The sequence below is a fragment of the Leguminivora glycinivorella genome, chromosome 19 (assembly GCF_023078275.1).
Source record: "Leguminivora glycinivorella isolate SPB_JAAS2020 chromosome 19, LegGlyc_1.1, whole genome shotgun sequence".
Classification (NCBI taxonomy): Eukaryota; Metazoa; Arthropoda; class Insecta; order Lepidoptera; family Tortricidae; genus Leguminivora; species Leguminivora glycinivorella.
Window position 1 is genome coordinate 10,489,549 of NC_062989.1, and position 144,179 is coordinate 10,633,727.

At 36.8% G+C, this 144,179-nt stretch overlaps 3 protein-coding genes and 1 pseudogene across 5 annotated transcripts; 2 read left to right on the forward strand and 2 right to left on the reverse strand.

The window, feature by feature from the left end:
• Positions 1-577: 577 nt before the first annotated feature.
• On the reverse strand, positions 578-27,404 carry LOC125236418 (annotated as a pseudogene).
• A 13,617-nt stretch (positions 27,405-41,021) lies between these two features.
• LOC125236406 (ras-like protein family member 10B) lies at positions 41,022-112,267 on the forward strand. 2 transcript variants are annotated; one of them, XM_048143197.1, is made up of 3 exons: positions 41,022-41,095; positions 100,060-100,205; positions 111,123-112,267. In XM_048143197.1, the coding sequence occupies exons 1-3, from the start codon at positions 41,026-41,028 to the stop codon at positions 111,738-111,740; spliced, it is 834 nt and encodes a 277-aa protein (XP_047999154.1). In that variant the 5' UTR covers positions 41,022-41,025; the 3' UTR covers positions 111,741-112,267. The 2 variants fall into 2 exon arrangements, with proteins under 2 accessions (XP_047999154.1, XP_047999153.1); XM_048143196.1 differs by lacking the exon at positions 41,022-41,095 and adding an exon at positions 90,400-90,966.
• Positions 59,100-66,845, forward strand: LOC125236409 (trypsin-1-like). Of its 2 annotated transcripts, none has more exons than XM_048143199.1 (5): positions 59,100-59,173; positions 60,038-60,205; positions 60,791-61,025; positions 62,117-62,251; positions 66,694-66,845. In XM_048143199.1, exons 1-5 carry the CDS (start codon positions 59,163-59,165, stop codon positions 66,841-66,843), a joined length of 699 nt encoding a protein of 232 aa, XP_047999156.1. In that variant the 5' UTR covers positions 59,100-59,162; the 3' UTR covers positions 66,844-66,845. The 2 variants fall into 2 exon arrangements, with proteins under 2 accessions (XP_047999156.1, XP_047999157.1); XM_048143200.1 differs by having other exon boundaries at positions 59,129-59,173; positions 60,044-60,205.
• Positions 62,577-64,590, reverse strand: LOC125236407. Its single transcript, XM_048143198.1, has 2 exons — positions 63,859-64,590; positions 62,577-63,699 (listed from the first exon to the last, which is right to left on the reverse strand). Exons 1-2 carry the CDS (start codon positions 64,357-64,359, stop codon positions 63,481-63,483), a joined length of 720 nt encoding a protein of 239 aa, XP_047999155.1. The 5' UTR covers positions 64,360-64,590; the 3' UTR covers positions 62,577-63,480.
• Positions 112,268-144,179: the final 31,912 nt, after the last annotated feature.

Consider the following 144,179-nt stretch of genomic DNA (forward strand, 5'->3'; position numbering starts at 1 on the left):
TGTGCTCGGTCAGTTAAATAACTTTTCATCCAATCCAAAACTGATACCATGATATTCAAGCTTGTAAAGGAGTTTCGAGTGATTGCAATAGTATCTCTATCGATCTTTCCTATTCGAGTGACAGAGCCATACTGTGTTTAGATCGGCATCTAGCGTCAACGATTCCGCCAGGCAGACGGAGGGTCATAGCTGTAGGTCAGCAGTTCTCAAAAAGTTTGTACAAAAATTAAGGAAAAAGTTAAATTTGTTTTTTTTTATTCCTACCTTGTTACAATATTTTTTGATGAATTAAGAGTTTAGTAAGTTTTATTTCGTCATTAAGGTTTTCTAGTGTCTATATTTTCTTAATTATAACAATTTATTATCCTGCACATGTCTTACGAAAATCGACCTAATATTATATTTATTCGTAAACGATTTAGAGATATAATAATATCATAACTGCATAACCAGCAATTATGTTAGCGAAAAGAAGGATGTACGTCATTGCTCAAACTTTATTGTAGGCGGTGAATTTAAGAATGATCAAGTCAGAGTTTATGATAAAAAATATTTTATTTTATTTAAAATTGTCACATTGAGTTTCTGTAACTGTACAGAAAATAGGACGATTTTTTATATTTATAATACTTGCTATTTAAACTTCAATAATGCCTTAAATAAACGTTGCATTGCAAGTAAACAGTTACACCTTCTACTACGATAGGTAAGAAAAATATGTACTGTTTTGTAAAAATACCTCCTATAAAAATAAAATTAAAACATCGGTTAAAAGTATTTTGTATAAGCACATCTAGTACAAGTTGAATGCATACAGCTATGTGATTTTTTTACCAGTTAAACACAGGAATTGTAAAAACTTCAAAGGCAAAAAAAACATGTATGTGTATAAATATTTGATAAAATTTAATAGTGCTAATACAGGAATATCACAATGTACCTATCTAAAATGAGAGAGAGAATAAAATATTAACATTCTTTACATCAAACTGAAAATTAAATTATTAATACCGAATAAAAAAAATATCTGACCTTGAAATCTTAACCTAACATTGTACCGCCTAAAAAGGCTTAGGAGAGAGTTATTTGCTAGCAGTTCAAAGAAAAATGAATATTATGCAAAGACAGACATACATAAATATAATAACATACATAAACTGTTTCCATCGCAAAGGCGCAAACCCTGTTCCGCATATTGCCCCTTTATCGCACTTGTACAGTCCACCATTTGGAACTCTAGGCTACAATAGAACTATGTCATAGTGACATTAGTGACGTTATAAATAGAATTGAAAGAAATCTCTTTCCGCTTGTCATTTTGACATGGTCGTAGAGTGGCCTAGGGTTCCGATTGGTTGACTGTACATACATTCGTTTGTAAGTGTGACAGGGAAGCAGTACATCGAACGTGGTTCGCAACAACTTCTCAAAAAAGTTAATCTATGATTTACTATGTTTGATAGTGCTGCTCTCTGGCCAGAATATCATATACTACGAGACATTCAAATTTTTCCACTATTTAATTTCTACAATCTCTTGTCGGACTCTCTTGTTCCAACCATCCATACACTCAATTGGACAATTCATCACATATTATAGTATTAGCCAACTAAGAGATACAACAGTATTATATCACACATTGAAATCTTTATCAGTTCTAATCCTCAACGTCCTATACGCCCCATAAGTCCCCTCATCCAAATCGTCATGTCTGTGCAAAGATCGGCAAGAATGCGTGCGCGTGATCATGTCATACGACCCTATGTTGCCGCGTACGCGCACTGCGCTTTTGTGTCGCGTCCGTACGTGTGTCGGGCTTTAGGACTGTGTCGTAGTATTTTCGTTCTTGAGATTGTAGCCATTTGGAGTTGGAGAGGAGCTTCTTGGTCCATTCGTCTGAAAAAAAGAAGTCGAGTGACGTGGCTTTGTGAGAAATGGAGTCAAGGAAAAAAGTAATAAGTTTATATTTATTAAAAAATATATATTTTGTAATGTAACTAAAAATTTAAGGTTTTCGGAATTTTTCCTTTATCTATGCTATAGACGTTGCTTCGTACCAAATTTCAAGATTCTGAGTTCACGGGAAGCACCCTGTAGGTTTTGACTTGCAAGTGTCTTTACACGGCTGTAACGTCAAGGGGCATCGCGTTGAAAAAGGGTCTTGACAGACGGACGGACGGACAGACGGACAACAAAGTGCTATAAGGGTTCCGTTTTTTCCTTTTGGGGGTGGGGCGGTGGGGGGTGGGGGGTTGTAATATGGACGGATGACATTGTCTCACACAAACGCAAGACATCTAAACTTTGAATTACCTATTTCTACTAAATTGAAGTTTGATATCTATTTATTTTCCACTGATGAAGTGTAAAAAGACAAGACAAGAAACAAAGACCTAAAGGCTCTTAAAGATTTACGATCTTAGGATTTAAAATCAAGGTAGAGGTAAGGGCATTTGTTTCTGTGATGACCACACATATTTGTTCCTGAGTCATGGATGTTTTCTAGGTATATAAGTATGTGTATATTATATTTATCGTTGTCCGAGTACCTGCAACACAAGCCATCTTGAGCTTACCGTGGGACTCAGTCAATCTGTGTAAGAGTTTCCTATAATATTTAATATTTATTTTATTATTTATTTATAATATACATATAACGACATTCAAATATTACCATTTAAATCCTTCATGGCTCCCGCCTTCCCTCCATATTCATAAGGCAGCCCTTCATCAGGAAAATAGTCCACCCCCATAGCAGTGTTGATCTGCTCGTCGCCAGAGTGTATCTGGACCACTTTGCGTCGCCATGGATACAGGCCCAGGTGGAGCAACAGCAGTGACATGGTCTTTAGACGTTGGGTGTTGATCACGTGGACTTCGGAGAAACGGGTGGGGTAGGCTGACTGAAAACAAAAGACAATCAGTTAGTGTTTGTTGTGGAAGAGAGGAGTCGTCAAATGTATGTAGTCCCTCCTGTATTACTTTTTATAACTCTTCATTTCCGCACAGGCTATAGCTTAGTTGGGGGTTTGACTGCTGAGTTTTTATAGAGAAAATCATCAATATTTTAGGATTTGAGGAAGAGCTTGAATTTGTGTTTTGTTTGATTCTAAACTTGGTTGCAAAGATTACATCTTCAATTCATAACTAAATAATATTAAAAGTCCGTGTAACAAACACTATCTATTACAAGTTCCGTATCTGGTGCACGGCAATTATGAAGGCATTCGAGCGAGCGCACCGTCGTGTGCAGGCGACCTAATTGGATCTCATCTTCGAGCTCAATAATCTCAATATGTTGAGGACATGTTCTAATTCTGAACTCCTTGGTAAATAAATATACGAATATTATTGGAGATTCATACACAGGTTGATTAAGTCCCACGGTTTAAATACATAGAAAACATTCATAACTCAGGAACAAATATGTGTACTCATCACATGGAATTCGAATTTAAGACCACCGGCTAAGCAGGCAGGGTCACTATCCATGGTCGGACAGCGTCAAAAAGACGGTAGGGCTGACCTGGCACAAAACTGCCGCACATACACCGTGTTTTCATTGAATTCCGTTAACTTCAGCTTATAGTTAGGTCCATTATAGGAAACAGAATGGCATAGTAAGTTTTCTTAAATTTGTATTATTTCTAAAAAACATACACCTGCGATATATGTTATCTTCAATTGCTGTTGAAAAACGGGCTTTACAATTAACTTACACTAAGTGTCAAAACTATGACATGTCAATCGCATATCGAATACACGAAGCCCGTTTATTAACAGCAATTGATGCAACATCTATCCGCAGGTGTATGGGATTTTTCAGGAAAAAGTTACGAATTTTAAAAAAAACTAACTATGGTTCTGTTTCCTATAATATACCTAATATATGCTGAAGTTAACGGAATTCAATAAAAACACGGTGTATGTAGAACGCATTGGAAATCCATGAAAGAGGCATATGTTCAGCAGTGGACGCGAATATGCTGAGCAGAGAAAACATAGGTAGTTTTGTCGTCTTTTTCTATCACTCTTCCAACTAGCACCTTCCAGTATCATAGGGATATTGACTTTTCATTCGTAAACTATGGGCATTTTTGCTAGGCACTATAATCTAGGATTTACCTTCATGCACCAAATGAAATCCTTCCAACAGGTGCCTTTGAAATGGTTCTTGATATGACTCGGTTGTAAGTCACTGACGTCTATGAACACCACCTCCTCCCCAGGAGTTGGGTCTTCCCGTAATCTGAAATGATAAAGTAAGTAATTTATAACCTTTTAGTGCATACGAAGCCTGTGACTAGGCTATGGATGGACGGGTGCAACTGTTACAAGCGTGTTGCCTTTTCTAATGGCTGTTCCAAGTGTTCCATCATCAGGCCACCCGTTATTATTTTGCCAAAGTGGAATATTATATAAGGTCCTAATTTATTAGTTGCAGATATTTTAACACATGATACTTTACATTAAAATAATTAACTTTAAATATAAATTAAGAAATTTTTTCATGTAACTTTTTTGATTTCATTTTCCTAACAAAAAAATTAATTATAATTTCGTCTAAAAAAATCATCATGTGCATTATCACATGTCACAATAACACTGTCTGTCAACAATTGTTTGTTTTAAATGTCGTAAAGGTTCGGCGGGAAAACTGCACATGTCATTGAAGTGGCCAGTTACAGTTAAGTGGTACTTAAAAGAGGCTGTACTAGAATCTGTTCAATGAGTTTTCATTTCATAATCACATAAACAGGGTGTTTTTACGTAGCAAATTTGTTTTTCCGTTTTCTCCAAAAAAACATCGTAAAATATAATGTTTCATGGTTTAGAGACCGAGTACATCTGTAAAAATATCTGCATCTAATAAATTAGGACCTTATATAAATATTACGTTGACAAAATTGCAATAGGATAAAAAATATTTGACTCATCCCAAAATATCCATTCAATTTGCTAACATCAAAATACAAAGTTAAAAATAATCGAGATTGTATATTCAATTTGAATAGCCAAATAGTATAAAGTTACGAAAACAATATTATACAAACTGTTGTTATTATTTCATTTATTTCAAAAAGTTAAATGAGTAATGAAACAAAAGCTTCGATAGACAACAAAGAGATATTGTCTCTTTTGTCTGTTATGATAAGAGGAATTATTTTAAATTTGCGATAAACTTCCATTTTAGACGCAAAAATACATTACCGAATGATACAGTGCAGTCAGAATGGATATTATGGAGACGAATTTAGAAAATATAGTTGCATGTAAAAGTAATTGATTTTGGTGGCTGATTAGATCGATGCGAGACTGCATGGTCTATTGCAGCCATGACAAGAAAGACTTGCGGAGGACGGCTTCTGCCTGGTAGTTTTTGCTTCCTGTCAGCGAGTGCGGCGAACTAGGCTTCATCACATCACTAAATCTCTTAGCTCAGCTTCTCCTAGCCTGAATATAAAACTACTTATTTGAAATCATAAATTATAACATTGTTATTTTCTCACCGAATATCTAAGACCATGAGCCAGCGGGCCAGCAACGCCCTTGCTGAAAGTGGTCTGTCTAAAGCTGTCGGAGCTGGTAACCGCACCAATGTCATCCGTCGTCCGCCGACGCTGCGCGCTCGGAGGGCACGATATATCTGGAAAAGAAACAATTTTTTTTAATGTACCTTTGATTTTAATTATAGACGATAAACTTTCGTGAGACATATTCAAATATTTAATCAATATACGGTTGTATTCAGTAGGCCTAGCACATGATGGCCGCGGGAGTATGTCGCCGCAAGATAGATGAGACGTCTTTGTCTAATTGTATTAATGACATAAGGACAGGTAGTCTATCTCGCGGCGACATACTGATCATGTGCTAGGGCTTCTGGTTGCGGAGTCTCGCCGCCGCGAGCGCTCCTATATGCCTGAAGACGGGTCTCCTAAATGACCCGAAACATGTCGCAACAGTCGCGATAGATATAATAACGTGAGTAGAACGTATCGTATATTGATTAAATAGGTAGGTATTTGAAGATACTTCAACTGCTAATAGTTTCAAAATCTATAGGAGTTCAAAACTAAAACAAGACATTAAGCTTAATTTCAATACAAATCCGGATATTCCGAATGGTTCCTAAAAGGGTCAGGAACTTGCAAGACACCTTTTGTTGTTGTTGTTGACAGAGTTCATAGGCTACTAAGCTTATCGATATATTTAATTGTTTCCCTGAGTTTATAATATTTACATATATTTATAATACAGATATATTATATAGGTAAAGTGCGATTTAGATATTGCGACGTGAAATATAAATTTTGCAGTAAAATATATTTCCGTAAATAAACTAGACAACATACTTTTGTTAAATTTCCAATATCTTCTTAAATTATGCGAGTTCGTTCAAAAATGAAGCTCTTTGTAAATGTCCAACAATAATGGCAATGCAAAAGCAATTTTACAGCAATATGCTACGAAGCATGTCACAGGCGATCTGAGTCTGCGAGTCGATTTGAGTCTTGTACATATGTGCGTTCATCCGTATTTTACTGAAATATTACTTTCAAAGACTCAGAGCACCATGGTTTTAAAAAGTTTAGGACATAGTCTTGAGATATATATTTTTAAATGTAATAATTAGCAGTGTAATATTTGCATTTTTTGTTTTTAAATTATAAATGGGCTTAGGTACTCGTGGCCACAGACTAGCCGAGGCGAAGATGTGGCCTACGATGGAGCTCGCTCGTCCAGAAAGTGCCAATTTACCCTTGATTTGAAGGTTGCTGGGTTAGGTGTATGAGCTGGGAAATATAGGGCGTATAAGAAAAGAATTATTCAGTTCGGTTATTTTTGATTTGAAAGCTCTTTCTTTTTAAAACAGTTCATTTTACAAACGACACTCAAACACATTATTTTAAGTGAACACTACTCACAAAAATTAATTTTCATGCAGACCATCAATTAACACAAGAAGTAAGTTTAGTATATTCTCTGTCATGAATAATATGCACCTGCATTTCTATCTTTATCAGGAACATTCAAGAAAACTGTGTCGAGGACGGTCTTTGTAGGTAGATAGCTAACTTCTACAAGTACATTAGCCTTATATTTTTGATTCCCGTAAAAATGGTGATTGTTAAAATATTTGTTTAGTTTTTAAAGAATATTTGATCCAAAAAGCAAAAGATACGGCCGCTTTTTCCTCCGAACATAGTTTCAATTTCTTTCTAGGTATTTAAATTACGAATTTTATACATAGCTATTTTTTGTGTACGACTAAGCCACACCTAATAATGAAAACGGAAATAAGAATAACGTGATCTGGCATTTTCCATAGTTGGATTATTATTACATCATTTCAATGCTATTAAAAAAAGAAATTAGAAAAAGATAGATAGCAGCAGATCTACATTCAATTTAAAAGTGTTTTTCAAAGAAAACGTATATAAAATACCTATGTATATTATTTATGTAGATTTTTGAATTTTAAAATTTGCAAAATCAGAGACACCCTACATAGTCGCTATGTTTCAGATCCTCTGTCATCCAATTTAGTCGTTATATTTGAAGCTATGCAGAATATCTTAAGGAATGCATCGAGTTTGGTCATTCTCAGTGCAATCTGCTATGCACGTATAATCCCGAGATATTCATAGAGCAAAATGCTGGCAATATTCGATGCGCGCACAGAGTGCTTGAGTATATTCCTAATGCTTGTCTAGCTCAAGCGAGAGAATTTTCACAAAAGAAATAGCAATAAGTTTTATTTATTAAGAAAACCCTTACTGGTAAGTACTTATATTTATCTACAGTATCAGATTCACGAGGACTATAATTTCAAAGTCAGTTTTGTCACGCATTTTGTTGAAGTTGATTTTGAGGTGAATTTTTTTAGTTCTACTGATTCTGCGTCAAAAATTTCCAAAATTATTTACTTTTCCGAAAAAGTTTTTGCAAACCTCCATCTATGGTTTAGGAGATACAATAATATATAAAAGAAATACTGAAACGTAGGTTATTAAAATTTCCGCAGCCTAGGTAAGGTATAAGGTATATTTATAACCAGTAAAAAAAATACGGTTTGACCAAAAAGTCTAACACAGCGCTCTTCCAACCGTATAGAATTACACAGCCTTGTCTCCATACTTAAGCCCGTATCGACCACTTACGATATTCCCCACGATATTTTACATTTAAATGGGACTAAACTTGTACGTGCTTTAAACTCGGAAATTCTTGACTAAAGTTTTATTATCGTACAAAATGCACAGTAAATATTAAAGCGAACGGAAACTTTATGTCATTAGTCTTTAAACTGTCGTAAAAGCGCCTTATCACCGTGATATTAGCGATTGAAACTTTGAGACGGGTACCGGCATTGTTTCAACGGAATGTGGGGCCTATTCAGAAGGTCAAAAGTAGTATAATGATAAACAAATGGGTTTATTCAATCAGGTACGCTCTCAAGCATGACACCGCACTCTGACAATTATGTCTGAATATTGAAGTCATGAGGATGCGAATGCTACTTTTTGAAATCGACTCAATCGGGACTGTGCGACTAGTCTGTCAAGTCAAGACTCTACTCTAGTTTGATATTTGTTTACTTATACCTCTGTGTGCAAGCATATAGTTTGTGAATTTGGCTACGTACACCAGCTCCTTGCGCGTTTGCCTTACCACTCCTCCACTATATGAAATGAAATGAAAAATGAAAATGAAAAATGAAAATGAAAATGAAAATAAAAAATGAAAATGAAAAATGAAAATGAAAAATGAAAATGAAAAATAAAAAAAATGAAAATGAAAAATGAAAATGAAAAATGAAAATGAAAAATGAAAATGAAAAATGAAAATGAAAAATGAAAATGAAAAATGAAAATGAAAAAATATTTATTAAGTAAAGGGTACATTACAAGTTGATTAACATTGGTAACCGCACTAGGCATGCCTGTATCGCGGCAACCAATAACATACGTTGTGCCAAAGTACGATTCAACCGGTTGACAGATTTGAATGTTTGGTCAATGTGACTACGCCTACAACTAAGTATAATACTTACAAAATAATGAAAGAAACAAAACAACATACATCAACTATCCTTATGAAATTTCAACTATTTCGAGTTTGGACAATTCTTTCAGTCTCATCGTAATTTAATTTGGCTAGCCATTCCCTTAAAAGCTGCTTGGTTTTAAAAACTGGTTTATATTTAATATCTACGTGAAATGAAATGAAATATGAAATGAAATGAAATGAAATATTTATTTTCCAAGTAGGCATATTACAATGCGCTTATGAACGTCAAATAAAACTACGCCGGCTCTAACCCTACGCCTCAGCCTCGAGAAGATTTCAGTCCCCCCTCAGTTGTAGGGGGGTATCCACTATGGGACCGGCAAGAAACTCGGCGGGCCACTTCTTTTCAAAACATTACATCTTATAATTAACATGCATTAAAAGACAAGATACAATTTAATAAGCAAAAATATTCATAAAAAAAATAACACTGGAAATTAATTCCAAGAAATTATATAAAGTACAAAGCAACTAGAAAAAATACGAACTGATACAAATAAAAGGACATATGTGGACAATATGTCTATTATAGTCGTCACGAGACGCATATACTTAATTTGATTGTTTCATCTTGACAGCTAGATAGAATATCCTTATCATGTGGATGCTGTTTGTGCCACAACTCAGTAAGCCCTCATGGGCCTCTTGCCCCGTAGTACCGCTTAGCATGTTTAGAAGACTCGCCTTCATCATTACATTACATTAGGACACTTTGTTCGGTTCTCGTTTGTTTCCTTTCTTTTAGTGAATATTTTAAATATATGATTTTGACTCTTGGAGACCCTATACGTCTCTAAACAGAATTAGATTAAGTATACATTAAATTTAATCTTTAGTTGTGACATTTAGAGTCATTTGCACCTCTAAAGTAATTTTAGACTTTTTGTATTTGTACTTTTTATGTTTAGTGTAGTTCTTAGTTGTAATTCGACATTTAGAGACCTTCTACATCTCTAATCAATTGTAGCAGAGTTATACTTTAGTTAGAACTTAGAATTAGTAGTACTACTTATCAATTGTAATTTCAATTCAATTTTAAATATATTCTAAATAATTATGTAGGTACATGTGACGTGTAAAAGTGCCCCTGTGGCTTATTTGCTGAATAAATTATTTTGATTTTTTTTTTCATCACTAAACGTGGTTAAGAATAAGTTCAAAGTAGCATTCCTCTGTAAATGGAAGGTATGTTTATTGTTTACTTACGCATCTTGACAGCTGGAGAGAATATCCTCATCATCCGGATGCCGTTTGTGCCACAACTCTGTCAGCCCTCCCGGGCCTCTAGCTTCATAATACCGTCTGGCGCGTTTGGAAGCCTCGCCTTCGTCACCATTACAAGTAGTTAGGAACAAGTCCAAAGTGGCTAGTTCTTCTGCTGTGGCGGCGCGGGTGAGGTTGTCGCGGGCCCATCGCTGGGAGAACGAAGCTGCCGGCGACATTATTCCACTGGAAATAGAGATTTAACTTTTGTTAAACTAACTTAGTCGCGTGTGGCTAGGTATACACCCTGTTTTTATTGAATTCCGTTAACTTCCGACCGGTCTGGCTCAGTCGGTAGTGACCCTGCCTGCTGAGCCACGGTCCTGGGTATCGAATACCGGTACGGGCATTTATTTTTGTGATGAGCACAGATATTTGTTCCTGAGTCATGGTCGTTTTCTATGTATATAAGTATGTATTTATCTATTTAAGTATATATATCGTCGCTTAGCACCCATAGTACAAGCTTTGCTTAGTTTGGGGCTAAGTTGATCTGTGTAAGGTGTCCCCAATATTTATTTATTTACTTTAAGGGAAGATTCTTTAGTTCAAATACAATCAATTTCTCTAAGAAACTTTCGTTATCGAATTATAAAAAAAAATACTGAACACGTGTGTGATTAAGGTCCTCTCACACTAATTAATCCATTTATTATGTATGGGAACGAATAAAAAATCGAATTTAACAAAAAGCTTTATACAGGGTGGTATATCGCTTTTTGTTAAACTACATATAAAATATCCTGATGATGAACCTAACTGCGTGTCGAATTTAACGGAAAACAAAAAAAAAGCACCGGTCTATTGAGGACTTATTTACATGGTGCGAAAACTTGCATGCGAGTTTATTTCCTATATAATCCTATAACCTCAGCAGTCTATAATATAACTAAAATCGCTAAATTGTATGCACGACCGGGCATCGTCTAAATGGACCCTTAGTCATTAACCCTTTGAACGCCAAGAACACCTTAAAGTGTCGTTACCAGACGTGCCCACAGCGCCAATGACAACTTGTATTATGGCGCCGTCATCAAAGTAACTTTGACACTTTCGGGAATTTGGACTTTGAATAATGTTTGTGTTATAAAGTGTTCAAAAGCTAAATGGCTGGTACAAGCTGTTAGAGTTTGAAAATTAAAGCTATAGTCCATAGAGTATATTGGATAGTTATGGTATAAAGTTATCAGTCAAGATTTTCGAATGCAGCGCCATCTAGTATTAAGTTACGACAACTTTTCATTTCCACGCCTAAAGGTTCCTTAGAGTATATAAAGCATGAGGACCCTTTAAACATGGAACGCCACATATTTATGGCGGGATTTTTAAATAGTTTAATGTAATCATTCATCAACCAGTTAAATAAATAATTATTTCTACGTGTAGAAGTTTTGGCAAGTAAGTCCATAAAATTTACAATTTAATTAAATATTATAATAAACCATAGAATGTCGTTCGCTAGTTTGCAAGTGGTACAGCGACATCTAGCGAAAAATTTGGACATCAAAAAATACTTATGTATTTTACGACAAGTCGTTAGCCAGTTTGCAGGGGTAATAGTGACATCTAGCGAACAACTTGCACTACGGCATATAATTGTTTTTCACGCCCTCTATCGTTGAGTTTCCTAAACATAGCCTAAGTACATCGGATTTACTATTTCCTTTGACTGAAAATACCGTGCTATAGTCTCTCCTAGCTTAATGTAAGTATGACTCTTGAGAATTTTAAATTCAGAACAACGGTCCAATCCTAAATTTGAGACAACAAAATATTAGCTCTAGGTTAAAAATGAAAATTTTGATACTAACATATGATTTTTTTAAATAAATTATTTGTATCTAAAGTTCAAATCGAGCCGCTCGATAAAATTGCCATGAACTCGAAATATCATTCCATTTCCAAATGTTGTTTAGAAGAGATCGCACTTTAGCGATAAGACCTTTTCTATGCCTCTAATGCAGCTTTCTTATGCCTCTAAGTTAACTAGTGGTGAGGTATATGCAATAAAGATAAATTATGTTTCATTTTATTATCTAGTTTTGAATTTACTTCAAATCAAAGAGGATCGAGTATTATAGAGAGTTACTGTCGAAGTAAAATGTGTAATCACAGTGCATAGACTGCCATCTCTTGACACAGGCTTAGAACTTTTGAACCTCAGTTTTGACAATTTGGCCCATATTCTTAGCTTGATATGTGTCAAAATGTCCAATATTAATATTAGCGCCATCTAGCTGAGCGTACCCCAAAGGTGCAATGCCATCTAGGCGACCGTACCTTTTTCTGTATGGTACTGAGGTACGTTCTTTCCTTAGACTATCTGTCTATACGGAGTTATATCGGAGTCTTTGCTTAAAATATAGTTGAACAAGAACATCCTCTTTTGCAGCGACAAAGTTTGTCGAAGTTTAAAGTTTTCAATAGGAGTATTCCCCTTAGTTCGCAAGTTCAGTTTGCGTGTTAAAACTTCAGGAATATATGTATTCTAAAGAATAAGAAATACAAACAGGTACATGTGTTGTTGACAGTAGGCGGTAGGACAGTGTTGTAGACAGAGCATAATAAAGAGTACTATCGTACCCCCGCTTCCCGCTAAAAGTGCCGCCCACCCCCGCTCGGTTACCTCACAGTTACCTCATGTCAAAAACGTGAACAGTCGACCTGTCGTATCCAATGTATGGCCGCCGCTCACCGCTGTCGCGCTTAGACCAATGTCGTGGCTGAGCCGTAACGCCGACACAGTCGCGTTCAAAGCCCTTTGATAACTAGTTACTTGCGAGGACGATATATACCGGGACAGGCAAAGTCCATACAAAAAAGTGTTCCCCTGAAATACCTTTTAGTCTTAAAACTAGATGGCGCAGCATGAAAGTGGCCAAAATTATATTTTTTCTGATATTTTTGGAGTGTATTATTTTTATTTTTTAAGAACAAATGACACCAAATGACATGGTTCTTTATTTTAATATCATATATGATATCACGTCAATACGCATTTTGAAAAAATTAGGTATCATCAGTGTAGTTACGATAGTATCTAATAGGTGGCGCTAAAAATGAGGTACAATTCTTAGTATGAAGATTTTTTTTTATTCTATATTAAAAATCTTACATTTGTTCATACACCAGAGTGCCGTAAATCCTACATGTATAAATCATCCTTGTTAATGAGAAATAAATAAATCATGTGGTGAAATTTGTGGGTAACTTAAATACATCCTTTGATTAATGTTAACAGTAATTAATTCTGTCTGGTTGAATTTGTCGCCCTATAAGGATTACCGTATCCGTAAATTATTTCAGGTGAACAAATACACAACAACGCGGATACCTTTTGCGATCCGTATTTTCCCGTAAGGTACATCAAGACAATTCCGACTGGGGGACAAATGTAAAACTGATCCATTTTTTTTATGATTTACAGTTTGCATTATTAATTAGGTGTCCATGGATTATATATGGCACACGTGTTTAGTCGTATACGAGTAGATGTAGAACTCAATAGTATAATAATGGAAAAAATGGATCAGTCACAACTATCCCCCAGTCGAGATTTGCCTCTCTGTACCTTACTGTTTCACCTTTTTTTTTAAATTATTAATGGCTTCCTCTTGGCCACAGACTAGCCAAAGGCCTACGATCGGGCAAAGAGGATAGAGTATTAAAGAGAGTAACTGTCAAAGTAAAATGTTTAATCACAATGCATAGACTGCCATCTCTCGACACAGGCTTAAAACTTTTGAACCTCAGTTTTGACAATTTGGCCCATATTCTTAGCTTGATACGTTTTAAAATGTCAAATATTAATATTAGCGCCATCTAGCTGAGCGTACCCCAAAGGTGTATCGCCATCTAGCTCACCGTTGCTTTTTTCTGTATGGTTTTGGGGTACGTTTTTTTCTTAGACTTTATCGGTCTATACGAAGTTATATAGGTCTTTGGATGGGGTGAGCTCGCCCAGAAGAGAAGATGCCTGTTCAGGTTTACCCTAGAATTGAAGGTTGCCGGGTTATAGAGCTCGGAAATACACCGCAACTGCGAAATATGACAGCGGCGACGTTCCAATATTTGCTCGTCTTGAACCGTGTCTTGTGACTATTTTTTGCGGAGAAAACTGTAATGCATTGACATTGCTTGTAGACCTTGACGCTTCTTTAGTTATGGCTAAAATATAAGAGCCAGCGTTTGTGCAAATATTTGATGAACATAGTAATCAAAACGTAAGTAAAAATAACTCAGTTTTCAAATAAAAATAAAAAATCTAAATTGGTTCATCCGTTCGGGAGCTACGATGCTACAGACAGACACACACAGACAGACAGACAGACACGTCAAACTTATAACACCTCGTCGTTTTTGCGTTGAGAGTTCATAATTGAAAGAAATTGCTCGCTTGGAATAACATTTCGTAACTTTTTTTGGACAACTTAGGTGCTGAAATTATCAAAAGTCGCAGATCGTACGTCCTCTTAAGCAAAGGACGGGAGTTAACCCATTTTTAACCCCTGACGCAAAAAACGACGGGGTGTTATAAGTTTGACGTGTCTGTCTGTCTATGTGATTTAGATTTAGTTTTTTTGTCTGAAAGCTGAGTTAGTCGGGAGTGTTCTTAGCCATGTTTCATGAAAATCGGTCTACTTATTATGGTTATTCAAGTTTTGCTTACCTATATCTCAGAAATTATACGTTCCGACGACATGATTATAAAATAATAAAAGTTTGTTATTTGCTACAGGTTTTATTCAGTTAGGTTTTTCGACGTCCTGTATAGTTTTCGATATATCAGTTCTTGAATGTTTTTCAGGTCCCCTCGATTTAGTTTGACTCATGATTACATAGTGCCAAATCCATAAACGCTTACGTTAATATCGTTATCTTTGTAAAGTTGCCGTCAATAGAAAAACTGAATGGTTGAAATATCCATATTCCAACACTTTGTTTTTGGTCTAGGATCATGGTGTGACATGAATTATTGACTGAATAACACATTTTTAAGCCAGTATTTGATTTTTACGCCGTGGAAGTTTTCATAATTTATTCTTATCTCTTTTAAACTTTACAAATAAGTCCCCATCTAAAACCAAAAGAATTGTTACTAGCAATTAAATTCAAAACTATCAAGATTATTCTTGCTTGTGTTGAAACACTTGAAATGCGCGTTGCGTTGCCGATGCTCGCGTACCGAGGGCCAACGCCATCTATCGATGGCATTTCACGAAATTGATGAGCGCTCAAAGGAATAAGGTGAATACAAAGTTTGTTTAAACATTGTTCGCAAATTCTGTTGACAGCGACTTTAGCTATATTATCGTTCTTCCGTATGGCCAGCAATCCATGTTTGGTATCATTTTTAAACCCCCGACGCAAAAACGACGCTGTTATAAGTTTGACGTGTCTCTGTCTGTATGTGTGTCTGTCTGTGGCATCATAGCTCCCTAACGGATGAACCGATTTATGTTTAGTATTTTTGTTTGAAAGCTGATTTAATCGGGAGTATTCTTAGCCATATTTCATGGAAATAGGTCCCCATAGTTAGGGTTTTTTTTTTGTTTGGTTAATTAAGTTTTAAACGATACTAAATCTGCAAATTTCTTACATCTTGAATATGTATTTATCACGTGCCGCTTTTTATGAAGTCCGTCTTTCACGCACAGTGAGCCGCCCTTGGGTATAACTTGAACGGTCTAGCGCACCCAAAGGATTTGGAATATATGGTTTTATCTAAAATTTTTGGGAAACCGTAAGTTTTGAGGGAAACCGTAAAGATGTTTAAGGGACAAGAGAGATCTAGAGACACAACCTGAGAGTTGTTTGACGGTTTGACGATGTCAATTTATTTATCTTATCCATGCTTTTACAACGTTATTTTTATTCTTTTTTATATTTTCAACATATTGATCGTATTATTTTTCTGTTTAATACGATATGTCATGTAAGGGACAAGATTGTATTTTAGACCTTTACTTTTTTTTAATACGCAGAGACACAACCTGTCAGAGTGCAATTAAAGCAATTGACTAATTAAGTACCTACTCATGGACAATATATAATACCTATAATCATTCTACACAGAAGTAGTCGCTAGTAGTCAATTTATTATGGAACGTCTTTTGGTCAGTATTTAGTCGTGGACAAAAAAGATTTCCGTTGTAAAAACTGATCACGAGATTTGTGAACACAATTGAAATTAAGTAGTTTAAACACCTGTAAATGGCGATGAGGTCATTTGCTAAGTAAACTTTTTATGAATGGTTTACAATCTATTTTGTACAGTAAATAGATTTATTGGAATCATTGTTCGGTAAATGCTATGGAAAGGTCGAATACCTTTGATAAGCATGAACGATACTAAGGCCTCTGAACCAATCTTAGTAATGGTGCAAATGTAAGGACAGAGGCCAAATAAAAGTCGTTTAAAAATGTATGACTGCGATCTACAACACATTAAAGTAACATGGTATAATAATCTTAACCAAGGCCTTACTTTACATATATAAAATAAGAAGCTGACTGACTGACATATCAACGCACAGCTGAAACGGCTGGTCCTAGAGATTCCAAATTTGGCACGTAGATTCCTTATAAGCTGTAGAAGAGCTCTAACGCCGTGGCTTGCGTGGGCGACGGTCGCGCGATGGTCGCGCTACGGCGATGCGACGCATACGAAATCAAACCTTATCAACATGGAAGTATGAGACGCGACGGCGACGGTCGCGCGACCGTCGCCCACGCAAGACACGGCGTAAGAAAGGATTTTTCAAACTTTATCTCTTAAAGGGGTGAAATTCAGGTCCAAAGTTTGTATGAGAAAGCAAGGTTAGATTAGTTTACGGGCACAGCCGCGGGATAAAGCTAGTTAAAATAATAAACGAAAATTACTACAGCATTTAGAGACGCACCTAAATATGTAAAAGTCGAATGAAGTATGAAGAGTTTTATATGAAAAAATTAAAACTATTACATCCAGTGTAATTTGAAATCTATTAGTACTTACAGATTTTAATAAAAAAAAATGAGTACAGAATCGGGCTCCAGAGATCTATACTTTATTTAGAGATTCGGTCAATATTAGAATATTTACTGTTTTGGTTCCGGTTAGTTTGAAATGTTTGAATCACCAAACAAAGACTGACATATAAAAACATAGAACGACCTTTGAATAACAATAGGAAGTCGCATTTTAACATCACTATCAGCTTCACATAGATTTTATCGATCACAAAACTGCGCATTTTGAATGAACTACGTATTAGCTATGAATTGAAATTGATACCTTCAACTTAAAATTATTTATTTCCTATCTATTATGCAAAAAAATTATCTCACTAACTGGTAGAGTAGGTAGAAGTAGGTACAAGATATTAGGAAAGTACTTGAATTGGTTAGGTTCCATAAAAATAATAATTAGTCATTATATACACACTATCAAATTGTTACTTAATAAGGGTTCCTTTTGTACCTTTTTGGTACGGAACCGTAAAAATTTTTGTATCTAAGTACTTTAAATTCCTATTCATTTGCGCTAAATTAACAGTAAAACTTTGAGAATAAAATCACGAAATTAATGATTATTTTGATTTTTTTTTATTTTTTACTCTCTTTAAAATACTCAATTGTAATATTTCTTTTTGTAATATCGTCTACCTTAACCTTTAAATTATTGTTCAGATGTGCACTGTCACCATATTATAATTATCTACTTAAACGTTTCGTGATGAAAAAAACATCTCAACATATAATCACGTCATCACGATTTTGTTAATTATACACATCAAAACACATGACAAGAATGACACAATTTTGACACTTGACACTCAAATTCCGTGGCTCAAATTAACCGACCTTTTCGTGTTGCAACATCCCGGCATCGGCATGGACGTGTAATGTCAAGGGAGTGCAGTAGGATATGCATTGTTTCGTGCTCTTTATGTTTCCTTTCAAATTGCGGGTATTTGGGTCGGCTTGTGCACAAAGTTCGAAATGCTCATTTCTAAATAGTAATAGCTATTCAATAAAAAAAAAAACAGAATGGAAAATAAGCTCAAAATCACACAAATATTACAAAAATAGTGCAATAGGTCAGTCGCCCCTACTAAAAAAAACCGGGCAAGAGCGTGTCGGGCCACGCTCAGTGTAGGGTTCCGTAGTTTTCCGTATTTTTCTCAAAAACTACTGAACCTATCAAGTTCAAAACAATTTACCTAGAAAGTCTTTATAAAGTTCTACTTTTGTGATTTTTTTCATATTTTTTAAACATATGGTTCAAAAGTTAGAGGGGGGGGACGCATTTTTTTTCCTTTAGGAGCGATTATTTCCAAAAATATTAATATTATCAAAAAACGATCTTAGTAAACCATTATTCATTTTTAAATACCTATCCAACAATATATCACACACGTTGGGGTTGGAATGAAACAAAAAATCAGCCCCCACTTTACATGTAGGTGGAGTACCCTAATAAAACATTTTTTTCCATTTTTTATTTTTGCACTTTGTTGGCGTGATTGATATACATATTGGTACCAAATTTTAGCTTTCTAGTGCTAACGGTTACTGAGATTATCCGCGGACGGACGGACGGACGGACGGACGGACGGACGGACGGACGGACAGACAGACATGGAGAAACTATAAGGGTTCCTAGTTGACTACGGAACCCTAAAAAAGAAATGGCAATAAAAAAATAACTAATATCGATAAGCCCCTCCGTATACTACCGACCCTTTCTTTCCCGTCACTTCTCCCTGGGACACATTGTATATCAGAAAATTCCTATGTATGTATTTATAAATTTGATACTAACCTACACCTAAGTATATAAATTTTGTCCTGTAAATAAATTACAAACCTGTAGTATTTTATAGGCTTAAACGGTGTCAAACTTGACGACACATAAACCTACATAAATCTTAAGACTAAGTATTAACAGCTATGTTCTTATGTTTGAAGGATTAACATCACAATGAGGTAACCAGCCAGAGGACAGTGACCTAAGTGACGCATAGTGAGCACAATTTTCGTCTTGACAAAGTACCTCGAAACCAGCACATGACGGTTTTCTTGAATTTTGCAGGCAGAGTATCTCAAATAGACTGTATAACGCCGTGGCTTGAGTGGGCGACGATCGCGCGATGGTCGCGCGACGGCGATGCGACGCATAAGAAATCAAACCCTATCGATATGGAAGTATGAGACGCGACGGCGAACGGTCGCGCGACCGCACACGGCGTAAAAGATATTGATATTCTGAAACGAAAGCACTGTATCATGCGATGACGGAAATGAGAGAGGTGTGAACGAATTTCTGCAAATTGGATGCAGTAAGGGTCACTTGCACCACCGAAAATGGAGGGGAGTTGACAGCCAGCTAACCCTGACGAGTTAAGTGCAAGTGGCCGTAATATTTCTCATATTTATAATCTTTTTATTAATAATTCCACTGAAATTATAAGAAATGATGGCCAGTTATAAAGGCCGTGTGGTCGTGTAAACCAGCGTGGTTTGAAAAAAAATATAAAAAATCATCTCAATCAACATCATCAACCATCATCATCGGCTTACAAACATATGACATTGTGACCATGACAGTAGTAAATTCAGCAGCCTCAGACGCTCAGAGCCAACGTAAGTCTTGTTTAATCTAGTGGCACAGAATATATAATAGTACAAGTACAGAAGGCTCACTCCTTTGATGTTCACAAAACGCCGCCATTCTAAATTCTTACCTACATTAACAAACGTACCGCACGCGTGCAGACGACATTGATTGCGCCGCGCGAAGGTCGTCAGTAAATGTGCATGTTTGTAGCGCGGCGAAAGGATCGCGGAGTGAGCCGCCCCTGCTAGTGGATATGTGATCTGTGTTTTTGTGTAATGAGTAAATCCAACGGTCAGCAGAGGTGAATGGAATGGTTATTCTACTGACCACTGGTAAACATGCCAGTTATCATTATCATGGTAAAAAATATAATCGTCCTGTGATATTTTGTGATATCTGATATCATAATTACATTTATTTCATTACACAGTAAAACTGTACATAAACACGGCGAATGCATTCTCTGTCAATGTTAAAATATCCATTATGTTTAATTAAGTATAAACATTAAACATCTAGATTTTTTTGTTGTAAACACACTACAATTTTAAATTGACGACCGGTTTGGCGCAGTCGGTAGTGACCCTGCCTGCTGCGCCGCGGTCCCGGGTTTGAATCCCGGTAAGGGCATTTATTTGTGTGATGAGCACAGATATTTGTTCCTGAGTCATGGATGTTTTCTATGTATATAAGTATTTATATATTATATCGTTGTCTGAGTACCCACAACACAAGCCTTCTTGAGATTACCGTGGGCCTCAGTGAATCTGTGTAAGAACGTCCAATAATATTTATTTATTTAATATAATACAATTTTAAATGAAAAAGCAAGGATGTGTGTTCATGTCCCATGTTGGTCAAAGTTGATAATTGTAGATTTTTTTTATTATTATCAATGGGCTTACTCTTGGCCACAGACTAGCCAAAGGCAAAGACGATTCATTGCGATTGGCGAATTTCTTGTGGAAATCCTTTTTTGTTACCAACATTTAGTAATATAAGTCGTCTGTCAGGTTAATTGTTATAATTAAGAAAATATGATTTCTTAATGACGAAATAAAACTTAATTCCTTAACAATCTTGGTAACAAAATAGGATTTTATCCTGTACAAATGCTGATGGAGGAGACATTACGATATGTTAGTATAGCTATTACTGGCTATATCTCAATTGGAATGGATCATAAAACGCTAATGAAGTTTTGGTACAAACGACTAACGTACGTAAGTAATTATTATATTGTTATTTAGAGCCCAGTGTGTCCCACTGTTGGACAAAGGCATCTCCCCCATGGTTCCACTCATCCCTGTAGCAATACTAGCAATATCTGGCCAGTCTTTCAAAAAACCGGTCAAGAGCGTGTCGGGCCACGCTCAGTGTAGGGTTCCGTAGTTTTCCGTATTTTTCTCAAAAACTACTGAATCTATCAAGTTCAAAACAATTTTCCTAGAAAGTATTTATAAAGTTCTACTTTTGTGATTTTTTTCATATTTTTTAAACATATGGTTCAAAAGTTAGAGGGGGGGGACGCACTTTTTTCCTTTAGGAGCGATTATTTCCAAAACTATTAATATTATCAAAAAACGATCTTAGTAAACCCTTATTATTTTTTTAATACCTATCCAACAATATATCACACGTTGGGGTTGGAATGAAAAAAAATATCAGCCCCCACTTTACATGTAGGGGGGGTGCCCTAATGAAACATTTTTTTCCAATTTTTATTTTTGCACTTTGTTGGCGTAATTAATATACATATTGGTACCAAATTTCAGCTTTCTAGTGCTAACGGTTACTGAGATTATCCGCGGACGGACGGACGGACGGACGGACGGACGGACGGACGGACGGACGGACGGACGGACGGACAGACAGACATGGCGAAACTATAAGGGTTCTTAGTTGACTACGGAACCCTAAAAAGGAGTCCAAGTTATCTCGCCGTAACCGACGTGGTCTGCCGAATCCCCGGTTCGATTGGAGCTCCATCCATGGCTATCTTGTCCCACAAGTCATCCAGCATTCGGCAGACATTCAATAGAATTCAAAAAATTAGCCTACGGGCAGAATTTGCAAAAGATGACTGACATTTTAGTCTAACATTTTTAGTCTATCAATATTTAAAATCTGTCGCGTTAAGCCCACGGTGTATATAGGTTATAGTCGTGTCTCCATTATCGCATTAGTTATAGGTCAGAATCCTTAATCCCAGATAATGGAGCCACCTTATCCTGTTTAGGTCACGTTTATTACTACATCACGTAATCTGTGGTCAGGGAACGTAGCCAAATGCCCAAACGCGCACGATAATATCTGTTTCGTAGCTAATTAGCTATCTATCTCTGTCGCTCTTCCGTATTGGCGCGACAGAGCCAGACTGCATTTCTTTCGTAGAACTTTTTTACATTTGTAAGCAGGTTCCACCTCACTACTTTAGATAACATATTTAATTTAAGCAAATGTCAGTACGAGCTTTAAAAATATAATGTTATTTTATTTTAGTTATATAATTTATGTCAAATTAAACATAATTTCTAGAGAGAAAAATGGGACATACGTTTGTATGGAGAAGCGGGCCGTCACTTTCCTCTTACCAGTGCAGGAAATCACCTCGACTCGACCTTCCAACTGGTACTTGTTTTGCGTTGGTCGCCTCATATTGAGAAAACTGTTGTGACATAGTATAGTTCTGATTATAACAATGATTAATATAATATTAATTGATTATACAGAGATTTTATCAATCTCTTTCATCAATAATAAATAAATATTATAGGACATTCTTACACAGATTGACTGAGCCCCATGGTAAGCTCAAGAAGGCTTGTGTTGTGGGTACTCAGACAAAGTTTTACATAATATACAAATACTTATATACATAGAAAACGTCCATGACTCAGGAACAAATATATGTGCTCATCACACAAATAAATGCCCTTACTGGGATTCGAACCCAGGACCGCGGCTCAGCAGGCAGGGTCACTACCGACTGACCCAAACCGGTCGTCACATGACGAATTATGACGTCTGTACGCGCCTTGCAGTTCCTATATAAGTTGTAGTTGCGACAGTTTGTCTGTATCGACCCTTAGAATATGACAATAGAAGCATCCTGCCAGTTATCTATATTTTGGGCACTTGTCTGTCCTACCACATCTCGGACACTGGCGATCAAGCGCTATCGATCTGTGTAGTTAAAATTTCGATATCTCTTAAAAAGTTGCCTTTACGACCAAGATTTTCTACTATGGACTTGCAAAAATAGCTTTTCAGAAGGGGCGTAAATATCAAGTCATTAATTATAAATTATTATTTATGTCGTAAAGGAAATCTACAAATAAAAATATAGTCGTAAGTCACCTTGATATATATTGTTGCCCTTTAAGCCCTTACTTTTTAAGGATCACTTTCTATAGTAGCGTGGTAAAGTTGGGCGTAAAGGACAAGTTTTTTTGTTCTTCGTCCTTTACGACCAGCACTAGAAATATTTTATCCGCAACTGTAATCGATATCATTGGGTTCAATTGTCGTAAAGGACATATAATGCAGGTTTCCAAGAGAAAGATAAACCCACTTTTTTGTTTCTTTGACCTATATTTGTGACGTGTATGATATCTTTAACCTAGTGTAACAACCGTAGTGATAAACTAAACGATTTAGAAGATAGATGGTTGTAAAGGACACGTCAAAAGCTATTAACGTCCTTTACACCCATGATTTGATAGGGTCGTAAATGACGGTCTTAGATGATTTTTATACAAAACCGGAGCGTAATTGTAACCGAAATGGTACAAATGTTGTGCTAAGTATACAATTAAAAACTGGAAAAATGTGTCAAAACGTACTTAATATGGCATAGAATAGACATTAGTTTAATGCAGTGTATTATTTATCTAAGCTATCTTAGAAACAAAAAAGAACAAGACTATTTTATATCCAGTTTTGTAATAAAGAAACAATATTTGCTTAAAAACGATCTACTAATACTTTGGCAACAAGCTCAAAGTTATTTTTTTAGTATTCGCCGCTGTTGAATAGTCAGTAGGTTACGCATTCAGCCTTTAATTCTAGCAGGGAAACGCTTTCGTAGTATTATTATACTGCGACGAGATGTAGGTAATTAAAAAAAAACACTATGGTAATCAGGGTACGTACCCACAACGTATGCACAAACGCTCACGATAATATCTAAGTATTTCGTAGCTATATATCTTTATCGCTCTTGCGTATTGCACCAGCAGGCCTAGCACATGATGGCCGCGGGAGTATGTCGCCGCGAGATAGATGACACGTCTTTGTCTAATTGTATTAATGACATAAGGACAGGTAGTCTATCTCGCGGCGACATACTCCCGCGGCCATCATGTGCTAGGCTTGCTGACTGCATTTTTGTCGGCGTCTGGCGTCGACGATTGCCATTCAGCTACGCCGCCACTATACTAACATTTAGTGCGAAAATAACAGGTGCGTTACGCTAGCGAATTAGAGTTAGCGTTTGGTGACTTGGCTATGTACCCACATATACTTAAAGCATTGACTATAATATTTCTAGGATTGAACTCATAATTAAGATTATTCTTATTTAACAGGTTAAAGACTAAATAACAATCTTCTGTTTTAAAATTATCAAAAATATGAATCAACATAGTAGGTAGTCTTGACTAGTTACTATTATTTATTAGTTGGTCACAGTTTGTATACGCGTCCTAACTTGCGTTTATAAATTGGTACTTAACTCTTAGTTATTCTTAGAACTTCTTTCTACTTTAGACTTAAAATTACTGTCGTATTAATATACTTAGTCTACTGTTCACAGTTTCTGATTAAAGTTTACGTGATTACCATTAGTGTTTTTATATTTACTTAAACTACGAAAGCGTTTCCCTGCTAGAATTAAATACTGAATGCGTAACTTATTGAGAGTTGAGACAGCGGCGAGTACTAAAATAATAACTTTCCAAAATACTAGATAGTTTTTAAGCAAATGTTGTTTCTTTATTGCAAAACTGGGTATAAAATAGTCTTGTTCTTTGTCTTTGCTAAATATGTAGATAAATATACACTGTAACACTACTGTGGCTATTTTATGGCATATTAACTACGTTTTGATACATTTTTCAAGTTTTTCAATTGTAAATTAAGCTAAAAACAGTTGCCATTTGTACCATTCCGGTTACATTTACGCCCGGAATTTGTATAAAAATCATCTAAGACCGTCATTTACGACCCTATCAACTCTAATTGTTCAAAAAAATCATGGGTGTAAAGGACGTTCATAGCATTTTGACATGTCCTTTACAACCATCTAACTTCTAAACCGTTTAGTTTATCACTACAGGTGCTACACTAGGTTAAGGATACTAAAAATCTACATATTTTTCTATATACGTCACAAATATAGGTCAAAAAACAAAAAAGATATAAACATTTTTCTAAAAAAAAAGTTGTTTTTTGCTTCTCCTGAAAACCTGCATTTTGTCCTTTACGCCAATTGAACCCAAAGGTATCGATATATGAAAGAGGCGCGTGCCTAGCACACATTCTAAGCTCGTGTAGGTGAACGCTTACCATGCTTGTATGAGTGAGATATGACAGGTCGACTGTTCGCGTTTTTGACAGGCGGTAACTGTGAGGTAACCGAGAGGGGGTGGGCGGCACATTGGTCCTACAGTAAAATAAAGCATCTGACAATAACAAGAAAAACCTGGACATACATTGATTTAAACTTACAGGATTTTTACACATATTTAAATTGCAAAAGAACCACGCTCCTCCGAGCCCACGGGGACAATGCCGTCTTTGGAACGTCGAAGGTTAGTGTTAATTAATAACCACAAAATTAAAATTTTGAAAAAACCCCCGACCACGACATAGTACACCGATTTTCATGAAACATGGCTAAGAACACTCCCGACTAACTCAGCTTTCAGACAAAAAAAACGAAATCTAAATCGGTTTATCCGTTCGGGAGCTACGATGCCACAGACAGACACACACACAGACAGACAGACAAACAGACAGACAGACAGACACGTCAAACTTATAACACCCCGTCGTTTTTGCGTCGGGGGTTAAAACATAATAATATTAAGTGCGAATAAGCCCGTTTGCAATTTAAACCTGTCCGGACATTTTTAATAATTCAGGCAAGATTTGGCATTAGGCGTCAAATTCTAACATACTAATTCATAGTAAACTAACTAAATATGTTCCCCATAATTGTACAAGTATGTATTCAAACAAACCGCTTTGTACAGTAACCAGTACCATGTGTGTGTACCATGCCTTATCGATCAATGGAACCCCCATTTGGTTATGCTAATTATCACTGATATGTAGGTATGTATATACGATTTGAGTATACAGTTCACTAATTAGTGCAAAATGTACGTTTTTGCACTTATTAATAAAAGCGGCAAATTCGAGAGAGAATTGACTACGTATTTAATAAAACTTAAAGAAAAAATATCAAAGAGAGAAAATAAGCTACTTAAGTGAATTTTATAAAAACAAAAAAAACACGATTCGAATATTTGAATATATCGCAACTTACTGTTTACAAAACCATATAATTATGGATGTATATTATCATCATCTTTGATATTGGAGTACACGTTTTCACGTGGCTATGTAAACCTATTGACTGCGTATGTACAGTTAAGTGCAAAAATATTATGTATTGAAAAAAAAAGTTTTATAAATATGATACTACGCTCTTATTATGGGACATATTTTTGAGTAAGATTTGTGTACACCCTATATTTACACTTGACTACTTACTTGGCACATCTCTGTTTTAAAAAGATTAATACAGCAACGTAGCAACACAGTCATTATTATAGTCATAATCCATTTTAGTATAGGTTCGTGATAGCTTTACTTCACTGAGTAAATTTAGGAAATTGCCATATGGTTCAACGTTGAATTTAAGCATTTCTGAGTAGGTATAATAACAAAAACTAAACACGGAACAAATGTTCGGTTTTCCCAGCGCGACTTTTCTGATAGACGTTATAAATTCTCGCATATAAACATTGGCAAAGCATATTCAAGTCACGTATCAGGAAACATACCTGTTCCTATTGATTTAAATTAGACTGCACCCATAAAATAATTATGTATTTTGCGACGACATTATAACACATATTAATAGACAATTAATGATCTGAAAGTGTAAAATATTTTTCTTCCTTGCGCTATCCTGGCATTTAGCCACTACTCATATGCCCTTGGGCCTGATTGTGCAACTAATATCAGGGTTTCTCAAAATTTTTTTTAAATTATTTATGTTTAAATGAATTTACTTTAAAACCATCACCATTTTCATCCGAGACAAACAAAGATACAACACAAGACTAAGGATTAAAAATCACAAAAACTTTTGGATTCCCATTCAAGAAACCACGTTAAGAATCAAAACAAAAACAAAAGAAAGACATACCGAAGCGTGCGCAGACGCTGCGCTCCGAACACTACTGATCGATAGTCACTTGTTCCACTCCTGAGTCCGCCCTTGACCTTAACAGATTTGGTGCATTTGTAGGGCAATGCTAGTTTTTACTATCGTGGGTCGGGAATCTTTTATTGTTCAATGTTATGCTTTTGTTATTTTTTGTATAAGAGATTAAGAAGGAACAAGATGATTTGCAATGGAAGAAGATTTGCAGATTGTACAAAGCGCGTACTCTACTGTTTATTCATCATTACCATCATCGTCAACAATTTATCTAATAAGTTTCTTTTTCGAGTAACTGTACCTACGCCACTTGTTTCAATCCTGATCAAATCTCATTCTAACATGATTCGCAATCTCCCGAATATCCACTTGACGAGGCAATGCATGAAGGCACTCTTGGGAGCAGCTACCATTTTGCATTTCGACTCACCTGACCCTGTCCCTGTCTGGCAACCAAGGCCTAGCTTATTTTTTTACTTAAAATACAATTTCAATGCTTTATTTTTAGAGCAATATTTTCGGGACTTAGACCCGTTAGATATTTTATACAAATATTATAATAACTATAGCATTATATTCGTTTGGTAATGACATTCCGACTTCTTGCACCTCGGTGCGCCGCGCTCCGTCAGATCTCGACATTCCTCACAAAGTTGATGAAGACCATGGAAGAATATTTACTTACTTACTTACTTACTTACCGTGGATCTCAGCTCTGTGTTAATTAGATTTTATGCACACTTCCTTAATGTTATTTATAATTTTATATCTTTACTATTTATAGTAAGCTATAACTGATAATTTATTGAATGAATTAATGTTTTATTCAGCTCATCAGTAATCAGATCAAGCCTTTGTTTCTCTTACTTGATAATACCATTGAGAGATCAGAGTTATAAATACAACTTATATACAAGCAACCATTAATATAACCTGCCTTTATAACTCCTAACTTTTATATATCTCTAGTTCATAAACTAAGAGAAAAAGTGTTAATCCAAAGAACATACAAAAAGTTTCACGTAATTGGTTCCCACTGGGCAACGAATTTGGCCTCACTTTATGACGGCCAGGAATTGGGCGGCCATTTTGTTTGATTAAATTCGACCTCTTGGGGATCAATTCGTTCGGAGAGAAGAAAAAGGTGAAGTATTTTTTTATATTGGTTACAGTTTCAATATAATCTATAAGAACAAGTAGTGAAGCAAACATAATGTGATCTGATAACCATTTTATACATACAGAATTTTAGGATGATAACTAAACAGACCCCAAATAATTGGGATGATGGACAAACAAAATAAATGATGGTGAAACACACTTGAATTTTGTTTACTTTAAGACCAGGGTCGGTATAGGATGGCCCTGATTAATTGCCATATACTTCTAGTCTTACTAGGTTTAGTCTACTAAAATAGTCGAGAAAAATCAAAAGTACATAGGCATCTGTTGTTTAAATGCTCATCTGATGCTCCATTCTAGATTACATCGGCACTTTCCATCAGGTGAGATTGTAGTCAAATGCATTACCATTTTCGAGTAGTAAAAAAATATGTGTATCTAAACACGCGAGTTCTCGCACCGTATAAACGAATCTTAAATTTTTCCCTAAGGCCGTTTTCACATTATCCGATCCGATATCGGATGTCGGAAGAATTTCAATAGAAAAAATCCAAGATGGCGCCTGTAATGTATGGGATATCGGTCCGACATCCGATATCGGATCGGATAATGTGAAAACGCACTAAAGCTACCGACGCGAAATCGATTCCAGCCGACCAAAAATCGCTCGTTAGTATGAACTTATGAAGACGCTTACGCGTTGTCATCACTGAACGCATCATGCGTACGCATGTTCATACTGACGAGCGATTTTTGATCGCGTCGATAGGTTTGGGGAAACCCTAAGACGGTTCGTTCATTCTATGCCCGCGATTGTGAACTTGATTGTTCACGTCGCGGTAGGCTCTATCTGTCAGCATTAAGGTCACCGTCCGCAGATCAATAAAACTGCCAAAACTCGAACAGCTGGCGGGACCCGGGAACCTGGCGCGCCTGCGTACGACAGTGTTGCCAGTGCGGAGTTGATGGAAAACTGAAAAATTGGGATTTATTAGGAAACACCTGTCATGGGCTATTTAACTACAGTGACATTGGCAATTCTGTGCCTATTTATGGGTTGATAAGTAACATTGTTACTTAGCGTCAATATTCCCTTGTTGAACAGGCAATGAATGGCGAAGTGTCACTGTTTGATGGCGACTATTGTGAATTAGGCTGAATAAAATTGAATGCATGCCAGTATAGGAAAATGCGCAAATTTTTTTGGCGATATTTTACGAGTACCAATGGTGTCAGTAAAATATATTTTTTTGGGATATTATGATAGGTACGTACACCCTTATTCATTCGTACATAAACTCTAAAATGTGCGTTTTTTATGTATTTAAGTATTTGTATATTATATATATCGTTGTCCCCACCCCACCCACAATACAAGCCTTCTTGAGCTTACTGTGGGGCTCGGTCAATCTGTGTAAAAAAAATGTGTTTCTAAAAGGGGTACGCAGAGCGCAAGAAACTGGTCAAGCTTCAGTGCCACGTTGACTTCTACTACAATCACGGGAAAAAAGGGAATGGTAAAATTATTAACCCATCACCACACGGGGAAATCTGTTTGAGGTGACCCTTAATCATTTATTTATATATTTTATTAAAATCAAAGTATATATTTTATTAAAATCAAATATAATTAAACTGAAATTACAGCTGTCAGTAATCACAGTTTCCAGCAATACCAGCATTTGTACAACGTAGATTTTGTAAGTTGTTAATATGGCAACACCGATACAAAGTGTCAATGACGCGAAATATGGAGCGAATTCACTCCAAATTATTTTGTATTTCCATTTATTTATGAATGAAAATGAGACATTTCTGACTTAAATCACTTATGAAACACCGTGTTAATTCATTGTAAACTATTTATTATAACCAAAATGAGTGAGACGACTATTTCTGGATGTTGATAAACTATAGTTAATAATTGTTGTTGTTAACGGTAATTGTTGTATTAGATTGTTGTAACATTGTTGTTGAGTATAGTCTTCCGCGAGTTTTAGTGATTTTTAGCTTGTTATTCGAAATATCGAGGCAAAGAGTTGTGTCGTAGGTTGTGTATTAAAATAGATATCGGTGTTATATTTAAAGGTGAGTACTTGGAGTGTGTAAATTACCTATTAATTATATTGTATTTAAATAAGATAAAAGTGGCAGTGCTCGACAGTTTACCAGAAGGTGACATAATATGAACATGATATTCAATCTTAAGTAATTGTCAATGAATGTGGCAGATCTATTGGGCATTATCTACCGTGACGAGCGCCGAGTCTGTATTTGTGTCTGTGTGTATGTGTGTCTGTGTTTTGGGATAAACTCAAAAACTACTGAACGTATTTCCAAGAGGTTTCCACTTATGAATAGAAAGATTCTTGAGGAATTGAGCGTGAGAATGTGTGATAAAGTCAAAGGTGTGACGACGAACAATAGGAACACCCAGCCGATGGCGAGTGGTGCGGTGGTAGAAACACAATGTTCAAAATAGGTTAGTAACTATACTTTTTGGTCCTAATGGTTATACTACATAGTTGCTACTTATCTTAGTATCCTCAAATATTTATTACATATTATGTAATTATGCATGCCTCGCCAGTGGCAAACTGTCAGTCAACATAACTACTATAACTAGGAGGCGGTTAGTTAATCAACATGTCGGCGGCTGTTTGGCAGCCGGCTTTGGCCCGACATCCATAATCCCCTGTCTAAACCTAATCTAGCTAAGTCTAAGCTAGATACAGGCTGGATTTGTCCATCAATTAGTCTAGATTTCAAGTACAGACAGACACGTATGCGTAAAGTATTTGACGCAAGGGAGGGAAGCGTCTCCTTTTCAGCGCAAAAATATTTTCGTCCCCACAGCATTCTCTCAGCTCTTCAAGTGGCGTAACTCACTTTTTTTGTGAGATTTTGTCTGCAAGTATGTTTGTTCAGAAGTTAAGTAGTTATGTTTGTTCGTAATTCATGGTATTAAATTGTTTATACGAGTCAAAAGACACGACCGAATTTCACCTCCCCTAAAAAATTGAAGTTCTCATTTTACAAAAGTACGTGTTGAATTGTAATGTAAATTTGCACACACAAACAATGAAAAGAGGAATTTGTAATGTTGGACGGAAATTAATTTATATGCAAGCTGTCAGCTTGCCTTTCTGCTATAAGCTATGTTGCTTACAACACATTTCAGTTTATCCTTTGTTAAGATTTCTAAATCCCGTATGTGCCATAGATAAAGTGAGATATGAGTTGAATTTTGTTGTGGACAATGAGCTAGCACTAGCAATTAGGTACTGCATAATTAGGATTAAATTTTCTTGCAACCTCTTAAGGCACTGGCCCCACGGCGAGCTAGTAAACTATGAGCTATCTATATTATATCGGCTATAAAAACGAACAAAAGATAATCACTCCCGTGCAAATAAAAGAGACACGGCGATGTTTATAGTTACTGGCCCAGCGGTGAGCTATCAATATCGCCGTGTCTCTTTTATTTGCACGGGAGTGCTTATCTTTTGTTCGTTTTTATAGCCGATAGCTCATAGCTTACTAGTTCTTGGTGGGACCAGTGCCTAATCCCCCGTATGCTTATACACGGATCCGTGCGTGGGAATTTTAATCTATTGTTTTAAATGTCAAGATCACTGTTTCAATAATCAAAATTGACAGGCCGCATACGAGGGGTTAATTGCTAGGGAGTAGCACTTGCACTTGAGCAGAATTGGATCTACCTACCTTCTATTGAAATACAGTCATGAGTTTATGTAACGTGAAGCCTGACCAGAAATATATGAATGACTATGCGCCATGTTGCGGAATTTCATTAGAACTATCTGGTCAGGTTTTATATGTGTATGTGCGTTTCAATTTAGGTTTAAAACGTGGCCTGCAACAAATTCCTAAGCGCCTGTGAAAACTGGAATAGCAATTGCGCCGCGCGGAATCTGTAATCAAGCCAATCGGCCGTTCAGGCGCAAATTCTATTGTCTACAAACCCAGCTGTTCATTTGAAGTATGCTGACTGAATACTCGACGAGACGAGTTACAAATGATTCATCGATGAATGTGAACAAATGACTTTTTTTATTCATGAATTATCGACGGTGGAAAGGAAGAACCACTTAAGCGACATTTTGGTCGAAAATGAGTTATATATATCATTGGAATCAGCGTTTTTTTCTGCGTCGTTTGAATTGGTTTTCACGGCGATCCGATGACTTATATGTCGCTTAAAGTAATTCACGAATGAGGTCTGATTTTGAAAAACCACCCCTTATGCGACACACAATTTGAATAAAATATTATCTGTGTCACTTAAAACCTACTCCAATATTACCACAGTCGTATAAACTATTTTTAAAAAGAGTTCGTTTCCGATGTAATGTCCCTTAATTGATTATTCCGGGCACATATATCTTGAATTCTGTACTTAAGTGGTTCTTCAAAACTGCTTAATAAAACGATTGTCGGTTAAATGAATGTTACGAAAAATTACGTTGTTATTTAATTGCTTTAAGCGACACTCCTTACCGCGGCCGAACCTGTCGCTTAAAGTATACTTTATAAATGCGATACGTCGGTTAAGTGGAGATTGAAAATGGTATGATAGCGGTTAAAGTGTTGCTCTAATCTATTTGATGTCGGTACAGTGAACAATTTTTGGCGCGAATTTCACGCGAATGGTGCTTTACTTATACAATGGAATGCAGTGGGTCGCTACAGTCAGCGACGAACACCGGAGTGCGGCGGTTGTGTCGCCGATCGCTACCTGATTCGACTAGGTATGTACGACATCTAACGTAAATTTTGTTTTATTATTAAGTTTTAGCTGTGTTTTAATTATCGTAGTGATTATATGAGACTAGAGTTCCATTATGTATCAAAAAAGTGCCTGAGTACTTAATTATTAACAAGCTAAGTGTAACTATTAAAACATTGCGATAATTGTAATTTGTATATTTATACACTTACCAAAAAGTAAATAAGTAAGCTAGCTACTTATTCTTAATAATGTATAAACTCAAAATGATTGTGATCTCAAAAAAGTGCATACTTAATTAAGAGTTATTTGTTAGAAGTAGATTTATTTTATTAAAATAAAAATACACGTTAATTTCGTATAAGTATTTTATTTTTCTCCTTAAAAAACGCTAGCGTTATAATTCACAAAAAAGTGTCGATTTAGTTTCAAATTTCTGGTATACCACTTCAAATTGGCACGTAATAACTGCCCATACGACTGTTGCTTAATTGAATATCTTAGAGACAAGTTAAAGAAGGTAAGTGGCTTCAGTGAGTTTTATAGTACTATGATGATGTCGCTTAAATGGTTCTTCCGGGAATATTTTGAGGACCTTTTCAATTAAGCGACAACATTTTCAGGATCCTGTAAGATTTTGGTGTAAATGTTTATTTCATAAAATAGAGAAAAATTAAATAAGATTATCGTCTTAAGAACTCATTTACCTATTTCAAATAGGAAAAAAGTTATGATTTTTTTTCTCAAAAAGAAAACTTTGAAACACTCTCCTGTACAATTCACTAAATGTCGCTTAAGGGGTTCTTCCTTTCCACCGTCGTTATATAGGTACTATGCTTATTATTGACTAAGACCCACGGTAAGTTCAAGAACCTTGTGGTCTCAGACAACGATATACCTGTATGACAATTTTTTTTGTATACACAGAAAATATATAACTAACGAAGAAATGTTTGTCTTCATCACACAAAATCCAATAACAGACCAGGCGAGTCGTCCACAAATATTCGAAGTCCGGGATTCGAACCCAGGACCACGGTTTGGCAGGGTCACTACGCGCTAGGCAAGACCGGTCGTCAATTAGAACGGTACTTAGTCTCTTGAGCTCCTATCATAATTTAATGCCGAAGTTGATGCCCATCCAAATTATTCAAATCAAAACTACGTAATAGCATAGAGGAATAAGTACCTAAGGGAAGAGTAGTAACTCCATACACCACTAAATGCGGGTTATTTGTATAGACTTAGTTAAGTGACATCTAGCGACAATCACGCGTCAATCACGCGTCAAATAGCGCGAATTATCAGTATCGCAGGTTTGACGACCGGTCTGGCGCAGTCGGTAGTGAGTTAGTGACCCTGCCTGCTACGCCGCGGTCCCGGGTTCGAATCCCGGTAAGGGCATTTATTTGTGTGATGAGCACAGATATTTTGTTCCTGAGTCATGGATGTTTTCTATGTATATAAGTATTTATATATTATATATATCGTTGCTGAGTACCCACAACACAAGCCTTCTTGAGCTTACCGTGGGCCTCAGTCAATCTGTGTAAGAATGTCATACAATATTTATTTATTTTATTATTTATTTATCACTACTCGATACTAGGTGGCAACTGTGTCTCGTCTGCCAAAAATGTAATATTAACTAGAACAGTTTACAACTTATATTACAAGCAAAAGGAATTGAAAACAGAATACTGATTAATACTATTGTAATATTGGCTAAAAATTGGTGAGCATTAGAATTTTCGTTCGTCGCGACATCTATTGACGAGTAGCAGTACTGATAATTTACGCTAGTTGACACGTGATGGACGCGCGATTGTCGCTAGATGTCACTTAACCACACCTTGGACACTGGCGATCAAATATATGAAAAAGGCGCGTTCCTGGCACACAGTCTAAGCTCGTGTAGGTGAACGCGTACCATGCTTGTATGAGTGAAATATGACAGGTCGTCTGTTCGCGTTTTTGACAGGCGGTAACTGTTAGGTAACCGACGGTGGGCGGCACTTTCAGCGGGGAGCGGGAGTGGCCAGACTGTACGATAGTACTCTTCATTATACTGTGATTTAACTATGCCTATACAAAAAACCCACATTTACTGATGTATGAGGTTACTACTCTTCCCTTGTTCCTCTATGGTAATAGTACGTAACTCCAATAGGCTTGGCTCAGCGTACCTCGTTAGTGCAAACTTACACAATTTACATTGGTACAACTTCTCTAACGAGATCGGATCCCGGTCGAAACAATAGTTATGACGTCTATAGTTTGTAATTTGACTGAAAGTTTGTTAGATAATATTCATAAGCGAGAGTTACATTAGGGGGAAATGTATAACTTGTCAAAATTAATTATCCAGAACGGAGTAACAGGGGGTTGAAAATGGTCTGAAATGCTTCGAGAAAAGGATGGTACGGCCGTGCCTCTTTTTGCTCGACTTGGCGGGGGCACTGCCGTGCCCCCAGATGGTTGTTGATTCTCTGTTAATGTTGATAACAAGACTAATTGTCGAATAGCTATACAATCACCTGTCAAAATTAGACATTTTCATCACACTCTTACAGTTAATGTGCAAGGAGGAAGCACACTGACATTTTATCCCGCCAGGCATCACATGTCACTGTCATTCATAAGTGAGAGAGAGAAAAAAATATCATCTTCTCGCTCTCACGTATGAAATTCTTTATCTGTGCAATAGACTAATAAGCTGGCGCCATCTGTCATAACCTTTAAGTGTGCCTCCTCATTGCACGCAGGCGGTGCGGAGGTTATAGAAAAATCGTTTCCCCTAGGGAGTAATGACATTTCCAGTACGGTATTTAACTTTTTATTCTCTTTTTACATATTTTTTATATTGCAAGTGTCATGAAAAAGATTGTATGCCGGGGCGTCAAAAGATTTCAAACTCGATTCTTTATATTATAATTTAACATGTGATAATATCCACAAGAACATTGTACAGTAGTATGAACGACACATTTTCTTATATTATATTCATATATTTGAGAATGCAGATTAAAGGCGGGGTCGCTCGCTACTCTTGAGAAAGATCCTCGGAAATTGATCGAAACATGTCGAACGTTATATCAACTTAACACGTGAGTAACCCGCTTAAAATATTTTTAAATAAACATAAGTGTTTAATAATATAATGTACTTATTCGTTAAATAAATAAAATAAAAAACTTATTTTACTAATTGCATTAATGACATTAAGACGGCTGGTCTATGTCGCGGCGACATAATCTCGCGTCCATCTTGTGCTATCCTTGCTGATACGAAATCGTTCCACTTTTCTCGACTTTTCGCATACACATACGAGTATGATGTGATACATTTCTCCCCTACTCCCCTTGTGTATCCGTGGCTCTGTTGATTAAAATGTTTGTGAGCGTTTGTTGTTGAGATAACTTTTGCTTTGAATTCAGAGTGGTTTCTACATTGGCGGAAACTGTGGTTTATGATGATAGCTCACTTTGTAACACATATGTTGCTGGAACGGCCTGCGCACTACCGTGCGCTTAGATTATCCAGCTCATATAACTCAGCAACCTTATGATCAAAGGTAAACTGGCACCTTCTGAACTCACTCCATCGTAGGCCACGTTTTCACCTCGACTAGTCTGTGGCCACGAGTAAGCTTATTTTAGTTGAGTACAATCCAGGTCTCTTTAAAGCAAGAGTAAAATTAAATAAGTATCTCATAGGTAAGCGTGCTCCACCTTAGACCGCATCATCACTTACCATCAGGTGTGATCGTGATCAACCATCTACCTATTCATACTAAAAAAAAAACCTTCCAAGAGCGTGTCGGGCCACGCTCAGCGTGGGGTCCGTAGTTTTCTGTACTTTTCTTAAGGCTACTTTCAAAAAAAAACGTCAAAAGAATGTAAAATTGATAGTTTTAGTCGGTGAAATACTTACCTTTATCCAATAGATTTATTTAATTCAAGTTCCAGTTAGAGCATCTTATTTTCTTGATTTTTATAAGACTGGATTTTTGAAAACTAACTTACTAAATTAATTATGAATTTTTCTCTAATGCACGTTTAGAAAAACGCACGTATAGAGCTGAATGAGTCGGTCTTATTTGTAAAATTTGGACAATTTTGAATATTAAAACGGGTAAATTTATAATTCGTATATCCTGTACCACAATCATTTCAGACTAGATTTTAATTTTAAGTTTTTGAAAAAGAGTAAACTAGCCTAAGGCGAATTCAATTTTTTTCAGAAATTACCTAAAATTAAGTGACAATTTCTTTGAAAATCTACAACACATCGAAGTAAGTTTTGTACTAAATTAATCTGCAACGTTTACTTAAATTGCTGTTATGCCTTAGTGATTATAAATTGCTATTATTGATTTTTGCCAATTTTTTGAAAACGAGCCTTCACCGGTACAATTATTACCACTTTTGGACATTTTCTCATATTTTGTTAGACCAAGTAGAAAAAGTCCTATAATGTGATATATATTTATAAACTACTCGCAAAGCCCTTTAATTTGATACCACACACGGTATGATAGAGCGCTCGGTTGCTAAACAATTTTCCTAGAAAGTAATAATAAATAATATAATAAATTCTACTTTATAAAGTTATACTTATGTGATTTTGTACATATTTTTCAAACATACTTGTGGTTCTAAAGTTAGAGGGGGAGACACATTTTTTTTTTTCCTTTAGGAGCGATTATTTCCGAAATTATTAATATTATCAAAAAACGATTTTATTAAACCCTTATTAATTTTTAACCGTCGCCTCATATCTCTCAAGAAGGACGGTTATCAAGTCGTCTGTATGTTTTTTTATTTTATTTTTTTTAATGTTTGTTCCTCGATATCTTCGTCGTTACTGGACCGATTTTGAAATTTTTTTTTTTTGATTGAATGTATATGCATACAGATTGGTCCCATTTTTCTCAGAACCCAGTTCTGATGATGGGATCCTGGAGAAATCGAGGGAACTCCTCGAATCTGAAAGGCATACATATGGTGATTTTTGTGTTTTTAAAGGAACAGCATGCATTTAGGTACGGAACAGTGACATTTGGTGCAGTGGAACTGCTGATGATGGCCAGAACGGAACTCTTCAAATCTGAACGGCACGCTTATAGTGACTTTGGTATTTTTATAAGAACAGCATGCACTTTCGTCCAGAACAGTGACATTTGGTGCAGTGGAATTGCTGATGATGGTCAGAACCGAACTCCTCAAATCTGAACGGTACGCTTATAGTGACTTTGGTATTTTTATAAGAACAGCATGCACTTTCGTCCAGAACAGTGACATTTGGTGCAGTGGAACTGCTGATGATGGCCAGAACCAAACTCCTCAAATCTGAACGGCACGCTTATAGTGACTTTGCCATTTTTATAAGAACAGCATGCGCTTACGTCTAGAACAGTGACATTTGGTACAGTGGAACTGCTGATGATGGTCAGAACCGAACTCCTCAAATCTGAACAGCACGCTTATAGTGACTTTGGTATTTTTATAAGAACAGCATGCACTTACGTCCAGAACAGTGACATTTGGTGCAGTGGAACTGCTGATGATAGTCAGAACCGAACTCCTCAAATCTGAACGGCACACTCATAGTGACTTTGGTATTTTTGTAAGAAAAGCATGCATCTAAGTTCAGAACAGTGACATTTATTTAGTTATGTTTGTTAAGCAAAAGCATATTGAGTTTTCAAGTCAAAGTTTGTCAAGCTTCGATTTCTTATAATATAATCGGATTCATGAGGAATTGAGGAAACTCCTCAAACCTTAACGTTATACGTATATTCATTTGTGTTGCCATCTAATAATTAAAGCATTAAAAGCAGTTTTAAAAAATACTTACACATTTCTACATAATCCAACATTCAAAAGTCACTTTCACCAGAACCCGAAAGGCGACGGTTTTTTTTTCTTAAAAATTATTAAATACATATCCAGCAATATATTACACGTTAGGGTTGGAATGAAAAAAAAAATCAGTCCCCACGTTACATGTAGGGGGGGGTACAAAAAATTTTTGTTCACTTTTTATTTTACCACTTTGTCGGCGTGATTGACATACATATTGGTACCAAATTTCAGCTTTCTAGTGCTAACGGTCACTGAGATTATCCGCGGACGGACGGACGGACGGACAGACAGACATGGCGAAACTATAAGGGTTCCTAGTTGACTACGGAACAATAAGAAAAGAGTGTCATTCATTTACATTTATATTGTCTTATATTTATAAACGAAAATGTGTTAGAAATGTAGTGCAAAAAGCTTTCCCTTCGTATTTTAACGGAAACGTTCGTATTTGTCATGCTAGTTCAGACAGTGTCATGCGGTCTTGTACCTAAATACCATAGAGGAAATAAGTAAGGGAAGAGTTGTAACTCCATACATCAGTAAATGCGAGTTATTTGTAGTGACATCTATCGTCATTCACTCGTCAATCACGCGCCAACTAGCGTAAATTATCAGTATTGCTACTTGTCAATAGACGTCACGACGAACAAAAAGTCTATTGCTCAATGAACTCATACATCAATCATTTTTAGACGTGCAACTAAGTATCTACTGCGAATCAGAACCTTACCACAATATACAAAAAAAAATTTTCTCCCACCTCTAATCGCTCCAAAGAAGCGCTGGTGGTAGCGGTAAGAGCGTGCGACTTACGATCCGGAGGTCGCGGGTTAGAACTCCAGCTCGTATCAATGAGTTTTACGAAACTTACGTGCGAAATCTCACCTAATATTTGCCCGTCGCTTTTCGGTGAAGGAAAACATCGTGAGGAAACCGGACTAATTCCAATAATGTCTAGTTACCCTTCGGGTTGGAAGGTCAGATGGCAGTTTCGTAAAATCTAGTGCCTTTGCCAAATCTTGGGATTAGTTGTCAAAGCGGACCCCAGGCTCCCATGAGCCGTGGAAAATGCTGGGATAACGGAAGGAGGATGATGACTTCTATAACGTTCCAATGCTCAAAGTACCTAGTCTACGTAACAATCGCTTACACAAAGCTACGCCACATAGCACAAAGCGACATTTTGTCGTTTCTGTAAGGTCACAGTATAATAAAGAGTATTATCGTAAGGTCTTCTGGCAGAGTGAGTTACTCGTAGATGTTTGATTTCTGGAGTAGACCCTCAGAACTCCTACGTAATATTTTGCAAATCTATGTTATCCATGGCAATTTAAATTATTTACATACATACATATTTTATAACAACGCCTATATCCCATAAAGGGGTAGGCAGAGCACATGAACTGCCACTCTTGGCAAAAAGGGGTTGAAAAAAATCTAAATTGTGACATTGCAGTGACAGGTTGCCAGCCTCTCGCCTACGCCATAATTTAACCCGTAACCCACAGTCGACTATTACGACACCCACGGGAAGAAAGGGGGTGGTGAAATTCTTAGCCCGTCACCACACGGGGTTTCAAATGTTTTATTACCAATATGTTTTGTTGCAGAAGTTGAGAGGAAGTAGATTAGCATGAGCATGTAATGCGGAGAGATGAAATCAATGTTATAAAACGAGTGGTAAATATGAAGGTGGATGGATACAATGGCAGTGGAAGGCCTAAGAAAAGATTGATGGAATGTGTGAACAATGATATGAGAGTGAATGGTATTAGTATGGAAATGACGGCTGATAGAGAGGAATGGAGGAAGATGATCTTCTGCGCCGACCCCTACTAATAGGAAAAGGGCAAGGGAATGATAATGATGATGTTTTTTTGCAGAATCCATAATGCGGTACAAACGGCGTACGTCTCAGAGCACAAGAAACACTCGTCACTGCGACAAGAAGTATACTATCCGTAAGTACTTCTGATGATTATGTAACTGTAATCAAACAAAAGCGTCTCCGTAAGAGCTGCTGGACACCCCAGGAGTCAAGGCACATTTGTGATCGATGCGGCAGAAAATGCCGATCCTCCATTGGCTTGTACAGCCATCACAACCGATGTAGGCTGTAGACTGCCTACTCAGAATACTTACCTCTTACTTAGTCGCTGCAAGTGCTGCAACTATCACCTGGAAAGATGCTGTGGCCAATGATTATGATGATGAATGAAGTTTTCAAAATTATCTTCATTGACGTCATAACTTTAACCTTTTGAGTCTCACCAACGACGATATAATACCAGGACAGACTAAGCCCATACAAAAAAGCGTCTTTTAGGTTTTAAACTAATAGATGGCGCTGTTTCGCAGCCTGGAAGTGGCCAAAATCATATTTTCCCAAATATTTTGAGTGTTTTTTTTTTAACTAATGATATGCTTATTTATTTTAATATCATATTGTGATATCACAGGTCATTTCGAAAAAAAAATTGTAGGCATCATCAGTGTAGTTATGATAATATTTTAGGTGGCGCTAAAAAATTGAGGTACGACTCTTAGCATGAAGATTGTAAATCCTATATAAATCATCCTTGATCCTGATTTTTCTGGCTCGTTTTACTCATAACATAATGAATAGCATAATCAATCTTGATGATCGTCAGATGTCGCTATCGCTACGTCATGTGAAATATAATATTCTTCTTTAAAAACGTGACGCAGTGGAATAAACAATTCGGGACAACTTTTCTGCATGGTGGGATGAAGAGTGCGGCCGTATCTGGTAGAAAAGCCTAATAAAACTCCAGAGTTTATGGGAAACAGGTTTTCAACGCCTTTTTTTGAAAACACCCAAGTAGGTAATCAGTGGCGACTGGTGAAAATTTCTGCTAGGCAATACTGAGCAAAAAGAAACCTACCATTAGGTACTTTACTACTAATCAATTTTAGGCAAGCCGGTGGGAATCGGCTTGTATGGACCAGCCGCAGGTATACACCCTGTTTTTGTTGAATTCCGTTAACTTTAATGGAAGGTTATTTAGATCAAATACAATTAATTTCTCTAAAATACTAGCGTCTAACTCTTACGGTTACCGAGTTATTAAAAAAATAAAAAAAAATAACTGAACAGGTGTGTTCAGCCTTTACCACGGCCTAATGTTTTTCTTTTCTTATTATTATAAATGGGCTTACTCTTGGCCACAGACTAGCCAAAAGCAAAGACGTGGCCTACGATGGAGTGAGCTGGCCCAGAAGATGCCGTTCACTCTTGATTTGAAGGTTGAAAAAAAAAAAAGTGTAAAAACTACAAGTCTTTTAACTTAAATGTCATATTTGATATACCAACTCTTTACTTTTTTTCACAGGCAACAATGAGATAATTATTACAATTTGTTTTGACATGTGCCGTCAATCACTTGACACTAACATAAATGTTATCCCTAAGGGTCTCTCACACTAATTAATTCATTTATTATGTATGGAAAGGAAGAAAAAAACATTTTTTTCGAATTTAACCAAAAGCGATGTACAGGGTGGTTTCCGATGATGAACCTAACTGTGTGTCGAATTTAGCGGAAAACAAAAAAAACCCGGTGTATTATTTGACGTCGACATTACAAAATTCTTCTGGCTCTGCCATAACTTTTTAATAAAGAATGAATTATTAAACAATGTAAACATAAATAAATAAAGGCACCTTTACATTCACCAGGAAGCAGAGTTGCCATGAAACAGGGCAGTAAATGTTAGAGCGCAGTAAACCGGGTACGGCCAGCAAAGCGTTATGTAAACTACCACTAAATGAAGGCCGCGAGTCACACCGACGCGAATGAGTGATTTATGTAAAAAATATTTGAAATTCTAATTGTCATAATCAAACTAGTCTAAAGCGTGATACAAACTACAAATCTTTTGACTTAAATGTCATATTTGGTAGAAACTCATTGACTTAATTTTTTCCCACAGGCAACAATGAGATAATTACTTATTACAAAACCAAACGCATTTACGAATAAACCATTTTATTACCTTAGGTCCATCGCTGCGACAAATCCTTAGTGTAAGAAATTTAACGAAAGAAACTGCCATCTGGCAGGCAAGCATGGTCGGCGACCATGACCAATGGTCATATCGCATGTCATTCATTTGGCAGAATTCTGGATAACAGAATATTAATGTTGTCGATTTTAATATAGCAGAATTGTATATAGTATACATTACATTTCACCGAATTAGTGATAGCATATTGCTAATATCGTCGATTTTAATTTTGCAGCATTTTATGTCGCATAATACTCATGTTGCTGACTGTAATTTTATTTTGCACCGAATAGACGATCCACCGAATTTATTTTGACATGTTGCCAGAAATGTAGATTAGGTTAGAATCCCTATCCGGACAAAATACTCACACGACACAGAAATCTTATATATCACAGAGTCGGTTTAGGTGCAACGACGCGACGAGCAAAGCGAGGAGGAGTGTGTTAGCTTGACAGTAAGTAAACCAGAAAACCCTTTTTAATATAAAAAATAAGTGACATTATTCTGCGCCTCAACATTATGCCAATGTATTATTCTGCCTAAGACAATAGTGCGACATGATAATGATAAAGGTCAAAGCCAGCGTGTGTGGTGCTAAAATGATACGGTCTCGTGTGATGGGAGCCTTGTCCAGTTAGCCTGGCTGAACAAAGGCTGCCTAAAGTCAACTCCAACCTTTATTGAACCTTTGGCCTCGTATGTAACGTCTGATGACGTACCTTTGCTGTTCATATACGTATAATGAAGATACCGTACTGTATAGTCAATCAATTGGCCCTAGGCCACTATAGAACTATGTCATAGTGACGTTATAAATCAGATTGTAAGAAATCTCTTACTGCTTGTAATTTCGACATGGTTGTAGAGTGGCCTAGGCTTCCAATTGGTTGCCTGTACTTCATGACTTAGGTAGAAATAGGAATAGGTACTTACATCTTGTGAATAGAGGTTATTTGGCGTCGTTTTCTGAGAATATCTCTGTTTGCGTGACTAGCGCAGCGTCGACTTTTTACATAAAACCTGACCAGAAATATGTGACTACGCTACGCGCCATGTTGCGGAATTTCAGAAGAACCATTTTCTTCATACTATATTGAACTGTCACCGTATACGTTACAAAAACTGCGCCCTCTTGACAATAGTCAGAATATATTTCTGGTCTACGTTTTACATTTGATATCGTTCGCGGCGACAGGACCACATACGAATTAAGAGGGCTTTCATGCCAATATCATCATTTAATTTCCATAATTTAGATGTGATGTTGATTTTCAAAGAAATTATCCCTTAACTTAAGGTAATTTCTGAAAAAAATTGAATTCTTCTTAGCCTCGTTTACTCTTTTTCAAAACCTTATAATAAAAATGTATTCTGAGAAGATTGTCGTACAGGATATACTTATTATAAATTTACCAGTTTCAGTATTCAAAATTGTCCAAATTTTACAAATAAGATCGACTAATTCAGCGCCATACGCGGGTTTTTCTAAACATCTATCAGAAAAAAATTCATAAATAATTTAGCGAGTTAGTTTTCAAAAACTCTGCCTGATAAGAATCAGGATAATAAGATGCTCTAATTGAAACCTAAATTAAATATATCTATTAGATAAAGGAATCTGTAGTATTTCACCGACTAAGACTATCAATTTTACATTATTATCACGTTTTTCTTGAAAGTACCTGTGTAAACTGACCTGTACCTGTGTATTTGGGAATGAACGTTTTAAACCCCGACAGTTATATTTTTAGTAGGTATAAAGAAGTGCTAAGATTTTTATTCCATGGCACGCGATGTACTTTAACGTCTTCTAAAACACAGCTATCTACGTTTTTTTTTCTCGACTGTAATCTATACTTTTGCTTCATAAAGCAATGTAATAAGATAAGTGCTTAGCTTTTACGTTATATGTAACGTAAAAGCTAAACCCTTATCTTATTATTTAGGCTTGTTCTTCCCTGTCTAACACAATCGCACTAACAAGTTTACAAACTAAGGGACGTTTGTTCCGCGACGCTGGACTGAGTCCAAACGATACCCCTCCGCCTGGCTGGCGTCTTGCTAACTGCTAATTTAACCTTCTTTAACTCGTTCATACACCCTTATACACAGTGTTATATGTAGAAGCCGAATATTTACTATGACTGTAGTAATAGTGACCCTAGCATAGACAAAAATGTTATAATTGCCTTTATATCTACATCCATGTTATAAGTTCTCTTTAATATTGCTCGCCTTTCGGCTCGATTCATAAAACTACTTTATGCCCTCATTACGCACAAGTCACATAAACAACTATTCTTTCTGGATTTGGACTAGGTACCTACTTCCAGAGTTATTACCAACTCGAGACTTTTTAGGGTAGTTTTACAACTAAAATTAAGAAATGACCTTTTGAAAGGAGATTTTTAAGTTAAATTAATTAAAAAATCATTACAACTAGGGAACAAATCAAATTATTTTATTGAATTTTTTTTTCAGTATAAACTGTAATGCTAGTAGTCATACTACTAGCATTACAGTTTACACTAAGGCACTGTGAAACTACAAAATACAAAACAAAACTCACAAAAAAAAACGAAAGACAAAAAAAATAATAAACAAATTAAACATTAGATTTGGGCGACGACGTAACAGCGTGGCTCCGTTGCGTCGTCTGACTCGGCGTAGGATTCGGCAGGTTGCCCCGGAACCGGCGAAACACCACACCCTTCGGCCAGAAGTCTGTGCACGCGATGGTGTCCTGCAGCGTGCGCGGCACGCGCACAACAAATAAATTCTAAATTATTATTTTATTTTATTTGTTAGGAAAACTTACAGCTAAAGTTACAATAAGGCTTATAACATAAAAACAATGAGCCAATAACAAGTTTCCACGGATAGAAACTGGGCAAAGTACATGCGTGCAAAGTTACAGAAAATTTTGAAATATATTTGAAGATTTAGTACTACATATGTATCAGTATTTAAAGTACCTACAGCAGTAATAAGTTTGAGCAATGATTGAGAACAAACAATAAGAGAATAAGAGAAAAAGGAAAAAAAAAAACAATAACCAATTTATGTGTTATTTGAGAGATTAATTGAAATAGATGTCATACACGTAAGAAAAAACGACAAGGCCCACTGGTGTCTTCACCACTAGACCACCCGCCCGCCAAAAATCATCGTTTTTTCATCTTATTTTTTTTTTTTGGCTCAGAAATGAGTGATTTTCTTCGTGTTACATTGTGTATACTCTTTCCTTTCATTCTCCCTATGTGGTTTTATATTGCTGCTGCAATTCAGTTTCATTTTTATTTTATTGAGTTGCTTTAGCCTTTCATTCTTTTATGAATAAAATATATTCTGCAAAACTAGTTTTTTACATAAGTATTCGTGTTACGTGCTATCATTATATATCAAAATGTAATGTATGGTTTAAAGCAATAAATATTTTTATTTTTATTTTTTTATTGTTAAGGCAATGACCTTTTAGTGCCGCTATTCCGATATGCTGTATCAAATTTGAATTTTGCTGTGCTTGTTGGTCAGACTGGTAGTCAAATTACCTGACAAAAGCTCCCGTGGTAGTTAATACAGTTTATTTTATAGTGGACTCTTCATATTACTTACATAACTCCGTATATACTACTGTAATATATATATTGATTTATTGAACAAAAGAAATCATTAAAAAATACATAAGTTTAGATCCACAGCGCAGGCTTCGTCATATAACAGAGTGTCCACCCACCTAAGGTTTCGTCAAAAGTACTACTGTAATTACTGTGTTTTTTGTTATTTATTGTACAATAAATAGTTTACTACTACTACTACTGTACTATATATAATTTGACTATATTTTATAGACACATTTACACACAATACACATTACATTTATAGAAGCGCTGATGGCCTAGCGGTAAGAGCGTGCGACTTTCGATCCGGAGGTCGCGGGTTCGAGCCCGGCTCGTACCAATGAGTTTTTCTGAACTTATATACGAAATGTCATTTGATATTTGCCAGTCGCTTTTCGGTGAAGGAAAACATCGTGAGGAAACCGGACTAATTCCAATAAGGCCTAGTTACCCTTCGGGTTGGAAGGTCAGATGGCAGTCGCTTTCGTAAAAACTAGTGCCTACGCCAAATCTTGGGATTAGTTGTCAAAGCGGACCCCAGGCTCCCATGAGCCGTGGCAAATGCCGGGATAACGCAAGGAGGATGATGACACATTACATTTATAATTAGACATCTTATTATGAAACACACGAATTTTCAAAAAAAAATGCGCAGTACACCTCCTGAACAGTGTGATGTAACTCATGAATCCGTAAAATGGGCTAACAATAGAAAAATGTAGCTCTACGTTAATGTGACTCCCGTGTGAGTTTTCAAATATTTGGATGACAGCCAAAAAGCGGCCTGCGTTGAGTGCGTTGCGCCACGGAAAAACAATGGAAGCTTCGATCCTTTTTTTTATGACGGCTGAATGTAATTTTTTTTAATATAACCTAACCACAAAATTAAAATTTTGAAAAAACCCCCGACCGCGACATAGTGGACCGATTTTCATGAAACATAGCTAATAACACTCCCGACTAACTCAGCTTTCAGACAAAAAAAAACTAAATCTAAATGGGTTCATCCGTTCGGGAGCTACGATGCCACAGACAGACACACACACAGACAGACAAACAGACAGACAGACAGACAGACAGACAGACAGACGGACAGACAGACAGACAGACACGTCAAACTTATAACACCCCTTCGTTTTTGCGTCGGGGGTTAAAAACAGAAATGGAGTTGTAGAACCAAATTAAAAAGTGACAAAACTGGGGTTGTCTATTTTTCCTGTCGGGATGTAGGTATTTATTTATTTAAACTTTATTACACAACCAAAGAAACATGTACAAATGGCGGACTTAATGCCAAAAGGCATTCTCTACCATTCAACCATTGGTTAGGTATGTTACGTAAAGATCAGGCAGGCAAGCACGGTCGCGTAATAAACGATGTAACGTCAGGCCGTCTTTTTCGCACTCTTTGTAAGTGCGATAGGGACACACTGATGCGATAAAGTTTATCCAACTATTGTGCTACGCCCGCAGGACAGTGGAGCGTCATATATCGGCCGTATCCATCGCTTTCACAAAGAAAACTCTTTATTGACTACTATACAAATGACACGATCTGCTATTTCATTGTTGAAACGTTTGATGTTTGATACAAGTGCGAAAAAAAGGAAGTTCGAAACGAGTGGCGATAAATTAAAACACGACCGAAGGGAATGTTTTAAATCGACACGAGTTACGAATTTCCTTTTCGCACGTGTATCGTACGACGTTTTTCAGTACAGATGAGCCTCCGAAGTTTCGACCTGGCATATAATGAACCACTTCTCGCACTAGTCCGTAAAAAAAACACCATCTGTACTGAAAAAATACTTTATTATCGACGACAACGACGATTAAGGACGCCTTCAACAGTGCGGTGTTAAAAAGTGATGTTTTTGTTATAACGTAGTTAAGATAACGCCACTCGCTAAAACAGACCAATGAAGCTGTCGATTCTTTATTGTTTTGTTTTGGTTTTGGTCATGGTGTAAGAAGCTCTTCCAAAATCAGCTTCTTTTTAAGAACCGAGAACTCTCAAAACGAGTTGCTAATATGGAATTACTCTGAAATACTGAGGAGTGACGTCACAGTCAATTAATTTACTTTATATATTTCACTTTAACTTATTAAATAAATAGAAATTATGTTTAAACATAACTACTGTCCACGTTTTTCTTCTAATTATGTGGTGATTTATTTCGTGCACTGCATAAAATATTTTATTTTAAGTATAGGAAACTAGCCTATTGTTTATTTCATAAAAGCAAACTTCTGAAAAAAAAACATATCCTTAAAGAATAGTAAATTACGATACAAGTGCGTAAAAAAGGAAGTTCGAAACGAGTGGCGATAAATTAAAACACGACCGAAGGGAGTGTTTTAAATCGACACGAGTTACGAATTTCCTTTTCGCACGTGTATCGTACGACGTTTTTCAGTACAGATGAGCCTCCGAAGTTTCGACCTGGCATATAATGAACCACTTCTCGCACTAGTGCGTAAAAAAAACACCATCTGTACTGAAAATAGTATTTATTTTATGCAACTCTCTATAAGATATTGTTAGGCTAGTTTGTACTTTTAGGGTGCCCCACTTACAATTTAATTCTGACGTGTCTTTTTTGAAACATTCTGTATAATTATATGCATAACATTTAAAATTAGTTCATTGCGTTTGCGTACTTACTCGTATTAAAAGACGATACGGTAGAGGTCAATTCTCCAAAGTCCAAACAAACGCTCTCGACTATTTCCTCCCTGGTTTTTGAATATAGATCAATGATTTTTTCAACACAGATTGTTATTATTTTTATCTGTGTCGGACCGTTTTGATTTTGTTGATATTCTGCTTTTTAAAGATTCTAGAGCCAATCAAAAATTTCCAAAAACGGCCTTTTTCATTGTGGCGCAAAAAAAGGTGTGATACTCAAGATTGGTAACAATTAACCAAAAAAGCTAAACGATACGACATCGATTATTTCATTGTTATTCAGATTCTCAAATTTCGTTCCGATTGATTAAGTTTTGAAGGAGGAAAGAGTCGAGAGCGGAACCTCGATTTTAAAGATTTTTTTTTGAAATCTTTTGACTGAGTTGTTCTTAATGGACAATTTTTTTTCGATAGATCTAGTTAATAACACTTGTATATTTAACTAAAATTCCCAAGTTCAAAGGGGGGCTCCTTTCCATTTTAGCATTTTCTCTGCCGTAAACCTATAGTTACAGTTACCTTTGTTTTTTATCATGCAGTAAACGTCTGCGAGGAATATTACATATTTTTCAGTACAGATGGTGTTTTTTTACGCACTAGTGCGAGAAGAGGTTCATTATATGCCAGGTCGAAACTTTGGAGTGCTAACTGTACCTACTGAAAAACGTCGTACGATACAAGTGCGAAAAGGAAATTCGTAACTCGTGTCGATTTAAAACACTCCCTTCGGACGTATTTTAATTTATCGCCACTAGTTTCGAACTTCCTTTTTTACGCACTTGTATCGTAATAATGTACTATTTAAATTGAAGAAAAATGTAAAAATTCACACCTCTGGCAAGGCCAGAGGTCGCAATGTTTTCCATTTTTCTTTCAACTTAAAAATACTGTATGTAATACTTACAGCCGTTGAAAAATGTACTTTCGTTTAAGTATATTTCAAGAACTCAGTTAAAAGTTAAGTCGTTAAAAGTTTTCGCTCGCTGAAATGCGATAGGTACTTCAGAATCAAGATAACAAGATTTTGGTGAAAAATATTGAAGAAGTTACTGTTAATTTTTCAACGACCTTTTAGACTCTCGATTATTTTCCGTACGTGAAGTCTTGCTGTTTTTAACTAGTTTATCAATTAAATATACATATATGCCTTACTTTTTAGTTTTTATATGCGATTGGGACATTGAATTTAAGATATCACCCTTGAGAATAAGTTGAATTGATGATATTTGATTCAGTAACAGCAGTGAGCGAAACTATTTATTTATTTATTTATTTAAACTTTATTGCACAAATTATCAATAAAAAGTACAAATGGCGGACTTAACGCCTTAAGGCATTCTCTACCAGTCAACCATTGGGCAAAGCAGAGATAGTTAGTTTGGTGCACAAGATTATAAAGCCAGTATGAGATGATAACGATTAAATACAAGTCGATACCTACTATTATAAAATAAACATACACAAATACAATAAGTAAACTTACATATATATTAGAATAATACATATATATGAATAAAATACACATATACATAAATAAATAAATAAATGTACCTAGTGCGAGACATCAAGTAGACTTTAATCTCGAATGTTTGCAAATAAGTGCTTACGCAACTTGCTTTTAAAAGAGAGTTTACTCTGAGCTTGCCTGATAGGCAAAGGGAGGGCATTCCATAGACGAATTGCCTGACAGCTAAACAAGCAAAGTTGCATGACGTGCAAAGTTTTACTCCCATAGTTCCGATCTCTGTACAGTAAGTGACGAAAACGTGGAAGAAAACGAGCGGTCAGGTTGCCTGATGGGTAAGCAATCACTACGGCCCATGGACACCCGACACACCAGAATGGTCAGAGGTGCGTTGTCGCCCTTTACGATGGGAGTAAATAGGTACGCTATTTTCTTGGAGGTTCTTATTGGTTCGGATAGCAGGCGACAGTTACGCCGTGTCTTGCGTAGGCGACGGTCGCGCGATCGTCGCCGTCGCGTCTCATACTTCCATATCGATAAGGTTTGATTTCGTATGGGTCGCATCGCCGTCGCGCGACCATCGCGCGACCACGTAAGCCACGGCGTTAGTGCAAGTCACATAATTATGTAGGTAATAGGTAGATATTAAGAATAAACTTAAGTTTAAGACCTGAGGCCTGAGTGGATGCTCGGAGCAGAGCGTTTGGCGGGGCGTGCAGCGGCGGGCCGTTGAGCGTACGTCTGCCTATCCAGCGTCAATTCAAGACACTTGTAAGTAAGTAAGTAAGTAAGTAAGTAAGTAAGTAAGTAAACACTTTATTGTACAGGAAAATAATACAGCACATAATATTTAAAATAAAAAGTTTCAGTACAAAGGCGAACTTATCTCTGTATGAGCTTCAATTTTTTGACACGCACGCCGCATGCCCCACCCCGCTGCACGCGCAATATCAGCGTGCACTCAGGCCTTCGGTTCAGAGTGGGAACAACTTATTAAGAAGGTATTTCCCCCCTTTTACACTTTACTTACAAGAGATTATCTAATAACCTAACCACAAAATTAAAATTTTGAAAAAAAAACACCGGCATAGTGGACCGATTTTCTTGAAACATGGGTAAGAATACTACTAACTCAGCTTTTAAAGAAAAAAAACTAAATCTAAATCGGTTCATCCGTTCGGGAGCTACGACGCCACAGACAGACACACACACAGACAGACAGACAGACACACAAGACAAATACGTCAACCTTATAACACCCCGTCGTTTTTGCTTCGGGGGTTAAAAGAAGTTAACAGGCATTTGATAAAGAAACTACCTAAAAGTTTTAATTAATGTAGCAAAGTTTTAGACTCGTCAAGAGCTTCCATTTGACGATTTTATTATAACAAAACTGACTTCAACTTTGTCTTTAACTGATCAAATTAGAAACTTTGTAATTTTAAACATGCTTCAACTGAAGTTCACGAATTCCTTAAGTAGGTATTTGCGTTATGACACTTCTAAGCTTTGTTTTACGACAGTGACAAAGAAGATAGGCAAAGTTTCAAATTTCTGAATTTGTACTTATACAGTTTGAAATAAAAAGTACCAGCCGTATTGCATAGTGATTTTTGAGGATACTAAACAACTTTTTCAGTACAGATGGGGCTTCAAAAATATTGGCCGTTCATTACATGCCGACTGATGTATAATGCCGCTCATTTCTATGGACCAGACACTTTTTTTTACGAATTTACTGAACTTACACGATATAAAAAAAGTTTCTCTTTTGACTTACAGCTCGTTAACGTTCTTTATTTAAAATTCCACCACAACAATGGCGTCGACATAGCTTAGAATATTGAACTTCAAATGAAGGAAGAGCCAAGCAATTGACAGGTCATAATAACTTGGACGGTCACGATTTCCTGGCTGAATGGAGAATCATTAAAGAAAGTGCCAAATTGCTTACAATGAGGTTGTATTGTTTAATATTCTGAATAAATGGTTGATTAAGAGAAAATTGACCATGTTTTATCACTGAGGATCAGAAAAAACGGATTTTATAAACATCCATAGTAGGTTTACTTAATAATAAATGGGAAAGTATGTATTTTTGTTTCTTAGTTCGTCTTTCACAGCAAAACGGAGCGACGAATTGACGTGATTTTTTAATTGGAGATAGTTGAAGGGATGGAGTATGGCATAGGCTACTTTTTGCCTCTTTCTAACCCCCCTAGAATGAGGGGTGGAAGTTTGTATAAGACATTCCGAAATTTTTATTTATAATATGTCATGCTTAGAAATGGTCGGTACTTATAAGATTCCGCGTTAGTTAGTGCGTTTATTGATGTTTATTTTAATTTCTAAATTGTATAGGTCCTTAGTTATTTTGTCACCCATTGTATGAGCCATGTTGCTTGATTCAAATAAATAAATGAAATGAAATGAAATTATTTAAAAATAAAAAATAACTTTAGACGTCCCAAAAAAGTTATAATTAAAAAAATAACCATTTCAAATTACTAGAAAATTTCTAAATCTTTATTTCACATGAAAGAACACCTTTGTTTTACGAAAATGAAAAAATCATGTTCCTTACCTAGAAAAGTAAAAGTAGAAATATAAAGAGTATAAGTTTGTCGAATAAAATTTAATTTAGAAGTTTCCTTTGTATCACGTTAGGCTCGCTTCCCCTTTTACGCGCATCATCGGGTTAGGAAACTTTGCACATTCCATTTTGGGAACAAATGGGAATCCGAAATGTTTTAATAATGTTTGGGGGCAGGGGAGACCGGGGCTAGTTGACTATAGGGGTAGGTAGACTATTAAAAAATTGAGCCAAAAATCAAACTTGAGCCAACCAGTGATACGATATGAGGTACGAGAGGCTCACCGGTGACTGAGCGGAGGGAGGTGACGGACTTGCGTACCTCACTGGTTGGCTCAAGTTTGATTTTAGGCTCAATTTTTAGGGTTCCGTAGTCAACTAGGAACCCTTATAGTTTCGCCATGTCTGTCTGTCCGTCCGTCCGTCCGTCCGTCCGTCCGTCCGCGGATAATCTCAGTAACCGTTAGCACTAGAAAGCTGAAATTTGGTACCAATATGTATATTAATCACGCCAACAAAGTGCAAAAATAAAAAGTGGAAAAAAATGTTTCGTTAGGGCACCCCCCCTACATGTAAAGTGGGGGCTGATATTTTTTTTCATTCCAACCCCAACGTGTGATATATCGTTGGATAGGTATTAAGAAATGAATAAGGGTTTACTAATATCGTTTTTTGATAATATTAACAGTTTCGGAAATAATCGCTCCTAAAGGAAAAAAAAGTGCGTCCCCCCCCCTCTAACTTTTGAACCATATGTTTAAAAAATATGAAAAAAATCACAAAAGTAGAACTTTATAAATACTTTCTAGGAAAATTATTTTGAACTCGATAGGTTCAGTAGTTTTTGAGAAAAATACGGAAAACTACGGAACCCTACACTGAGCGTGGCCCGACACGCTCTTGGCCGGTTTTTTAATAGTTAGTCAACCTACCCCTATAGTAAACTGGCCCCGGTTTCCCCTATTTATAGGTAGGTAAGGTACAAACACATTTTATGTAACAAACTACTTTCGCTTCAGTTTCAACAAAGATCCTCATATAAGCTCGTTGGCTTCGAGTTCCTGGGGGGTTACCATGACGTGCTAAAGCCGTTTAGTTTAGGTTGAGAGAGAGGGACGGAGCTATGTAACTGCTATAGCTCCCTTCCTTGTCCCTTTCTCTCAACCTAAACTGAACGTCTTTAGTACGTCATGGTAACTCCCCAGATCTGACCTTTTTGCACTAATTCCTCAAAATAGCAGGGGCGGCTCACTCCGCGATTCTATCGCCGCGCTACAAGTACATGCTGGCGGCCGCGAGTTCGCGGCCTATTCAGGGGTGGCGCGCGTTCTCACGGAACGCACGTTCGCACTATCTATTGTTACTTTAGGTCGCGAGGTTTTTTTAAGAGATATCCGCGTGTGGAATGGGTAATAATACTTAGATAAATAGACATATTGAATAAAATAAATGCCATAGGACATTCTTACACAGATCTACTACTGATTAAGTCTCACAGAAAAGTTCAATAAGGCTTGTGATGTTGGAACTTGAACAAAAATATATAAATACAGTATATATACCTAGAAAGTAACCAAGACTTGAATATAATAGTAGGTATAACATTTTATGTGAGTATTAATTCGTTTGAATCCATAGGTAACCCTATCGCCGGACGCCGCGCACGTGCGGCTCGTTTCTTTGTGAGAATTTTGTAGGCATTTAAAAAGGCGGCATTTCGTGAACATCAAAGCAGTGGGCCTTCTGTACTTGTACTATTATATATTCTGTGAAAATAGCGAAAAGATAACCTAACCACAAAATTAAAATTTTGAGAAAAACCCATACACAGTGGACCGATTTTCATGAAACATAGCTAACCCAGCTTTCAAACAAAAAAAACTAAATCTTAATCGGTTAATCCGTTCCGGAGCTACAATGCCACAGACAGATACACACAGACAGACAGAGACGTCAAACTTATAACACCTACAGGCGAACCGTATACTTGTTTGCCATCGACGTGGTATAAATAACCAGGGATGTAACGGAAGTGTTTTTAACGGAACCGAAAGCGGAAGCAGAAGTTTTGAATTTAGTTTAACGGAAGCAGAAGCGGAACCGGAACCAGAAGCGGAACTTATGGATGTTAAAAACGAAAAGAAAAAATACCACATAGGTATAACATAAATCAAAACTAATTAAATTACCTAGAACTTTTAGGTGTTTACTGTTTACTAACTAAGAATTTAAGAACTGGCTTGGCCTTCCGCCTTAGCGTTTAGTATCGCAGCACGTGGCAAACAGAGAAATGAGCGAATGACAGGTATAGACCTGTTGGTCTTTGAGTCTTTGATGTACGCCGCTCATAACTTATAACTTCCGTTTGAAAAATAACAGAACCGGAACAGAAGCGGATGTGCAAAACAAAACGGAAGTTCTGCAGAAACGGAAGCAGAAGCAGAGCTCCGTTACATCCCTGTAAATAACCTAACCAAAAAATTAAAATTAAAAAAAACCCCGACCGCGTCATAGTAGACCGATTTTCATGAAACATGGCTAAGAACACTCCCGACTAACTCAGCTTTCAAACAAAAAAAATTTAAATCGGTTCATCCCTTCGGGAGCTACGATGCCATAGACAGACACACAGACGAACAGACAGCTAGACAGACAGACACGTCAAATTTATAACACACTGTCGTTTTTGCGTCGGGGGTTAAAAATAAATCTCACAAAATTTCAAGTTCACGCATACCTACTACATAAATAGAGGTCCCAGACCCACAGACGACTGTTAAAATAACACTGTAGAAACTCTAGGTCCATGGGGCCCCAGCGCGAACAAGTTGTTCACAGAAATCGCGAAGCGTCTGGTTGAGGTAACTGGTGACCGAAGAGCTGGCGACTTCCTCGCACAACGTATCAGCATTGCGATACAGCGAGGAAATGTCGCCAGTATCCTTGGTACAATGCCTCAAGGGCCTATTTTAGACATTAGCTAGCTTTTAAGTTTAGTCTTAGTTTCTTATATAATTATGTAAATATGTTCATGTAAATAAAGAAATAACACAATGTATTGAAATTCACATACGTCTCGTAACGAGTAAGTCAGCCCTTAAGACGATACAGGAGGGGTCAATTCTTTATACAAACGCTCTCGACTATTTCCTCCCTGGTTTTTGAAGATAGAGCAATGATTTTTTCAACATAGATTAATATTATTTTTATCTGTGTCGGACCGTTTTGATATTTCTGTTATTTTTAACCCCCGACGCAAAACGACGGGGTGTTATAAGTTTGACGTGTCTGTCTGTCTGTCTGTCTGTCTGTCTGTGTGTGTGTGTCTGTCTGTGGCACCGTACCTCCCGAACGGGTGAACCGATTTCGATTTAGTTTTTTTTGTTTGAAAGCCGAGTTAGTCGGGAGTGTTCTTAGCCATGTTTCATGAAAATCGGTCCACTATGTCGTGGTCGGGGGTTTTTTCAAAATTTTAATTTTGTGGTTAGGTTATTATTTTTAAAGACGCAAGAGCCAATCAAAATTTCCAAAAACGGCCTTTTTCATTACGGCGCAAAAAAAGGTGTGATACTCAAGATTGGTAACAATTAGCAAAAAAAAAACGGTCCGACACAGATTATTTCATTGTCGTTCTGATTCTCAAATTTCGTTACGATTGATTCAGTTTAAACAGTCGAGAGCGGAACTTCGATTTTAAAGATGTTTTCGCAATATCTTTTAACTGGGTTACATTGTGGCGTAGGCGAGAGGCCAGCAACCTGTCACTGCAATGTCACAGTTTCGTTTTCTGTCAACCCCTTATTTGCCAAGAGTGGCACTGATACTTTAGTAGTTTCATGTGCTCTGCCTACCCCTTCATGGGATACAGGCGTGATTGTATGTATGTATTATGTATGTATCTTTTAACTGAGTCACACCTCGGACAATGACGATCAAATGTATGAAAGACGAGGACCGTTCCTACGCACACACACACAGTCTAAGGTCGTGCAGGTGAACTACCATGCGAGTAAGAGTGAGATATGACAGGTCGACTAGTCGCGTTTTTGACAGGTGGTACTGTGAGGTAACCGAGAGCGGGTGGGTGGAACTTTCAGCGGGGAGCTTGAGTGGCCATACTGTACGATAGTATTACTCTTTATTATACTGTGACTGAGTTGTTCTTAAAGGCCAATTTTTTTTTTCGATAAATCTAGTTAATAACACTAGTATATTAAACTAGAATTCCCAAATTGAAAGGGACTCCTTTCCATTTTAGCATTTTCGCTGCTGTAGCGTCTTAAGTGATTTACCCTATCCTTAAGCTCGACCCATGTCACGGCTCCAATTAAGAGGACGCAGGTGGTCACTTAGGAAAAATTAGGAAAAGTGGCAGTATGGGACTGCGGGAGGAGTTGGAAAACTTGGAAGTTGATTCTGATATAAGAAGGAGTCATGGTTTTAATTTTGTTTTTGGTGGTTTTGATAAATCAGAATCGGGCTCTAAATCCATACTAATATTATAGATGGGAAAGTTTGTTTGTCCGTCTTTCACGGCAAAACGGAGCGACGAATTGACGTGATTTTTTAGTGGAGATAGTTGAAGGGATGGAAAGAGACATAGGCATATTTTTGTCTCTTTCTAACGCGAGCAACGCCGCGGGTAAAAGGTAGTATGTCATGAATTCAACCCGAAGGGGGCCTGTTTCCCAGAGGGGTAGGCCGGCATCACGGATTTCAATTCGCTACGATGCCTACGATCCTGACAAACTACTTTCGCTTCACCCACTTTCATAACGCTCCTCATACAATGCTCGTCGGTTTTGAGTTTTTCTGACATGGCCGTTTTGCAATACACCGTGTTTTTATTGAATTCCGTTAACTTCGGCATATAGTTAGGTCCATTATAGGAAACAGAATGGCATAGTTTGTTTTCTTAAATTTGTATTATTTTCTTAAAAAACATACACCTGCGATAGATGTTATCTTCAATTTCTATTGAGAAACGGGCTTTACAATTAACTCACACTAAGTAAGTGTCAATACTATGACATGTTAATCGCATATCGAACACAAAGCCTGTTTCTTAACAGCAATTGATATAACATCTATCGCAGGTGTATGGGATTTTAATGAAAAAAATTACGCTTTAAAAAAACTAACTATGCCATTCTGTTTCCTATAATGGACCTAACTATATGCCGAAGTTAACGGAATTCAATAAAAACACGGTGTATATCCCCGATTTGGTCGAGAAAAGTTCGCTTAGGTCTTCCACTTCCAACTGACCCAATGACAGCTTTTGTAGTTTATTTTGCACACAGAATAAAATAAGTTTTATCAAATTAATAATATCATTTACCAATTATTCTACATTACCAATTAGCAAACTCAAATAAAATGTACATATTAGAAATATTTTGATTATTTTAGGTACCTAGCTGATTAAATTTTCAATTATAAAAATAATTTGAATGTTTTTTCCTCTCATTATTTTTATCAATCATCATCAGAGGTGATAAGCATGCGTTTTTCGACAAGTATAAAAGTCGAGGATATTTTTTTAGGTGACACTTTCTTTTTTTTTTGTCACCATGGTTCGGGTGCTAGCGGCAGTGGTGGTCATTTTCAGTGTGTTAAGTCAAGGAGTATGGAGCTCTGGTAAGTAACTTACATAATATTATTTTAATTTAAAAATGCTTACTTTAAATAAAGGTTCAGCTCAAAATCTATTATTTTTAAATACCTAAGCTATTAAAAAAATTACGTCACAATTTTTTTATTAGAATTTTATATTTTTATCTATGTATATAATTTTTGAGCGCTTTCGGTCCAAATACAGGAATCAAGCTTGCCGATATTTTTGTTACCATTATTTGTTAACAATAACGGGAGAAACAAAAAATATGTCAATATTGGGGCACTCTGTAAAAAACATGTTGTTTTGAATGTTTTCCATTGATTTTTTTCACCACACCAACTGTGGTGAAAAAGTATGTGTTTCACTCGGAACCAAAAGTTAGACCGATGTGCCTCAAAACAGTTGAAATCACCGCAATGCACAAGATTCTGACTCGCTACGCTCGCGGTTCAATATTGGCAAGTGCAGTTAAACAACAACATTGCCCCCTTTGTAAAACAATAACAATTTTATCTTTCATAATAAATGTCAATAAGACATAAAGCGCTGGTGGCCTAGCGGTAAGCGGGTTCGAACCCCGGCTCGTACCAATGAGTTTTTCGGAACTTATGTACGAAATGTTATTTCATATTTGCCAGTCGCTTTTCGGTGAAGGATAACATCGTGAGGAAACCGGACTAATCCCAATAAGGCCTAGTTACCCTCCGGGTTGGAAGGTCAGATGGCAGTAGCTTTCGTAAAACTAGTGCCTACGCCAAATCTTGGGATTAGTTGTCAAAGCGGACCCCAGGCTCCCATGTGCCGTGGCAAATGCCGGGATAACGCAAGGAGGATCATGAAGACATGATCATGATACTCGTAGTTTTATATATTTTCTCAAACAGTTCTAGGCTCCAAAACGCGAACGTGGGCGTTACTGGTGGTAATGCCATCTACGTTGAGCAAGCTCCCTACATGGCCTTATTGTACACCCAACCTGACGCGCCTTGCGGCGGAGTTATCGTTGATGAAAAATATATCCTGACCTCTTCGGTCTGCTGTAATCAGAGAACGTAAGTATTAATATGGATTTTGTAATCGCTTAGGCCCCCCCCACATCCAGCGTCTGGCGAGCGTAACGTCGGGCCAACTGTATGGAAAAAGACACCGCGTCGGCGCGACAGGTTTTGCCATGCAGTTTGCCCGACATTAGACTCGCGAGACGCTAGATGTGGGGGGGCTCAAAGTTTTACAAGTAATGAATGAGCGGAAAATTCTGAAGTAAGAATCGACCGGGATAACCAGCCAGCTGAATACTTATCTGTCCAACTGAATCTTATCCATTGCGTCGATAGCAAATATTTCAACCGTGTTTTTGTCAAATTGAATATGATTAAAAACTTCAACTCTCATGAAAATTGCCTCTTTATGGCATTGGTCCCACCAAAAACAAGTAAATCTATGAACTATCGGCGATTATCGTTTCTATCGCTCACACACATGTATTGTGTCGTTTTTTATTACATCTCGTTCAAATAGTTCAGTCATAGTCTTGCTTGCGTATTAAAATTAATCCGCTATTTAAGTAGATGTCTCTCATTCATATCTATAATTCGTATGTAGATATTCTTCATCGTTTTCTAATATTATGTTCACAGGGAAGACCTCTATTGCTTCGTCGGCACAAACAGAAAAGAGCAGTTAGGACGCGCCGTCATAATCGACCAGATTATCAAGTACCCCAAGGACCTGAAGCCAAGTATTTGTCTGATTAGACTGCGGGAGCCGCTGAGATTCAGTAACACGGTCGCTAAGATACAGATGAATGACGGGAGCATTATATTGTCTAGAGACACTGTTGCAACTTTAACGGCATTTGGTGCGGAGAACAGTGTAAGTGCAGTTTTAAAGGGGTGTTATAAGTTTGACGTGTCTGTCTGTATGTATGTGTCTGTCTGTCTGTCTGTTTGTCTACCTGTCTGTGTGTGTGTCTGTCTGTGGCATCGTAGCTCCCGAACGGATGAACCGATTTTGATTTAGTTTTTTGTCTGAAAGCTGAGTTAGTCGGGAGTGTTCTTAGTTCGGCCCACTATGTCGCGGTCGGAATTTTTATTTTATTTTAATTTTGTGGTTAGGTTATAACAATATGTATCGGATTCCCAAACAAAACGTTAACAATTTAAACCGAAATGAATTACATATATGAAAGAAAAAGTGACCAAGGTCTCCAGTGCCTGAGGCTGGAATCGAACCATACCGTTCTACCCGAGGGATGGTCAGAGGGCGCTACGAGTCCTTGTATAGATTGCTCATATGAGAGATAATTTCGACCTCAGCAGCTGTGACCTGGGTGGCCGAGCGGAAACAGGCATCTGCCGCGATTGCAGGGTACGCTGGTTCGATTCCAGTCTCAGGCACTGGAGGCCTTGGTCACTATTTCTCTCATATGTGTAATTTATTTCGGTTTTAATTTATATATATAGTAGTGTGACTACTTTAAGACAGCACAAGTTGAAATATTTTCAATAGAATATAATTTGACTTGTGTTAATTAAAACGTTAACAATTTTATATGGAATAATGCTTTTATATTTTACAAAATGTCATACAAAATGAAGGTAAAACAGTGTCTAAAATACAGGACTTATAAAGTATTCCCCTCTTTCTGTGAGAAATAAACATAACTATAAAATTGATTTAGATAACTAAACTAATTTCTTAGTTTAGATCTCTCAAAAATTTATCGCTTTGAATCTGAATAGCTGCAGGTGCAGACCAAACTCAAATGGTCACCTCTGTTCAAGTAATTAAACGTTTTTTAGCATCTTTTAGTGTCCCACTGACCCTGATGTCAGCATTTTCCCGTCATTTTGGGTAGAATGCATCTAGTTCATCCCGCCCTCTCCTGTTTGGTCTGGTCTAACCCGGACCTGCCCTGTTTATGGTGTTCGTTCCCGATTAAACGTCATTTAATAATGTTTTAGAACGATGTGTCTTCACTAAAAGAACTTCGTCAGGGAGAGATCCCCATTTCTGATGTTGACTGGTGTAAAAAGGAGGACAAACGCTTGGACGACCTTCAACTCTGCGCTGGAGACCAGGAACATAACGGGTGCTATGTAAGTATGAAAATATAGTTATTTTTATTTAAACACCAACTGACATGATTACTGTGGTTACAAAAATAAATTGCATAACAATTTCACACGTAAAAATTGTTACAAAACGAAAATATGTAGGTATAGTTAAAAATATGTATGTATGTATCCATAATACAAAATGCAATTTGATTATTATGCCAAACAATGTTTATGACTAACAATAATGATGACTTGCAAAAATCTGACCTCCAATTTTGACATTCAAGTTTATGACTAATGATAATATGACTATTAAAAATTATGACTAACAACATTATGGATTGTAAAAATTGGACTAAAAAAATTATGGGAACCAATAGAGACCCGTCAAATGTTTCCCAATTTTCACATTCTTGATTCAAGTCAAAGTGACTGTTTTTCGCGGTGGAACTGGCCACTATATATCTATTTAGGCGCGAGCTGGAGTCCGATTCTATGATTTTCACGGTCCTCTCGCTTTTTGCCCATTGATATGCGAACGTCCAATCTTGTAGCGCTAACGGAGGAACCGTGAGGAACGTTTCCGTTTTATGGTCTTGCGACCATTCTTTAACCATATTGGTTGCGATGGTCAGAAAACGTGACAGAGGAAGCCTTTCTCTCAAGGTATGCGTATCTTTAATACATCTATTAAACGACTCAAGCCCATTGTTGGTTGATGGCGATCCTTCCCCTGAGCCTAAAAACCAATTTGGATTCAAGTCAATCCATTCTTGTTTGAAATATTTTATAAAGTTGACGTTTTCTGCGTGTTTGCTTATAAACGCAGTTAATGCTCTGTGGAACACAGTAGAGCAAGTTGCCGAGTGGAGCAAGTCAATGTCATTCAGCATGTCTTTCTGTTTTTTTTTTGTCAACTAATTTCTCTACATATTTTTGCATATTGGTTTTTGCATGTTCCCAGCACATTTTAATAGTAGGCTCTTCCACTCCAAAAACTTCTAGAAACGCATTTTGAATGCTTTTCGCTGCGTCGCAAATAAGTGCTTTAGGTTTGATATTTATTTCGTAGAGGGAAAATACGGCTTTATTGATTGCATCAAAAAGCATAACAAAATCTTCTTTTCGCTCCGTAGTGGTAACCGCCATACAAAGAGGATGGAATCGCTTTCCCTTATCAGTTGTGCCAACTATTAATACAGGAAATCCTTGCCAAATTAGTTTGTACGTGGCATCTGCATGCAAGTTGGTGGCAAGAGTACCTAATTTTAACAAAGACTTTGTTGCGATCGCAAAACGAAAACTCGCATTTTCGCCCTCGTATACGTGGTATGAAATGAAACCACATACGGTTCGTTATCATCCTCAGGTATTTGGGATTTATTTATTAGCCATTGTTCTAGTTCTCCTAGACTAATAGTAGAAGGGCCATAAATAGCTCGGCGGTGGTCAGAAAGGTAATTATTTAATTGTCTTTTTGAGGGAACTTTATTTATTTATTTATTTATTTAAACTTTATTGCACAGTAAAAATATACAGTTACAAAAGGCGAACTTAATGCTACATGGCATTCTCTACCAGTCAACCTTTAGGCCAAACAGAGAAGACCAAAAAAAGGTGCGGGATATGTAAAGAACACTAAAGACTTTCATATTTTCAATTTCACTCAGGCGTTTTAAAATAGATTGTGGCTTTACATGTAAAGCGTATAACTTATTAATTTCGTCTTTTGTCTCTTGGGATATGCCATAATCACTTTTGTTTCCAATATTTTCATGATCATGATCGCAACCAGTGCGGTACATAAAGACAGCATCGGAGTTTGACTCAAAAAGCAAGTAAATCTGTGCTGCACACTGAGTACCGCGGAGCTTCACTTTATTGCAACGGTAATACTGTTTAATACCTTCTTCCTTCGTGTGAGTAAATTTAACAGACCAAGTTTTTTCCGCACGAAGAAACTGCTTTGCTTCGTCAACACTTTGAAACTTTTTGTCGAAAATCCAGTCTAGTCCAGCTTGTCTTCTTTTCTTTGTAGTTGGTTCCTCCTCTTGCAGCTCCGGTTCACTGTCCGAACAATACGCGGGAACATAAGTTTGTAGTTCATTTGTGTTACTTGATGAAGGTATTGAAGCGTGTAATTCCATGGTTTCATATATTAGCTTTCAGATTAAATTAACTTTCGCAAAACTTTAAGTCAAATGCACACTAATTGCATTAAATAGTAATATGTAGGTAAGTATAAGTTTTTAGGTTAACACTCCGAAACGCCAGCTCAACGCAACTTCGAATGATAACAAAAGCTCGATGACTGCGTGCGTAACACCTAGACACTGACAAAATATTTCTATTTCACTCTTACGCGCGAGTCCTACGGTTAACTCCCGGCACGGTGCGGCTTAGTAGTACTATCTCCCTTGCTCGCTTTAATCTGCATGGATCTTGTGTCAAAAAAGCGCGCAAAAACATTTTCAGTGAATTTGTTCTGCTCCTTAAAAATTATTATATTTGCTGAACGCGACTACTTAAAAAATAAGACAAAAATGATGAGCATGGTTAGAGGTACTTATTAGGATGTTTGCTCATCGAATTAAATAGTTTGTCATGAAGACGGGTAAATTTGCTGTGCAATTAGTATTTTTGATAAGATTGTTGTATTTTTGTTAGTAAAGAAATTTAATTGTCTTTCAATAGAGGAAAAAAGTAATGTCGTGCTGATGTGTATTTTGGAATAATCTGCAGTACTTACTAGTTTTGTTAATCGTTTAGTTTATTTGCAGTGAAGTAATTAATTTGATGTACAGAAGTATATTATTGATGACGATAAATTGATGTGCGATTATTTTTTTGCTGTGCGGTTAATAATATCCCATTTCTAATATTAGTTAGTTACGGCGAGATAACACTTATGCCTAAGAGTTGTTATGTATACTACACATTTCAATCACTTTCTAGTACTTAATGTTGATATTACTATTTTTAAATTTATTAAATACGCGGAGTGTATGCTGACGTGACGGCAGCGCCACCTACCTTCCTTTTCGCACGTGTATCGTACGACGATCGTATCGTACGTACATTACGATAAAAAGGAAGTTCAAAACGAGTGGCGATAAATTTACGACTACGAGTTACGAATTTCCTTTTCGCACGTGTATCGTACGACGTTTTTCAGTACAGATGAGCCTCCGAAGTTTCGACCTGACATCAGTACAGGTGGTGTTTTTATACGCACTAGTTCGAGAAGTGGTTATACTATGTATGTATAGTTAAAAAAAATCTAAAATTAATAAAAACATGAAATAAAACTATGGAAACGGATGGAACGTTCAAAGGTCACAAGAACGAAAACTAACACGAAATATTTTAACTGAAAAAAACCTTGAACTTTTATGTCATTGAACTTGTGTTGTGAGTCACAAATTGAAGTAGTTTTCATTGCTGAGAGTTATTGAACTCAGACAGATCGCAGTACAAGTGTATACTCAGAAAAAAATGTATCAAAAATGTATACTCAGAAAAAAATGTTATAAAACAAACGAATTCTTGATTCTAGTCGAAAATGTTTCTATTTTAATTATGCTAAAAAAAATTAAAAATTATATTTTTTTATAATTAATTTATTGTTTATTTTTAAGTTTAGATTTTAGTTTTAGTTTGTAGTTTTATTTAAGGACCTATTTTATTGTTTTTATTATTATGTACTACTGTTATACGAATAAAATTTTATAATATTATGCTAAATCCCTATCAATAATTCAAATTAGGTAAAAAGTGGTCTGTTTTGTGAAGGGTCAATCCGCAGCAAGAGTCACATAAGTTACGATTTTATGGCATGTTCCATTTATTCACTATGCAAATTCAAGTGACAATCTGTCTCTTAATAGGTGTTACTTTCCCGATATATGCATAGATCCTTTTATTTGTAGCTGTATTAAATAAACACTCAATGAAGTCGTGACTCACGATACTTGTACACATACATGTATGTGAAATGAGAGACCATGTTGACCTGACTTTAAAGTAGTACACAAACTGATAAATCTATCTAGATATTTTTCTGGCACGAACGAAGTGACACTAGTGACTTCCTACCGATATTTAGTTCATCGATAACTTACATTATAACATTTAATTATTATAATTAATCCATTAATTTTTGCCGTGGCGTGAATCTTGAGTAGTTTCATGGGCTCTGCCTACCCCGTTTAGGGAATATAGCATTGAATGTATGTATATATAACATTAATTAAAAAATATTTATTATTAAAATTTAATAGTTTACATAATTTTTTACATGATTATTCCAGATTTTAGACATTATTATTAGGGGTAATTAATAACCTCATGTAAGGCTTTATCGATAAAAGGATTGTCGATGTTTTTATTTTGTCAAGCACTAACAACTTAACGTTCATGCCAGAAAAATATCTACCTCTAGGTACTGATAAATAATTATTTAACTATACATTTCTTTGCAGGGAGACGTCGGTGGTGCCCTGACCGTTGACAACATTCTAGTTGGAGTGTTGGCTGTTATACCAAACGATTGTAAATACCAGCCCTCGCGTTTCGCCAGAATCAGCTCTTATAAACAATGGATCGACCAAGTTATCAGACAATACCCTTAAATTATTGAAGAAACGTATGAAAGAACATCCACAAAAGAAACAATGCCTCTAAACGTTAAACTTTCGTGAGAAATATTCAAATATTTTATCGATATACGGTTGTACTCACGTTATTAGACCCGTCCTCAGGCATGAGTGCTCGCGGTGGCTAGACTCCATGCAACATGTCGTAACAGTCGCGGTATTAATTTACGGTTCGTTGCAACCTTTTATTATAATATCATATTCCTAAAACGTCGCAATGCCAAAACAGACTAGTCTCATAATGTCTACAACTTGAAGTGACTTCAACCTACTTCTCAAATTACCATATTACACTGAGAGAAAATACAACCAGTTTTCATGTTCGTTCAACAAGTTTTTTGGTTAAAATAGCGCCTACGTGCTCTTTGGTTCAAACAACAAGCTACTTGTCATTTGAATCGGCAATATATTTGAATCAACAAGTCGATTTTATAAAAACAACCTGACACATATTGTTTTAAACAAACGTTTGGCTGATTCAAACGGATAAACCGCAACAAGTCGAACTTGTTAAATTCACAATGCAAATTTCTCTCAGTGTACCACTGACGACCGGTCTGGCGCAGTCGGTAGTGACCCTGCCTGCTACGCCGCGGTCCCGGGTTCGAATTCCGGTAAGGGCATTTATTTGTGTGAACACAGATACTTGTTCCTGAGTCATGGATGTTTTCTACGTATATAAGTATTTATAAGTATTATATATTATATAATATATCGTTGTCCGAGTACCCACAACACAAGCCTTCTTGAGCTTACCCTGGGCCTCAGTCAATCTGTGTAAGAATGTCCTATAATATTTATTTATTTATATTCCCAAAATGTCTAAAAGTCAAATGAACTTAAAACCAAAACTTCACTTTCTCAAAATGCCTAAAATGCAGTATCCGTCAAAAGTGTATTTTTACAGTTTTTTTATAAATAGCATTAATTAACTTAATGAATACTAAAGTTAATAATAAAACACAGTGCAAGGAATATAATGCACACACTGTACATAAAATTTTAGATATTCTGAGAAAGTGTCATTTTGAATTTTAGTTATTAGGAAACTATACATTTCGGATATTGGATGTAATAGGCCAATGTCATTTTGGAATTTTATGTAGGTACTGAAAATTTGTCTTTTTGTAATTTTAACATAGTTTTAACATTGCGACATTCTAAGAATTATAAAATTTGGTTGTAACGAACCGTAATCAACGCTTTAAAGTTTCGATTTGTAAAGTCTTAAAAAAGTATTGTAGAGACTCAGTTGACGGCCCAATACAAAAAACTATGAATCAGAAATGTCAGAATACGTATTTCATTTACAATTAAGGTACAGCGGGGCAAATCTTGACTGGGGACAATTGTAACTGGTCCATTTTTCCATTATTACACTATGATGTTGAGTTCTACATGTATCCACTGAACACGCCTACCATATACGAGCCCCAATGCAAAAGATATCGTCTAGTCACACTTCAACGTGCGATATTTATTTCCGAAACTGGTATTTAAACCCAGATTGACTTTGATGATAAATAGAATACACGACACACTAAGCCATTAAAACTAGTTTAATCTTGCGCCGTACAAAATGCCCTAATGTTATATGTTTTAATATAATCATATCATAAAAATAACATATCTAAAGCAAAAAAATACGCCTAGTTCATATTTGAGGCATAATAGGTCGTCTATTTTAAATAAAAATAGTTTAGTAAGATTAATATTATACAATAATATTTTAAATTGAATTAATAATATTATAAGTCGTCTGATATGATATACGGCTACATAAAAAGGTAAATTCTGTAAAAAATATAATTATTCTACAACATTTTTATACCAAAATAGCAAGAGGTAAGTCGGTGCCTGAATCAGTGAGGAAAATTATAATTTCCAGTAACAATAGCGGCAAATCTACGTTCCAAAATATCCAAAGACCTTTTTTTGCCAAGATCTACGGCGCATACAATCATCCAGCATCAACTAAAACACGGAACCGTCTCCTGTTTAAATAAATCTGGCCGTCGAAGAATAACTGCCAAAGAGAAAACAGGATTTTGAGGAGCATCATCAGGAAAAATCGTCATGCAAGAGCAGGAGAACTTACCTAACTATGGCATGACGCGATCAAAATAAACATTTCAGTCGATACCTGAAAGACAGTAATGAAAATAATGGGCTTCGGTTTTCACACCGCTAAACAGAAACCATTACTTACTCAAAAGCAGAAAACTAACAGGTTGAAATTTGCACAAAAGTACAGAAACTGGACTGCCGATCAGTGGCGAAAAATAATATGGAGCGACAAATCCAAATTTGAGGTCATAGTTGGCGATGAACGAAGTAAAGTAATTCAAGATAAAGGAGATGCATTTCACAAAGACTGTCTTGAACGCAAGGTGTAGTTTCCAGCATCTTTAAATGATTTGGGGCTGTATGTCGGCACAGGGTGTGGGATGTCTGCAATTTATAGATGGAACCGTCAATGCAGAGAAATACAAAAGCATCTTGGAATAGAGTTCACTACCGTCTATAAGAAAGTTCAAGTATATAAATGGATTTACTTTTCAACGAGATGGTGCCTTATGTCATACTGGCAAGACAACGATGGAGTGGCTGAAACAAAAACAAATTCCTACCATATCATGGCCATCCAGCAGTCCAGACTTGTCTCCCATAAAAACTTTGTAGTGGTAAATGAAGAAAAAGTTGCGAAAAGATCCTTCTAAATCCAAAGCTGATTTTAAGGAGAAACTTGTGGGTGTCTGGAATGGAATAACCCCTGAGGAGTATAGACAGTTGGTAGATACAATGCCGCTCAGAATTAAGGCCGTTTTAGATGCAAAAGGTGACGCCACCAAGTGGTAGTTGTTCTTTTCTGCATCGGCTACGCTGAAGACGAACATTTTTGCGAGTGTTACATTTGGTGAAATTATGTTTTTTTGTTTACTAGTGAGGAAAATTGTTAATTTATGTTTTGAATAAATAAAATATGCATTATAAGCTCTCTTGTTTTTATGTTACATGTTCTACTAATCATCTAATTCATCCTGAATTTTGAGGTCGAAGTTAGGACATAATATTTTTTTCATACTAGACGATATCATTTGCATTGGGGCTCGTACATAACCGGTGGACACTCTATTTAATAATGCAAATATTGTAAAACATGGAAAAACTGTATCAGTCACATTTGTCCCCCACTGGGAATTTGCCCTGCTGTACCTTATGTAAAATAAATAAAAATATTCAGTCACTTGCAGTGTCTTTTTATTTAATCCTACATAAAGAAGTACGTAGAAGTTGAAAGCAGTCACCGTTACCTGTTGACTATAATTAAAATTAATCCTTTCCTCGTACTACATAATTACGCCTAATGAAAATTGTACTTTTTCCAACATATTATACGGAAGGTGTCATTCAGCCACCGTGCGTCTAGCTCACTCCAATAGAGCTACGGACAAGCACGAGCGAAATGCACGATATCCGAATGCCACCATGAATCCAAAAGATGAAATACACTAATACACCGTGCTTTTTAGGGTTCCGTAGTCAACTAGGAACCCTTATAGTTTCGCCATGTCTGTCTGTCCGTCCGTCCGTCCGTCCGTCCGTCCGCGGATAATCTCAGTAACCGTTAGCACTAGAAAGCTGAAATTTGGTACCAATATGTATATCAATCACGCCAACAAAGTGCAAAAATAAAAAATGAAAAAAAATGTTTTATTAGGGTACCCCCCTACATGTAAAGTGGGGGCTGATATTTTTTTTCATTCCAACCACAACGTGTGATATATTGTTGGATAGGTATTAAAAAATGAATAAGGGTTTACTAAGACCGTTTTTTGATAATATTAATATTTTCGTAAATCCTTCTCCTAAAGGAAAAAAAAGTGCGTCCCCCCCCTCTAACTTTTGAACCATATGTTTGAAAAATATGAAAAAAATCACAAAAGTAGAACTTTATAAAGACTTTCTAGGAAAATTGTTTTGAACATGATAGGTTTAGTAGTTTTTGAGAAAAATACGGAAAACTACGGAACCCTACACTGAGCGTGGCCCGACACGCTCTTGGCCGGTTTTTCTGTTAAATTCGACAAGCCGTTGGCCGCCGACAGGCTCATTGAGTTTTGTTAAATTTGACAAACAATTGTTTTCATAGTTAGCAAGAAAAAACACGGTGTATTTGTAATTAAAGTCTGTAACCTAATTACTTATATCGATATATTGGGCTAAGAATTTCTAAAGAGCTTCTATATTAAAATCTTTAAGTAAAGATAAACATGCTACCAATCATGCAGTAAGTGCGTCGTCAGTTTCAACCGGAGGTTTATGTTAAATAAACAAATATTATAGGACATCCATACACAGATTGACTGAGTTCCACGGTAAGCGCAAGAAGGCTTGTGTTGTGGGTACTCAGACAACGATACGATATATATTATTATATACATGAAAACATCCATGACTAAGGAACAAATATCTGTGTTCATCACACAAATAAATGCCCTTACCGGGATTCGAACCCGGGACCGCGGCTTAGCAGGCAGGGTCACTACCCGCTAGGCCAGACCGGTCGTCATGTTAAATAGGTAAGCGTGATCCACCGTAGACCGCATCATCACTTACCATCAGGTGTGATCGTGGTCAAACGTCTACCTATTCATACTAAAAAAAAAAAAACTATATCTTTTAAATTATGAGTTTTTGTACTACAATCTACACCGTGTTTCACTTAACACTAAAAACCTGAAAACAGTTTGTTCAGAATCGAGAGTAGAATCGATTGAGCTATATCTTGATGGGGGTAATATTTTTATTTAAATTAGTATTATTAATTATTTTTTACGTGCCCATTCTATTGTACTCGTAATACAACATTGTGTATATCGCATTGCTAAGAGGTTGTTTACCTTTTTTCAGTATTTAGGGGTATTAATACTGGCTGGTTACTTGGACGATTTTTTTTCCGCTACTAGTTTGACGTTGTTTGTCAGTTTAATCTTAATGTTTATCATAAGTCATAACAAATTGAACTCGTACCTAATTACAACCTTGTCATTTTGAATATTGAGTTTATTTGCTTACTGCGATTACCTGTCCAATTTGAAGTTTACTGTGACAAAGCTTTAAAGTGTTTTACAGTGACATCTTAGCTGTCTATTGGTAAACCTTATGTCGTTGCAGTAACGTACACAAATAAATAGTGTTATGGTTTATGATGGTAGTTAGCAATTACTTTATTGAGTGTAGAGCTAAAAATCAAGTAGAGCTGTACAGAAAATTAAAAATTCAATAAAAAAAAAAGTAACGATCAGATTAAAAGATGAATACTCTAGATGAGTTAAAAAAAATAAAAATCAGTTGGGGTGTCTGAGGTTTTGAGTGATACCGGAAACACCGTGTATATATGTAACTTTATTTACTCAAATTGCCTCTCAGACCCTAGAATCGTGACTTTAAATCTCTCAGGTTATTAGAGCCCAAGGTGTATACAACGTATTATGAAGTAAAACGCTCTCCAAGCCGCCTATACCTTAATGAGCTCGTACGGTGTAATAGGATCGTTAATTACTCCCCCGAACGTGACTCCACGTTAGATAAGGGTAGATGCTATCAGTAAACCCCCTTTTGCTGTTATATTTAGCACTTCATGTAGGAGAGAATAAGATTAAATTTTATGTTGTCTGTAATTAGGATTTTTGCAACTGCGAAACACATAATAAAAGTTGTCGTTAATGCGATCAAGTGAGATTCTGTCACTACTTAATTAAGAGCTGGTAAATATTTAAGCCTGTGCCAGATGGCAGACAACCACCGTTTCTGCAAGATGACCTTGGCAGAAGCGACGTAAAAGCGCGGCTGGCTACATGGTTTACAACAAGTCCAAAACTTCAGTGTTTTTGTACCGCATCGCGCATGTGCTGGGCGAACGTGCGTGAAAATCCTATAGAAACGCCAAGATTCCTTGTTTATCGAAATTTGAAAAAGTTGGTGTTTGTTTTGCTCTCTTGTGATGCAACTGAGAAAAAGAAAACATAAAAGAAAAGTATTTGGATAAAGTCGGCTGACGGAACGACTCTTTGAAATTTGATGATTCTGCTCGATTTCGACGATATTCAAAATTTCCAATAATATCGCGTGCGTTGACCATCCTTCCTGCGTGCGCGCGCGCAAGACTGCTCTCGGAGCGTGCGGCTGAGCGACTGTCCTTCGACTGGTTACCTCTGGTCTGCAAAATGGTTGGCAGAGCAAGCCTCGCTACCAAGGGCGTTTAAAGGTCATGCAAAAGTTGGTTCCAACCGCTTGGCTACATGGCTTAAAACCACTGTTTTTCTGCCAAAGTCATCTTGCAGAAACGGTGGTTGTCTGCCGTCTGGCACAGGCATTATAAAAAAAGTCTTACAAAGAAGTAGCAAGGACGCAAAAGGGAGGACCACGGAGGGCGATCAAGACCCAAAGAGAAGAATCAAGGCAGAAGAACGGTACTATATGAAGGTTGCTTTATGAAGTCCTACTCTTAAATGAATGATGATTTAAAAAAAAATAAAGAAAGTATAAGACTATGCGAGAATATGCGCGATAATTTAATGCAATGAAAAATAAAAATGTTATTTTCCTGATTCGTATAATTTCGTTGACTTATAAAAATATATTCAAGGCGTCATAAGACAAAGACAGATACATTTTTCCCTTTTTAGGGTTCCGTACCTCAAAAAGAAAAACGGAACCCTTATAGGATCACTCGTGCGTCTGTCTGTCCGTCGTCACAGCCAATTTTCTCCGAAACTACTGAACCGATTAACTTGAAATTTGGCACGCATATGTAAACCTGTGACCCAAAGACGGAAATGTAATTTAAATTAAGAAAATTTAATTATAGGGGCCACTTTTGGGGGGTAAAAGTGAAAATTAAAAATCAAAGTTTCTAGAACTATATTGTGTTACATATCAAATGAAAGAGGTTTTTATAAGTATTTCAAAAAAAAATTAGTAAGGTAATTTTCAAGTTATTTAAGAAAATAGGCAAAAAATGACTATCCCCCCCCTTTTTTCAAAAAAATACAATTGAATCTATAGATTACAGGAAAATCTATTAGAAATGTAGATTTCTAATAGTAAAGCGTAAGTCGGACTTAAAAGAAAAAAACTCAAATTACGAATTTCACTCACCGCCGCTGCAAGGAGTAACCAAATCTCTTGAAATTGTTTGAGCGCGTTTGAATATTACATATAAACTCATTTCTGTTTCGTTTTGTTCAAAATATCGATTATTCGCAAAAATGACTTAAGTTCCTACTAAAAAGGAGGCGCGTAAGCCCTTTTTGTAGTGTACGGAACCCTTACAACGCGAGTAGAACTCGCACTTGGCCGGGGTTTTTCCGTGTAGACCCCTAAGGAATACCTCTTCTAATTATTCCTACATGTTTATCCCACGGAAAATATTCTGACATTGAAGAAGTACCCTGTACCTTTATTTAAAATGTGTTACTAATTAGAATTAATTATCTACCCGAAGCAGTGAAATGTTGATGGAGCGAGAGGGCCTGTTAATGTTTGTTTGCTTTCATCTAAAATGAGATAAATGTTCTGTAAACCCTTTTCGTTACGAATAGCAAATGAAGGCGGTAAGCAGCACGCGATCAGGAGCAAGGTGTCATGGTGTCCTTTTGCTTTTAGGTTACGGAACACCTACATAATGAAATGAAAGACATTAAATTAAAATACGTGTGTTTATGAGACGAGCTATAAGTGAGTTTTAAGAACATGTCAAAAAACATGATAAGAATAATACAATATCAACATTTATACTTAGCTATTATAAGAGAGAACAGTAATTTTGTTGGAGTGAGTCTTGGTTCTCACACAAGAGAACGCCACTTTGCTCTGTCCAGGGTGGCTAGCCGAATGGCACAATCGCTCACGAAACGCTCACGAAACGAAGCGCTAGTAGATATCTATCTCTATCGCGCTTGCGTATTGGCGCGACAGAGCCAGCGGCGTATCGCTTTCGTTTGGCGTCGAAGAAATGCCATTCGGCTACGGGGCCAGAGCGTTACCACGCCAGCTTTCGCTGACGCCGAGTTCATGGAGATCTGCCTCCAGTCTATCCACCCAACGATTTTAGGACGACATACAGGACGGCGTCCAGTTGGACGACCCAAATAGGCCCTCGTGACTGCCCGATCCTCACACATTCTTACGAGATGGCCAAGCCAGCAGAGACGATGTGCCTTGGTCCCACCTATTATATTCGGTTCAGATATTCGATGTTCCCTGTCAAATCAATAATGACCTGTAAAATAACGTGATCATTATCCTGTTAGAGATATGTCTTCAGTTTTAACTTAAAACTGTCTGCCTGTCTATCTTTGTTTACAACTTCGAAATATTTGATGGAAGCTTGATTTTTCCTGATTTAATATTAACCGTCTGAAAATACGATTTATTAAAAATAAATAAATAAATAAATATTGGGGATACTTTACACTGATCAACTTTAACGCTTGTACTATGGGTGCTAAGCGACCTACTTAAATAGATAAATACATACTTATATACATAGAAAAATCCATGATCAGGAACAAATATCAGTGCTCATCACACAAATAAATGCCCTTACCGGGATTCGAACCCAGGCAGGGTCACTACCGACTGAGCAGGCAGGGTCACTAACCGACTGTGCCAGACCGGTCGTCAAAATGGATTTATTTCCCGGCTAAAAGAATCTCTGGTTTTTTAATCCGACCACATTTTGACGGTTCTTTTCAAGTCTCGCCTGACTCATAATCGGGGATGAAAGCAACGTCAATATATTGACCAGTTCTTCCGGTTTTTCGGGAACATGCCAATTTTTATTAGAATTGTTTTCTTATTTTTTGTGGTAATCAGTACCTATTCTAGGTAAGGTATACAAATAAAAATATTTGTATAAGTTTTAAAAAACAATCTCTGAAAATTAAGACAAAAATATAACATTAAACTGTCCCTAAAATTAAACTTCATCTGGTCACCGTATTAAAGTCACCCAAGGACCAGCACATGGCATTTTTTGATGGTACATTTAAAACCTTCATCCAACTTAAATATGTCATATTGGCTCAGGGATTAGACTCTTGGAAAATTTAAGCCTTGAGTTTTGTAGTCAGCAAGGAACTCTTTTTGATCTTTTTCTGACCGCTAACCAGAAAAAATCTGCTCATCCATTTTGTGAAATTCGAGTAAATCAAATAGTTGATAGTAAAGTTTTCCTAGAATCATAATTATATTATTTATTTTTTTAATTATTTTTTGCCGACCGGGGTTTACTAAAATGCGGGGTTTTTTTCACTAAAATGGTGAAAATGTTTAACTTCGACAAATAATAACATAATTCAGCAGCTTTAAACAACATTTCATGCACAGAAATTACATCAATGGAAAATGTTTAGAGTTTTGTATCCATTGCAAATGGTTTGCCAACTTTACAAAGCTTAAACTGGATTTATGACTGTTCTTTTTGTTTGCAAAGCACATGTCTAGGTTTATTTGTGTCACTGTGTATATTTAAGAGGTAGGTGGAAAAAAGGGTTAAAGTTGAAAAAATTGTAAAAAATATCACAATCTTACGTAGATATACCTACAAAAAAATTGTTTTTGTTCCATGCAAAGTTTCATAACATCACATTTTTATTTATTCAATCTGTATACGTATCCCGCCGTTCCACGCACGTGTCTTAAATTAAGGATGTCAGGATACGAATTACACGTGAAAGTGTAATATCGTGTATCCTTTCCCGTATTATTTGAAAAATCATCCTTTAGGGAGTACACGAGTCGGTTTTTATCAAGACTAAACACAGAGGTAGAAGTAAGTTGTTTGCCAAAAACGTTATAAAAGCTTATATCGTTGACTTGACAGTACGTACTATCAGCTGCAAAAGTACATGGCAAATTTATCATTGAATTCATTCATAATTTCTCCATGCACTTTTGCAGCTGATAGTATTTTTTTCACAGACAACGAATACTTATGAGATCATTTTCACAGTTGATTAATCAGTTCCTAAGGGCACCTTCTGTATCTATTATCAGATCAGCTTTATAGTACAATATTTATGTTGTTAGTGTTACTCAACTTCACGTTAGCGTACACATTATGTTACATGCTTACTAATGCCAAAGACATATGTAACTCCGTATAGACAGATAAAATGTAAGAAAAAAACGTACCTCAAAACCATACAGAAAAAGCAAAGAGTATTGAGTATTATATAGAGTTACTGTCAAAGTAAAATGTGTAATCACAGTGCATAGACTGCCATCTCTCGACACAGGCTTAAAACTTTTGAACCTCAGTTTTGACAATTTGGTCCATATTCTTAGCTTGATATGTGATAAAATGTCAAATATTAATATTAGCGCCATCTAGCCGAGCATCCCCCAAAGGTGTATCGCCATCTAGGTCACCGTACCTTCTTCTGTATGGTTTTGAGGTTCGCTTTTTTCTTAGACTTTAGCTGTCTATACGGAGTTACATAATAATATGTCTTTGAGAAAAAGGTACGATGACCCAGATGGCGATACACCTTTGGGGGACGCTCGGCTAAATGGCGCTAACATTAATATTTGACATTTTATTTAACACATATCAAGCTAAGAATATGGGTCAAATTGTCAAAACTGAGGTTCAAAAATTTTAAGCTTGTGTCGTGAGATGGCAGTCTATGCACAGTGATTACACATTTTACTTTAACAGTAACTCTCTATAATACTCGATCCTCTTTGCTTATAGGCTTAATGACAATCGGAAATGGTTTTCATTTGGAGGCACGGTAGTGCCCCCGCCAAGTAGACCAAAAAAGCGGCACGGCCGTACCATCCTTTTCTCTATCTAACTGACAAAATTACCCGGACACATACATACATACATACAAACAAAGAATGCAAGAAGAACGCTATACAAAAACAATCTGTATGGTCATTCGTGAAACTACGAAACGAATGGTTTGATTATGTTTGTAAACTCAGCTTAAAAAAAATTACAATAACGGTGTTCTATTTTTCAGTAAACGTCTTTATAATTATTAATAGCACTATTATGAAATCAAAGCATATAACAATGAGAGGTGCGGTAAGTCTAAATTTACAAAGGGTTGGCCGGACCCATTTAATTCCATTGTTCTGTACATCCCCTATTAATCCCAGAGGATCTGGTGGCTAGATCTATTGTTCTACCAGTGACTAAGTGACACTGAAAAGGGGGTCATCTTTATCATATATGATACTAGCTTTTGCCCGCGGATTCGCTCGCGTTAGAAAGAGACAAAAAGTATCCTATGTCACTCTCCATCCCTTCAACTATCTCCACCTAAAAAATCACGTCAATTCGTCGCTCCGTTTTGCCGTGAAAGACGGATAAACAAACAGACACACACACTTTCCCATTTATAATATTAGTATGGATTATGGATTAATCAGTGTCAATAACAGGCATGGCTCGCTCCACGATTTCATCGAGTTAGAAGTAGGTACAGTCAACCAATTGAAACCCTAGGCCATTCTACAACTATGTCAAAATGACAAGCAGTAAGAGATTTCTTACAATCTTATTTATAACGTCACTATGACATAGTTCTACAGTGGCCTAGGGTTCCAAATGGTTAACTGTACTACATACGGCCGTCACCAATTTTGGTGACTATTTTAGCTATTGGGCCTGTAACAAAAGCAAATAATTTAACTGTATGCTATATACTCCTTAAACTGACTAACATTTTTTCAAGGAATTTCAAAAATTATGAAGTCTTTACATATTTTTCTCTCCGTACAAATAAATATTAGCTACCCGATATTTAGGTTTTTATCCCACCTAAGAATTAATCAGTGATTATTAGCTGAACGAACCCAAAAATGAGAATCAGGTATTTGGCCTCCATTTGAGAAAAAAAATACAAATTTCCTTTATGCCACGTTTTCAGAAACAAAGAACAATAATATAAAATCTGCTTATCAAGCTTGAGTTATATTAAAAGCGGATAACTGAATTTAATTAACGGCTCAAGTTCGCTATTATTTGTTTTATAGCAATCACACCTCCTGAATACAAATTGAAAACGGGGAATGAGAGATCCAGCAATTTTATTCTTGTTTGATGAATTTTACGACGGCGTATTTCTCGAATTAATAACAGAAATACAAAATGGTTGCCGGCTTACGCCGTGTCTTGCGTGGGCGACGGTCGCGCGACCGTTGCGCGACCGTCGCCGTCGCGTCTCATCGCATCGTCTACTTCCGTATCGATAAGGTTTGATTTCGTATGCGTCGCATCGCCGTCGCGCGAACATCGCGCGACGGTCGCCCACCAGCCACGGCGTCAGCCGAAGTGACGATCGTAGACGCTACGTGGCGAACGAAACGCAGTCTGGCTCTGTCGCGATTAGCGATATTATACACCGTGTTTTTTTTTGTTTTCCGTTAAGTTTGACACGTTGTTATGTTCATTATCAGGAACCACTCAACACTTTTAGTAAAGTTAAATTCGTATAAAAATGTTTTCATCGTTTTCATACATAATAAATGAATTAATCAATGTGAGAGACCCTTAAGGATTCAAGGCATTCAAGTTAGTGTCAAGTGATTAACGGCACATGTCAAAACAAATAACATTAGGCAGTGGTAAAGGTTGTCACACACGTGTTCAGTAATTATTTTTATTTTTTAATAACTTGGTAACCCTAATAGTTAGACGCTAGTTTTTTGGATAAATTAATTGTATTGTATTTGATCTAAATAACCTTCCCTTGAAGTTAACGGAATTCAATAAAAACAGGGTGTATAGAAGTGTTAGAGTAAAAACACCAGGATACCACTATTAATTATACAGTTTATTAAACGGAATCTCAAAATACAAGTTCAATGACAAGCTATCTTCAAGTGACGCTCTGAGTCCGTCTGCCGCCATTTTTTGACAGCGATGCTAGTGAAGGGGACGTTCGACTAGTGATGTCCTTATACTCGACCATTCTGACCTTGACCTTTCGTCCCGAAAGTCTCTGCTATCCATGCTGCTACTGATGACTGCCGCAGTCAACGCAGCCGAAGCAGGCTGCGCCTCCAACTGGTGGCGGTAGACTTCATCTGTTCATTTGTTCTTTTCTTTTCTGCGGAGTGAACAAGAACTTTGTATACTCCAGCTATACACCCAGGCCCTGGTCCTTTGAAGTGATTAACTCGAGTACCGTTGGAAACGGCCGGTGTAGTTTGACTAACTTACACCAAGATATGTAATTGGTCTCATTTTATAGTCGAATCATAGTAATGACATAACTAAACTCAAGATTGCATGACCAGACTAGCCTAGTACAAGTAAGTCAGGTCATTATTTAACAACTCCACAGCCAGTAAGGCTTTAAAACTATTAAGGTGCGATGGTACGAAAAGTACATGTTTTACCGCCATGATCGATACTATATATTAGTCAAATTAATTATGTAAAATAGATGACATCTAGCGGCGGGCAGGTAATTACTGGTGTACAAAACACCATCTAATATTTGCTTGTAAATAACTTCACCCATCAATACATTTCATTTATTTTCAGGTAAGTATTATGCCATTTATGCCTTAAGTTAAGACTTACGTGAGCGGTGCATTCCAAACTAACCAACCGCTCAATATAATAATGATGATTGGCGTCGTTTAAATAGCAAATACATGGAACAAACTCACAGTTGGCTCCGTCACTGTAGGCTGTGAAGCTCCCCGCACGCGCAACAACGCGTACATCAAACTCGTGAGAGGTGAACATGACACACTCCATGCGTGAGCATAGCCGCCTTCTAACACAGCAAGCAGCAAGAAAGCTCTTATTAAAAAGCTCTGTAACATACATGGGAAATACTAAGTTCCTTAATGTAACGAGAACGTGATAATTTTTCCTTGGAACTAAGCCAGTAGGTGATAGAATCAGTACAACACAACTGTCGTTCAAGTAACATGATAAGGTTACGAGAAATTAATGTACAATTGGCATAGTCGATGCTCTCAATTACAGATCCGGCTTACATAGCCGTAAAATAATTTAGTAATAAACAATGACAATGAAGATATTAGAAAATATTGTCATGTAATCTTTTTTTTATGAAAATATATTAAGCAGAATACATGGCTGCTCCTTGGCAGGACCTTTAACAACTGCTAATTATTTATCTATCAACATGATAAAATTAATAAAAGGTAATAATCAATGTGTACTAGCCACCAATTTTGCTATAAGATAACAAACATTACCATATCAAAGCTTCATACGCAAGCCACGGTGATACGGCTGCTTTCGAGGCTGGCGGCGCAACGACCGCAGACGTTGGCCCTTCATGACAAGGTTGTCGCGCAGCCTGTAGCATGCACTCTACTGGAAACCGTAATTCCACCAGCAACCTCTGGAAAGCATTAGTGCAAGCAACCCTTTCAAGGTAACCTTGAGATCACTACTTTTTAAGGTCATAAAACATGCTTTTGACAAACAAGGTCTCAAGCTAACCTCTTAAAGATAGACTATATAACACATGATGGTCCGTCTCCAAAGACCTGCATCACAAATACCAGAAACAGAACTAACCTCGCAAGGATAGTCTATATAACACATGATGGCCCGTCTCCAAAGACCTGCACCACAAATACCAGAACAGAACTAACCTCGCAAGGATAGTCTATATAACACATGATGGTCCGTCTCCAAAGACCTGCATCACAAATACCAGAAACAGAACGAACCTCGCAAGGATAGTCTATATAACACATGATGGCCCGTCTCCAAAGACCTGCACCACAAATACCAGAACAGAACTAACCTCGCAAGGATAGTCTATATAACACATGATGGTCCGTCTCCAAAGACCTGCACCACAAATACCAGAACAGAACTAACCTCGCAAGGATAGTCTATATAACACATGATGGTCCGTCTCCAAAGACCTGCATCACAAATACCAGAAACAGAACTAACCTCGCAAGGATAGTCTATATAACACATGATGGCCCGTCTCCAAAGACCTGCACCACAAATACCAGAACAGAACTAACCTCGCAAGGATAGTCTATATAACACATGATGGTCCGTCTCCAAAGACCTGCATCACAAATACCAGAAACAGAACTAACCTCGCAAGGATAGTCTATATAACACATGATGGCCCGTCTCCAAAGACCTGCACCACAAATACCAGAACAGAACTAACCTCGCAAGGATAGTCTATATAACACATGATGGTCCGTCTCCAAAGACCTGCACCACAAATACCAGAACAGAACTAACCTCGCAAGGATAGTCTATATAACACATGATGGCGTCTCTAAAGACCTACATTACAAATAACAGAAACAGACCAATCCTCTTAAGGATAGTCTATATAACACATGATGGCGTCTCTAAAGACCTACATCACAAATAACAGAAACAGACCAATCCTCTTAAGGATAGTCTATATAACACATGATGGCGTCTCTAAAGACCTACATCACAAATAACAGAAACAGACCAATCCTCTTAAGGATAGTCTATATAACACATGATGGCGTCTGTAAAGACCTACATCACAAATAACAAAAACAGACCAATCCTCTTAAGGATAGTCTATATAACACATGATGGCGTCTGTAAAGACCTACATCACAAATAACAAAAACAGACCAATCCTCTTAAGGATAGTCTATATAACACATGATGGCGTCTCTGAAGACCTACATCACAAATAACAGAAACAGACCAATCCTCTTAAGGATAGTCTATATAACACACGATGTTCCACTTCTTAAAGTCTACATCGCAATTAGAAGTCTTATGCATATGGTCCGCCTCCTAAGGCCAACATTGCATAAACAGAACTACTTAAGAAACAATAATCAAAGTAACAAATGTATAGCAGACATTAAAGTAATCATTATAATTATGATTCACACTTTAAGTGATGGAAATCACTTAATTTTTACTTGTGGATATCACATTAGTTACATTACCATGGATACCACAAGATTCAGGTACAATGTGCTTATCAGGAAACCCTGTGAACAGAATATATTATTAACATCATGTATAGGCAACACAACTCGGTTCTTAATCCGGCGTGTATATATATGCAATGGCAACTCGGTTCTTAATTTGAGAATAATAGGACAAGCACAACTCGGTTCTCAATCCGGCGTGCATATATGTAATGACAACTCAGTTCTTAATCTGAGACTAATAAGGCAAAACACAACTCGGTTCTTAATCCGGCGTGCATATATGTAATGACAACTCATGTCTTAAATCTGAGAGTAATAAGACAAAACACAACTCGGTTCTCAATCCGGCGTGCAACTTGTTTTATTTTTCCCGTGCCCCTAAATAAGGTAACACGCTTACTATAGATAGCATTATTGAGATACATTTCAGCCAGCCAAAAATAATTTTATGAAACTTGGCTTATTTTTACCGTGCCCCTAAATAAGGTAACATGCTTACTATAGATAGCATTATTGAAATACATTTCAGCCAACCAAAAATAATTTTATGAAACTTGGCTTATTTTTCCCGTTCCCCTAAATAAGGTAACACGCTTACTATAAATACCAGTATTGAAATACATTTCAGCCAACCAAAAATAATTTTATGAAACTTGGCTTATTTTTCCCGTGCTCCTAAATAAGGTAACACGCTTACTATAAATACCAGTATTGAAATACATTTCAGCCAACCAAAAATAATTTTATGAAACTTGGCTTATTTTTCCCGTGCTCCTAAATAAGGTAACACGCTAACTATAAATACCAGTATTGAAATACATTTCAGCCAACCAAAAATAATTTTATGAAACTTGGCTTATTTTTCCCGTGCTCCTAAATAAGGTAACACGCCTACTATACCAGTATTGAAATACATTCCAGTCAAGCAAGAATAATCATATGGCACTTGGCTTGACTTATCGAGGTTTCACTACATTCAAATAATGTAATATTTTATCTATCATTGTTCACCCACCAAATGGCTCTTGACAAAGGTATTTATATATCATCATCAGGCATGGTGCTTATTGATTAAACCATCAAGCTTGCCAGACAATGCTTCAAAAGACACACTAGAGAGATGCTATAGCTGTAGGTATATGTGCAATTTAAAGCACAACATTATCCATATAGCTGCCACCTGCACAACTACATAATTTTGTTAGTTGTGTTAATACTATGCATATGCAAGAATACTTAGTACAAGTTAATGAGTTTTTATAACAAAATATCATTATTTTTGATTCTTGCAAAAGTCACAAACATGTAAAATATATATATTCTTGTGAAATCAAGAAGCAATAGAAGTGTACAGTTATTTTTATATTTCAAGGAACAGAACATATTAAAAGTAGACAATACTTGTCAACTTCAAACGGTAACCTGTTTGTCATGCTTCGGTTCGGAAACATTCCTTCGCAGTGAAGTGGTTAAAATTATTAGAAGCTCCAATTAAGTTATTTACCTCAGATTATTGCACATCTTTTAAAAACTTAACTGATTGGCATGTTTCAAGCCCAATTCCAAATCAAACTGATTTGTTGTAACAGACAAGTATAGCATGTAGACCGTTAAAGTCCATCGGGTCTATAAATATCAAAATCTCTTACCATTAGCTATGACAAATTTTACCAGTGTCATAAATAGTTCAATAGATATCCAGTTTGGTGTTTCCAGCTTTTAGCAAGATTTAACCTCAGGAACTTCTGGAATCATGCCTTATCAATGCAAGTATTTTCAACTTATGGTCAATAGTCTCCGGATTACCGGCAGGCAACTACTGTAATCAATAAATTAATCTGGAAAGGAATGTAATTTAAAGAACAAATTATATCACTGTCAATGCATTAAATGGACACTGGACTATGTCATGATAATAAATGTTCCAAGTGTCTGTCTAGGTAATATATTTGTCTTTGGTTCAATTTAGAACATGATTACATTGAATACATTTTTTTTGTCAAAAATGTTTGCAATGCTAAACCAGCATTATTATAAACAAAACAGCATCAACAATACACTATACTTCAGTGCTATGCCCTTAATTTTAACACACATTATGGTTTTACAAAGATGCATAATTAACCTCATCAAAATATTATTATGTTAATATTATTATTATTTTATCAACATTTTTGATGAATTTGTGCCATGTAATATAGCAACATGTTTCCTCATTTAGAAAAATGCAAGATCATACAGAGTTTATATGCATAAGAATGTCACTAAGACAGATTTCAAAATACAGTCCCCGGTAAAGTGACAAAACTTATAGTAACAAAAGAGTTGTCAAAGTTTTCTTATGCTTATTTACTCATCCATTATACTAACCTGTAGTGAATTTAAAATGTATTTACTGTGAGCATACTTACATAAGCCAGATGCAATGGCACAATATTATTGAGTAGGATAAATACCTTATTCCATGTCATTCCGGACAAACTTATTTTTAATATGACAAATAGGGCAAGATAATGATCATCTCTCTTTGTAGATCATAAAACTCATAAAGTCACCTGTTATAAGGAATCATTTAGGTGCCATTTAGATTGAAACTTATCTTATATTTTGTTTCACTGTGACACCGTGACAATTGTCAATATATCACAAGTAGGTACAATATGTATTATGTATTCTGAAACATATCTGGAAGCACAAAAACACAACACACAAGGTGAGCTAATGATTATTCACTACAGCAGCCTCTCTATACATATTATACTAATAATACTCTTTGACAACTTGGATGTGGTTCATCTTTCACAGTCCATGGGTTACTGTGATACACTTTGTGAGCAAGTATTTACTTCTTCAACATGTACATAATTTGATCTGAAAGAAAGAAACAACACACTATTGGACAATAGTGGATGTTGATCACTTCAGCCCCAGAACACTGTGTTTGGACCACCTTTACTTCCTGTTACGCACTCATTATGATCAAATACTACTCCAAAGTTTGAATATATCTTAAACTGCAATGGATACTTTTAACTGTAGTATATGGTGCTAGTGTCTTTACTCGTTGAATCAGATCGACTGGTGTTAATTAAATACTGTTGGATGACAATGAATGGTTACGAGCGCGGCGCGAGAATGATGACATTGTCAATTTCGGACAAATTTCATAGTACGGGCGTATATGGGTAACTTAATATCGCGCTTCTGAAACTGTTAGAGTAAAAACACCAGGATACCACTATTAATTATACAGTTTATTAAACGGAATCTCAAAATACAAGTTCAATGACAAGCTATCTTCAAGTGACGCTCTGAGTCCGTCTGCCGCCATTTTTTGACAGCGATGCTAGTGAAGGGGACGTTCGACTAGTGATGTCCTTATAGAAGAGAGAGAAAGAGAGCGAGCTACAATTACCTTAGAAATCGTAAGCGATTATGACTTTTGTGAAGTTGATTCTTGACACCTAATTTTCAGTTCGTTTGATTTATTCACTCAAAAACAGTTTAAAGTGGTGTAATTTAATTTAATAAAGGTTTCAGGCAATTTATTATTTTAAGGTATTGTTGGCTGTTTGTTTGTCCGTCTTTCACAGCAAAACGGAGTGACGAATTGACGTGATTTTATAAGTGGAGGTAGTTGAATGGTTGGAAAGTGAGATAGGCTACTTTTTGTCTCTTTCTAACGCGAGCGAAGCCGCGGGCAAAAGCTAGTTTTGAAATAATTGTAAAGCCTCATTCGCACGACAGCTTAAAAAGCTTTGCGTTAAAAGCTATCGGAAATTTTACAGACTAAAGTCGATTTAACTTCCAGCACTTAAAGTCAAAAATTCAACAACGCAGGATAAAAAGCGCCAATTCTATTGTGTGAATACACTGGTATATCTTTTAAGCTCTTTACCGCACGTAAAAAAAGCGTTATCTTGCCTTCTAAATGATATTTAGATTTATGACATTTCATATCAGAACCGTAGTCAGAATCTTATTAAAATTACCTAAATATAATTATAATAGTATATTCGGTTATCGCGATAGTTACTCATGAAATAAAACTACGAAAACACTAACCTAACTATTTTCTAATATTTTCATTTTTTTATGTAGGTAGGTATTGTAGAACCAACTTTATGATCTTATTGTGTAAACTAGTCTTAAAATTATATATGATCTACACTCAGTTCAACCTTACTTGTCCAATCATGTAAACAAACACTGCTGGAAAACATTATCTCACTTTTCCCTGGAATTGCACATTAACCATCACTTAAAATGTTATTATACACTTAAATAAACTCACAAAGTATTGAAATCAATCAAAAAACCACTGAAAAACATCATTTCTAAAACGATTTTCATCAATAATTATAATTACGAACGGATGACATTAAAAACTCCTGACATTACGAAGTCTAGATTGTCTATGAGTCGTAATGTTGGGATGACAACTTATTGTTATGAACGATCGATATTAACGTTTGAGTTTGTATAGCTTGGAAAAAATGCGTTGATATTAACTGAAATAATTTATCAGATTTATTAACCGACTTCGTTACGTTTTATTTCCTACCTCTTTACAATGAATATTTTATTATCAGTACATTTTTTGTTGTATTAATGTTAATGTCAGGTACTATAATATGAATAATGTACTAGCCTTTTCCATATGATTGTTGCAAATGTGACGAAACCTAAATAAATTTTGGTTTTTACATAGATGTGGTGTGACGTAAAATTGAAAATCCTCTAATGACGTTAGCAGCGTTTATTTACAAATTATCGTTAATACATCATTTTATCGACATTTCCAATCACTAGTAATTGTCTTTGATCATATTTGACGTTTTGTTTGTTTACATGATAGGACAAGTAAAGATGAACCGACTGTATGTTTCATTCAGTTTTTTCTTGTATGTGAGAAGTTTTTGCACATTTTAATTTTCCTCAGTCACCCATTGACCACGAACGCTTTAAAGAGTTCGAAACGTCGAGATGTATTATAAATTTATTATACGCGATATAATCCGTTTTTATAGTTTTATTTCATACCTAAATATATTTAAAATAATTATGTTTATGTTACTATAGGTAATTCAATTTGTTTAGGAACATTTCGAGGATATATAAAAATGTAGGTATTAGATTAAGTAAAATGCATTTATTTTACACTTTTCAAGTTTTGGAGCTATTTGACACCCAGTTTATTTGAAACATTTGAATCTCACTGAAAGTAGACTAAATTCATCGATCTAAACTACCTAGATGCACCATCACGGCTTAGAATGTGTCCGCAGCAAATTGTGCTTGAAAATGTTCTAAGCACAATTGGGCGGTCAGTAGCGCTTCATCCGCCGTGTCGGCAACATGCCTAAGTGCTCCGTAAAAAAGTGCAAAAATAACACCTTATATACGTTGAAAAAGGATGACGTATCGTATTTCCGGTAAGTAATTGTTAATAATTTTATAATGTTATGCATTTGTGGTCAAAATGGCTTCCTAACTTACAAAAAACATTTATTTTCTAGAATAATTAAAGTAAATTCCTTGATTTGGTCTTACGCAGTTTGTCTCTTTCTCTCGCGCTATACTAGTAATGAGCGGACGGCGACAAAAGATGGATGAAGTGGAACATAGTTAAAAATGGAATGATGGAGTCGCTAATTTATATTTTTTGTAAAAGAAGCCTATTTCATATTAATAATGTATGTATTTATTTATTATTATGGACCAATAAGTCTGAAATAAATGATTTCAATTCAATAATATTAATACATATCTTATAAATTACTTTAATTATAAAAAGAAACAACCCGGGAATAGCAAATTCGTTTTTAAGTAATAAAAAAGCTTTTTATTCCAGATTCCCAAAACAAGACGTTGAAAGGGAAAAATGGCGCAAGATTATAGCTGAGGAGCGGAGAAGATTTACCCAAACAAAGCTTTGAAAGAAATTATACGTAGAATAATAAATTAATGTCATCGTTCAATTCTTCTTTGTTTTAATAGCTACTTAATTCATATTCTCCAAGTGCACCCTCACACACACCACATACAATCCCTCAACTGTTTACCTTCACATAATCGCTACACATACACTCACTGTGTGTGTGTGTGTGTGCACTGTGTGCGTGTGCACACACACACACACACACATATGTTATATATATACATACCTACACACACACACACACACACATATATATATATATATATATATATATATATATATGAGTGAATCAACTTTTTCTTGTTTGTTATTGCTATGGTTACGGTCCCCTGGGTCACCCTGATTATATGCAAAATAATGCTATTTAAACTATGCAAACATGCAGTTTTCTGGTGCCACCAACCCCTTTATTTAATTTGCCACTACTCTACATGCAGGATTGCAGGTTTGCATAGTTTAAGTACCATAATTTTGCATAAAACCAGGGTGACCCAGGGGACCGTAACCATGGCAATAACAAACAAGAAAAAGTTGATTCACCATATATATATATATATATATATATATATATATATATATATATACCTCAGTGACTCTATTTAATAATGCAAACATTGCAAAACGTGGAGATATTAATCAGTTCAGTTGCAATTGTCCCCCAGTCCAAATTGTCCCGCCGTACCTTATATATTTTTTTGTTTGAGATAATATCAATAAAAATATCGTACAGTAAAAACTCATTTTTTTCGCTTAAAATACGCAACATCTCGAAAAATGTTATACCAAACGTTTTGTTCCTTAAGAAATTTTCTATCTAATAGGATTTTTTAAAACAGTTTTTCGCAAAAATACCGCAAATTTCCTCATTCTCGCCTTTCATCTCATAGCGCGACTCCCATGATGCCTCTGTCCATCCTCGTTCCCAATGTAAAAATGGCGTTTAGATTGTTGCAGCGCAAACGAAATTAAACTTAAGTTGGTTGCAATAAGACGTAGATTTTTTTAAAAATATGCACACCTGCGATCTGCGGTAATAAAATTTTATGGCTTTCGCGATGATCACATTCATTAATGTCATAACCGCCAATTGCTTGCATTTGAAATTGAACTTTAAGTACTAAGAAATAACGTTGTTTTTGTAAAAAAATGAAAGTAGTTTTTACTACATTGCGAAGTTTTCGTTTGTCAACTGGACGCACACATTTGCAACTAAGCGATCGGACACTTTTGAGTGCCGAATTTGTAGGTGATAGTGTATCTAGAGAAGTTTAAATCGATGACTAAATTGCATTATTTCGAAAAAATCCAAAGTTAATTATCAACTTAATAAAAACGTAAGACTCTAAAAAGTGTTAATATTGCTGTAGAAGTTTCGAATGAAAATGAAGAAATGCAGGAACCAACATAAGTTTTCCTGTTCCGACTGTGCAATTCGCGGGATTGGCGGGATTAACCAACGGGACGACGGGATGCGTCAGTCCCTCCCGTGACGTTCTACAGACGCTCGCGTCTGTGCGGGGAAACTCCCGCCAAAATTACGCGAATTCACTTACTGACGATATATTTGCGCGAAAATTACAGGACTTCTGTGATTGACGGAGTAATTGCGTGAAAATTATGACACTTTGGTAATTGGTGATATAGATAACGCTCGGTTTATTTTGGTTATTATTATTTATTTTACTTAAATATGGTTGCGTTTTAACTGTGACATGGTGGGAGTGTATCTTTAAGTGAAATAGACAGTTATTTAGTTCTTCATTTAAAAAGTTATAAGGATCATAAAATACGGAGTTTGAAAAGCTTGATTGACGGGGATCGAAAAAATACTGTTTATAAAGAAAAGTGTACAAGTAAATACTGAATACATATAATTTGTAAGTGGGCGATATACGTAGTAAATAAAATATGAACGTAAATGCGATTTAAAAGCGATAAATAAAGTTGACGAGATAATATTGGTGTTTTAAAATGTGTTTTTGTTTTCTAAGTAAGTGAGTGGTGCAAGTATGAAAATGTGTACTTTATGAAATAAAATAGTGAACTAAAATATAATGAATAAATATATCGAGCGTGTGTGGTGCGGACTCGTTCTGAGATGAACAGATTTGACAGTACGGCTAAACGGGACAAAGATGACGAAAATGCGAGGGGAAATTGTACGAAACAAACAAAAATTCTTGGTAAGTTTGTAAGACAACTTAAGTAGGTTCAAATTTCATATATTTATATAACTATAGCATATCAAATCGATGAACGGTTATTTATTTTTAAGTTACACTACTATAATGTAAGCAAAATATGAATTAGAAGCTGAAATAGATAGGTACTAAAACTAAAGAAAAACTTTGGTCTACTGGTGGTCAAGGCTGAAGCTGGTATACATTGTTTTGGCAACAAATTAAAATTTAATGGTAATAATTTTTAAGAAAAAACAAAACTGCCGCCTTTGGGGTTCTGGTGAAAGCTACTTGCGAATGTTGGATTGTGTAGAAATGTGTAGGTATTTTTTAAAACTGCTTTTAACGCTTTAATTATTTGATGGCAACAAAAATCAATATGTATACCGTTAAGGTTTGAGGAGTTTCCTCAATTCCTCATGAATCTTATTATAAGAAATCGAAGATTGACAAAATTTGACTTGAAAAATCAATATGCTTAACAAATATAACTAAATAAATGTTACTGTTCTGAACTTAAATGCATGCTGTTCTTATAAAAATACCAAAGTCACTATAAGTGTGCCGTTCAGATTTGAGGAGTTCGGTTCTGACCATCATCTGCAGTTCCACTGCACCAAATGTCACTATTCTGGACGTAAGTGCATGCTGTTCTTATAAAAATACCCAAGGTCACTATAAGCGTGCCGTTCAGATTTGAGAAGTTCCGTTCTGACCATCATCAGCAGTTCCACTGCACCAAATATCACTGTTCCGTACGTAAATGCATGCTGTTCCTTTAAAAACACAAAAATCGCCATATGTATGCCTTTCAGATTTGAGGAGTTCCCTCGATTTCTTCAGGATTCCATCATCAGAACTGGGTTCTGAGAAAAATGGGACCAATCTGTATGCATATACATTAGATAAAAAATCGATCTAGTCAAAATCGGTCTAGTAACGACGGAGATATCGGGGAACAAACATTAAAAAAAAACGGACGAATTGAGAACCACCTCCTTTTGAGAGATTTGAGGCGGCGGTTAAAAATGTACACAAATGAAAATTAAATAAAAACGTACCTACAACAGTATTCAAACAATAGTGTTAGAGATCACTGCAATGTCACCAAAACTTTTACACAATTATGAAAAATGTTGCTGAAGAAAGCATATCAAGCTAGGTAAGTGTATGTAATGTTTCGCTAACATGTGAAAAGGGATTATAAATGTTAAGACTCGGGCTCCGCGTACGTGTCGTAAATATCTTTCTTTTGTTTCGCATCTGTATTAACATTAGATTTATGTACTTGTATAGTCTAAGCATATTTGTATACCTACTTGTAATACCTAATACCTAGTGAAGTTAATTTCTATAAGATTTCTATCTGTGAGAACCTGTAATTGGCTTCCTGTTTCTATTGTTTCTGTTAACATGTTTCATGTGCTGTTGGTTTTCCAATAAATAAATAATAAATAATAATAAAATAATATCTGGGATAGGTAGGTACCATTGTTCCGTCATCTTCGATCTCTTATAAATATTACTTGTCAACGATAAAATAAGACCTGTACTTGAATAAGCAAAATTGACAAGAAAAGCCGCTTCTTAAGTATTTTACGAGGGTGGAACAACTTGCCAAAATAATGGAAATCAAACAAAGGCTTTCAGATCAGTGAACAATTTCAACGTTGACACCGCTTCTCCGCAAGCCTAACAAAACACAAATATTTATTAAAATATAGATTCCGATTGTTATTTATAAAGTGTTTTGGATTTTGATACGATCTTTACTGGATGATAATCTTGAATGAAATGAAATGCAAATACCGCCTATACAAGCAACTCACTTATGCGCAGGAAGTTAATTACACCTAATACTAAGGCTTATTTCATAACAGTGACAATTTTCGCCCGACAGTAACACTTCGCGCTTCATTGCCTGTTTAATAAGGGAATATTGACGCTGAATAACAATGTTACTTATCAAACCTGAGATAGGCACAGAATTTTATAGATAGGCGCCTATAACGAAGAATATGAGGAAAAGCAGGTTAGCGTGGTACGGTAATGTAATAAAGAAGGAAGAATGTTGATGGATGGAGAGGAAGAGGTAAACCCAATCAACGATTGATAATGGATCGTGTGAAAGAGGATATGAGGTAGAAAGAAGTACTAGATAATGTAATATAGAGGAGAATGAATGAGAAAAACAAGCTGTACCGAGTCCACGTAATGTGGGATACAAGTAAGGAGAAGAAGTAAAACTAGAATTACTAAAGAGTATGAGTAAATTTACCTAATCCCAAATTGTCCCTGAACCAGAAAAGCCGTGAGTTTTCAGTACTTTAAGATCGCAGCACCTACATCAATCTAGAAATTTTTAAATTCTTGAAGTCGTATCAAAACAAGAACAACCTGGTTACTTAATGCTCAATCAGAGCCAGCATCATACTTTAAATAATCAATCGCGACCCTCGCTCCTGTTATACAAAAGAAAACCCGTTCTGACATCTCGGGCGTGAAACATGATTACGTTAGGTACTGTAAGTTGTCACTTTTCAATAATGTTTTGATTTTCTTTGACGTACTTATAATATTCCAGGTTTTTATTCTTTTTTAGGGTTCCGTAGTCAACTAGGAACCCTTATAGTTTCGCCATGTCTGTCTGTCCGTCCGTCCGTCCGTCCGTCCGTCCGTCCGTCCGTCCGTCCGTCCGTCCGTCCGTCCGCGGATAATCTCAGTAACCGTTAGCACTAGAAAGCTGAAATTTGGTACCAATATGTATATCAATCACGCCAACAAAGTGCAAAAATAACAAAACCGGCCAAGAGCGTGTCGGGCCACGCTCAGTGTAGGGTTCCGTAGTTTTCCGTATTTTTCTCAAAAACTACTGAACCTATCAAGTTCAAAACAATTTTCATAGAAATTCCTTATAAAGTTCTACTTTTGTGATTTTTTTCATATTTTTTGAACATACGGTTCAAAAGTTAGAGGGGGGGGACGCCCTTTTTTTCCTTTAGGAGCGATTATTTCCGAAAATATTAATAATATCAAAAAACGATCTTAGTAAGCCCTTATTCATTTTTAAATACCTATCCAACAATATATCACAAGTTGGGGTTGGAATGAAAAAAAATATCAGCCCCCACTTTACATGTAGGGGGGGTACCCTAATAAAACATTTTTTTCCATTTTTTATTTCTGCACTTTTTTGGCGTGATTGATATACATATTGGTACCAAATTTCAGCTTTCTAGTGCTAACGGTTACTGAGATTATCCGCGGACGGACGGACGGACGGACGGACAGACAGACATGGCGAAACTATAAGGGTTCCTAGTTGACTACGGAACCCTAAAAATGGAAAAAAATGTTTTATTAGGGTACCCCCCCTACATGTAAAGTGGGGGCTGATATTTTTTTTCATTCTAACCCCAACTTGTGATATATTGTTGGATAGGTATTTAAAAATGAATAAGGGTTTACTAAGATCGTTTTTTGATAATATTAATATTTTCAGAAATAATCGCTCCTAAAGGAAAAAAAAGTGCGTCCCCCCCCTCTAACTTTTGAACCATATGTTTAAAAAATATGAAAAAAATCACAAATGTAGAACTTTATAAAGACTTTCTTGGAAAATTGTTTTGAACTTGATAGGTTCAGTAGTTTTTGAGAAAAATACGGAAAACTACGGAACCCTACACTGAGCGTGGCCCGACACGCTCTTGGCCGGTTTTTTTTCTACTTTGCTTAATTTTTGTCCTGCTGCTGGGCAAAGGCCTCCTGTTTCTTCCGCTACTCATCAGTCTCATCACGGTTTGCTGCCTGTTATAACCAGTCGCCGCAATATGCGTCAAAGTCGTAAAACCATTTCTTCTTTTGATCTTCCACTGTCCTGCCTAACTTTTGGCGTCCAATCAGTGGCCTGCAATTGGCCCACCGATCCGAATGCATTTAACAGCCATGTCCTGACTAATCGCTATTGGGCTTGGTGGACAGTTACAACATAACATATACAACTAAATAGGCTACAAATAATGCATCAAGAAAACCGTAGGTACCTATAATTGTTTGCTATCGACATTGATCGACATATAATACTCGTAAAAATTTCAGAAACACCAGGTCACGTTAGACACATATTTTCCATCTCATCATCGTCCTCCTTGCGTTATCCGCCACGGCTCACGAGAGACTGGGGTCTGTTTTGAAAACTAATCCTAAGATTTGGCGTAGTCACTAGTTAGGGTTCCGTAGTCAACTAGGAACCCTTATAGTTTCGCCATGTCTGTCCGTCCGTCCGTCCGTCCGTCCGTCCGTCCGTCCGTCCGTCCGTCCGTCCGTCCGTCCGTCCGCGGATAATCTCAGTAACCGTTAGCACTAGAAAGCTGAAATTTGGTACCAATATGTATATCAATCACGCCAACAAAGTGCAAAAATAAAAAATGGAAAAAAATGTTTTATTAGGGTACCCCCCCTACATGTAAAGTTGGGGCTGATATTTTTTTTTCATTCCAACCCCAACGTGTGATATATTGTTGCATAGGTATTTAAAAATGAATAAGGGTTTACTAAGATCGTTTTTTGATAATATTATTATTTTCGGAAATAATCGCTCCTAAAGGAAAAAAAAGTGCGTCCCCCCCCTCTAACTTTTGAACCATATGTTTAAAAAATATGAAAAAAATCACAAAAGTAGAACTTTATAAGGACTTTCTAGGAAAATTGTTTTGAACTTGATAGGTTCAGTAGTTTTTGAGAAAAATACGGAAAACTACGGAACCCTACACTGAGCGTGGCCCGACACGCTCTTGGCCGGTTTTTTTTAATTAGTCGCACGGTCTTACCGCTAGGCTATCAGCGCTTTTGCTTACACATTCTTCATCTCAATCATATGATTATTGAATTTATATAAATTCATCATGAAATCCAACGTCCAAAAGCGGATAATTCCATTTATATCTTTTTACTTCCTTTTATTTCGCGTTAATAATTAACTTTACGGATGAAAATAGAATTTGTCCTGCATTACTGGACAACTTAATTTTACCTTTGTCACACGGAAGTGGATTTTCTTAGTCACTTTACTTTTATGAATTGGTCTTAAGCGAACAAAAAAGATATGTGCTAAGAAAAGTAACTTTTTTAATAATGTGGGCGCGACTTTTGATTTGAATTATGTGTCTTTTCCACGACAAACTTGTTGACCGACTATGAAAAGGAGTACGGAAGCCATAGTTATATAAATAAAATATTAATATAATAGGACTATTTTACACAGATTGACCCATGGTAAGCTTAAAACGATACATAATACGATAATAGTTATTTGTTATACAAGGGGGCAAAGTTGTATTTTAACGCCGAGTGTGGAATTGAAAAACGAGCAAGTGAAAGGATTCTATAGTTGAACCACGAGCGAAGCGAGTGGTTCTAGAATAGAATCCTGAACTTGCGAGTTTTTTAACACACGAGAAGTAAAATACATTTGCACCCGAGTGTAACACAAAACTTTTCCCCTCACTACAGCGAGGAAACTACAACGCAAAAAATGCGTTTATCACTGCTTCCAGTAGTTCCACAGGTGGTAAATCATCTTTATTACTAGATTAACCTACTTTTATCAATTTTAAAGCACTTAATTTGACTTTATTCAAGGTCAAATTACTTTACCCACTAGTGGATAAAATGCGTTTTTACCCGCTGGTATTAAAGGACAAAACACGTGTTTCCGAGCTAGTGAGGGGAAAATAAATAAATAACAAATATTGCGGGACACCTTACACAGATCAACCTAGCCCCAAACTAAGCAAACTATGGATGCTAGGCGACGATATACTTACTTATGTAGATACATACATACCTATATACATAGAAAACATCCATGACTCATGAACAAATATCTGTGCTCATCACACAAATAAAAGCCCTTACCGGTATTCGAACCCGGGACCGCGGCTTAGCAGACAGGGTCACTACGCTCTAGGCCAGACCTTTCGTCTGTCTGATATACATAAAATAAAAATACTTGTATACAAAGAAAACACCCGTGACTCAGAAACAAATATCAAAATATATCTTTTGCCCGCGGCTTCGCTCACGTTAAATCCTAAAATTGCGGAATGCTCCATACAAACTTCCACCCCCCATTTTAGGGAAGTGGGAGGTTAGAAAGAGACAAAACGTACCTTATATCACTCTCCATCAATTCAACTATCTCCACTTAAAAAATCACCTTGATTCCTCGCTCCGTTTTGCCGTGAAAGACGGAAAAACAGACACACACACTTTCCCATTTATAATATTAGTATGAATATGAAAGTATGAATTTTAATTAAAACAACAATCCCCAACTAACTTTAGCAATACAATATTCAAAGAGTTTCATAAATGCAATTTAGTATCAGTGCATGCGATGTACTATAAACCGAATTATCTGAGTTATTCAGCCCTTTTTTGCTTGATTGCTAACGAAATTGTGAGTTGAAAACTAGTGCTTGATTGTATAAATATTTATTTACGTTGATATTTTTGTCGAAGCGAGTGGCGATAAATTAAAACATGACCGAAAGCTGGAGTGTTTTTTGTTGGAATTCACAAAACTAAATCTGTCTTACTCTAACAAGTATATTGTTATACTTTCTCTCTCATACATGTAGTAAACTATTGAATAAAAAACCGGCCAAGAGCGTATCGGGCCACGCTCAGTGTAGGGTTCTGTAGTTTTCCGTATTTTTCTCAAAAACTACTGAACCTATCAAGTTCAAAACAATTTTCCTAGAAATCCTTTGTAAAATTCTACTTTTGTGATTTTTTTCATATTTTTTAAACATATGGTTCAAAAGTTAGAGGGGGGGGACGCACTTTTTTTTTCCTTTAGGAGCGATTATTTCCGAAAATATTCATACTATCAAAAAACGATCTTAGTAAACCCTTATTCATTTTTAAATACCTATCCAACAATATATCACACGTTGGGGTTGGAATGAAAAAAAATATCAGCCCCCACTTTACATGTAGGGGGGGGTACCCTAATAAAACATTTTTTTCCATTTTTCATTTTTGCACTTTGTTGGCGTGTTTGATATAGATATTGGTACCAAATTTCACCTTTCTAGTGCTAACGGTTACTGAGATTATCCGCGGACGGACGGACGGACGGACGGACAGAGGAAAAAAAGGACCCCCCACCTTATCTCCGCGGTTAGTAGCGCAAAATTTTCAAAAAAATACACGAGATAGTTTCTAATCTATAGATTACAGGAAAACCTATTAGAAATCTACATACAGTAAAGCGTAAGTCGGACTTAAAAGAAAAAACTCAAATTACGAATTTCACTGCAACTACCGCTTACAATCCACGACAATGCTTGGTTTGCGTCACTCGCAAGTAAGCGAGCCAAGCGTTATCAGCGCGATACCTCTTCGCCACGGGCACACTACACCTGCCAGAATTGTGGTCGTGTTTGCCGCTCCCGTATTGGCTTACACAGCCCCGAAAAACGTTGTTGCCCTACCTGACACTGCTTGAATAGTCTGTTAGAGACTTGAAGGCCGATGATGACCGCTGCAAGGAGTTACCAAATCTTTTGAAATTGTGTGAGCGCATTTGAATATTACATATGAACTCATTTCTGTTTCGTTTTGTTGAAAATATCGATTATTCGCAAAAATGACTTAAGTTCCTACTAAAAAGGAGGCGCTTAAGCCCTTCTTGTAGTGTACGGAACCCTTGCAACGCGAGTACAACTCGCACTTGGCCGGGTTTTTTTGTTTGAAAGCTGAGTTAGTAGGGAGTGTTCTTAGACATGTTTCATGAAAATCGGTCCACTTTTATAAATCGACAAGAATTATTTCCTCTTCGTTCATAAGCAGCCCGATAAGCATTATAGTACCACTAATTCATTAAAATATCATAATGATCTCAAGATCTATATTTTTACTTATAGTTAAATAAATTTATGAAACACCGGATGCCAGAGCGACGATTTAAAATCTTTGTACGTCGAAGACGCTTAAAAGGTTTTGCATGTTGCCGTTCCCCGCAGCATCAAAATGAACTTTATTTATTATAGCTATATATCTAACCTTCTATTCATATTTATGTATTTACAATATATTCGTATTAGCTGTAAAATTCTGGATTCCTTTAATTTCTTAGACTAACTAATAGATATATTCCATGTATTTCACCACGTCAACTTGTATACAAAGTAAGAGTTTTCCGTGATCATGATGCATGCAACTGCGTCGAAATATCGGGAGCTCGACAAAAATCAAAAAGGTAATATCGGTCAATATCCTGGTCAATATAAGTCTATTGTATACAAAGTATTTAATACAGACATAGCGTATTAAATTTAATTTGATTATAATACTTAACTTACTCTTTTGTACAATAATTATTTTGACAAAAAAGTAAGTTTTTTTTTAACATGGCCACAGACTAACGGACGACGCGGAGACGTGGCCTACTATGGGGCGAGCTCGCCTGGAAAGTGCCTGGTCACCCTTGTGAACCTTTACCTTTGCTGGGGAAATGTGGGCTCCTGCAAGGAATTCCAGTATCGATACTGATTTTTGAAGTGACACTTCTAATGCGACTTCCAACTGATAGCGCGTAACATTCAGTCAGGTTCGTTGCGCTCACTCATTACATTCATTCACTTATTCACTCAGTCAGTGAATGGTTTAATGTTTGGTTGGAATGTGCGTGTGTTATATTTAGATAGACATAACTAAACGCGAAATCGTGATGGTCACTTGACGAAATGATTGGAATATGGGACTTTTGGTTCGAGCGCCATCTATCCGGTCTAGCCTCGTGAATAATTAATTTATTTTACTCATTAACTAAAATAGCCGTGCGTGTGTTTTATATTTAGATAGAGTGCAAATGATTTGAGCAAATAGCAATGTATAATATTTAAAACAGTAAAAAAATGGACGTAACTAAACGCAAAAACGTGATGGTCACTTGACAAAATGTTTTTGAGGTTAAGTATGTTAGGAAGTTTCACTTCTTCCGTGCGGAAGGACTCGTTCCGTTCTTCCATGTTTTTTTTTATTTTGTCTTTGTTTCACATCATTGTGATTGTGTATTCTTTGTTTCAGAGTTGGACCTCGATTACCTGGAGCGCGGTGGAGGTGGCACCATGACAGTGGGCGCGCCCAGCGTGGAACCCAGCCCAGACAGCTTGGACCTCATCAAAGTGGTCCTACTCGGCGCCCCGGCTGTGGGCAAAACTAGTATTATACAGGTAAATAGACCTTTATCTTGTCATTCATTCATGGTCATAGTAGTAGAACCAAATAGATAGGAGTAAACTACGGAACGAGGAAAGCAGACTTACCCTGCGGTGGAGCACAGTAGGCTTCAAAAGCTTACTTAAGGCAAGGTGAGTCATTACAGTAGGCGCGCCTAGTGTGGAAGCTAGTCCAGATAGCATGGAACTGGACAAAGGGGTGTAAGTGCAACCACTCAGGCGCTCCGAGTATGTGTATTAAAATCTGCCCATTCCTCGGCTCACAGCTACATGGAGCAATACTACAGGTAAACATCAATAGTAGAACAAGTAGTGGTGCCAAAAGTGGATCCCCGTCTGGACAGTAAGTTCAGCAGTAAGCAAAAGTTTAAGCACCTTTGGCGATGGTGTAGATTAATATGACGGCTACTGTTAGACCGATTCGAACGTACCTTAACATCAGAATTAGAGTTTGTAATGTAATAGTTACGAGTATTTGTAACGCCGAGTGTGGAATTGAAAAACGAGCAAGTGAAAGTATTCTACAGTTGAACCACGAGCGAAGCGAGTGGTTCGAAAATAGAATCCTGAACTTGCGAGTTTTTTAACACACGAGAAGTAAAATACATTTGCACCCTAGTGTAACACAAAACTTTTCCCCTCACTATAGCGAGGAAACTACAACGCAAAAAATGCGTTTATCACTGCTTCCAGTAGTTCCACAGGTGGTAAATCATCTTTATTACTAGATTCACCTCCTTTTATCAATTTTAAAGCAGTTAATTTGACTTTATTCAAGGTCAAATTACTTTACCCACTAGTGGATAAAATGCGTTTTTACCCGCTGGTATTAAAGGACAAAACACGTGTTTCCGAGCTAGTTAGGGGAAAAATATATTTTTTAATACAAAAGCTAAACATTTTGTTGGTCGATTTAATTTGTTTAGTATTTAAAGTAAGTTCTTTAGATCGATAGGTTCTTATTGTTTCTCTTGACATGTGTTTACAAAAGAAATTTTTTCTTTCTTAATGCTGTGTTGCGCTGCTTAAAATCCTTTTCAAAATTTCTCTCGTGCTTAGTAGTTTAAAAGCATGACTGAAATATCATTTTTATATCAGTGAACATTGAAATTGGCATGTGTATTCAATTACAAATGTGGTCGTAAAAATTGCAGGTTATCTTCGCTCGGGTTCTTAAATTATTCCGATCAGAAGTTTATTGTCTCGCCGGGAAATAAAACTGAAGGAATTGAATGGCACGTTCCATAATATGTTATTTAATATTGTGAAGATAGTCTTCATTTATACGGCAATAAGCTGTTGATTTCTCTTAAGTAAAGCGTTTTTGAGAAAGGTGGTTAATGGAGTAATGGGCAAAAATCATTTATTTCCAATATTCATCATGATTTATAATTAATTGAAATTGACACCGGAAAAAAATACTCATTTGTTTTGACAAGAGAAATCATTGTTTCGCTGTAATTCATTTCGACAAGACCTTAAATTAAAGCATATTATAAGCATTTTGTCAGACGAAGAATCGCCGACTGATTTTAAACATGTCCAATAGCAATTATAATAATCGTGAACAGTACCGCGTTTTATTTTTTTTTTTTCAACATATACGGCCAGGTTGCATCAACATCAACGAAACGCATCAGAAGTCTGGGCATTTTCAGAATTTGGAAAATTAGCGTAAGTTGTTAACAACAATTAACTCAATGTCAGTTTTGTGACGATAATGAAGCATGAAATTTCAATAAAAATATGGTTTTTGTGTTAATTGCATAAACTTTAAGCGATAATCTACATTCAGAATGTGAAAAAAGTAATTTTTTTTGTTAATATTAGTAATAATCTATGGAATGTATTTCCGGCAATAAATAATTTCATTTCATTCATTTTATACAGATTTTATGCTTAATTGTCGTCACAAAACTGACAGCGAGTTACTCTTTGTTAACAACTTACGCTTTGAAGGAATCCAAATTCTAAAAATGCCCGTCTATGAAAATTCCCAAAGAAAAAAGAATGCGAATGCTAAATTGGGTTACGGACGGTTTGCTCCAACCGACCCTTAAAAGCATAACACATTGAATGAAACACATAGCTTTCGCATCTTGAATTTCTAAAATAAAGGAATATCTGATATCTATTATACACTCGCGATCAAAAAAATCGACTCAAGCAACATTTTTTACTTTTGGTAATTTTTCCGGAAAACGGGAAATGTTTCAATAAAACTTTGAATGCAATTTAATTACAAATTTATTCAGCTACAAAAAACAGTAAAAGACAACGATTTCGCTTGCGTAGTTTTTAGGTTATTACAGTTTTTGTACAAAATGGCATTTTGCATCGTTTTGATACGCACAAGTTGTGCACCCTTGAGACCAATAAAAACCGATGTAACCGGTTATTTCTTATCAGTCGCTTATCAGAAGTTGACCAGTGCACATCTTCACGCAATCTTTCACTGAAATCACCTTGGAACAATGGATACTACCGAAGCTGAAGCCGCCGAAGTCGTCGCCTTGGTGAATCGAGGATTCTCGCAGCGTTCTGTTGCTGAGCAGCTGAATTTAAGCCAGTCGGCTGTCTCCAGAGTTTACCGTCGGGTTTGTCGGTTTGGAACCTTGAAACGGAAACCAGGATCTGGCCGTCAGCGGTGCACAACGGAGAGAGAAGACCGCTTCATCGACACCTCCAGTCTTTGTAATCGCCACCGTACCGCTGTTGCCATCCAGCGACACCTGATGCGCAACCGGGTTGTGCCTGTTAGCACCCCAACAGTTCGGCGAAGACTCAAGGAAGCCAACCTTACCCCAAGAAGGCCTGCTACTGGGCCCAAACTGACTCAGAGACATCGGGACGCTCGGAAGGAATTCGTGGCGACCTACGAAAATTGGACCTACGACCAATGGAGCCGCGTACTCTTCAGCGATGAGTGCAGAGTGTGTCTCCATGGCAGCGACAGAAGAGGACGGGTATACCGAAGACCTGGAGAGAGATTCGCCCAGTGTTGCTTCGCTGAAACAGTCGCCTACGGTGGAGATTCCGTCATGATTTGGGCTGAGATTTCCATGGAGGGGCGGACCGAGCTGGTTTTTGTTGATGGCGGGGGTCGAGGCGGTGGTTTGAATGCAGACAGGTACATCACCGACATCCTGCAAGACCGCGGCGTCCCCTACGCCGGGTTCTTTGACGAGAGGTTCCATTTAATGCAAGACAATACCCCTTGTCATACCGCCCACGTCACAAAGGAGTACCATTGACGCAGTTGGCATCCTGACTCTGAAGTGGCCACCTCTCAGTCCCGATTTAAATCCCATCGAACACTTGTGGGATTACCTAAAACGCAAGGTTTGAGCTCGCGATCCCGCTCCGGAGACAATTTTGGCCCTGAAAGAAGCTTTGGTCGAAGAGTGGAAAGCATGCCCCCAGGACACCATCAGGAAGCTGATAAGGTCAATGAAGAGACGCATGGCATGTGTGAAAAAGGTTTTTGGTGGTAACACCAGGTATTAAAGATAAAAATAAATTGTAATTCTTTCATGAAAATGTTTTTTTTCTTTCGTTGTCAAGGTCATTTTTGCACCCAAATTTTACACCTCCTTGGTATGATCGCTTGTTTTTCATGAACTGTAATTTTTCGCCTAAAAATCATGCTCGTATCGAAAGCTTACACTGTAAGCTCTAAAATGGTACAGTTACTTTTTTGGTCTCATGATTGGTTCCGGAGATATTAAACGATGAAATAAAAAATTCGTTTGAGTCGATTTTTTTGATCGCGAGTGTATATCCGTATATTCTTGAGATTAGGAGCAGAGTTTACGACCCCCTTTATATAAGTTGAGTTGAGAGGAAATGACTTATGAGTGCCATCGATCAAACATCAGGGTCGACCTTTTCCTCCATTGTGAAACGAAATGGGAGAATCGCTCCGTTTCGGAGGCATTCTTTGGCGTAAAATTAAGGATAATATCGTTAAAGAAGGAAGTTTTACCCAATTATTGCTGTACTTACTTACAGGGACTTGAATAGTACAGATTGACAGATCTATTATTTTACATAGATAGCACGTAACTCTCAATAGTATTATCAAATGTTAATATTAACCCTTTTTAAAATGGAACCCGTATACAGGATGTTTTTTGATAATGGGACTGTTTGAGTATTAGCTACTAAATCCCGTGCTGCTGCTGTTACGCAAAAAAAGGATGTGTTCCCTTTTTTTGTGCTAATCGATCCCATTCATATTCAAATAAGGGCCACTGGCACCAACAAAAATGGAGAGTTAACCCACCATTCTATATGTAAGTTGACAGATGACAGCCCAGTAACCCTGAGTTAAGTGGTTGGTGCAAGTGGGCCTAAGAGCAATAAAAGTCCGGCTAAAAGACTTTAATCTCTATGCTATTTTTTAAGACAGTTGATTGTAATCTTCTCTTTGATGTTTTTAGGGTTCCGTACCAAAAAGGTACAACAGGAACCCTTATGGTGCGACTCTGTCCGTCTGTCTGTCCGTCTGTCACATTTCTAAATATCTCGAGAACTACTAATGCTATCAACTTGAAATTTGGAATAGTTGTGAACATTGTAAACCTCTACAAATAGAAAGTATAATTTTTTAAAATATATTAATTTTAATTGTAGAAAATGGTCAAAATGAAAGGGGGGCAAACTGTAAATTTCAAGTTACTAGGTCGAGTGGGGTATCGTTGGAAAGAGCTTAAATTGAACGTAAATAAACTATTTTTTATAATTTTTTTGTTGTGGAAAAAAACAGAATTTTGAAGGAAAATGTAAAAAAAAATACCGTCCCCCCCCCCCCTTATCTCCGAAGTTTACCAACGAAAAATTATGAAAATTTTAGTAAACATTGGTTTTATGCTATATATTACAGAAAAAATATAATCATGGTTGTATTTTGAATACTTTTTTTTTAATTCACAAAAAACTTTTCAGATTTTTACTTTCAATTTACCCACCCTTGCGGATGTATATCGTACTTAAAATTAATACGAGATGTTACGTAAGCCATCTTCTGTCCAATAAAGTAAAAACTGTTTAAATCGGTTAACATTATAAAGAATTATCCCTGAAAAACCAGGTCGCGCAAATTAGTTAGCAAATTGACCGGGAGATGGCGCTATACACTATAATACTCATTAGTGCACTTTTGTCTTCTAGTCAAGTCATTAGAGTTATATGAAAATATGAGATTATTTTTACTAGGTAGTTTGAAAGAAAGTTTGTACGGAACCCTCGGTGGGCGAGTCCGACTCGCACTTGGCCGGTTTTTTTTAATAGATCCAATAGTCAAAGATACAACTAATATACTAATACTATATCTTAATATTCACTTAATATACACACAAAATGGCGGAACACGATTCTCAATATATCTTGTCATGGAAATGGATATTAAATCGTAATTTGACGCGACGTGTGTAATATAGTAAATTGCTCGTGTAATAACATATCTCATGCTTGGAGGAATATTTAGAGGCAAGTACCTATAAGGCTACAAGAATATGAATAGAAACTATGTTTACAGATGCTAATATAGATAGATAAATAGAATACTCTTTATTGGCACAACTCAGCAGATACAGTGGAGACAAAACAAACGAGCAAAATGACAAATGAAATGAACAAATTTAATGATCTACTACAGGCCTTAGCGTCTATTTCAGACGATTTATGGTGCAATGTCCGAGACACATCGCTTTTGATGACTAAAGAGACCTATGCGAGAGCGACATATTTTGCCACATACCTGACAAGAAAAGCTTGCAACCGATTGCGACGTTTCGCTATGGTGTCTTCTTTCCCTTTTGTCAACAAGTGCCACAAACCAAGGGCCCGTTTCTCGAAAGGTGCAAGCCTAGTATTACAAGTGCGCGAACTGTCAAATCGTATGGGCTGTCATGGAAATACACTTGTAATACAAGGCTTGTACCTTTCGAGAAACGGTCCCCTGGTCTCATCGACGAACTTGCGACCTTGTCTCTCTGATATGCCATGATATGCTTAAGATCTTACGCAGGCAGCGCATACAGAAGGAGCTGACTCGGCGTTCGACTTTGGCATACGTCGTCCAGGTCTCGGCTCCATACTCTTGTATGCTCAGTATAGAAGCCTCTAATACCAGTACCTTGGTTGAATGATCTAGTTTTGTAATATTTGTGCTTTAAACGGGTCCCATGATTGATGTTCTGGAAGCCTGATATCAATACAAGGAGAAAGCGCATAATCAACAAGTTGTGAACAAGAATCGGTCAGTAGTAGCATGGTCGATTATATCATTTGTCGCGTCATGCGTCACTACCACACTACTTAATACCTACTCATTAGAACAATCGCAAATGCAAGCCGTGGCTTGGGCGCCCTGTTCAGTCATGGAAGCGGTCCGTCGCGTATGAGCTACGAGCGGCCGGGTTGAGTTGGAGTGAGGCCACGAGGGTAGATGAAGATAGGAAGGTGTGGCGTAAGCTCGTGAATGTTATTTGTAGCTCTGAGGTGACTTGGGACTACAACACATACACATATTCGTTAGAATATAACAGATATTGTGAAATGCGGTAAAAATACAACCATGCAGGATCTGAAGCGTAAAGAAAGCCGTAATGAACTGTAGTAAACAACTCTTCCGGCCTAGCTGAAATTACAATCGTTGACGCTAGACGCCGATCAAAACGCAGTCTGGTTCTATCGCGCCAATACGGAAGAGCGATAGAGATAGCTAGACATTATTTTAAGCATTCCTGCATTTGGTTCTTAGGGAGATAGGGAGATATGAGTTTTTGGCGCGGGACATGAATGTAATATTTGAGCATCAGATTCAGGCCACAAAATTTCATACCTACTCTTTAACGCGAACGTCCCCTATACTATGGAGCAAACAAAGTTTATGGTACAAGGATAAGCCTTCAACAACAATATTGATATACGGCGTAGTTTACGTGTCGTAACCGTGAAGGCAGAGACGTAAAAGGACAACTTTTATTTGACGTAAAAGCATCGGCAAAATTACCACCTGGACGAAGTAATACTCTACTGAAACAAAGTATAATGAAGTCAGATATAGCTAAGTGTAAGGAACTAGAAATATGATGTTTATAACATTACTGTGCTTATGACTTAATTTAGAAGACTTCGGACTCCCAATATACCTGACATACAGCATTTGTTAGGACACTCATAAAAGGGAGCGCAGATTCTGGGCAAAATGGGTTTCTAGTGGTAACAGAAAACTTAAAATCATTACCGTTTAAATAGATACTTATGAACTATATTTATCAGAAGTAAGGTCTTGAAGCCTAAATGTTGACAACGATAGCAGCACGTCATAATTGCATAGAGAGAGTTAATTTAGAAATAGAAATTAAAATATTTATCGATATATAGATCAAGGCACGTTGCAAGGCAATTTCCTCGCGCGGTGAACGTGCTAAGAGCTATGTAGAGATACCTCGACCGAAGCAGTGCACCGTGCGTTTTACTCAACCGAGCAATCTGCCGTGTGGCGCAGGCGCGTCTTCAATAGACGTTTGCCTCGTAATGTGCTTCGCTCTGTGTGGACCTACCTAGGCATAACCTTATGGGCTTCTCCATAACCATATGGAAAACGTCATTGTACCACATGGTAATAAATAAAACAGTGAGTATACCCGCATACATATCTGAAGCCTATATCAGAATTCAGAACTGCGATTGTAAAACAAAACTTGCCCAAAACTTGAGTTCCATGTCCGATTCCTTTACCGAGTACCTACAATTTATCCAAAAAAATACAATACCTATTTGGGTTTGTTGTTATCTCGGGCGTATTTACAACAACAACAACAACAATTTCTTTTTATTGACAATTGGAGCAAGCAAGATTTACATAAGTGGGTTTGGGTACATACATTACAATATGTTTCTTAGTTTAACAGTAGTCTTCACACTAGGTCAAGCCTGTGTCGTGAGGACTAAGATGAGGCAGTAAGAGCAGACAGAATTACCAACAAGGTGGTGCTAATAATACAACACAGTATTTACAATTCTTGTTTAAGTTCAATATATCCTCGTAAGGCCCACCATAGTTAGTTTTCCCATTTTGAATTTGAACCTTATTCTATAAATAAATTGGTAAGATTTTCGTTTGTTTCAAAAATCAGTGTAACAATGGAAATTTTACTTTATTCCGTTCTTGGAAGGTTCAAATTAGATTGCAATACTATGTACATTGTAATGTACATTGGGCCCTACGAGGCTATAAGTGGGAATAGTAAACTAATTTAACTATCACATGCAGAAATTGACATACATGCAAACAAATACGTGTGTGTGTGTGTGCGTGTGTGTGTGCGTGTGCGTGTGCGTGTGTGTGTGCGTGTGCGTGTGCGTGTGCGTGTGCGTGTGCGTGTGCGTGTGCGTGTGCGTGTGCGTGTGCGTGTGCGTGTGCGTGTGCGTGTGCGTGTGCGTGTGCGTGTGCGTGTGCGTGTGCGTGTGCGTGTGCGTGTGCGTGTGCGTGTGCGTGTGCGTGTGCGTGTGCGTGTGCGTGTGCGTGTGCGTGTGCGTGTGCGTGTGCGTGTGCGTGTGCGTGTGCGTATGCCTGTGCCTGTGCGTGTGCGTGTGCGTGTGCGTGTGCGTGTGCGTGTGCGTGTGCGTGTGCGTGTGCGTGTGCGTGTGCGTGTGCGTGTGTGTGTGTGTGTGTGTGTGTGTGTGTGTGTTTCACTGGAAAGGTTTCAATACCTCCTCCGTTTCCTTATAAGAGAGAGAAGCTAACCACCTTCGAAGAGCAGTCTGAAATTCCTTAACTTTTAGGTTCTGTGTTTTAAGAAATTTTATTATTTGATTGTACACATATGGATGGAGGAATTGAGGAAAGCGACGTGCATATGCCGTTGCCGTTTTATTTCGTGGAACGCGAAAAGTCCTTTTATTAATGAGCTTTGCAAAGCCGGAGGAGGATATCGTGTTACGATGCATTTCCAACGGCTTAATAGCGTTAAAATACCGCTCAATCCCCAGCCTTTCATTGGACTAAGTCAGTGCCAAGTTAGTCCTTGCGAGTTTCTCTCTATGAATATTGTATTGCATTCTATTGTGGCAAAACAGGAACTCACAGACCAACCTTCTGCGTAAAATAAACTATGACCCTTATTCATAAACGTAGTCTAAAATTATCAAGCCGATAAAGTTCGCTTGTCCTTTTTTATCACACCAATACGTCGGAAAGGGACAAACGAACTTTATCGGCTTGATAACTTTAGAGCACGTTAATGAATAAGGTATTTAGTGTTTATTAGAAAATAATTAAAAGTTTTCCAGAAAAAGTGTATAAATTACTCAGGATTGTTTGTATTTTACGCCTCGTACTTGAAAAATATGTCTCAATTTGTGCATTAAATAGTACATTACGATACAAATAAGGAAAAGAAGAAACTAGAAACGAGTGGCAATAAATTAAAACACAACTGATTGGAATGTTTTAAACTGAGACGAGTTACGAATAACCACTCCGTATGTGTATCGTACAGCGATTTACAGTATATATTATGAATTATGACCCTTTAAAGTTTCGACATAAGCAAGTAAAGCATTACTTTGTGCACTAGTGTGAAAACAGCTCTAAATGTACTATAAATCCAGTTTTTCATATTATATTTTAGTTGCTATTGACATCTGTGTTCACCTACAATTTATGAAAATATTTATATTTTAACTATTTAGATAGAAAAATCATCGCAACCAACCTTTATATTTATAAAACTGTATTTAAAGAGAGTGCTCTCTTATATTTCGTTAAAAATACAAAACTCAATCAAAAATCGAATACTATTTCAATATTTTCCACAGAGCACTGTTGGTTTGTGTAAACCCGTTCACAGGCTAGGCTAGTAAATAGAATAATAAAGTAGTCCTTTGTTAAAAATATTAATCTAGTTGCCGGCCGGTTGCCGCGCCGGGGTTATTCATGAATCATGAGCTCGCGCTGTGACGCTATAAGTTTAGCCAGAAATTGCTTCGAGCAAAATTGTGTGACTATATGTGTACTGTATTTTCTCTTTCGTAGAATTTGTTAAGCTACTTTTATGTGTGACTGTTATTTTAACTCTTCTCGCGGCGATTTTATTACCGAAAACCGGCGAAGAGCGTGTCGGGCCACGCTCAGTGTAGGGTTCCGTAGTTTTCCGTATTTTTCTCAAAAACTACTAAACCTATCAAGTTCAAAACAATTTTCCTAGAAAGTTCTTATAAAGTTCTGCTTTTGTGATTTTTTTCATATTTTTTAAACATATGGTTCAAAAGTTAGAGGGGGGACGCACTTTTTTTTCCTTTAGGAGCGATTATTTCCGGAAATATTAATATTATCAAAAAACGATCTTAGTAAACCCTTATTCATTTTTAAATACCTATCCAACAATATATCACACGTTTGGGTTGGAATGAAAAAAAATATCAGCCCCCACTTTACATGTAGGGGGGGGTACCCTAATAAAACATTTTTTTCCATTTTTTATTTTAGCACTTTGCTGGCGTGATTGATATACATATTGGTACCAAAATTCAACTTTCTAGTGCTAACGGTTACAGAGATTATCCGCGGACGGACGGACGGACAGACAGACATGGCGAAACTATAAGGGTTCCTAGTTGACTACGGAACCCTAAAAACTGCAAATGGCGTCTGTTTTAGCCGCTAGCGCTGGTCGTTTTTTTGCCTGCCCATATTTTAAACTGGCTTTGTGTTTAAAACATGGGCAGCGCGATATCAACTGTATTGTCAAATTGTTCTTTCAAAAACATAAATAAGCATTGAATATCAAAATATAAAAAAAATTACAAATGTAGATACTTAGGAATCTTATCTTGTTATCTTCTTTCTGTTTATCAAGTTATTTGACATGTTTGTTTAACAATTCTTTTTCTTTCCAGCAATTCGTGTGGAGCGATTTCTCCGAGGAGTACATACCGACGGACAGAAAACACACATTCTATCCTTCGGTGATCATAAATGAGCACCTCTACGAAGTTAAAATCACTGACGTGCCAGTCATCCCTTACTTCCCCATCAACTCGTACTACGAGTGGGCACACTACCGTTTCTACGGACTAAGGAACGCCACTGCGTATATCCTGGTATTCGATTTGTCAAACGTCGAGACATTCCAGTACATCCGCACGCTCAGAGACCAAATGGTCGAGAGCAGAGACATGAGGAATGTTCCCGTCCTCGTCGTTGGAAACAAGCAAGACTTGCTTTGCAGTAACACGCCGTCAGCCGCAAGCGGTCTACAACAGCTAGCCATAGCTGAAAGCGCTTGCGGAGATTCAAGAGAAAAACGAAGGAATATCGTCAATCTTGTTCGCAAGCATTGGAAGTGTGGTTACGTGGAGTGTTCCGCTAAATATAACTGGAGGGTTATAGCTGTGTTTAAAGAGTTGATGGAGATGATTGATGCTCTAGAGTGGAGTGGTGGGGGGAGGAGTTCTGAACCCCCTCCAGACTCCTCGGCGGGGGGCGCGTCCGAAAACAGATGCACCGTCACTTAGCACCATTGCAAGACTTATAAGGAACGTTTGAAGATTGAATGGAAAAAGTTTTGTTGAGATTGGACAATGTTTGAAACGCACACTAGATTAGTGTTCTCGATGTTAAAATACAGTTCTTAACTACTTTGAAAAAATCACATATCTCACACTGCTCCTCAAAGACAAAACGTAGTAAGTCTATATGCATTGCATACATACTTAATACATTTTTCTCTTCATTTACAGAAGAAGATACAAGTTTTTTTCAAAGTAGTGCCGAGTAGTTGTTATATTCCATGTAAGAAATATCAGTTTTTCGAAAACACGATTCAGCTTAACATTAATTCTCTTGTTTGAGGTTCGGACACGCGTCATGTTTTTCTCTGAATCGAGTCTGAATATTTGCTTTTCGTGTATTTTTATTTACCAAAGCTATCGTTCCATTTTCATTTACATCCGTTCCGAATTTATCATAACAACATAAATTAAATATAAGAAGATCATACGATTCCATACATTAAAATGCGACCCCCTAAGAACGCGCATACACTACACCACAAAAAATGCCTTGTTGCCATCGATTATTTGTAGATTGACGTTAAGTGTTACTTTCGATCCATAAATCTATGTCAAAAGTACTGACTGGTCTGTAGTGACTTAACGCCATCTACAAATACAATCGAAAGCTACAAGACTTTTTTTGTGGCGCCATCTATGGGATAGTATGATCTTCTTATATTTAATCTATGATAACAATTAAATACATATTCCACCATACTTAGGGCCAGTTGCATCAACCACATTCACATCATCACAGACAGACACATCATCGTCACGTAGCAGACGTCTATGGAACTTCCCATACAATAAAATTTAACGAACGCTTTAACTGTGACAGACGGTTTGATGCAACCGGCCCTTACTCAAAGAAAAAAAATGAAACTCTTAAGATTAAAATTGTAATAACGGTATAAATTCCGCAAATGATCTGCAAGAACTTATATTTAGTCTATCTTCAAGACTTCATTTTGAAGAATCGGATGTGTTTAGTTACTTTTAATGAAGTTCTGCTTTAACGAAACAAATTGTACTTTTTAAAATTATTGACTAATGAAATTTCAATATTAATTTAGAACTTTCTTTCCAGGGTACTTTTTGTACTTTTGTACCTACTCTAAACTATCAAGTATAAAGTACCTATAGATAAGAATGTTATCTACGTAAAGTAAAAATAATTAAGTATTAACTATTCATACATCGGAACCTTACCATAACAGAATAATATACCTTTTAAAAACATAGAAATGTATTAACCTAGTCCAATATTGTTTTAAATAGTCATCAACATTCAACTGAAGTCAAATGCGTCGAAATAAGTAAATATACTGACCACAAATGAAGTCCTGACTGTAGAACGAATTTATTTATACTTATAGCACTTTGGTAACCGCATAAAATTCATGGGTAAAGTACTACGCGCCAAGAGGCCCATTTCTCGAAGCTACAAGTTACAATTTACAAGTGGTTGTCAATGTCTAATATGACAAGTTGGAAAGAGACTTCCGCTTGTAACTTGTAACTTTCAGTTTTGAGAAATGGCCCCAAGGTAGTGGAAATTCTGTGCGGAGCTGTGTAAGCTAATCTTCACTATATGTCACGCACTGGTGCATTCCTTCTAAAATTATTTTATTCTCTTTTAGAGTATCATTCTTCAGATTTAGTTTTTTCCCATTTTAATGCCTACATCGGAGATTTGAGTTTTAGAGTAAAAAATTTTCTTCATTCTTCAGATTTAAAATAGAAAAATAGATAAAATGAAGAGATTTAAGGATTCAGATTCAAAAGCGATAGAGATCATCATTCATCATCAGAGCGTCATCATTTAGATGGCTGGCAGTCCTCAACTGTGCGTTTCTCCAGAAACTTCCTGCCCCGCACAGCTAAACTGTGGAATGAATTGTCGCCTGCGGTATTTCCGGACCGATAAGACCTTCAAATCTTCAAGAAAAGAGCGTACACCCATCTTAAAGGCCGGCAACGCACCTCCAACACCTCTGGTGTTTCGGGTGTCCATGGGCGGCGGTGATCGCTTACCATCAGGCGACCTGTCTGCTCGTTTGCCTCCTATCCCATAAAAAAAAAAGAGATAGATAGCTACGAAAGAGATATTATCGTGAGTGTTTGTGCATGCTACGCACACTGGAAATACAATAATAATCTGTGTTGAAAAAATCAGTGCTCTATCTTTAAAAATCAGGGAGGAAATAGTCGAGAGCGTTTGTATGGAGAATTGACCCCTCCTGTATCGTCTTAAAAATTTGCTCATTTCTTTCGCTTACTCCGTGTTGTGCTTCTTCTTCGTGCTTCCTCTAAAAGTTATACTATTTAGAGCTATTTACTATTAAATACTTTTTGCAATCTTCATGTGATAATTTGATAAAGGTTATCTTTTGTAAAATATGTTTTAGGTACCTTATATTTGTTGACATTTTAGCTTAAGCTAAATACTTTTCAATATGTGGAAAGTTGTATTACCAAATTCAAATCGATGGCAAAATTCAAAAGATTTTAATCAAATCGAATCTCACTTTTCTGTAAGTATTTTATACCTAATTAAATTGTTTTAAATAATTACAGTTAAATAAATTCTATATAACAATGATATCGCTAAATAAATTCCATATGACAATGATACATCCATATATTTTTATGTCTTCCACCTTGTATGTATTTCTGAATTGCTTCAAGTAAACTTTTAAGAAAATCCATGACATGGCACACTGAGAGAAAATACAACCAGTTTTCATGTTCGTTCAACAAGTTTTTTGGTTTAAATAGCGCCTACGTGCTCTTTGTTTCAAACAGCAAGCTACTTGTCATTTGAATCGGCAATATATTTGAATCAACAAGTATAAAAACAACCTGACACATATTGTTTTAAACATACGTTTGGCTGATTCAAACGGATAAACCGCAACAAGTCGAACTTGTTAAATTCACAATGCAAATTTCTCTCAGTGCATGACATTTACTTTTACGTACAGATGTAGTGCGCAAAAATTGCTTTCGTATTGTTACGGAAACGTACGAACGTGTCATGCTATTTCAGTCAGTCGCAGTACAAGATGTACAAACGTTGACTGAACTAGCATGACAAATACGAACGTTTCCTGAAAAGTACGAAGGAAACCCTTTTCGCACTGCATCTGTACCTAAAGTTATATGATATCTAAACTGATATTCATGCGAATATTTTTTCAGTTAGTTATTTTTTTTTTCTACTTCACTACAGTCCGCAAGATAATCTATTAAAAATGAAATCAGTAGCTTAGCTGTTGTAAACTTGTTAGATTGATAAGTATAAAGCAATGTTTGTTTATTACAGTTTAAACTTTAATTGTAAGATTTATTTTTAAAAAAAAACCTACAGAGATCTGGTAAATGTTTATGCACTGTAAACTTCACAATTGAATTAGGCACTTAGGTTAAAAAATCATTATTTGAGATATTGAGGATTTAAATCTGCTTAAAATTAAATCACATGTTTTATACTCACCTATATGTTGTTGAGAAAATGTTGTACAAACAAAAAATTGTAATATCTCTTGTACAGTTTTAAGACCAAAATGTGTTTATTTTGCTATTTTTTAGGCAATTACTGTTTTTTCGTAATTCTTACGTGTTGCAGTAATATGAAATATTTTATGTTTTCTCGTGTTTATAGAGTTGGGAAGAATGTTATAAAATTTTGAAGTGAATTTTGCGATATTAAAAATATATTCAGTGAATGGGGAAAAAATGTGTATTGATGTGTTCAGAAATAAATCATATCTTATTATTTCTCATAGCAAAGCGTTCTACCCGATTCTGTCTGTTAGGATATTTATACAAAAGTTAAGCGGTGCAATAAAAGCGTTGTGAATACCTGGTTGCTTTATTTAAAATCCTCCCTCCCTCCTCTCCTCTCTATCTGCAATAGGCTAGTTTCCTATACTCAAAATAAAATGTTTTATGCACTGCACGAAATAAAACACCACATGAAAGAAGAAAAACATGGACAGTAGTTATGTTTAAACATAATTTCTATTTAATAAGTCAAAGAGAAATATATTAAGAAAATAAATTGACCGTGACGTCACTCCTCAGTATTTCATAGTAATTCCATATTAGCAAATCGTTTTGACAGTTCTTAAAAAGAAGCTGATTTGACTAGTAGGAAACTAGCCTATTGCTGCAACTTATAACGTACCCCTTATATAGCGCAGTTTTCTTAGTACGCAATTGAATCAAACGTGCATCTTAAAGTAAACAAACAGATCAAGTGACATGATTTACTATTAAACCAACTATGAAACTAACTATTAAACCCCGCTCCTTGTCGTTTCTGATGCAAAAGTACCCATAATACTTTATGGCGTTACCCCTTTGGATGGTTATGGATAACTTTTGCACCAAAAACGATTTACAGCGGGTCTTCTCCTTTTTGCCGTAATCTACGGCCTATGTCGCGCACAAACTCTTTTGCATCTGCACCCCAACAGCCCGCTGTTTCCACTGAAAAAAAAAAAAACATATTTTTTAAGTAATAAATCTAACGCCTTATGTGTTAATTGCGCACCCTCTCTAGTAACACCTCCCGTAGAATTACTTAGTTAACTACAATATCTTTATATCTAGGCCCTACTATTCATCGCACTGATAGCATCTTCAATCTCGTATTAGTATCTTCAGAATGCTAATTTTTTTCTGAAATGAGAAATAAAAACACACGAGCCAAGAGTTCCGGCGAACAACGCAATATCCGGGACAACCTTCGCCGGAAACTAGCTGGGGAACTCGGGTTCCAGCCTCTCTGAATAAGGGATGGGATAGGCTCTTAAGGGGGTCGTGCAGTTAATTAATATGAAGTTTTTGGATTGCATTTTTATTAAGATGGTTGGTGTGTGTTTTGTTTTAAAAATCCCTGAAAAATCATGTTTATCTAGTTTTAGTTCATCATTTCTTAAGACAAGTACTTACATAAAATATCCCATTTAAAACCGTACAAGCTACACCATAGGCTAGTTTCCTATACTTAAAATATTTTATGCAGTGCACGAAATCAATCACCTCATAATTAGAAGAAAAATATTGGACAATGGTTATGTTTAAACATAATTTCTGTTTAATAAGTCAAGAGAAAGCTATAAAGTAAATGAATATTCACTTGCCTCAGATACAGTCGTGCATTTTATTTTATTTTATTTTAGTTTCAAAGTTTATGTACCCTTTAAAGTTTAAATTGTAAAAGCTTATATCTATTAACTAATACCAAAGAGGAGAGTTACTGTCAAAGGAAAATGTGTAATCACAGTGCATAGACTGCCATCTCTCGACACAGGCTTAAAACTTTTAAACCTCAGTTTTGACAATTTGGCCCATATTCTTAGCTTGATATATGTTAAAATGTCAATTATTAATATTCGCGCCATCTAGCCGAGCGTCCCCCAAAGGTGTAACGTCATCTCGGCCACCGTACCCTTTTTCTATATGGTTCTGAGGTACGTTTTTTTCTTAGACTGTAGCTGTCTATACGGAGTTACATATGTCTTTGCTAATACGCACATTTAAACTTATTGTTCCTACCAAAACGCAGCAATAAATAAGCTGTCACTGCACCACGAGGGACCCATTTGGCGCAGACCTCCCCATTCATTGCTAATTGTCCTTTTTGCACGCTATCAACTGACACTAGGGACTTTACCTGGTGCTATGTAATTTATTTGTCTCCTAGCGATGTTTTTGTAAACTTAAAAATGGAGGCTATGTTTTGAAGAATAAGTACTTCACATGAGAAAAAAATATTAACCTTTTGAACGCTTTGCCTCTCAAAAAGTGCCTACACGCCAATACCTCTACCAGTAAATAACAAAAATGAACCGTATAATATACGAGTATGTCAGCAAGACAATTAATTGCTCTGACAGCGTCCGCCATAGCAACTTTAGGCGTTGCTGGAGTCGTGGGCAAGACAGCATACGACGCCTTTAAGCATTCTTGGAGGTCAACACCTACTTGTGATAATATATTTCGCAAACACTGCCTTAATAGATAGATTTTGATTCTATGACAATTATTCAATATAGTTTCTTTAGTGCTCTAAATATCGGAATGTTTATAAACAATAGAATAGCTCTCAGAATAATATAGAATAATTTTGACTGAAATATTATTTCGTCTACTACTACAGGTTAAAGGTATTTATAATAAAAAAATATACTGAACAAAACCTTAAACTGAATGACTTTACTGCCGTTTAAAAAAGTTATCTACCTAAATTTAACGTTACAAAATGAACACGACATTTTTTTGCTTTTTTTTTAAGCTAACTTTTCGATTATTCCTTGTTTTCATTGTTTAAAACGAAAAATACTGTCCATCTCCCCTGAACCTCACTTAAGAGAAATACGTATAAAAAAGTTATAGCTCCGTTTATACGGGTCCCGCGCTAAGTCGTAGACAAGTTTATGAGCACCGGATAGTTATGATGTTACATATACTCGTACCAACATATATGGCACGAGAAAATTACTACGAAGCACCTCCATAACCCGAAATTATCCGACGGGAACGTGTACGGCAGATACCGTGTCTTTGTAAGTTCTTAGGTGAAGTCTATTAACAAAATACAGGGTGTTTGGCACATGTACCGACAATTTTTTTTGGGAGGTTTGTGTAATAGATATTCTTCCTTCTCGTCCTTGAAACTTTGGTCCTGTGAGCGGCGGTTCTGGAAATACGATTTTTTAATATTTTTACCTTATTCATACAAAAATTCTAAATTAAAATTCAGTTTATTTGTAATAAAAAAGGCCCAATTGTTCGTTTTATACTGTATGGACGGAAATGACACCACAAACCCGACCAAAAAAAAAATGTCGGTTCATATGTCAAACAGTCTGTAATATATTGTTTGCTTCGATGTACAAATATTAATGAATACTGGTAATTACTCTCAATAAATAGATAAATAGGTAAACAAATATTGCTGCAGGCGTCCATAGGTTGCGGTGACCGCTTTCCATCAGGCGGGTCGTGTAAGTGTCTGCCACCGACGTGGTATTAAAAAAATGGGGGACGTTTTACGCAGATCGAACTAGCACCTTACCTTCTCTTATTCAAACCTATGACCATCTAACGAAAAACAAAAAAAAACGATGTAGCTAAGCTAATTGACTGTTTTTAACACAGATGTCATATGTACCATAGATCAAGCAAACGTATCTACTTAGCGTGTCAAATGAACTCAAGAGCCTGAGACATATTTAAAATTACAGGCAAGAAACAACTTCAGTACAAAATTTGACACGCTCGGCCCCTATACAAATAGATGAACTTGTTTCTTCTATATAAATAAAGTTCTGTGGTTTTTAACCCCCGACGCAAAAACGAAGGGGTGTTATCGTGACGGTCTGACGTGTCTGTCTGTGTGTATGTCTGTTTGTGTGTGTGTCTGTCTGTGGCATCGTAGCGCTCGAACGGATGAACCGATTTTGATTTAGTTTTTTTTATCTGAAAGCTGAGTTAGTCGGGAGCCATGTTTCATGAAAGTCGGTCCACTAGGTCGCGGTCGGGGGTTTTTTCAAAATTTTAATTTTGTGGTTAGGTTATATGTGTCTTCGTCACAAATTATTTGTATTTATCTTTGTTATTTAAGTAAATCCATTTATTTTTAGGGTTCCGTACCTCAAAAGGAAAAAACGGAACCCTTATAGGATCACTTTGTTGTCCGTCTGTCCGTCCGTCCGTCCGTCTGTCAAGACCCTTTTTCTCAGGAACGCGTGGAGGTATGAAGCTGAAATTTATATCAATTGCTCAGGTCTACTGTCCCTTGAAGCTGTGAAAAAATCAAACTTCTAAGCCAACGCAATCAAAAGATACAGCCGTTTATGCCGCAAATTTTCGACACTTGCAAGGGAATCAAACAAAACCTACAGGGTGCTTCCCGTGAACTCAGAATCTTGAAATTTGGTACGAAGCAACGTCTTATAGCATAGATAAAGGAAAAATTACGAAAACCATAAATTTTTAGTTACATCACATAATATATTTTTTTTTAATAATTTTAATGTTTGTACGGAACCCTCGGTGCGCGAGTCCGACTCGCACTTGGCCGGTTTTTTTATTTAATTCCACTCACTAAGGTTAGTGGACTTGTTGGCATAAAAGCGTGTCAAATTTTGTTTTTCTTAGAAGAGTAACATATAATTATTGCAAGCCGTTGTACAGTCTGCTGCAGAGAAAAGAAGACCCCCTGCCATACAAATTTGTAGGTACGCAAGGGGTTTATTTTCCTCTGCAGCCTTTATTTTCCTACTGTACCATGATTGAGCCCTTATACCACAGAACTTAATTTAGATAGAAGAAACAAATTCATATATTTGTATAGGGGCCGAGCGTGTCAAATTTTGTACTGAAGTTGATTCTTGCCTGTAATTTTAAATATGTCTCAGGCTCTTGATTGTTCATAATTTTTGTGTTGTTGCAATTGAATATCACGTAACGAGGCATTTTTTATGTTTTGGTTGACTTCAACTTACAAAAATTGACGCCCGAAAGCTGCAAGCTGCGAGTAAAGACGGACAACTCAGTGGATTTCACTGAGTTCATTTGACACGCTAAGTAGATACGTTTGCTTGATCTATGGTATATATGACATCTGTGCCTTATACTATATCTTAAAACTGCACTCGCCTGTTCAACTTGGAAACTATCGCATCTGATTACCTAATCTAGACTAGACATCGTACAACGGCTGATTGAATTTCTGATCTGGGTGGCTAGCCGAATGGCACAATCGCTCACGAAACGCTCACGAAACGAAGCGCTAGTAGATATCTATCTCTATCGCGCTTGCGTATTGGCGCGACAGAGCCAGCGGCGTATCGCTTTCGATTGGCGTCGGAGAAATGCCATTCGGCTACGGGGCCAGCTCATTTCGTTCCATCTGCGTAGGTGTAGCACCTAATCTGCATAGTTCAGAGGAAGATAATTAAGTTCTGATACTAAATTGGATATTGTTTCGAAATAATTATAAGCTTTAATTATTTTTTTAACCCCCGACGCAAAAACGACGGGGTGTTATAAGTTTGACGTGTCTGTCTGTCTGTATGTCTGTCTGTCTGTCTGTGTGTTTGTCTGTCTGTCTGTCTGTGTGTGTGTGGCATCGTAGCTCCTGAACGGATGAACCGATTTAAATTTAGTTTTTTTTGTCCGAAAGCTGAGTTAGTCGGGAGTGTTCTTAGCCATGTTTCATGAAAATCGGTCTATTAAGTATGTCGCGGTCGGAGTTTTTTTCAAAATTTTATTTTGAGAATTTCGCCGTCGCGTGAACTCCTATATGCCTAAAGAGGGGCCTCCGAATTGGCCCGAAACATGTCGCAGCAATAGCGATATAATAACGTGAGTACAACCGTAGATTCATTAGTTATAGTATGTTAAAAATCCAGATATTTTCCGAAAACACACTATTCCATTAAAAACTGTTTCATCGTACTTTCCAGTCCGCCGCCTAACTGCATTATGAACGTCGGGGTCACTCGAAAAACGAAACGACAATCCTTTTTAAACCCCGACGCAAAAACGACGGGGTGTTATAAGTTTGACGTGTCTGTCTGTCTGTGTGTCTGTCTGTGGCATTGTAGCTCCCGAACGGATGAACCGATTTGGATTAAGTTTTTTTGCCTGAAAGCTGAGTAAGTCGGAAGTGTTCTTAGCCATGTTTCATGAAAATCGGTCTACTATGTCGCGTTCGATGGTTAATATTATAGAAGTCACCACCAGCACTCAAAATGAATATTTATGTGGAAAATAAAGCTTTGACCTAACTTAGTTGGCGACTGGCGTGCAATAATATTGTAGGTACATATTAAGTAGGTGCTCTTTTACAAAAGCCACGTCAATTTTAGCCATTTCACAGCTTTTTTGCGATTTCAGATTTTACCCTTTAATATAGATGAATAGGTAAGTATTCACATCTGAAATTATTGTAGGTTGTTATCACCGTTTTAAAAATTGTGTTTTATTCAGTATATTTCAAGGAACAGGCTTTTTTCTGCATTTGTGTGAGACTCTGCAAAGTAACGAAGTTGCGGCTGGCTGCGTAATTGCATCTGAGTGCCTCTCTCCAATTACGGCGGTTATGCACTAATGCACTCAGCGCGGACGGGTTCAGAATGCAGCTCGGTTTAACATACTCGTACATGCCCGAATTTAAATGTAAATTGTATAAATTTTGTTTAGAAAAATGTTTTTATAGAATAGACGAATATTTGGCATCTGTAAATGAATGAATAATAATAATAATAGGATTTTAATAATAATATGAATTTCAATATATGAATTAACAGTAATCAGAATTTTTATATGAATAATTGAATTAATAATGTCTAATATGTGTAGACTAGGCTTGTACAACATACTTTTCTATAATTAATGTTTAGATTTAGTACCTAGCTTATAAGAATATTTTGCATGCTTCTTCAAGCAAAATGTACGCACATTATTAATTCTGTCCAACTATGGTTAACACTACATTTTCGCAAATAAATACCTCTTTATCTCTTTATCTTTACCTTTACAGGAATAGATCCACAGTCACCCTCAATACTGTCAATACTGTGTTACTTTGAAGTCCGCAAAATACGTGATATGCTGTTGTAAATAGACATAGAAGATGTTGACATGACAGTATAAGTATTAAGTTTGTTTACGGTCTTCGTTGAGTGACATAGGTACCCTAAACTGCAAACAAAAATAATCTAAAACCAAAAATTAAAATTTTGAAAAAAACCCCGACCGGGACATAGTAAACTGATTTTCATGAAACATGGCTAAGAACACTCCCGGCTAACTCAGCTTTCAGACAAAAAACTAAATCTAAATCGGTTCATCCGTTCGGGTGCTACGATACCACAGACAGACATACACACAGAGACAGACAGACAGACACGTCAAACTTATAACACCCCGTCGTTTTTGCGTCGGGGGTTAAAAATAAAATAGGAATAAAAGTTAGGAGAATTAAATATAATATCATTTGAACATGGGTACATTTTAAAAAACCGGCCAAGAGCGTGTCGGGCCACGCTCAGTGTAGGGTTCCGTAGTTTTCCGTATTTTTCTCAAAAACTACTAAACCTATGAAGTTCAAAATAATTTTCTTAGAAAGTCTTTATAAAGTTCTACTTTTGTGATTTTTTTCATATTTTTTAAACATATGGTTCAAAAGTTAGAGGGGGGGGACGCACTTTTTTTTCCTTTAGGAGCGATTATTTCCGAAAATATTAATATTATTAAAAAACGATCTTAGTAAACCCTTATTTATTTTTAAATACCTATCCAAAAATATATCACACGTTGGGGTTGGAATGAAAAAAAAATATCAGCCCCCACTTTACATGTAGGGGGTACCCTAATAAAACATTTTTTTCCATTTTTTATTTTTGCACTTTGTTGGCGTGATTGATATACATATTGGTACCAAATTTCAGCTTTCTAGTGCTTACGGTTACTGAGATTATCCGCGGACGGACGGACGGACGGACGGACGGACGGACGGACAGACAGACATGGCGAAACTATAAGGGTTCCTAGTTGACTACGGAACCCTAAAAAACATTAAGTGTATTATTGTTATACTAACTTTCAGGATATACTTCGAACCAATTTCAGGGAGCTTGCTGATATCACGGCGTAATTGCATCGCGAGAGCCTCTTCAATTACGCCGGTTAACCGTCGAGCATTCCAGCCGTGGTGAGGATGCAGCTCTTGGACTATTAACACACATGACATGAGGATGCAGCTATTATACACGACATCAATAAACTGGCACACACATAGGTTGTTAACGACCTATTAGGCACACTGGTGTCAGTAGTATTACAGAATTTTCCATTTTCTGTCAAACTGATGTCTTAGAATTTCCGGGAATGTAAAATATCGAAAATTATAGAATTTTTTGTATTTTTGTGGACTTTTTCCAAGTGGATATTTGTGTTCGTCGTGACAGTAGTTACTCACTAGTTTGGTATGGTACTATCAAGTAGTCTAATAACAAGATATGTACTATATATTAATTTATCTAGATAAATAGTCTTACTAGCTTTTTCTCGCGGCTTTGCTCGCGTTAGAAAGAGACAAAAAGTAGCCTATGTCACTGTCCATCCCTTCAACTATCCCCACTTAAAAATCACGTCAATTCGTCGTTCCGTTTTGCCGTGAAAGACGGACAAACAAACAGACACACACACACACTTTCCCATTTATAATATTAATATGGAACTTGTAGGAAGTTCAAACCAATTTCAGAGAGCTTGGTGATGTCACCGCGTAATTGCACCGCGAGACCAGAGCATCTTCAATTACGCCGGTTAAGCGTCAAGCACTCCAACCGTGTTGAGGATGCAGCTCTTGGACTATAAACTACACTAATGACCGCTATGTTGATAGGTATCTTTGACTCACATTTTTAGGATAGCCAAAAAAATTCCAAAATTAGTTTCCTTATTTCAATATTCGTATCTTGGAAGATTAATAGGATAGGTACTAACACTGACGTAAAGATGGACGGACGGATAAATAAATACGTAACCCGTCCAAACGTTCAGTTTTTTTTGAAGTACGGAACTTTGACAACGTAATACTCCAAGCATGAATAATAATTTTCATGCTTTGTCCAATTTTGCAGGATAAATATACACAGTGTAACATGAGCAAACCGAAGTAAAATGTCATATTAACTGGACTGGACTTGGCCTACTTTCATAGTTACAAGCAATTAAAAAAATAATAAAAATTACTTAGTATTTCTCAAAATAAAACGCTGTTTGATGGCGATAATTCCGTTATCGGACATAATCTAACTATCCTCGTTGATAGATATCAAAAAGTAACTAGTTACTCATTACAAAAAAGTATTTTTTTAAATAAAAAACTATGTGAAAATACAGCCAAAAAAACTAAAAAAAATTACATTACTGAAAAAAAAATTTTTGCCGTTTGCTTGACGTCATATAACATTTTATCTTTCTAAAATGTTTCGGTTTCCTTATGTTACACCGTGTATATGATAAACATATATATCCGTATATATTATAAGTAAACGCCACTCTCTCCACGTAATTGCATTTGGAGAGGCTCTTTAATTATGTCAGTTAAGCGCTGCACTTCAGCCGTGTTGAAAGTGCAGTTCCAGACTGCAGCTATGACCTAGCACTAGACGACAATTAGGAATGAACGAGCTTCCGGAAAGTTTCTTAAATTGAGAAATATCTACGAGACGTTAATGTTTGTAAAATATTGTGGAAATAAAAAAAATCTATCATTTGGAGTTACCTTACCCAACTAGCAAAAAAGTCTTGGATTGCGCACTTTATAAGAGTGGTGGGCTTATATCACTCTTATAATTGTTTTGGAACATGTTACTGCTCTTATATTAGCCTTAGACAAGCTAGTACGGACTCTAGAACACTCTGTCTCATTACTTAGTCTCATATATGTATATAAGCGCATTTTATAATACTATTATAAGCCTCTTACTCCTACAATAACATTTACGTAGATTCATTGTTCTTGAGAGTAACTGTTCTTATAGTCCTCTTCTCTAAGTTTATTTGATTTTATAATGGTCCTGATAAATGCTCTTGTAAGAATGTCAGACTAATATCAGCATAACATAAAAACACTATAAGTACATACTTTTTTCATCTTATTTAAAACTATTATAAGGTCAATAGCAGTAGTTAAGTAAGATATTAGAGTGATATAGGATAAACATACTTAATAAACAATAGATGATATCAATATAAAGTGGTTTGACCTTAAATCAATTTTGGGAACACAGTTGTAAGTATACAACCATTTCACATCACCAACTTTGTCATTTAAATAAAAAGTAAAAACAATAAGTATACTTGTATTTATAGGGTCAAATGATATAAAATCAGGTCAAGATTAAGAAAATGAGGTTTTATATAGTTAAAGCAAGGAATCCTAAATTAATTAAACATGGCCGTATCATTGGTATTCAAGAACGCTAATATTATAGTAAATGATCTTATAATAGTCTAATAGCAGTAATAGCGCACTGAGAAAATGCAACTATAACAATGGCGTCTTTTTACTGCAAATAAAGAAATAAAATAATTAACGAGGATACAAAATACTATTATTTGAGTGGGCGCATGAAATTTGAAGTGTAAATAAGGGTCTATTTTACAATAAATAATATTTTCCAAATACTTACCGCGCAATATGAAGAAGCACCAAGGATAAGAAACACGTTATTATAAGTTTATAAATATTACTAAATGGTAATACGTAATTACCTTTAGTGTTTATTTTGTCACAACGTAGCCGTAGAATGTTTCAAATATCGTGCTGTCGTACAAAAATCAAAATAAGCTTGTTTAGGCTCACAAGAGTCTAATGTTGGACCAAAATAAGCCTATGCAGGCTTATAAAATACTTACGTGAAAGCGATATTAGCCTAAGAAAGCTTAAATTAGTTTTGGCAAGATTACTGTAAAAGCGAACAGTATGCAATAAAAGTGATGTTAGAACGATATTAAAATAAATACGCTTATAATTGTGCCCAAATCCAGGCTTCTACGATGATATAGAATCAATATAAAACCAAAAAAATTTAGTCTTGAGATCGTTGTAAGCGCGACTTTTGCTAGTTGGGTACTTAGCGGATATCCTATCGCTCGAATCTAGAGCAGAGCCCAACTACTGGGGAGGTACCTCCGCCTTACAGAAGAACGCAGCCAAATAGCACTAGACCCTGTGTTCCTGCCGGTGAGTAAGGCTGCCAGAGCTCAACAAGGGTGCGGTGTGCTGGTGACGGAAGGACCTACGGAACTAATTTGTTCCGTCTATTGTCCTTTAAGTGGTCGGCAACCCGAACCCTCCTTGGAACTTGTGCACTCATTTTTGCTGTGTACTTAACACAGCAAAAGGGAGTGTACAAGTTTCTAATGGGTTGGCCACGCTCATGTGACATTTCTTGACTTGCAGGCGTCCATAGGTTACGGTGACCGCTTTCCACCAGGCGGACCGTATGTTTGTTTGCCACCGATGTAGTATAAAAAAACCTGTACTCTATACTTAAAAAAACGTGAACAAATATTGTAAAACCAGAGCTGATGAATATTCTTTCCTATAATTAATTATGTACGGTTATAAATTTACACTGTGTATAATATCCATTAGGTACAATTTATAACATTATGTTAAGTACTTCTTAATATTGTTTAATCTTATTCTTAATAGTAAAATATTCTAATAGTTAATAGTACAGTCAACAACACAACAGCAGAACTTTATTCCCTGTGCATTAAGGTGTGTATACATATTTTTGGCACTTTGTCTACATTCACAGCTGAGAATTTCTTTTTTTTGCCACTTTTATGAAGTGTGATATTTTTGAAAAAAAATATGCTATTTCTACTCAGAATTACTAGCCTTTTCAATCCTAGTAGTTAAAAAAATTGTCCCATACGATTTTTTCTTATTTTGTTACCATTTTCCGTACATGTTGTATGGGGTAACAAAAGATGAAAGTAAAAAAAATGTATGGAAATAATGGGACACTTTTTGTCTCCCAGTGAGATTGAAAGTAGGTACTCGTGATTCTGAGTACAATTGACCTAAATTCCCTAAAACAATAAAAAAAATATATTGGCAAAAAATAAATAAATGCTCAGCTGTGTTGTTGACTGTACAATAAATTCTAATATCTAAACAAACAAATACCACCCCTATGTTATTGTAACGTACTTACCCTTAAAACAATAAAGCTTTATAGTGTTCCGTTTATAGTCCATATTGGATTTCATATCAGGCGTTATTTGATGCTGTGAAGCATAAACTAGTTGACGTTGCTAGGAGACTAGAAACTCATAATATACGAGTATGTAATAAAATTAGAGGGAAAATATCAAGGGATTATTGGAGAAAATCCGTGATGTAATATTATTTTAGATTGTGTTGCCTTAAGCACAGTATAATAAAGAGTACTATCGTACAGTATGGTCACTCCCGCTCCCCGCTGAAAATGCCGCCCACCCCCTCTCGGTTACCTCACAGTTACCGCCTGTCAAAAAAACGAACAATCGACCTGTCATATTTCACTCATACAAGCATAGTACGCGTTCACCTACACGAGCTAAGACTGTGTGCTAGGAATACGCCTCTTGATCGCCAGTGTCCGAGGTGTGCCTTAAGTGCGTTTTCACATTATCCGATTCGATATCGGATGTAGGACCGAAATCCTATATATATGTTAAAGCCGCCATCTTTAATGTTTCCCTTTGACGTGCTTCTTATTAGATTTAGGTCAATTAATTAAAAGACACATGGCGATTTATAACAGTTGAAATATATTATCGCAATATAGTAAGGCAAGGTGTGCTCCTATTAATAGCTACCAAGCGACTAAAGTTCAAACGAAGTCCTTATAGATTAGGAACTATATGGGCTGTTGTTTTTTATTCAATAGTTTACATCTATGAGAGAGAAAGTATAACAATATACACTCAGTTTAACCTTACTTGTCTAATCATGTAAACAAACACTGCTGGAAAACATTATCTCACTTTTCTCTGGAATTGCACATTAACCATCACTAAAAATGTTATTATACACTTAAATAAACTCACAAAGTATTGAAATCAATCAAAAAAACCACTGAAAAATATCATTTCTAAAACGATTTTCATCAATAGTCGTAGTGATTACGAACGGATGACATCAAAAACTCCTGACATTACGAAGTCTAGATTAGACGGTAGTCGTAATGTTGGGATGACAACTTATCGTAGTTATCGTTAGGAACGATGGATATTAATCATTGATCAAATTTGACGTTTCGTTTGTTTACATGATAGGACAAGTAAAGATGAACCGACTGTACTTGCTAGAATAAGATAGATTTAGTTTTGTTAATTCCAACACTTCTTGCGTCCGATATCAGGTCGGATAATGTAAAACGCTCTAAGACTTGAGGACTCGGGATAATGAGGAGGCACACTCAACGGTTATGACAGATGGCGCCAACCTATTAGTCCACACGTGAGAGCGAGAAGATGATATGTTTTTTCCCTCTCTCACATATGAATGACAGCGACATGCCTAGACACTTGCACAGGCGTCGCCTGGCAGGATAAAATATCAGTGGGATGCATACGGTTTCAAAATTTCGGGAGCTCGACAAAAATTAAATCGTGAATGAAACGTTCATTCCAAGATAATTTCTCTCCAGTTTACCAGTAATTTGGACAACTTTCATCAAATTAAAAATTCATTCGGACATATCTTTGAAGAGATATTTCTTCTACCTGGCCTATGCCAAGTGACAGTTGTTTACGCTTCATAGCGATCGAATTGAAACGCAATCGGGCTCTGTCGCGCCACTAGAAAAGCGATAGAGAGAACTAGCTAAGAAACGCTTACGAGTCGAAAGCGACTGTGACTTTGTCTAGAACCCTGATCTTATTTCATTCCCTAGGGAGATAAAGGTAACTTGAGTTCCAAAGGTTGTTGGAAGGGCAGACGTGACACGTTTTCAGGACACGGATGAATATCTAGTTATTGAGTGGTCAGTTCAAATTAATGACTATTTTTTCTTTAGATTTTTTGAATATTTTTTTTTTAAACCGTGCTGATTAGAGATGTGTTTGTGACTTATTCCTAACATTCCCCCTTTAGAAGGTATTAAAGTTAGCCATGGCGAAAGTATATACGATAGAGATGGGCCGAATATTCGGTAAATATTCGGTATTCGGCATATTCGGCAAGTTTTTCAATGTTCGTATTCGGCCGAATAGTTCGGTTATATTGCCGAAAAAAACAAGAAACTGTCAATGGTGGTGGACGTATTTTTGAAATGTCACCGTATTTAAAATTATTATTTTGGCTATAAATTTCATCAACAAATGCACAAACCATAAATCCCAGTACTTAATGTAATTGCAAATTATATTAAAAGGAATCTTGAACTAAGAACGATAAAAAGGGAGGTATTTTATCGAGCATCGGTTTATCTGATGCAATTTGACATTTCATGGTGAGCGGCGAATTACAGGAAAAATTCTTGAAGATTCCCATCACTAGCGGCTTGCCTACAAGTGAAAACTCTGCACCGACGCTACGCCCGAATATCTGGCCGGAAACACATTTATTAAAAGAAAATTTTGTCAACGACGGAGCCCTGACACTCGTGTCATGTTGAATGTTTTTATTGTTTGTTTATTTATGTTATTATGACGACGATATTGTTATTTACCTTAGCTATATCTTATAATGTAAGTCCTGTTTTGTTTCTGTAACACTCACGGTCAATGGCTTCATCCCAGCATGCCGACAGTCAGCTCAACACTCAAAATCATTCTCAACCAGGCGCCCTGTCGCTCGACGATTTTATTCAATGTCCTCACTGCCCAGCTCCAAAACTGTTAAAAGGTCCCCGAGGTTTGAATATTCATTTAGGTAAATGTCATAAACTTACCTTAAGCCAGATTCCCAATACATTGTACACCACAGTCCCAGCATCTATCAATCCCACTATTCCCACCAATCTTTCGGACAAACTAAGCACGCTAAAAAATTCTGTACCCGTTGTCAAACGTATCCCCCGAGGTGCAAGACTAACTGTCGCAAACCATTTAGCAAAGACAATCGACGACTGCGTGAACGAAAATTCACCATCAAGCTGGGAATGTCTCCTATCATTCTCATACAACATTCTTCATGAATAAATGACGGAGACCTCAAAGGAGCCGCTCAAATTCTTTTTCCAGCGATACATCTGCTCCCGACACCCCCGATACCCTGCTTGCCCTACAAGTAAAACATCCGCCGGCACCCACAACACCCAATCTCCCTGATCCCCGAGCCCAGCCGTACCGTATCTCCAATGCTCCGAGGACGCAGTACAACTAGCCATCTCCTCATTTAAAAACGGCTCCTCCGGCGGTTTGGATGGATTGACCCCTCAGCATCTTAAAGATTTAACCTCAGGTATGCCTTGTGGTCAGGGTAACAACTTGCTTGCAAGCATCAAGCGGTTAGTTAATTTGATGCTTGCAGGCAAAGTGAATGCCTCTGTCATACCAACCCTATACGGCGCTAATCTCTGCGCCTTAAAAAAAAAAAAAAAAAAGACGGAGGAATTAGGCCTATCGCAGTAGGCTCTACGATCCGAAGACTAGCCTCCAAAATATGCTGCAAGGCTATAGTTTCCGACTTGGAAAAAACATTTCAGCCTATTCAACTCGGATTTGGTAGCAAAGGCGGTTGCGAAGCAGCTGTCCACGCTTGTCGAACTTTCCTTCTAAGCCCAGAATGCCAAGTGTTGCTTAAAGTAGATGTGAAAAATGCATTCAATTCAGTAGACAGAGGTGCACTTCTAACAGAAATTCAAAAACATAGTCCTAGTATATATCCATATATGTGGCAATGCTATAGCACTCCTTCAAAACTGGCATACAAAAAAAACAATATCATGTCCTGTGTCGGCTGTCAACAGGGTGACCCTTTAGGGCCGGCCATTTTCAGCCTGGCTATTCATCCCATAATTTCGGCACTAAATTCTAAATTCAACGTTTGGTACCTCGACGATGGTAGCTTGGGGGCAAAGCGAATTCAGTTCTTAACGATCTTTCAAACATAATCGACCGTTTCAAATCAATAGGACTAGAACTTAATACAAACAAGTGCGAACTTTTTATCAATCCAGATATTTCGGAAAAACTGCAAATACAACACGATTTCGAAAACATCTGCCCCGGTATAAAAATTCAGCAAAAAGACTCGCTTTGCCTCCTTGGTGCGCCTGTCTTCGAGGAATCAATTCCGGATTTCATCGCATCAAAAGTCAATAGTTTTTCAGAATTCTCGGACCGTCTACTCGAAATTAATTCCCACATGGCACTCTGTATTCTTCGTTTCTGTCTATTCGTACCCAAGTTTACATATTCTCTTCGCTGCAGTCCGCTATGGAAATTTCCAAACATTACCGCATCCATAGACTCAATCCTGCATGCTAACCTGGAAAAAATTCTAAATGTCAAAATTAACGATCGTCAATTCCTTCACGCCACGCTACCAATTAGGTTCGGAGGTCTTGGTATACGCCAAATATCAGGTGTGGCTTTACCCGCGTTTCTGTCCTCAGTACATAGTACGCTTACCCTCGTAGGCAAAATCCTTTCGCCATCACTCTGTGGTTTCGAGGTTACGTACTTGTCTGAGGCAGAAGCCGCCTGGAAAATGGCCATCCCTGGTAAAGATCTACCAACAAATAAATCGATTCAAAGAATCTGGGATCAACCTATCTGCGCACAAGTCCATTCCCACCTATTAAACTCCTGCTCGACCAGCCAAGAAAAGGCACGCATTTTGGCTGTGTCCGAAAGAGAGTCAGGCTCTTGGTTACATGCTCTGCCATCAGCCAACTTAGGAACACTCATGGACAATAATACCCTTAGGCTGGCTGTCGGTCTGCGCCTGGGATCCAATATTGTTTCACCCCATCGTTGCCTCTGCGGAGCTTCTGTGGACAGCCTTGGACACCACGGTTTATCGTGCACTAAAAGCGCCGGTCGACTGTCACGCCACGCCTCCTTAAATGATATCCTCCGTCGGGCCTTCGTCAGCGCAAACGTTCCAGCTGTTCTCGAACCACCCGGCCTTACGCGTGACGACGGCAAAAGGCCCGACGGAATGACTCTTGTGCCCTGGAGTGTCGGACGGCCCCTTATTTGGGACGCAACGTGTGTGGACACCCTGGCGCCGTCTCACCTCAGCTCAACGTCAATGAGAGCGGGCGGGGCAGCCGCTGCTGCTGAAGCGGCAAAATGTCGCAAATATATAGCCCTCACGGACCATCATATTTTTGCGGCATTTGCAGTCGAAACTCTAGGACCGTGGTGCCCAAGCGCTCACAAATTAATTAAGGAGTTTTCAAAAAAAATATGTGATGTCACCGGGGACCATAGGGCTGGCTCGTTCCTCGCCCAACGAATTGGCATTGCGATCCAAAGGGGGAACGCAGCTAGCCTTATGGGAACCCTACCGGCGGGTTCAGACCTCGGTGACCTTGCCTAGTTGTTTTAAATTTATTTTTATTTTTAAATAAGTTTTTTATTTTTAGGTAAGTATTAGTTTTAGTTTTGTACTTCGTTCTAGGTTAATTTTTATTCTGTTTTGTTTTAATACTAATGACACATGTAAATATTTTAGTAGGTTCTTATATATTATAGTGTTGATTAATAATAAAGCAATCATCAGTCAATCATTAGTATAATTACTTAGCCATAATAGATAGGACTCCTTAACTCAAAAAATCTTTATTAGTTAAGATTAGTAGTTAAGAAAAAACATGTTATTTGTAATTATTTATAGAAATAAACAGTTTAAATAAATAATAAATAATAATAATCATTCGCTTGCCCTTATCTCAATTTCTTGGGGTCGGCATGTTTTTTTTTTCTTACATATCTCTCTATCGGAGGCGCTGGTGGCCAAGCGGTAAGAGCGTGCGACTTTCAATCCGGAGGTCGCAGGTTCATACCAATGAGTTTTTCGGATGTTATGGATCTTAATAAATTTACGTGTGAAATGTCATTTGATATTTGCCAGTCGCTTTTCGCTGAAGGAAAACATTGTGAGGAAACCGGACTAATTCCAATAAGGCATAGTTACCCTTTAGGTTGGAGATGGCAGTCGTAGGGTTGTAAAAAAACGGTTTTTTTTCTGGCTTGAAAAAAAACATGAAAAAAACCGTGAAAAAAAACAGTTTTTTTCTGGACTATGTTTTTTTTTTAAAGTACGAAATCTCAAAATTTGCAAAGTAGTTAATACTTTTATACGGTTTTTTTAGACTTAATGTTAACTATTAAACGAATTTAATCAAATAACTTTAATTTCTGGTCTTATAAAAGTAACATTTACGAAATCTGTAGTTTGTAGTTATCACTATTTACTGTTGGCAACACCACCGCCTCTCCACGCTACACGCCGCATCGGAGATTCCCCAATAAACGTTTGTATACTGAATTAAAATGTACGTTATTGTTATTGAAACATGATACAACTCACGAAAAACCGTTATTGTCGTATTATTTGTTCATCTGGAAAAAAACCATATTTAGAAAAAAAACCAAGGTGCTCGGTTTTTTTTCATGTTTTTTTTCATAATTCTGAAAAAAAAAAACATTTGGTTTTTTTTCTATTTACAACCCTAGGCAGTCGCTTTCGTAAAACTAGTGCCTACGCCAAATATTGGGATTAGTTGTCACAGCGGACCCTAGGCTCCCATAGGCCGTGGCAAATTCCGGGATAACGCAAGGAGGATGATGATGACGATTTCTCTACCGAACGTCACAAATATTAATCATTCGCTTGTTTTCGATTAATTTCACCTCTCACACTATTCTACAATTTCTCCCGATTTCTCCTTCCACATTCATGAAATACCTGTAGGTACTTATAACGACTCAAGCTAAAAAATATACTTCTATTTACAGTTATTCTGGAACTTACATTTAAAGGGTGTCCCAGCTGAATTGCCGTCGTCACGAGTCCAATTCAAGGTTTATTTGATATCGGTTTTTGAAAGGAAAAGGGATAATTGATATGGTAATTGATTTAATATTGGTCGATTTTCCAATTCTGAAATGAATGATCGAATGCGTGTACTATCTCTGTCGGTACAGTCAGCAACATTATTTATTTTGCACCTTTTTGCATAAAACGGACACTGTTTTTTTGTAACTGGTTGACATGCGTGTATTAAACAACTTAAAAAAGTAATAAAGTCGTAGTTGAATACAGAATAAATAAACAATAAGGCCTGATTTAGACGGCTTGTGAAGTCGCATGCGATTTTAGTTACATTGTGGGCTGTCGAGGTTACATACAAGGCAGCCCAGCCATCAAATACCGAAATGTAATAAAACTCGTATACGAGTTCTCGTACCGTCTAAATGGGCCCTAAGGGACATCTTTGATGTGATGTGAATCAGAAATGATGTGATCCGTCACAGAACCAAAGTTACTGACATAGCTCACCGGATTAGCAAATCGAAGTGGCAGTGGGCTGGTCAGGTTAGTCGCAGGACAGACGGTCGGTGGAGCCGAAAGGTTCTTGAGTGGAGACTGGAGACCGCGACTCGGCAAATGTGGTGCTGGACGCCCTGTGACAAGATGGAGTGACTACATCCGCAAGTTGGCTGGTGCGGGCTGGATGAGATTAGCTGATCATCGGGAGCAGTGGCGTGCCTTAGGAGAGGCCTATGTCCAGCAGTGGACGAGGATAGGCTGATAATGATGACGAGTGATGAAGGGACATCTTTCACAGATCGACCTAAACCCAAAACTTTACCAACATTTTAAATAAAATATGCAAAATCCTTCCCAAGTTTATTACCCGTCTAAATTAATTATTATTTTAACAAACGTTCATTAGTCTTTGGAACCCCTAACGATGAAATATGACGCGCCCACGACGTGTATAAATGACGCGTGACGGCGTCTTGCAAACTAACCGGCGGTCGGTGCCAGTTGAGCGTGATAGTAAAATATCAATTACAATTTAGATATTTAGATTTGTAGGTTATCTTTGATATACACCGTGTTTTTTTTTTGTTTTCCGTTAAATTCGACACGCTTTTTGATAAATTTGAAATAGTTTTTTTTTCGTTTCCATACATAATAAATGGATTAATTAGTGTGAGAGGACCTTAATAATAACATTAAAGTCATTGTCAAGTGTTTGACGGCACATGTCAAAACAAATAACATTAGGAAGTGGTAAGGGAAGTCACACACGTCATCATCATCCTCCATGCGTTATCCCGGCATTTGCCACAGCTCATGGGAGCCTGGGGTCCGCTTTGACAACTAATCCCAAGATTTGGCGTAGGCACTAGTTTTTACGAAAGCAACTGCCATCTGACCTTCCAACCCACAAGCCACACACGTGTTCGGTTTTTTTTTTTTTAATAATTCGATAACCATAAGAGTTAAGAGGTTAGTTTCTTAGAGAAATTGATTTTTATTTGAACTAAAGAATCTTCCCTTATAGTTAACGGAATTCAATAAAAACAGGGTGTATAAGTCGATTTTAAGAATCTCGGCATGAATAGATCAAATTATGTGTGTTTGCAAATTTCCTTTTTAACGATAATAATCTGCCAAATCCTTTCAAAGTTTATTACCCGTCTTAATTCATTATAATTTTAGCAAATTTTCATTAATCGTTCAAGCCCGTAACGATGAAATATGACACGCCTATGACGTGTATAAATGACGGCATCTTGGAAACTTTACTGCCATTTATGCGAGAAACATTACGGAAACGTGCTATGAAGTTTATAACTCAGGGGAAAAATTTAAAGAAGCTAAAAACGGATGTATACACATTTTTTTACGCGTGGGTAGATAGGTGCGTAAGAATTTAAATATTTCTACACTACAACCGATCAAAATAAATAGTTTTGAATGATTCACGTTTATCTTCATTACACTTACATTGACCGGGATATAGACCGTAATTAACTTTTTGGTTATCCGTGATCATGATGCATGTAAACAATATCGGGAGCTCGTTCTATAATAATAACCCGGTCAATACACTTAAGTTTCATAGTTTCCCAGGATAACATTCTGAAGTAAATAACTTAGTTGCTGAGAATACACGTAGTTGCGATACTAAGGTGCCGATCTAGTTCAATAAATCTGTGGAACGACAGCTTATTGTCCAAAGTTTAGTACTAAAACTGCAATTTATGACTATTCTGGGAAACATTCACATATTTTATGAGTATATCTCATTTTTATCTATAATTTAGTTTATTTAATAAGTCCAATGGTTTTACAGAACCTAGGCTGTTCCTGAATTCGCAATACATCCTTGTTACTTATTAATCTTATTATAAAAAGTTGACCACGACCTCAGTTGTTTCTTCTGCAATGCTTGTCTATTGGATGTCCAATAGGAATACAAAGCATTTGGTGTTGGAAAACATTATAATTATAATCTACAGCTTATTAGTTAGTTACCTTTAATTATCTATGTCTAGTATTCAATTAGCCCGTCCAAACAGATCTTCTTAGTTCATGAAATAGAATAAGTTCTTATATCGCAAACGAATACGTTTTCCCGAGCAAATGCTCTTAATTCACAAATTGCTACGAGTAGGTGCACTTAGTGCAATCAAATCATTAAGCTCACTATCTTCTAGGATTTATTTACTAAGCCATTTATCAGTAGTCTTGGAAATTGTACTTATGCCCCTACATACTAGTACGTCGATTTATATTAAATATTAAATATTATAGGACATTCTTTCTTACACAGATTGACTGAGGCCCACGGTAAGCTCAAGAAGGCTTGTGTTGTGGGTACTCAGACAACGATATATATAATATATAAATACCTATATACATAGAAAACATCTATGACTCAGGAACAAATATCTGTGCTCATCACACAAATAAATGTCCTTGACCGGGATTCGAACCCGGGACCGCGGCGCAGCAGGCAGGGTCACTACTGACTGCGCCAGACCGGTCATCAATTTATATTTCAATGTATTTTAGAACTCATCATCATCATCATCATTTCAGCCATTAATCGCCCACTGCTGAGCATAGGCCTCCTTCGTGTACGCCACTTATCCCGGTCCTGGGCTAAGTTCATCCAGAAGTGCCCCACAGTTTTTCAAATGTCGTCCACCCAACGAGCCAACGGATGCCAGGCGCTTCTTACATCCGGTAGCGGCCACCATTCGGTCAACATTTTGATCCACCTGCCATCACTCTGTCTGGCAACATGTCCCGCCCAATTCCATTTGAGTTTGGAAATGACGTCACCCACGTTGGTGCGGCGTCGGATCTCGACATTTTAGAACTAACAATTTTCAACTAGCCTTGAATTGCTCTAGGCAACAAGAACAAGATAGTGACTATTTACAAGCAGTCATACCTATAAATTACTAACAAATTATTAAGAATTTTATCAACGGGTTATTACTTAGAATGGGAAACGATCGGGCAGCCAAGAGAGCGTTCTTGGGTCCACCGGCTGGTGGCCGTCCGGCGGGCCGACCCAGGTATCGCTGGGGCCTGGGAGGATAGTGTGGCGGCGGATGTACTATCAATGAATTTATTCATAATTTCTCCGTGCACTTTCGCAGCTGATAGTACCTCAGCTTCAAGCCAGTGACTGGCAAGAGGCTGCGCAGTATCGGGACAGGTGGCGATCTCTCCTTTCGGAGGCCAAGATTCACTTGGGATCACTGAGCTAAAAGTTGGTTATAGTTAGTTAACGGGGGCTACCTTGAAATCAACATTAGACGTCAATCATCATCATCCTCTTGCGTTATCTGGCTCATATGGGAGCCTGGGGTCCGCTTTGACAACTAATCCCAAAATTTGGCTAAGACACTAGTTTTACGAAAGCGACTGCCATCTGACCTTCCAACTCGAAGGGTAACTAGGCCTTATTGGAATTAGCCCGGTTTCCTCACGACGTTTTCCTTCATCGAAAAGCGACTGGCAAACATCAAATTTAATGACATTTCGCACAAAAGTTCAAAAAAACTGATTGGTACGAGCTAGGTCGTCGAGCTCAAGGTCGCACGCTATTACCGCTAGGCCACTAGCAACATTAGACATCAATTTATTTTTATTTTATGTAAAATATTCACAGACACAAAACTACATATATAGTGGATTTAGCCAAGTTTTTATCCAAGCTAAATTATTGGCACCGATACCAATATCGTGGCACGGTTGGCACCGTTAAAGCCAGGGTTAATCCCAGCCTCGAACTATAAGCTGTTCTTCGCAACTTTTATTGCTTCGGATAACACTAGGAACTTTTCTCCAATATGCATTGAATGGAACAAAATTACAAAGAAAACGGGTTGTGTGCGGTAAGCTGCTTAACTGAAGGTATAAGAAGTATTGTTGTTGAGTATACGGTTTACTGACGATTCGCCGAAAAACGTTTCCCAAAGTTTCACATCCCAAACTATTATTCCCAAATTATCATTTCCCAAATAAACGTTTGGCAAAACAACTTATTGCAAATTGACATTTAGCAAAACTTTTTTTGGCAAGTATTTGTTTCCCAAAATATTTACTTGGTCAAATTTCATTTTACCAAATATTATTTAGTCAAAGGTATTGTTAGGCAAAATTTCTATTTCCCAATATATTGTAATTAAATGGAGCACTAGCAATTTGTTTGTTGATTTTATACTTTGTGTCCAAGATTTGTGTGAAATAATGTGTATGTCGTACTTTTTTCCTCCTGCTGCAAATGTCAAGGATGACATTTACACTTGCATGTCCGGTTACATTTTATTCAAAAGAATTACTTTTAATTAATTACTTTTAACAGTCATTTCCGGTTTGCTCACTGTCAACCTAACACGCTCCTCCTCGCTTCGCTCGTCGTCGCACCTAAACTGACTCTGTCACACACGAGTTTTCTGTTGGTGTCCTGCCGTTTCGCCAAAAAACGTTTCGTCAAATTTCATTTCCCAATAATCATATCGCAATAGTTTCATTTCCCAAAGTATTGTTTGGCAAAGGTATGTTTCGCAATGAATTTGTTTGGTCAAATTATCATTTGGCACAATTTTACTTAGTCAAATTTTATTTAGACAAAACTTTATTTCGCAAACGTTTTTAATGGCAAAACTTATATCCCAAAAACATGTTTGGTCAAAATTTCACATCGCAAATTTCGAAAATATTTAGGCATTTGCATTTTCATTTCTACGGGAATAATTTAATTTACCGAAGATTTTTTTGCCAAATTTAACTTAAAATTGTCAATGATAATTTCAGTTTTATTCCCAAGGCTTGGACAAGAAAAGTTTGCTCAACTTTATTTTTGTCAAATTAATTACTGGACAAAATTATTTTGTCAACTATTTTTTTGTTAAAAATGTTTCTACAAATTACACCATGCAAAACCACGTTTGACAATAAATATTACAAGGCATAAATGTTATTTAATAATTTTATTAGTATTGTAACAGAAAACTCGTGTGCGACAGGGTCAGTTTAGGTGCGACGACGAGCGAAGCGAGGAGGAGCGTGTTAGGTTGACAGTGAGCAAACTGGAAATGGCTTTTTAAAGTAATTAAAAATTAATAGAACATAATGGTCTTGAAAACATCAGGTTTCTTTTTAATAAAATGTATCCGGACATGTAAGTGAAAATGTCATCCTTGAGATTTGCAGCAGGAGGAAAAAAAGTACGACATACACATTATTTCACACAAATCTTGGACACAAAGTATAAAATCAACAAACAAATTTCTAGTGCGCCATTTAATTACAATATATTGGGAAATGGAAATTTTGCCTAACAATACCTTTGACTAAATAATATTTGGTAAAATGAAATTTGACCAAGTAAATATTTTGGGAAACAAATACTTGCCAAAAAAAGTTTTGCTAAATGTCAATTTGCGATAAGTTGTTTTGCCAAACGTTTATTTGGGAAATGATAATTTGGGAATAATAGTTTGGGATGTGAAACTTTGGGAAACGTTTTTTGGCGAATCGTCAGTAAACCTTTTCTGTTACAATAGTAAGAAAATTATTACATTACATTTATGCCTTTTAATATTTATTGTCAAACGTTGCTTTGCATGGTGTAATTTGTAGAAACATTTTTTGACAAAAAAATAGTTGACAAAATAATTTAGTCCAGTAATTAATTTGACAAAAATAAAGTTGAGCAAACTTTTCTTGTCCAAGTGAAGCACTTGGGAATAAAACTGAAATTATCATTTGACAGATTTTAAGTTAAATTTGGCAAAAAAATCCTTCGGTAAATTAAATGGATCCCGTAGAAATGAAAATGCAAATGCCTAAATATTTTCGAAATTTGCGATGTGAAATTTTTACCAAACATGTTTTTGGGATATAAGTTTTGCCATTAAAAACATTTGCGAAATAAAGTTTTGTCTAAATAAAATTTGACTAAGTAAAATTGTGCCAAATGATAATTTGACCAAACAAACTCATTGCCAAACATACCTTTGCCAAACAATACTTTGGGAAATGAAACTATTGCGATATGATTATTGGGAAATGAAATTTGACGAAACGTTTTTTGGCGAAACGGCAGGACACCTGAGTATACTCGTATTGCCATAGAATAACCTGGTTCTTTCATGAGAGATGCGACTGAATTTCTAGTATTTTGTTGAGTAAAGGACAATAATATTTAAAATTTTCTTCCCAGCCTTATTTCTGCAATTTTCCACGGCTCATGAGAACCTGGGGTCCGCCTTGGTTACTGATCCCAGGAATTGGCGAAGACACTAGTTTTCTTTCCAACCCAGAGAATAAACTAGGCCTTATAGGGATTAGTTCTTTTCGGTCTAACGACGTTTTCCTCCACCTAAAAGCAGGTGGCAGATATCAAATGACATTTCGTACATAAGTTCCAAATGAGCTTTCGTACATAATTTCCAAAAGAGTTTTTCTAATTTTTTTATTTAGATTTTTTTTAGGGAATTTTAGTTCAATTGTACTCAGAATTACGATTACTTTCAATCTCACTGGGAGACAAAAAGTGTCCCAGAATTTCCATACATTTTTGTTACTTTCCTCTTTCGTTACCCCACACAACATGTACCTACGGAAAATAGTAACAAAATAAGAAAAAATCGTATTGGACAATTTTTTTACTACTAGGATTGAAAAAGCTAGTGATTCTGAGTAGAAATAAAAAAAGAAATGCTCAAAAAACTCATTTTCGGGGTTATGGGATCGATTGGGGGAGATCGGGGTTGATTCCACAGTAACTGGTAAGTGTAACCACTTAGAAGACAAAATATTACAATATCTAACACAGTAAACCAGAAACCAGTGACCGTAAATCATGGTCGTGTTTTATTACTTGTCACTTTCACACTTAAGTACATACATGCTTGTTAGAACGTGACATGCTGACAAATGATAGACAACCGTTCATCTTAGTCCCAGAAGGATTTGTTTAGTGAAATTACGTATATATGCCTAATACTTTTTTCGGGAAAAGTAGAAAAAATTGTAACACAGAAAACAATTCGTGCTCTAGTTATAGGATTATTAAAGTCGTGGGTACTTTAAGCTGCACTACCGATGTTTTCATGACGAATACGTCTTAACAGAAATGTTCCATCGATTCTTTACCTCGTCGCTTCACGTCCGCTCAAGCACTAAAGCGTTCTTTCTAACTGATAGGGCTGTCAACAAAATATGGTACTGTTAATACATTATTTATAAATAAATAAATAAATGTTTATTAATCAAAAGATACAAGGTACATAAATGAATCGGCGCCCCTGGTGACTGCGTTAGTTTACACTTTGTTAAAGTTCCAGTGGATGCCCGAATTACATGCTCGATTAGGTATTGAAAAGAACAATATATTATGTACTAGGTTACAACAGCATTAGGTAAAAGGTTCCGTCGAAACTTGCATGCATTGTGGTTGTGTGTGTTGTGTATGTGTGTGTGTGTGCGCGTGCGTGTGTGTGCGCGTACGTGCGTACGTGCGTGCGTGCTTGCGTGCGTGCGTGCGTGCTTGCGTCTGTGTGTGTGTTGAATTTATGTGTTTTCTATCTTGGTTCCTCATGAGTGAATGGCAACCGTATGCGGTCTTTATTGTTTGCACCAAAGCTTCCGGATTCAACACTGTTTTTTATGTATGTATAACTGGAAAAACTAACAATTTATATAGTCATTGAACTAATTTATCGGTAAACTGTTTGGTTCGGAGGATAACATGGAGCATTAATTTTTAGTGCTCCGTAGAAAACTTTGTGATACACGTAACATTTATGATATGAAATTATGAGATATTTCGTTCAAGTGTATTTCTCAGAGAACACATTTGAAGCACAAAGCTATAATTTGGAACAATTAGCAACTACAACTGATAAGCACTTAGAATCTATGAGTACGTATGAAATGTAAAAGAAGATTAAACATTTTTTTTAGAATTAGTTAAAATACCAATGCATCGCAAGTTTTATTGATATACCTACAGGATCTAAAACATGTTTTACTTTAGAGGGTTTTCGGTAGTATTTGGTATTTAACAGGAGTGTGTCAACCCTAATCGCGATACTCATAAAGCCAGTAAGTCGAAGGAAGCCTTAGGAATCTGCTTCGGAGATTTAATAAGGCAAGTTTGGTATTACAGGAATCGAGACCAAGGCAGAAAGATGGATTACACATTATATTTATACTTACACGTGCCTTGATATATCGATGGGTGCTAGGCAACAAATATACATTGGTATATAATTGATAGATAATTTTAGGCAGCAAACACGTAATAAATATCTATCATATCATCCATATCATTCTCCTCGCGTCATCCCGGCATTCGCCCCGGCTCATAGAGCTTAGCGTTCACTGTGACAACCAATTGATTTGGCGAAGGCACTAGTTTTGCGAAAGCGACTAACTTCCAACCGAAAGACGTTTCGACGACCGGTCTGGCGCAGTCGGTAGTGACCCTGCCTGCTACGCCGCGGTCCCAGGTTCAAATCCCGGTAAGGGCATTTATTTGTGTGATGAGCACAGATATTTGTTCCTGAGTCATGGATGTTTTCTATGTATATAAGTATTTATATATTATATATATCGTTGTCTGAGTACCCACAACACAAGCCTTCTTGAGCTTACCGTGGGCCTCAGTCAATATTTATTTATTTATTAAAGGGTAACTAGGCCTTATTGGAATTAGTCTGGTGTCCTCATGAATTTTTCCTTCAGCGAAAAGCGACTGCCAAATATCAAATGACATTTCGCATATAAGTTCCGAAGTTTCAATTGCAGCGATTATAATTTCATAAAGATTCCATATTATAATTTCCATAATTTCTTCTGATCGTGATTATCCCTGAGTCCCTAAAACAAATGCAGTCCCGTTCACACGAACCCATTTCGCATACAAAGTAAAGCCAAAGCCTAGCGCTCTGCAAAACGTAGGTATAAAGACATTGAGCCGTAGTCACAGATCACTTACATTTACGACAACCACCAATTATGACATTATCATATTCGATCTTTTTTTTCATGAGAGGAAAAATGCAGTACGCATACCACTCTGCTTCGGGGATAAACCTGAGTGGTTATGTGGCGCTCCTTGACCCAAGTCTAACCTCTAAACAACCCCCCATCTTTCACCTCGGTGCTGTTATTAGAAGACACGGGAAATACAGTTGTACGTTACCATGACTACTAGCACACGGCTGTGCTGGTAAACCCCAACTTTGAATAAATATAACCGCCAGTAAAGGGAGCACCAAATATGCCCCTCCTTACAAGGACCTCTTATTGTCAGATGACAGTCGTATCCATGACTGCCACAACTTTCAACCACGGTGACT

What these genes read in the sequence shown, in the direction of transcription:
- LOC125236409 (XM_048143199.1), top strand. An exon ending in GTCTGCTGTAATCAGAGAAC is followed by an intron (nt 60,206 to 60,790) that starts GTAAGTATTAAT and finishes TTATGTTCACAG; the next exon opens with GGAAGACCTCTATTGCTTCG. An exon ending in CATTTGGTGCGGAGAACAGT is followed by an intron (nt 61,026 to 62,116) that starts GTAAGTGCAGTT and finishes ATAATGTTTTAG; the next exon opens with AACGATGTGTCTTCACTAAA.
- LOC125236407 (XM_048143198.1), bottom strand. Translation starts at nt 64,359, where the DNA reads ATGGAATTACACGCTTCAATACCTTCATCAAGTAACACAAATGAACTA. An exon ending in GTGAAATTGAAAATATGAAA is followed by an intron (nt 63,700 to 63,858) that starts GTCTTTAGTGTT and finishes TAAATAAATAAA; the next exon opens with GTTCCCTCAAAAAGACAATT.
- LOC125236406 (XM_048143196.1), top strand. Translation starts at nt 90,882, where the DNA reads ATGAACAGATTTGACAGTACGGCTAAACGGGACAAAGATGACGAAAAT. An exon ending in GAAACAAACAAAAATTCTTG is followed by an intron (nt 90,967 to 100,059) that starts GTAAGTTTGTAA and finishes TCTTTGTTTCAG; the next exon opens with AGTTGGACCTCGATTACCTG. An exon ending in GCAAAACTAGTATTATACAG is followed by an intron (nt 100,206 to 111,122) that starts GTAAATAGACCT and finishes TTTTCTTTCCAG; the next exon opens with CAATTCGTGTGGAGCGATTT.